Below are 140489 nucleotides of genomic sequence, written 5' to 3'. Positions count from 1 at the left end.
TCAGCTGACACATTACTAGTCATTTGTCATTTTATCAAATGACCTTAATACGTCTTTTGATTCATAGGGTTTTGAAGAACAATCCATTGGGACATGAACGTTTATCCAATCACTTAACTAGTATCAGCATAGTTGATTGTTGCTTGCTTATCTTGAAGTAATCACTAGAGTACAGTATAGTACCTTTTGCTAGGTAAATTAGTTTAACTTATTTGAATATTTAATGTCATAATCCCGTCTTTGTTAGAGGAGGTATATATATTCCTTACAATTGTGTGGTTTGCCCAAAACAATGGGCTACCTGGTTTTCATTTTATAATTACATGAATCCGTCTTGAGATTACATTTGATTAGTTCTAAGAAGTATGTTAATTAAGTATGGCATGTGAATGTCTTGCTGAATTCTAACCTAGGTAGCACATAGTAAGACTAATGCTAGGGAGACTGTCTATTTAAATCAAATTTTGTAATTTATATGACGTAATTGTTGATGATTGAATTATTACTTAAGTTTTGATAACATGCTTATTTCTTATTGATGACAAATCACATGGTTTGCAAATTTGGTCTAAAAAATTGGTCTACTTATAATTATTCAACACATTATTGAAACTTGGAATCTTTTAAGTTACGTGTTAATGTAATTACTTTGGCAAGTTAATAACTGGGATAATGCTAGGAATACCAAAATTTTAAACCAAATGATGTGTCAACAATAGAAAATAAGCACGTTAATCAACACTTAAGTAATAATCCAATCATCAACATCCACATCATTTGTTTCACAAAATTTAGTTTAAAATTTTGATCTCCCTAACATTACTTTAACAACTTAATACTTTGAATAACGAATTAAAGGATCATACGTTTATCATAACAGTTGATAATATTATGTAGTTATTGATATTTTTACTAAAACAATTGATAATAAGTTCATGTAAAAAGAATTAAAGAAAAAAAAAATAGTCTATTGATAATACCACAAAAGAAAATAGCCTAGCAAACACTATCAACAATCATTAATGTGGTTAAAAATGTAACCTATTGTTTTTTTTAATGTAGATAATATTGTTTGTTAAAAATAAAAACAATTGTAAGCTACTTTGCTTCGTTTCTTCAAGAATTGACTTGGAACCATGCAACGTGGATCGAGTGTCTATACAAAAACAAAAGATAGATTTCTTCTTCCATTTGACCAATCCTTTATTTTTTTATTCCAAGACCTATTTTTTCTATTGTTTATTTTCTTGGGACAACTACACTAACAAATTGGAATCATAAAATAATCAGTGTTCACATCGGGCTGGAATTCAAAACAAGTGGACGTAATTGTCATGTTTGGACAAGGGTTTAGCAACAAATTTTTATGATAAACTAATTAAAAATGAAATACAGATCGAGAGGTTTAGTGAGTAGATACAATACATAAAGATTTTTTCTATTGTTTATTTTCTTGGGACAACTACACTAACAGATTGGAGTCATAAAATAATCAGTGTTCACATCGGGCTGGAATTCAAAACAAGTGAAAGTAATGGTCATGTTTGGACAAGGGTTTAGCAATAAATTTTTATGATAAACTAATTAAAAATGAAATACAGATCGAGAGGTTTAGTGAGTAGATACAATACATTAAGGGCATGCTTATTTAAACTACATATTAATAGAATTTTTTTTTGTTAACTAAAAGAGAGTGAAATGTAGTCTTCTATCAAAACAAGAAAGTTAAAGATAGTAACATAATTTCACAAAATAAAATTTTCACTCCACTCTCTCATATTCTCTCTCACTCTCTTCCTCTCTCCTTCAATTTTAAAGAAAATAAAATAAAATAATTCACACACACTCGTGCATGGGTATATATATACTAGTTTAACAGAAACTGGAGAAGGATGGAAAAGAGAACAAACGATATTAACTATATTAAAGGGGAGAGAGTGAGCTTAGCCTCATAATGATCTAGCAATAATGTGGTTCAAATTCATCTTTGATAAGAATCGAACCAAAGACCTATCACCTACAAATGAAAAGGAATATCACTAGCAGTAGTACAAAGTGGCCACTTTTTCAAATTTACACGTGCTAGTAAATATAAGAGAAAGTTAAAAAGTGAAAATGAATTCAATATCCATATGTGACTAAACGCAGAGAACTCTCTATTTCTACATTTTTTAAGTACCACATACTCAAAGAAATTTGCATATCCGGCTCTAATAACAATGTTTTTTTTTTTTTTCTTGCCGAATCTTGAGGCATCTCACACTCTGAAAGATAAGACTAATCCCCAGTAAGTTCCGGAAAGACTAAAGGCATTTGAGCTCATCCTGGATCACTTTCCGTGGTTTTATTAACGATGTACTTGGAACTACATTTTTATAGGAACCGGATTAAATACGTTGGCAAACTCTGCAATTACAGATAAATCATAGCGAGCAAGCATGTGAGCTATTCCATTACCCCTTTACTCTCCTGTTGGCTTCTAATTGTAACTGATATGAGGATCCACCAGACCTCATTTCAGATTTGCTTTTTGATGAAGCTATTTTTTAATCTGTGGATGAACTGTTGTTTGTCCCTTTGCTATGAATGAATCTATCGATCTGTTTTATTAAAAAATAAAATAAAAAAAAAATAAAAAAAAAACAGGAATAAACCACCCTAGCTCAGAACTCTCTTTCCAGGGGCGGCCCTAATTAATTAGATGGTTAATTACTAAGTTAAGAGCAGTTTTTGTCTGTTAAAGCTTGTCTAATTCAATACAGGGCGGTCAAATTTAATACTCAGGCTGTGAACGAGGAAGAAAAAACGTGTACCAGGTTTACTATTTTATTTTGCTTTTGTAGGAGGTGTGCCTGCTCAATTAGTTTATGAAGTGGTAACTATCAGTGAAATTGAATTTCATAACATTCTCGTTTCATTTTTAGCGCATGCACATGCTTGGTTTTTGTGCTCAGACCCCCATTGCTTATAACTGGATATAAGTCATATACCCTTTTTTTAGAATTAATGCTGGGAATACTCGGTGTTGAAAATATTTATATGTGTATCGATATCAGTTACCTTTGATAAAAAAATTATGAAAATTTGTAATGGGAAGGGTATATCAACTCATTCAGATCTAGTCAAAATTAGAGATAAATTTCTCAAAATAAAATTCAAAAGTTCAAAATCTATAATGGGTTGTAGTAATTTTTTGCAATGAATTGGTAAATATCATCGATATTTATTCATACTCCTATATCTCCCTGATATCAGGTGAAACTTGCATTTCAAACCCCCTCCCCCCTTTCCATATCGATTTTTTATTTTACAGGTATTTTTACAGAAATATCAACAAATTTCGCAGATACTTTAAACATTGGAAGACCACGTATTTATACCACATTGATGTATCGTTTCATGTGGCAAGTGATTCATACAAATATTTAATGTGATAAATTCATTAATTAATGTGACATGTACACATCATTTGTCACATCAAATGATACATCAATATAGTACAAAAATGGTCTTCCTATCATTTTTTAAATATAAATATATATATTTATACTAAGAGACAAAGTACTTGGCTAAAGTTTAACAATGAGATAGTTGTTATAATTGATGTTGAACTCGTCATTTACTTGATCGAACTTAAAACATTTCACTTAAAAATAGAAAGAAATGTTACTAAACCGTTGGCTAATTAGTCATATCATCCTTCATTTAATTTTATTGCGATAGGGTAAAAATTTGAATCAAGTTTTATGAATCAGGTGCGTTGAATGATATTGTTTTATTTAATTCTTTAATACCGTACCCTTTGCATAAAAACTGTATTGGTACCATTTGTTTTAGTAAAATTATTAGTGGATGTCATCATTCACTTTTGCATTCCCTACCTTCAAGCTCAATTGTGTTACAACAAAGTTTACTGGGCAATGTTACCTAATAATAGTAGGTTATAATAATTAATAACATAGAATACCACCGTTTTATAAGATTGTGATAACATTAATATTTACGTTGTGAACGTTTTATCAGACTATCAAAATAGATTGTTATATGCGTGAACGTAATTACGCTACAAAATCATCGACCAAATAAAAAAGTACCACTATGTTTTTTTTATAAAGGTAACAAAGACTAACCCTAAAAACATGACATCAATTGTACTTTAACCTGTGTCCGATCCTCAAATTAAAAATTTTAAGCCATATCTAAGGAATTCCTTTAACAAAGTTAGCCCAATAGAAAAGACTCTTTACTCTCTTTAATATCAACAAATGGAAGTTATGAAGGCCCAAACTTGGATATGTAGAATTTCTTCTTGAGCTATGCTGCCTGTGTGTGATATATTTGTATATCTCATATTGGGCCAAGAGATCGAAGAGACCATTTATAGGTAAATCAAGATGATGAAAGCTTATACGATGTGCAGTTATTGAATTTGGGTGGACTGTATATTCTTCCTATTTCTTCAGTGGAAGAACCGTCATGACAAAGGCCAGTTAAAAAACCCCGATACATATCGTAAACGCTTGCATGTCCTGCTTTTGCATATTACTATCAAAATTTGAACTTAGCCATAATCTTAGAAGATTTTCAAAGTTTGAGTCCCCATTCTGTATAAATAAAAGTTTAAAATTTAGTGAAGGTGCTAATTACCAGTTTTATACATAGAAGGTGTAATAAGAATCCAATACTATACCAAATGATCGAGTTTTGACAATAAATAATCTATAACTATACTGTTTGTAGAATTATGTAGTTCTAAAAAATATACCGAGATGCAAGTTTTATTTTAGAATTATGCAATTCTAAAAAATGTACCGAGATGCAAGTTTTATTTGCATCAAAAAACATAATTCACACATCAATTCGGGAAGCTGGCGAATGCGAGTGGATTCACGCGTCCTAGATATATGGTACCCTATACCGAGCCGAAAAATGGGAGTTCTAGAGTTGGTTGTCCTCCGTGTGGAATCCGATAGAGGGCCCTTGGTTTTGTGGTGGTGATATGAACGAGATTCTGTGGGAGTTTGAGAAGCACGGTGGCTATGATGACTTCCACACTAGACCTCGTTTTCTTCACGAATTTATGACAAATATGGAACTTCTTGATCTCGGGTTTTGCGGTCCAAAATACACTTGGAGGGGCACTAGAAACAATGGCCTCGTCCAACAAAGGCTTGACCGGAGGATTGCGAATGGTAGTTGGCAGGTCCGTTGGCACTCGACCACTGTCAGCCATATTGCATTGTGAGGGGCTCTGATCACTGCCTAATCATCGTCAATAAGGAGCCCCCATGGGAAAAAAGGAAAAAGCTTTTCTGGTTCAAGGCTTTCTGGGCTAGGGAGGAAGGATGTAGGGAGGTGGTCGAAAGGAGTTGGAGCAGGCAGGGCGGAGGATGTAGGGTTGTTAGATGGCTGCGTCACCAAAACTCATGTAAGGGAAACCTCATGAAATGGAGTAGGAGAAAATTTAAGAGCGCCAGTAAGGAGATCGAGGTCATTTTGTCTCGGTTGGGGTAACTCCAAGAGGAGTGAAAGTAGAAAGTGGATGAGATTCGTATCCTTTTTGCTGTTATTGATAACTTGGAGGAGCAGGATGAGTTAGCCTTACAGCAACATTCTCGAATTAAATGGCTAAAAGAAGGGGATTCTAATTCACGTTTCTTCCATCAAACCACCATCCAACGAAGATGTTTTAATAGAATTGAGAAACTCCAAGATGGGCAGGGTGTGTGCCAGGAGGATACTATGGGAATTAACCAAGTGGTTCAGGACCATTTCACCGACCTCTTTACGTCTGGGGGCCAGAGGGAGTGGGGTCAGGTTCTTTATTGCATTCATCTTTCTATCTCAAAGAAAATGAACTCTCACCTTACTAGACCAATCACTATTCATGAAATTAAGGAGGCAGCGTTCCAAATGGAGGGATTGAAGGCGCCAGGCCCGGATGGTCTTCAGGGGATTTTCTATTAATCCTTTTGGGATATTGTCGCGGATGATGTGCATGGGCTGGTGGAAGACTTTGCCGATGGGAGGATGGACCTGAGGAAGCTGAATTCCACTCACATCGTACTTATCCCGAAGTCTGCAAACCCAACCTCGGTGGGTTAATTCAAGCCAATAAGCCTATGCAACTATTCATATAAAAAAATTCTAAGCTGCTGGCAAACAGATTAAAGCATTGGCGGCCTGGAATCATCTCTCGGCCAAAAATGCATTTGTGGAGGGCCGCCAGATTCAGGACAGTATCCTGGTTGCCCATGAGGTTTTCCACTTCCTTAAGCTCCGAAAGATGAAAACAAAATTTGATCTTGCAATGAATATTAATATAAACAAGGCATATGACATGATCGAGTGGGATTTTTTTGGAGGCAGTTATGGTCCGAATGGGCTTTAATCAATGGTGGATAAATATGGTAATGGGTTGTGTCTCCACGGTGGATTTTTTGGTTCTTATGAATAGGCAACTTGGGAAACGTTTTAAACCTTCACGAGGGCTTCGACAGGGAGACCCCCTATCTCTATACCTTTTTCCTCATTGTCACACATATCCTGTCAAGGTTAATTCAAGGTGCAGTTGATGGTGGCTTCCTTGAGGGTATCTATTTGAGCATGCAGGGGCCAACTCTTTCCCACCTATTGTTTGCTGACGACACCCTTATTTTCCTCCGAGCCTCTTCGCTCAACTACCAGAACATTATTCAGATCCTGAATGCCTATTGCACTACTTCAGGTCAAGAGGTAAGCATGCAGAAGTCATCCATTTTCTTTGGGGCTAATACCCCGGAGGGGATTCGGGATAAGTTGGTTATTATACTAGGCATGCCACAAGTTATGGACCCGGGTAATTATTTGGGCATTCAACGACGTAGGGTAGATCGAAGCAAGAGGCTCTGGCTTTTGTGAAAGATAGGGTTGTGGCAAAAATCCAAGGATGGAAGCAAGGATTTCTATCCCAGGCCGGTAAGGTGGTGTTTATAAAAGCTGTAACTCAGGCAATCCCTGCCTACTTAATGAATATTTTCTGCTTCCCTGACAACATTTGCAATGACATTGATGCTGTTGTGGCCAATTTTTTGTGGGGCTAAAGGGTGGGGGAAAGGAAAATCCATTTGGTGAGTCAGGAAACTTTGGGTTTGCCGAAGCAGGATGAAGGTATAGGCTTTCGCAACCCAAAAAATTTTAACCTTGTGTTATTAGCCAAGCAATGTTGGCGACTTATCCACTCCCCGGACTCGCTTTGGGCCCAGGTTATAAAGCAGTGGTATTTTCCCGACTGTTATTTCTTTGAAGCAAGGAAAAGGGGACAGTCCTCGTGGGCTTGGGCTAGTCTATTGGCTGGTAAAGACATTATTGTTAATGGTGCTTACTGGCAGGTTTTGAATGATGAGCACACGCGGGTATGGGCTGATCGTTAAACCCCTACCACCTTACCCCAACCTTGGGGGTCACAGTGAACCTTAATTAGAGAGTATTAGCTTTTATTGACCTGGTTACCAGGACATGGAATTAGGATGCAATTGAAAAAAAATGTGTTGGTATGGGATCATCAGGCTATCCTCAACACGCCGATAGGTGAGGCCAACTGCATAGACCGGTTAGCTTGGCCAGCTGACAAATGGGACTGATACACGGTTAAGTCGGGATACCATTGGGTCCATGCTGCAAATTGTCAAGCTCGAAGTCATTGCCCCTCTTCATCGGCGTCTATTGACTCTCAGGTGTAGAAATGTATCTAGAATATTATGGTTTCCTCTAAAGTCAAGAACTTTATGTAACGGGCGCTTAAAAAGGTTATGGTTACCAAACGAAATTTATTTCGGCAAAGGTGTGTGCCCTCTCGTAGTTGCCTCTTTTGTTTGGAACAGGAGGAGTCGATTGAGCATGCATTGATTCTTTGTCCGCGTGGACCTAGTGTGGTTTGGAGTCCCGTTGGGGCCGAGAGTGGACAAGAGTGCGGTGACTACACTTCATGCATGGTTGGAAACCATTTGGCAGAATCTGCCTAGCGGCGTGGAGGAAAATAGGGAAACCATGTCGTACATTGCCTTTTTGTGCTGGTTAATTTGGAAAGCAAGGTGCGATGTGGTTTTTAATTCTAGATTTTCATCCCCGTCCCGTACTGTGTTGTCCATTGCAAATGCTAGTTCTACCTTTCTTGATGCATAATCTGAGGTACGGGCTCAGCGGGTTTCAATGAGGTCTAGTACTCGAGCTTGGGAATCCTTCCACCTGGAGTCATTAAGGTTGCTGTCATTTTGGGGTTATGATTTGTGACTCTGACTCTCGTTGCTTGGTGGTGAGAATGATCACGACCATGTTTATCACTACCGCAGTAAGTACAACCATCAGCCGGGATGGGTGGTTTAGGACGAGAAGGACAGGGACCTGTGGTGGGTTGAGAGGCCAGCTTAGCAGCAACGAGCGAGCCCTGTGCTAGGCTCGGGGCAGTAACATGGGGTTGCAGTCCTGGGCTCGGTGCAGGTGACTTATCGAGGGCACAGGGATGAGGTGGAGCTATGGCTCGTGTGGTAGGCCGACCCACCATGGCTACCCTACTTGGTAGCTGTCTTCTGGTATTCATCACAGTTTGTCGCATTCCCTCCCAGTGAACATAGGCAAAAGTTTGTTCGATGGAAAGAAGAGGCTCAGTTCATAGAATATCACTACGAATTTTATCAAACATCTTATCCAATCCTGCAAGCAAAATGTACACACGATCCATTTGAACAATTTTATTAAAAATTTCAATATCAGTACCACACTTCATCGGATTAGGTAGACAATAATCAATCTCCTACCATAAAGATTGAAGATCACTATAGTATGTCTCCACCGGTCGTCCATATTGCCTCATGTGAGAAGCTTTGCAGGTAAGATCATAGACTTAAGATATATCGGAGCCGTTATAATACGTGCGAGCAACCACATGCCACACTTCCTTTGTTGTCGGTAGTCGAAGAAAGTACTCAATCAAATTGGGTTCCATAGAGTTGATGAGCCAACCCTTCACAATAACGTTCTCCGTACGCCATTTGGTGAAGGCTGGATCATTGATAGGTGGTTGGGGATTACTCCCAAACAAGTAGCCCAACTTGTCTTTTCCAGCAACAAACATCTCAACAATCTGAGACCAAACTCCATAATTGGCACCATTGAGTTTGATGCCAATCGAAGCAGTAGACGAATCATGATGGACAATCTGTGTAACAACTTGTGGTATAGGTAGGGTAGGATTCATGGTAGGGTCGGTTAGGGTAGTAGTGTTTAGGTAGAATCGGTTAGGATGGGGTTGTTTCCACCGTGGAGTGGTGGTAGGTTTTCCATGGGAGGGCCGAATTTGCTTGAGGGAATGGGCAGAGCAAAAATCCTAGGATCTCTGCTCTAATACCATGCTAATTAGAGCTTATCTTTAGGCTTAATTTTCTAATATCATTCTTCTCACCAAGGAGGAAAATATATAATGTACAAGAGTGATTTACAAGGAAAGAAATAAACATTAAATAACCTAATTACAATCTGATTATAAGGACTCAAATAGGTAACTAAACTAATTACAAAAGATCAACTCTCCAACAAGGAGTTGGGGCTTCGGATTGGTTCTCAAACCAAAGAGGGATAAATTTTTTTTTTTTTCCTTACGTCGACAGCTCCTGCTTCTAAAACCATGAATCATACACCTCTTTTGCTTCTGCGTTGTAGTTTGAACTACACGCTAAGGACACCTGTTCACATACTTGCCACCTCAAGCTAAAAAATGAAATCTTAGATAGAGAGAATGCCACGACGTAGACACAGCTCCATTATACTCTTCCTCCTACTAACACCTCTTGCTAAGCCAATATGGTGAGTCAACAGCATAACCTCTTGCTAAGCCAGTATGTTGAGTCAACAGCATATGTACCGAAACTTCAGTATGATAAATATACATAAATCGATTGTAATTTAATGGCTAAGTTGTGGAAATTCTAAACCAAAACTAGGTGAATAATAGTATATACATTTTATAAAATACGGGTTCTCACGCACACGGAATATAACTTTCCGTTCTTCGCCAATTACCAAGTGCATGCGTCATCTCTATCTAGATGCATTCATACATGCAACGCAAGTTGCAAAATAATTGCCTCAATTCACTTGCATTATCCCGCCCTTTTCCAACTAAATGCAACCCATGCATTATCAAAAGGTTCAATCTGATCACACCTCCTACTTTTGCATGCTGTCTTATCCCTAAATTCTGATAAGTACTGATTTTCTGCGTTGATCAAGCCGCGAACAAACCAAGCTGCACAACATGTAACCACATAGAGCCCTTATTACAATACAACCTCTTTTGTTTGTTTGACTCTCAAGATCTAACCATAAGATAAAAGGGTTATTATACAAAATTGTCCTTGAGATTTGCATGATCAATAGAAATGGTCTCTGAGATTGTCCACCATCCATGATTTTAGTCATTCCGTTAAAAACGATTTTGGGCAATTTTCAAAACTTTGTAACTCAATCGTTTAATATATCAAAATGAAGATAGGAAAATGTAGAATAAGATTATAACTATTTGGAAGCCCAATGGTTGCCGGAGGTGACCGGAAAATAGCCTGAAGGGTGACTGGTCCGCGGGAAAACTGTAAAACTCGCAGGAAACTGGGTAAACTTTAAACGTTCATAACTTCTTCAATATTCAACCAAATCGAGTGATTCAAAAACAAAAATAATACTTCTTAACGAGACGAAGAGAATGGTACCTTTTTCAAAGGCTAACTCGCTGTGGTTGGTCAGACAACGGCTCGAAAGTGGCTAACCATTTTCGAGTTAGCCACTTTCGAGAAGTTTTCCAGCCAAACCACGGCGAGTTAGCAGTAAAGAAAGGTACCATTCTCTTCGTCTCGTTGAGAAGTATGATTTTTGTTTTTGAATCACTCGATTTCATTGAGTATTGAAGAAGTTATGAATGTTTAAATTTTACCCAGTTTCCGGCGAGTATTCCAGTTTTCCCGCGGACCAGTCACCTTTCAGGCTATTTTCCGGCTTTCAAATATGTATAATCTTGTTCTACACTTTCTTATCTTCATTTTGATATATTATGGGTCGAATTTGGTTAAGAATCGATTGAGTTACGAAGCTTTGAAAATTGCCCAAAGAGTTTTTAACGAACCAAAATCATGGATGGTGGACAATCTCAAGGACCATTTCTATTGATTTTCAATCTCAGTGGTCATTTTTATTGATCATGCAAATCTCATGGACCATTTTGTATAATAACCCTAAGATAAATCATTATATTGAAATCACTAATAAAATAGTAATATCTAATATAGTTTCCTTCATTCAAAGACTTTAAATATACGGGCCGAGTGCGTGCAAGATCACAGTCTTTTAATGTTCAAAGTCATCCAATGGTCTGAAATCTTGTTCATTCAACGACTTCGATTGCTCGGACCGATAATGTAAAATCGGGTCCAAACATTATCATAAAAAATAGTGCAGCCAAATAAATATGGCAGGGCCCTGATGAAGTATGGCTGTCAATTGTATGCCCTTAAAAAGTTAACAAAGATAGAAATACCATCGGGGTGTGTTTTGCTCCCACAGCCTCATGCTATCAACCAGAATTAAACCAAAAAGCAAGACACAATAAAGCAAGACACTTGTTGCTTCACTAAACTGTAACATCTTCCGCTACAGATTTGCAAGGGCTTGTTGAGATTTTGCACAATGCCAAAAGCATTTGCGGATTGAAAGTTGGGTAATAAGACGTGGCAGAAGATAACTTGGTCAGTTGTAACAAGATGATGTTGGAAGGATAAACAAGGTACAGTCGGCAAACAGGTAAGCTACTACTGCCAAATGGACCAATAAGATGCTCCCATGTGTTGCTTTTGAAGGTGATAGACTGTTAGGGTTGACGTGGCTATAGTTGATGTCAATTTAGCGAGAGCTAACTTTTAGCATCTCTAACGGTGTCACAGTCTTCGTGGTGTTTGTGTTAAATATAATGTTACATACAAAAAACTTTAAATATTACGTTATTTTATTAATACTAGAATATCATGATATATATATATATATATATATATTGTTATTTTCACCATGGTATTGGTAGTACAAGGAAAAGTCATTAAGAATTTAAGATCTCTAGTGGCTCGTTGATGTAATTACAGCTTGTTCAAATACATATATATAAGAAACAGTCTCATTCTCCTAGATTTCATGGTTCAAAAATGTTGCAATCACTTATTATTCGATCTTATCTCAACAGTACGAGGTTATTTAACTGTTTAATTTGTTGTAGATTTTACTCCATCATTGAATTAATCCAACAATGAAAGACTATATCTTCTTTAAAAAATAAGATATAAAAGAACGAAACTCGTATAAGAAAAGTCAAAAGAACTTGATTTTGACAAGAAGCTCAAAAAATAATAATTGAGTACACGAGCTTCCCTATCTGAATTGTCAAAAAAGTGCAGAGCAAGTGCTTCGCTAGCTAGCTATGAGTTGGTCATATCGGTCTAAGCTTATATCCAATGATTCTCATGACCCTATTTAAGGCCTCCTCCTTACTCTTCAATTTTCACCATCTTCTTCTCCAAATCAAACTTACCTAAATTCTGATCACAATGCCCTTCAAGAGTGCTAGTTTCTATCTCATGGCCATGCTCTATCTTTTCTTGATTCTCTTGGCTCCTCCTCCAACAATACTCCAAATGAGCGTTGAAAGCAGAGTTGTGGCTGCCATAAGACCATTGGATTCAATTCGATCAAGCCCTTCAAATTATGTGCCTCTTAAAGTACCTTATGAGAATAAGGGCGGCCATGAGGTTGCTCCAAATGGGTTTGGAAGCCACATTGTGGAGAGTTGCCTGCCTAAAGGTTTTCGTCGCTCGTCTGCCCCTAGCCACTACGTGAATGGTCACACTTTTGGGTCGGAGCTGTGTTCTTCAAGCAAGGGCAAGAATAGTCCGTGATAAAAAGAGAACTGTGTCTTTGATTGATATATATGCTTGATAGGCTTTGTTGTTAAAGACGATAATGGAGATGTAAATTTCCATTAGCTACGTATATATAGTTATAGTAATGACAGAATGTTCTTTTATTCGCCTTGGTATAAAGTTTTATTAAATTACCGCAAGACTAATATATCATTACGTACGGTATTGCATTAGGTTCTTTATTTGAAATGCATGTATACGTCTATGACGGGGTTTGCTTCTATTTTCCATTTCAATTTATTCATACGTAAAAGACTCTCTTATTTAAATAGTTAATGTTAGGCAAACCACATTATTTGAGCATGATGAGGATTTGTCAATATTCTATAAGCAGGATCATGAAAAGTGAAATAAATTAATGTTTTATTATACCAACAATATGAAGAGTAGTCTTAACTTTTATTTTATACAAAGTTTGATAAACTTATGATGTGTAACAATCTTTCACAAAAATGTAAAATAAATTGAATTTTCTTGCGTTATACAACATTTACAATATTACATAACATTCTCGGTAGTCGTAAGGTGTCAACATGGTGATGTGGTACGACATCTTGTACAAGTTTCTCTTATGTATAAAATTTAAATAAAAGAGACAAAAAGAGATTAAGAAAACAGTCAAATTGTGCAATTAGATTAGGGTTTTGTAGATTATCATACCCCCCCCCTACGATTTAAATTAGCCATATTCTCCTATGGTTTAATTTCCTTAATCAATTAGATTAGGGTTTTGTAGACTACCATAAATGAATGAGCTATTAAGTGTTATCCATTGTAACTTGATTGGCATTTGTGAAATGTTGAAGTATTTTGTCCATTCCAGCGTCCAAACCCACCAATAATATCGATCACTTGGTGGGCTGCACTTCGTATCTCCCATAACCATTGTCGATCGACATAAGCTTGACACTGGATCCATGGTTGGTATTTGCACCTTAAGTCTTTACAGATCTAGTATTTTGGTGATCAAATTAACCTATTGCTTAATCACCTAAGAGCATCTCCAAATGATATGTCAAAAAATTAATGTCAAATGTTAATTTGATGGCTAATATGGCAATGTCAAATTTTCTCTTTTTCCAACTGATATGTTTCTTTGTTATAAATGATATTTGTAGGACCCATTTTAAAAATAAATCAATTAAAATACATTTTCAAGATTCATAATTGGTGCATTAATGAGACCCACACAATAAAATAATTAAAAAAAAATTGACATCACCTTTTCTCATATATCAAATTTGACTTATGAAAACTCATATGTCAATCCACATAGGATTGACATGTTGGTTAGAGCTCGCTCCTACCTTCAAACTTGATTACATGGCATTCCACCTAGGATTTGATATCTCCTTTGGAGATGGTCTAAGAGCTTAATTAATAGTTTCGACGATAGAGAACTGGGATTTTCTCGCCTAGGAATTAATGTATAGCTAGATATTGCTATGCCATGATGATAATGGAGGGGGTCGGTACATAGTTAGTTTCCCTGTAATATCCAAGCATTTATGCTCCGACTCTTTATCAGTTTTCGGAGGAAAATTCTGTACATGTGCCGGGCATACCCTCTCCTTTCTCGCGCACACGACGAGTGAGAGAAAAAGGTGCATGAAGCATCAAACTTATTTGGACCTCAAATGTAAAGATATAATATACACATCATCTATCACATAAGCTTCGCCACTAAAGCTTGAAAAAACTAAATACTAATCAGTAAAACGTTTTTGCGAAAACACAAGGAGGTTATACACCGTATAGTCGTCCAGTTTTGGATTAGACGAGATAGAGGGGCTAGCCGGTAAGATCCTATTCCCACTAGAACTAGTTGGGTGGGAGAGTAAGATTAGAATGGAACAAGATTTGGCACAAAATGGTTGGAAAAGCCTAAAGTTATGTACATGGAATGAAACTTATAAAGTTGTAAATTAAGGGTCTATCCGCAGAATCTTCACACCTCAAACAGAAAACTTTCTTGGTGTGACCTACAATACTCCCTAAGTTATAGAACACATTCCAACCTTAGCTACTTAGACATATATTTTGATATCTAGCCATGGAAGGCTTGGAAGCTTTAAAGATGAAGTTGAAAAGGGGAAGGAAATTACAATATATGTATTCTTTTTGTACTTATAAAAAAATAAAAAATAGTTACAAGTTGGATAAAAATGTGGCATTTCTTTTCCATGCATGTGATCATATTACTTCACATATTGGGAATCTTCCTCTCACATGCATTTCCTACTACTTTTTTTTAATGTGTTAAGAATACGATCCGGTACACCAATTTGTTGGAAATGCATTTCCTAGTACTTTACTTCTAAATTAAGCTCTTCGACTACTATTTCAGTCTTTCTACTAAAATTGGTGAGATTTATATTTCATCATATTTTATTAGTATCATTGTTGAGCATTGTAATCAAATATAGTTGATTATTTGAATGCTGATTTAATAAGGAATATTTGGATTTGAAAGTTCCAACCTAAAGCAAAGCATCTGATCTCCAAGATAGAATTTGAACTCATGGGTGAAAGACATGCAATACTCAAGATGTTCATCACCCTGGCCAAAAATCTGCCACTTCTGTGGAATAATATTATAGTGATTGCGTTCTACGATGTATTGGCAGGTGAATTCCACCACATTTTCCTAAATCGATTATACCAGAATGAAAAAAATGTAGATAATGTTCACATCGGAGAATTAAGAAAATAAAATACAATAAATAAGTGTATGATTACATTCCTAATAACACAAAGATCTTTTAGGTAAAACTTAACGCCACGCTGTCATGCACCCATTTCAGATTACCTTGTTCATTCCTTCATAGCCCTTGTTGACACTCAAACTCTCCTCCCCTTTGTTCACCACAACACCACGCCGCCACCCATTGCAGATTACCTTGTTCATTCTTTCATAGCCCGTGTTGACTGAATTTTTTTTTTTTTTTTTTTTTGGGTTTTAGTCTTCAAATCCTCTTATTTGCCAACTCCATTTTGATTCCATCTCCCAATATATTTGATTCGTATTTTACTTTTTTGCACAAATGTGTTGGCCACAAATCTTTTCCCTTCAATCACAATGATGATGCAACAATCTTTTAGATCTCTCCCAAAATAGGGATTCATGCATGAAAGGAGATGTTATTGTGTAGTGGCGCGGTGCGGTGACTGAGAAGAGTTTGGGTGGTGGTGAAAGACGTTGGAGCACTGTTGTTTGGGACTTTTGGTTAATTAAATCAAATGTTATTTTTTTCAGGATATTTCATCAATTTATAAGTGATGATATAATACATACCACATTGGTATTCAAATTTAGTGTCCTTAACATTACCCATTAATAAATTTTTTTTTTAATTTTGGATTAAAAAAATAAAAATAAAAAACTTAATCATGTTAATGATCACAAATTTTTTATTGCCACAAGATGTGAATGGTGGTGAAGAGGAAATTAGTACTCGTGGAAAGAAGATTATCAATCTATTACCATTTGCTATGCAAATTGGATTACATCAAATACTTCCGTTTAATAGATTAAATGGTTGTATTTAATTAGGAGTTCAATTTTTTTTAAAAGAGTTTACAAATTCAAGGTATTCAATCAAAGTTTTAAATGAATCCATGGAAGTTTATGATTCAATCAAAATTTGAAAGGAGTTCATAAAACTCTACATAAATTTGAATGTGTTCAATCAAAATTTTTAAGTAGTCCATAAAACTCTATGTGTATTCAATTAGGAATTGATTTTAAAGTATTTTAAAAAATTATGGATTTTGATGAATTTAGAAGGATTTGCAAGTGGCCATTTACCACAATGGTGAAAATGTGTTGAGCTCTTGCGTAACGGCGTGGGTTCAAACTCCGTTGATGGCTAATCTAACATCTAATCTAACAAAATATGTCATTTGACCAAAAAAATGGATTTAGAAGGATTTTATAGTATCTTTTAGGTTTTAGGAAATCATGCCTTTATCTCCCCCTAAGATTTTAAATGAATTCACATGGAGTCTATGAAACTCCACTCAATCAAACTTCACAGATTTATTCGTCTTTCAAAAACCTTCAAAATCTCAATTGAATAGACCCCCTAAGTGTTCATAAGTTTTAGTCTAAGTGGCACTAAGGTATTGTGGCGTTTAGATCATGCTAAGAGAAGAAGTCTTGGAAAACAAGGAAATTAAAATCCCCTACAATTTTTTCATATATTTTGGACTAAACATTTGTGTCTTTTTTTTATATATTTTTATTAGCCATTGACAGAGTTCGAACTCATGCCGTCGTGCAAGGACTTAACTCATTTCCACCACTATGATAAAGGCCAGTACTTGCAGGATATTAGTTCAAAAATGGTACTCTTACTACATTTTTCATAACACATCTATACCACATCTCTAGTAGAGATGAGACACACATGTGTTCGTGAGCCCTACCTCTATTAGAGAAATAGTACAAATGTGGCATAAAAGTTTTGGTATAAAAAATGTGGTAAGTGTAGCATTTATCTCTCTTTCCAAATATATATATATATATATATATATATTATCAAAGTATTTTTTTTGTCCTACAAACATTAAAGGGAATTTTTTTAAAGTGTCATATGAACTTACACGCCTTTTTTTTATTTGTCACATGAACTAAAATTTTAAGCAATTTGTCGTATTAATTTTCCAAAATCATTAATTTCTCATCTCGCTCTAACTGCGTTACGTTTTCCATCCAAAATAAGCCATGTGGCTTGCACATGAATTATTTTCAAGGTTATTTTAGACATTTCAATTCCCCATTCCCCTTCAATTCTATTTCGAAAGTTTCAAAGTTATTTTAGACATCAACTCCTTTTTTTATAGACATAAATGACAACATTGAGTTCTCAAAGCTTGCAATTAGTTAAAATTCATGTTAGTGATCCTAATGTCTTGTTTAATAGTTGACAATAAGTTTTTGAAATGAACCTGGCATGTTCATTGTTCTAAAAATCCCCACCTAGAGCCACCTAGGCCCTGCCGGCGCTAGGCAGTTGGTCACCGCCCCGATTAATGCCTAGGCGTTTGAAAATTAAGAAAGGCCACCGCCCATGTTTTCATTATGTTCCAATAGGTAATAATATATTTGTCATTCTATTTTGTATTTTATGATGAAATTATATATATTTTAAGTATAAACAGACACTTATTTACACGAAATATAATAGATTTAATTAAATCCGTCTAGGTGCCCGCCTAGCAGCCTAGGCGCTATACCCCAACTCGTCGCCCAACTAGCGCCTAGCATCTTTTAGAACCTTGCTTTTTACCAGCCAAAAGTTTTTTGTTCGTACCAAATAAAAGTAGAGAACTTCTAAAAATGAGGTCAAAAGTCTTAAACTGATTTATTCCCCCACCCCATGTGTAATACATCTTATGTATAAGAATAAAAACTAAAATAAAAAAAAACTTGTGAAAAGATATGAAAAGTCTGAATTAAACCTGAACACAAGTCACATGTGTCACATCCCGGCCCGGGGCGGATCACTTCCCGGGTCCACTTCACCACCGTAGCACGATATTGTCCGCTTTGGGCTTACCATTCCCTCACGGTTTTGTTTTTGGGAACTCACACAAGAACTTCCCGATGGGTCACCCATCCTGGGAATGCTCTTGCGCGCTACTCGCTTAACTTCGGAGTTCCCATGGAACCCGAAGCCAGTGAGCTCCCAAAAAGCCTCGTGCTAGGTAGAGATGGGAATATACATTTAAGGATTACTCCCCTGGGCGATGTGGGATGTCACAACATGCATTGTACATGATTTATTTTTTATGAAAAAACTCAACATAAATTAAATGACAAATTAATGATTTAGAGAATTGATATGACAAATTGCTTAAAATTTCAGTTCATATGACAAATTAAAAAAAAATGTATAAATTCATATGACATTTCAAAAAAAATTTCCAACGTAAAAGTTAAAGTACCATGTAGTTTTTTCAATTTGACAAACTATTATTAGGTACAATAGATTATGTAAATACTAATCTCCTGGCACACGTGTACATGTGTGACAGGAGGTCTTTTTCTAATATAATAATTATGTTTTAGATCTAATTACATATTTTTAATATAAAAAAATTCAAAACACACAAGAAGAACAATTAACTCCCTACAACGTGGGTTTGAAGATTCACTTAAAAAGTATAAAAAATTTGAATTTTGTTCCTATTTTATTTGGGTAGTTATTCATTATTTTCTCTATTAAAGTGAGGGCATTGTAGGAAAATTAAAAGTGTGACATTCCACATCGTCCAAGAGAGTGATCCTTATATGTTTATTCTCATCTCTACCTAGCACGAGGTTTTTTGGAGCTCACTGACTTCGGGTTCTGTAGGAACTCCGAAGTTAAGCGAGAAGGGGGCTAGAGCAATCCCATGATGGGTGACCCACTAGGAAGTTGCTCGTGAGTTCCCAAAAACAAAACCGTGAGGGAATGGTAAGCCCAAAGCGGACAATATCGTGCTACGGTGGTGGAGCAAGCCCGAGAAGTGATTCCATCCCGGGCCACCGTAGCACGATATTGTCACTTTGGGCCCCAACCACACCCTCACGGTTTTGTTTCTGGAAACTCACACAAGAACTTCCCGATGGGTCACCCATCCTGGGAATGCTCTCGCGCGCTACTCGCTTAACTTCGGAGTTCTCATGGAACCCGAAGCCAATGAGCTCCCAAAAGACCTCGTGCTAGGTAGAGATGAGAATATATATATATATAAGGATCACTCCCCTAGATGATGTGGGATGTCACAATCTACCCCCCTTAGGGGCCCGACGTCCTCGTCGACACACCACCACCAAGGTTAGGCTCTGATACCAAATTGTCACATCCCGGCCCGGGATGGAATCACTTCCCGGGCTCGCTTCACCACCGTAGCACGATATTATTCGCTTTGTGCCCCGACCACGCCCTCACGGTTTTGTTTCTGGGAACTCACACGAGAACTCTCGATGGGTCACCCATCATGGGAATGCTCTCGCGCGCTGCGCGCTTAACTTTGGAGTTCCCATGGAACCCGAAGCCAGTGAGCTCCCAAAAGGCCTCGTGTTAGGTAGAAATGGGAATATACATATAAGGATCACTCCCCTGGACGATGTGGGATGTCACAAAAAGTTTCATCCTTTTTGCCTTCTCGCATTATATATAGATTATTGTTGGGTTTTGATTTAGTAAACATTGTTGATTTGTATGTTTATTTGTTGTTTTGGTACATTATTTTCGATTTTGATACGTTTGATTCTTACACATTGTTGATTGATACGTTTGTATTGTTGTTAGTCCTTTTTCTCTTAATGTATTAATATACAAATTTATATTGATAACTTAGTTATGGCTGCCCAATGGTGTAATTTAGCCTAAACCCTGTTTGTCTCTTAGTGGATTATCGTTATATACGAGTACAGTTGTAAATGCAAAAACAATTAAAAAGCAACCATGATATCACCTACCACATGAATAAGTTTTTACAAGTCAAAAACTTGGTCTCTCTCCAAAATATAGTCATACAATTTGGATAATTGTTCCTTCTTTTATTGTTATATTTAAATATACTTAATTATTTATTTTGTATATTTGATATAACTATTATATATTAAAAATAAAGAGTGTAAACATTCATACTACTTTATCTTTTCTAATATGATTTTATGTCATACACACGTAACAACCTACAATGTCGTAAAAATTTAGAAAAAATATTGATTGGTGTATGCATAAAAGTTTGAAATTTTTTAAGATCTTACAAAATGTAGAAAATCCAAATTATGTTCCAAAAAATTCCGAGATAAAAATAATTGTGAAATTTTCAACAATTTCAATAATCTAAAATTTTGAAATTGAAACTAATGTTTGATTCCAAATTTTTTTAGATTGGCATTGAAATACTTGGTTCCAATTCCATCCGATCGAAAATCACCCCAACACACGTGAGCATGATTCATGCAAGAACTAGCTGGGTTACTTTTTAATTTAAAAAGTGATGCGAGTGTGAGTCGAACTTTTGTCTTGGAATAAGTCTTCATTTCATAATTCACACTGAAACTCAACTTTCTCACACTAAAATAGCTTTCGATTCTAATCCTTGATTGTCTACATGTAAATAAAAACTAAATAATATTTCAAATAATTTATTCTATTATGAGAAGAGGGCTTGTCAACTTTTTGCCCTTTTTTCTTACAATTTTGCCCTCATTTTTGCATACACAATGTTGACATGCGGAGGGTAAAATAGTAATTTTGTATTTTTTGAACTTTTTCCCTTTTTTTTCTTATTTTGCTCTCATTTTTTATACACAATATGTACATAAGGAGGGTAAAATAGTAATTTTATATCAAAATATTTACATAAGATAAAAGATATGTACTTATCAAAATAGTTTAAATGAACTGAAGCGGTTGCGCTTGAAGAGAACGTGGAAGGAGGCCTATAACATTACTAACGCCTATAAAAAACAATAATATTTCAATTTAAAAATAGGAGCACCCCGTGTGCAAGTTGATGACAGCGTAGGCTATCTCCCAAATGACCCTGAAACCCTTCCTGGAACCTTATCAAATTTCCCGAAAGTCTGAAATTTAGCATGGATATACTTGTCTTTTGAATAAAGGGCTTAACCAAATCAAACTTATAAAATGGTCCCTTAGCCACTCACTCTTCAGTCGTCACCCACTAAACAAATAAAAAGAGTCTATCTCAATCTCAATCTCTCTCTCTCTCTCTTTTTCTCTCACTGTATATGTAAGGGTCGGACAACCATTCAAGCACAATAAAGATACACAGCAACCGCCTCCAATCCAAGAAGAAGAAGGAAAAGTACGATGAAGCAAGGGCAAGGCGGCAGCGGCAGTGGTGGCAGCAGCAGAAACAACTTCTGTTGTAAGCGTGTTCGAGAGCCGTGTCAATCATTTGGGCGAAGATGCAATATGCTGGTGAAGGAGCAGAGGGCAAGGTTCTATATCCTCAGGCGATGTGTCACAATGCTCCTATGCTGGCATGAGCGTGGTGATTCATAATTTCAATTTCGTGTTCACAAAATTATGTCATTTTTATGATAGTGTACATATCCATATGTATTAGCATACACATCATGAAAAGAAATTTTGAACAAAAATATTATACAACTTTCATATATGCTACAATCTTATTTAACTGCTGAACATTTTGTCTTCACTCCACCTCTTATGTGTTATTTTCCTCTCTCTCTGTCTCTCTAGATTTGCTGATAGAATTTCAATTAGGTTGTTTTTGTGATCATTGATCGGTAAGGAAATAGTCCTCTATTGAGGTTGATTTTGGATTCTTTTGTGCTCTAGATCACAGGGATTTTCATGTTCTTTCATTCTTCCCTTTGATCTTTTTAATCTGGTGAGGGCCATGACTCAGGAGACAGATATTTTCCAAAAATGTTAAGCTGCCATATTTGATGATTACTTCCAAAGAGAAGGGGCCGTTGAGTTGACTATAAAATTTCTCTCTAACGGTCTCCATATATACACAGGGAGAACTTTGGAGGAGACGTGTAGTTAGAGGCTAAGATTATAACCCAACTAAAAAAACTAGACTACAATGTTTAAATCTCTAATATATTTAACTGGGCTAATCTTAACTCAGTGGTTCATAAGGCTCTCTATCTGACGAGGTTTGGAAGTATAGATTTGGAGATTTGGTCTCTAGAGATGTGACATTTTATGTGTGGATGATGATCACCGATGTTTACTTGTCAGAACTTGAAAAGTAAGAAATTTTAAAACTTAAAAATAAGTTTTTAATGTTGTGATTAATGTGTGGAGATAATTAGTTTTTTTTTTTTTTGGAAAATAGATGATAATTAGTTTTGTTTGTTTAAATGTTGTGATTAAGGGGCTATCGAACTTTAATCATTGAATTTTAAAAAATAAAAATTTAATCATAAGCTAGTTAAAGACTTGGAAATATCATCATACTATTTGGAGGAAAATCTAGGAAAAATCGGAAAGAAAATGGGAACAGAATATGGGAATCGCAAAGTCGACAGCAGGACATCGGAATCTATCTCTATCCCACTCCCCCTTGCGCGGCCCTTTCCACTTTTTTACAAGAATACGTTTTCACTCCCAAAGGTCTGTGCCCCGCAACTTTTGCCCTGCCTTAAATTTTCCACCAAATATTCTTTTTTATTTTTTTTATAGGTAATGTCTGAAAGATTAAATTTGTAAATAAAAATTAAAAAATTAAAAAACATATAAGTTAATGATTAATTTATTACTTGAGCGTTGATAAACGTACTTATGCTTATTGGTGACCAGTGGTGAAGTTAGGATTTGCTGAGGGAAGGGGCAAAATTCAAAAGAATGCAAGGTTCAATCGAAGCGGTTACTTTCACCTTTGAGAATGCAAAGTTTTGAGTCAATATTCATAACAGAAAATAGTCTTTTCATCAAAGCAGTTGTAAGCAATAATATCAAAGTCATGTAAGAAGCTTAAATTGGTTATAATTATATTCTAAAAAATGTTAGGCGCTAATCAGGCAGCAGACTAGGGCCTAGCAGTTAGGCGCTTAGGCGATATTTAAGCAGGAGCCTAGATGGATTTAAATAAATTTCTTTTATCATAAAATAAGTATTAAACAATATTTACATTATTTTTTTAAAATTAATACAATATAATGTAAGAGTTTAAGATAAATACACTGGGGTCTTAACAAAAGGAGAAAAAATACATACAAGAATAAGAAAATTAAAATAAATATATAAATAAAAAAATAAAAAATAAAAAATAAAAGAGAAATGGGTTAACAAACCACAAAAAAAAAAAAAGGTGGGGTCAGAAGAGAAAAAAAAAAAGAGGACAATACTTGAAGTCAGTACTCAATTTACTCATTATAACAGGTGGTCTAATAACATTATAACATCTGTCTATTTAATATTTTCCCAAGGCTAGGAATCTGGTGTCTCCAAATTTGTGTCTCCTTTCTAATATTTCGACATGTGTCTTTATTTTAACTCTCAGTTTAACAAAGTGAATGTTTAATAACATTAAATAACTAAAAGTTCAAAAATAAAATCAATCATCACTCCCACTGACCATCAACGATTCAACATCAACACCAATCCTTCACCTGAGAACTCTTCATCTTAGCGAAACCTCATTTTCTCTCTCCTCGTCTTTTTGTCTGTTCAATTTCCCAGCCCATCAAACAACAAATTTCATGTAAATTTTGGTTTGAGGAAGCAAGGAAGAGATCTGGTCGATCGATATAAACTTGATTTGAACCAACTCGATAACAAGGAAGAGATTTGTTTACCCCCTTCTCCTACCATTACCCCTACTATGGCAAATCTACAAACTCAAAGCCCTTCATCGATCCCATCGCAATCTTCTCCAACCTCCCTCCTCTGTCGAATCCACCCTCGTTCCCTCCATCCAACCTTCTCCCTTATCGCCCTTCCTCTGAAAATCCGACGCCTTCGTCTACAAATCCCGACCGAACCAGCACCTGACCCTTGATTTTGACGAGAACAGAGGGGCTGAACTAGCGCTCCAAGGCATGTTTTCCGGTGAAAGAAGGGGAGGCCGGCACTCCTCGCCTTCACGTAGCTTTGCCACTGTTGGTGACACATTGTTTATCTACATTAAGGGATGATAAAGTGAACTAAGCTTTACAATGGATTAACTATAATAATTTGATTCAAATTCGTCTCTAACGATAATTGAACTTAAGATCTCTCACTTATCTACCAAACACTCCATAATTACGAGATTAAAATTGAAATTTGAAGGGAAGTCTTTGACTTGATCATCTTTAGATCCATGGTATCTCTATTTATACAAGTGGGTTTACACATAATGGAGACCCCTGAAGATATTATATCACATTAAACTTAATCATTTTCTTGAAGTTCTAAGATTTTTCTTTTATGTATATTTTATGGGGCAAACTTTGTTGGATAAATTAACCTCACTAATCAACTTAAAGATACTAAGGATCTACTCAATGAAGACATATTTTTAAATCCGTGATTAAACCGTAAATCCTACTTGTAATCCTTTTTTTCAGCTATTTCTTGTATTTTATTTTTCGCGAAGACGAAGTTTAGTTTTATGTCCTTCTGACTATAGTTTATTTTATTCAATAAAATTTGACTAGCGTCGTTTTGAGAAATGAGCAGTGTGTTCTGCTTGGCTAATCTTTCATTAATTACCCTTTCACTGTTGTCGTTAAAAAAACGTAAACACTACTAAAACCGACATCGTAAAACGATATGAGAATGTGATTACAATTAGTTTGCTTTTTAAAAAAAAAAAAAAATTTAAGCATGATATTCATTGTATATGAAAGAAAACATACATTTTTTTTTTTAATTCAAGTACGATATTCATTGTATATGGAAGAAAACATACAAATAGAGGATAAGGTGCATAACCGGTCTTTGATAAAAAATTTGTCAGTAATTTCAATCCGATTGAAAGAAAAAAGAGCATTCTATATCAAACAACTTAACAATTGATATATCTAAAAAGCATGATTTCATTTGTTCCAAGTTAATTTTGCTTCATCTTGGTTCATGTGGCTGCGAATATATACATATGTTCATATTCTTCTTCATCACATCAATTGAACTCTTCTAGGGCTTGTTTACGTAACCGTAATCAAAATAGAGGAATTGGATTGAGGAAGAATTGAATTGAGGAGGAGTCAGAATCGGATTCCTGTTGAAGCTATTTAATTAAATGTTCTGGAAACGGAGTAAAAATGAAATGAAATTCATATAAGTTGTTTACTAATTCACCTAAATCGGAATAGAAATCACTATGATTACTAAAATGTCCTTATTCTTTTTGTTTTATTTCTTTCCCATATATTTTTTTTAATAACATTTTCACAAAATGTTAAACCTTCATCTATCAGACTTCCCCAGCAGAAAATAAGAACTCCTCCCTCCCCTTTTCCCACTCACCCTACCCCATAATCATCACCCCTCCTCCCAGCCAAGTATTTCAATTTCAAGATTTTCTGGGTTTTGAGTGATTTCTTCACCGGATCTATAGGTTTATTATCTGGGGTTTGGGTGATAAATTCTTGAATCTGATTGGGGGGAAATGTGGTTGGGTTTTGTGAGGCAGTGGCAGGGGAGTAAGGCATGGCTACACGGGAGGTAGAAGGTGTGGCGCAGACGATGAAGGTGAAGCACAGGGAGCGATGGGTTTGTTGGGTTGAATAGCAGCCAAGCCCCAAATCGAAACCGTTCGACACAGCAATGCATGCGGAGGCAGAGAGGGATCTAGGCACTATGATTGATAGCGAGTCCCTTGTATCCTCTTGTGACGATTTGTCGAATCCTATGGAGGAGGACATGGAGGATGTTGAGGTGGTCGAGCGAGAGGAGGTGGCAAAGCAACAGAGAGCTGCTGGAGAGGATGGCAGAGTACTGAAGGTGCAGGGCATTTTGGGAAGGAAAATTTGATTTCGGCTGGAGCCTTCTCCTCGAAATCCAAACACTACCTCTTCTAGTTAATCCAATTCCAACAATATCAGGAATTGAATTCCTAAATTTACGTGAGACCTGCAAAACTGTTCATTCCAATTAAGTTAGTAAACAAATGAATAATCAGGAATGGAGAATGATTCCCATTCCGCCATATCCTTTCCTCATATGTAAACACACCACTAATTGCTACAGATTAGTATTAAATTGTAGGCAATATTGGATCCAAGAACGTGGGACCAGTTTAAATGCATGACACGTGCAGATTAAAATCAAGGGCCTGATGGAGTCAGAGTGTCACATCTGTGGCAGGGATCGGTCAGTGGAATCATAATGGTTATTGATTTGGGAAAGGAGGGTTGAATGGGTTACATGCATTGCCATACTTGTTAATGCATGCGAGTCTGTGGCAACTACTTCACCAATTGCGATACGTCCAACCCATGCAACAGAAAACTTTGAACGATAATACTAGCATTTTGCTCCATGAGTTCATTTCTTTTTTGTAAATTAGGTTTTTTTTATCGTACGAATTTCATAATTGAAATCGTTCAATTTTATGAATATCATTTTGATAAAAAAATCTTTTCAATCGAAAATTATTTAGTTGTTTAAATATATAGAACAAATTAACGGTGTAAGTACTAAGTAATATATTCAAGATAAATCGTCTATTTATTAATACGTTTAGAAGATTAAATAATATCCAATTCGAATGATTTTTTATAAAAATAATCTTCAATAAAAATTCCTAAATCAAGTGATCCTGATTGTTGTTTCCATTCCATTAAGATAAGTTATTTGCAAACAGGAAATGTGTGCATCCACCACATGGGATGTACGTATTATCCAACTTTGACAATTAGGTTGGCAACAATAATGCAAATTGGTAAGTTTTTGCGTTAATTGCATTTTATATCACAAGGTTTAGGGTTGTTTGAAAATGAGCCACGAAATTTTAAATTTTCGTATATTACATTGCTTGATTTATGAATTGCACTAATTTAACTTTTCCATTAGTTTAGCCTCTAGATAGATGTTGAGTGCTGACGTGGCGTAAACTATCCACATTTGAAGCATGCCAATACTCCAATTTATTGTGACAAAGGACTTAAATTGGTGCAATGTGTATGTCCTTCAAATGTGAGGCCAATCTTTATTATGTCATCATTTAATATCTAACTAGACAATAAATTACCAAAGAAGTTAAATTAGTGCAATTCACAAACTACATCACGTAATATGTGGAAATAAAAGTCTCGTGGCCAATTTACAAAATGAGCATAAAATCTTGTTGCGTAAAAGTTAACCCCAAGTAACTTATTTACGAGAAGAAGAAGTCCCCACTCTTGGAGAGAAAGTCATACAACTTATATATGTCTATGATTCGGTGATTCTACACGTGAAGGACTTAAAACTCCTCATGTTTGGAGAAAAAACCATACATAACTGTGATATATTATCATGTGTCTTTATCTTTCAACCGTTATATATACATACGTAATAAAAGAGCTAGCTTACATATATGTAACGTTGATATACACCTTTTGTAACGTTCTCTTTTCTCATGCAAATGAACTTAGAAGATGTTTCTACCTTTATAAGAAAACGTACATATAGTTGTGACGTGCATACACTTTATATGTATCACGTGATGATAAAAAAAGACATGTATATCAGGGTTATTGGGAAATTCTCCTCCTTCACCAGTTTGTTCTCATGTGCCTGCATTAATCTATAGGACTCCATATATCATATGCAATATTTATTCCTCCTCTAATTAACTACAGTTGCAGGGTTAGGTGTAGGTTATATTTACTATATATCAAGGACTGAGAAACAGTGGTATCACCAGAAGGAAAGGACCCATTTGCTTTCGGTCTTCAGAGAAGTTGTTCCCCTTAAAGTGGGTTAGTCTAATCAGCAATGCCAAACATATAACTTCAATGGCACGTTACGTCGATCTTTTAGCGGAATTTCAGAAACTAATTACATGTGCCCACGGCCACGTTATTTTCATGTCACCTAATATTCTCGTCACTTTAAATATGCAGGCCTTCTTGTTGTTCTATTTATATCTTCATTAAAACTCGGCAGAACCAGTGCTTAGTTGTGCATATATCACAGAGCTAATTGTTCTTCCGAACGAGAAAGTTTTTGGTTCAGCGGTAATTTTTTTTAGATGTACAAGAAGTTTTACATTCGAATCTCTCATTCTACATTTGATAGGAAAAAAAAAAAAGTTTTTATTTTGGCTAATAACTTTGTAAGTGGTCCTTCAAATTCGATATTTGCGGTATTTACATCAATTCGGACTTCTTTCTACTACTAAAGAGAGGTTTAACCGAAAACGCGAATAACACTTAGATAAATAAGAACCCACATGACAAAGGAATCAAGATAGCGCCTTAGAGGACATGATAGATGGTTTGTCTACATGACGAGACGAGCATCCTACCATGCATGTATGGTCTGTAAGACTGTAACGTGAAATGGCTGACAAAATGTCCATATACAATCTCCCAATTGAGTTAGGCAAAGTGAGAGCTTGAAAGTATGTGTATGTTTCTGTACGTGTATTTTTGTGGGTGGGGGGGGGGGGGGGGTGGTGTGGTGGTGTCTTGTCAGCATCTCAATGTGGTTATAAACTTGTAACATGTTGATTCCAATTAGCAATTGAGAGGTCTCACGAAAAGTCACCACATTCAAAAGCCGAATTAGATGGATAAATACAGATATATTCCCTTCATAGAGTAAGTGACATGTTTGAAAATCTGTTTAGATGGAGCTTCAAAATAGTTGTATATAAAGTTAAAGAGGGAGAAACCAAAAATAAAAGAAATCTACAAAAATATTCTTGGGAAATCCAATTCGTAACTATTATTAGGGTCTTCGGAGCAGAATTAAGATGGTAAAGTAGGTTGGGCTAGAGATTTGGAGCCGACAATTAAGGTAGAGGTTTGGTCAAAGTCGGGGTGACGGAGAGCCAATGTTTAAAAAAATTTCGATATGGTTAATATTTTGAAGAAATATTCAAGGAATCAAAGAAAGATATGGAAATAGGAGGTGAAGTTTAAATTTCACCTCATATCAGAGAAACTACTAAGTTTAGACTAAAATCGACAAATATCGTCAATATTTCTGACACATTTATTATATATCGGAGAAACACTTATATTTCGTCCAAAATAATGTTTGATAATCACTGAAGCTTCATTTTAAATTTTCATCATTTTCATCGAAAGCAACCAATATCGATATGCACTGTATCCGTAGATATTTTTATAATCTATCACTACTGATATTTTAAACATTGAATAAAACCAGTCTATCCCTCCACATAGTTCTGCCACGATGTCTCTTTCTGAACCATTCCATTTCCAAAAGTTGAAACTAGATATTGAACCCAAAAATGAAAGAAACTATTAGAAATGCTCTATTATTATTGAAGAGTAATTGTTGGGTACCACCAACTACAACAGTTTAAAGATTGGAATGTTAAACAAGGATGTGGTTATAAGCAAAATGTCTTAGTAGCTGAAAAATCAACGATCGATGTTGCTTAAAAAAGGACTCCAATTATTTCACTTCAGGTGGGATTGTCCCCCAGGAAGTTGCTTAGTCTAATCCTCAGGACATCCAAATATCACCGAAGTATGTCTATATTTGCTTATTTCCAACCTCATATTTCTGAGCTACTTGCCACCCCACTGCCGATGGGATATATCCTTCATAATTCCTTTGCATTCCATTTCCATACTGTACCTTCCACTATAGACAAGTCTATAGATGACCAGCTACCTAGGACTTGGATATCTATTTGGTACATATGATGCCAGACATGACAAATTTGGACTTATCTTTTAGAAAAATTAGAAAAAGAAAAATAAATATTTGAGGTTGTAAGGTTTATTTTTCTTCTGACTAGGTATAACTAGTATTGATATTGAAAAAGGGGTGAAACCCAAACTCCATCCTATATCGGCTAGATATAGGAAAACGAATGAATGTTGACGATATTTACCTATTTACTATAAGAATTTTGCCAAAACCCATTGCAAATTTCAAACTTTTAAAAATTTTGAGAATTTTTTTCTCCAATTTCAACTAAATAATGAGTTGTCATACCCACCATATTGTAAATTTTCATAATTTTTATCAAAGATAACTGATATCAATATCACTATATCATCGATATTTCTATAAATTTCCATATCAAAATTTCTAACTATACGATGGTTTAAACACTGAGTATAACTTCTTCTTTTTTCTATCAATAAAAATCACTTATACTAAAAACATTTCTAAAGGGATGTAACAAAGTAATGCAAGATGTTGTATTTTGTATATGGGGAAGTTTTGGGGTGAGATTTGGCTGCCAGGAAATAAGAACGCTGAATCTCCTCAAGCATCGTGTGAATAGAAATTTGGACCCCTTGATGATTTGGGCCAATAAAGGATTTCTAAATTGAACAAGCAACACAAAATTGGCTCATAAAGTTCTGTTGTCTACTAGTTTGAGCCCAAAGAACACCTAGCCCAGAGTTTTAGAGTCATTCCCAAATAATAATATATTAGAATTGTAACCACAACAAGTGGTCAAGAGCGCAAACTGAGACTCTCTAATAAATAAAAAATATGGGAGTTTTTGGGTTCAAGATTTCAAGCTGGTGAGTCTGCTTGACTATGGCCACAGGCAGAGTTCTCCATAGCCTCTCCATGCCCGAAAAGAGTGAATAACAGTGATTTGCCACTAATTGTCCCCCTTAAAAAAAAAAGAATAAAAAAAATCATTAGTGTTGTTGAGAGAGTGATTACCCTATGTTTGTGCTTCTGCAAGGTTTTCAGCAAAGATTTGAGGAAAGCATTGTTCAACATGCTTACAAAAATTTGAGTTATGGTGCTGAATTTTTTGGCAAAGTTAGTCTAAATCTGAGTCTTCATAAACCTTAGCGAAACTCCAAGTGATTTAGTTAGTATTTTAGAATCTTGAAGGCCAGATTTGTAAAATTGTAGTTTTGTTTGTGCTCATCCCCCTCTTGAGTCTTGCCCTATACAAAATAGTTTTCTTCTAAAATATGTGTTTAAATAAAGGGAATTGTTATTAGTATTTCAAAAATGATGAAAGGAAATGTGAAATGATTGTTATTTTTTATTTTTTTTTGAACAATTGATATTATCTACACTAAGGGGAGGGGCTGGACTTAGTCTCACAATAAGCTAGTAATAATGTGGTTCAAATTCGTCTTTGGCGATAATCGAACCTAAGACCTCTCACTTACCAGTAAAAAGGAATACCACTAGACCGTAGTAATGAGTGACAAATGATTGTTAAATTTTAGGGCATATTTGGTTAACAAAAATAATAAATTAAAGGAGTTACAAAACTTAGAAATATGATAAGAAAAAGGAATGCAATTTATTAATCACATCAACTAAGAAAGAAAATACGATTGATTAGTCATTATAGTCGATCTAATTCTTGAAACATTTAGATATTTGATTATAGATTTTTCGAACAAATTCACAATTTTTGATTTTCTATGGTACGAACACAAGCGAAAGTTAAGAAGTGAAAATTGTTCTCGTACCACATTTCGGTAAACGTGAAAACTCAATAATGTATAATTGATTAAGAGCATAGATGTGCCCCTAAATTTAGTTGCTAGAAAATATATCATCATCATGTTTCTCAAAAGAAAAGCAAAACATGATTGATAATTGTCATAATCTTGCCGTGTAATTCAACATATATAAAGACACTTCTAGGCTTGTAAAAACGTGCGGTCTCCTTCCTTACAAAGTTTGTTTGTACCAGTTTCCAAAAAAAAAAAAAAAAAGTTTGTTTGTACCAGCCATTAACGACCTAGACTTTTACCTCCAATTACCCACCATCTCTGCAATTTCACTCACCTTCCCTGTTCCCTCTCCTCTCCTCTCCTCTCCTCTCTTCCACATAAACCCTAGATCCACACACACCTACCTACACGCGGGCACCGGTAATTTACAGTTGCATATTCAATAAGAACATCAGAGGCTCGCAATGGGTTGCTCAGCCTCCCTTCCAGGTAAATGGATCCTCTGAGGGATTTAATTTCTAGGGTTTTACTGTTTCAATTTTATCACATTGAAATTTCTGTCTGGGTTCCTTTGATTTGGTCAATATCCTTGATTTCTAAGCTCAGCGAGATTGAGTTGAAACATTGAGAGAGGGAGATAGAGTGGTTGTTTGTTTGCTTAATTAGGATTTGGGTTTTCACTAATTGCTTCGATTGCGATAACCCTTTTGTGAATTTTGTTTCTGTTTTTTTTTTTTTTTTTCCTTTGAATTTGATTGAATGGGGATTGTTTGCTTGCAGATAGGAGTTCTGGGCTGTTGGCCGGGCCAAATTCCGAAAACGGTGGAGCTTCTGATGCCAAAAATCTACGCGTAAAGGTATTTATTTAGGGTAAATTTATTCAATTAATGATGTTACTGTCACTTATCTGGAGTTGACAGTGTGTGATACTTGAGTCATTATACTCATTACTAACTTCTGATCATTTGAAAGTTACTGTGGGTTTGGAAAAATGCTAACTTTAACTAAACATATATGAGTGAGTTTCGATGCATTTCTAATTTTCTATCTGAACCGATACATTACATAAATGCGTCCCAATGGCATGAGAATGAAAATATGGTCTCGACTCTTGACATCTTTTAGATTTATGATTAAAACTATTTTCTTGAATCAGTTATTTATGTCGGATCGGATTGATGAAACTCATAAGATAACTTGTCTTCTGCAAACTGGTAGTAGGTGGAGCTGAGCATTTTAGCGGAGCTGTTATGATTTATATAAGGCATACAACCGAATCCATCTAACCTTTCGTTCTTGTCACTCTTCAGCTAGTATTGTTGGGCGACTCTGGTGTTGGTAAAAGCTGTATTGTTCTGCGTTTTGTTCGTGGTCAGTTTGACCCCACATCCAAGGTTAGGAACATGTTACTGCTATATGTTAACCCGCATGTAGGTCTCATGATTTTTTTTTTACTTCCGGGAAATGTTTTGTCTATGTACCCTGTTTTTGGGTTTCAATATATAGAAGTTATTATGATGATCATTTACTCAAATTTTCTGGTTTTTAATGATTCCAGGTGACTGTTGGAGCTTCATTCTTGTCGCAGACAATAGCTTTGCAAGATTCTACAACAGTTAAATTTGAAATATGGGACACTGCAGGACAAGAGAGGTATTTTGGCCAAACATTTTTGGATATATGAACACTAGTTTAAGACATATATAATGTTTTATGGCGAAGTTTCATCATATGTTCTTGTTTCCAAGGCATCCGCATTTGCCCTCTCGTTTACTCTTCCCTGGATACTTTTTCTTGCAGTATTATCCTTTTGCAGAAGAGTATTGATTGTTGATTAACTCATATTCAGGTATGCTGCATTGGCCCCACTTTATTATCGTGGTGCTGCAGTTGCAGTTATTGTGTATGATATAACAAGTCCTGATTCTTTCAACAAAGCGCAGTATTGGGTTAAGGTATCTTTGCTGAAGGGCACAAAATCATAAATTGTGATCTTTTTCTTTTTTAATTGTTTAGGTGTACATCCTTTGTTTTTTTCTTTCCTTGGAAATGATCCTTATACTCTTGTCTCCACATTTAAGCAAGCATCAGGTTTGAGGGAGGTAAAAACTGTTGAATAAAATATGAGGTTTCAAAATGGGTCCAATTGCAGAATTTATACCTCACCGGTTGCATAAGTTATAGTCTACAATCAAAATCTTAATTCTTGTGATAAATTTTTGTAATTTTTTTTTTATTAACAGTGACAAAAGTATGGTTTAGTTTTTTATTTATTTATTTTTTTAATAACTTTTCTGAGACTTAAACATGTGGGACACTGGGTTCCCGGTTGGCTGACTAAGAACCTCTAAGGTAGATTGTTGTCGATGCTTAAATGATAACATAATATGGTAAAACTACTCCATGGAGGAAGAGCAGCTGACTGTATTGAACAAGGAGCTAATAATTGCATGGTTGCATATCAATGTGCATTGTGGAAGCTTAAGCTCTATTGAATGTGCAACATTCCCTTGCTACATGGACTTTACCAAAGATGAATTTTTGTTTAGATTACACTTATTATTTCAAGTTTTTAATAACTGGTTTCTTTTGGTGTGAATTTGCGTTTGCCAACAATTGATAAGTATTAGCTCTCTATAGGAGCTACAGAAACATGGGAGCCCTGATATTGTCTTGGCCTTGGTCGGTAACAAAGCTGATCTTCATGAGAAACGTGAAGTTCCTGTTCAAGTGAGTTCTTTACCACTCAATCTAGTGCATCTTCTTTCCATGTACTTGTAAGGTAGACATTCCTAGGACTAAATAAACATCTCTTTTATTTATGAAGGAGGGAATTGAATACGCTGAAAAGAATGGAATGTTCTTTAACGAGACATCTGCAAAGACAGCAGATAATATTAATCAGCTGTTTGAGGTAACCCTAATTACATTTACGTTTCAGTCATAGGATGGTTCTGTTATTAGCCGTTGAAATGTTATTATTTTACAGTAGACTCCATACAAACTTCAGATTAACACCTTTATAAACCAGAACTTTAAACCAAATTATAAACCCTTAAATCCAAAGCTTATCTATTGCTCGGACCGCTGACAGTATGACTTATTTTGGCAGGAAATTGCCAAGCGACTACCCCGTCCAGCCCCTTCATCAACTTAGCAGAATCCATGAAAGCCGATTCACTAAGGAACTTGTTCATGCTATAAGGTCTGGTTTGGTATTGCTGTGCTTTGAAAAAAAGCTGCTTCTGCTGTGCTGTGAGAATAAGCAGCTGTGAAATAAAGCAACAGAGTGTTTGGTAAACTTTTTTGTAAAAGTGCTTTTGAAAAAAAAAACAGTATTATAGTGTTTGGTAAACTTTTATGTAAAACAGATGTGAAAAAAAGTCAGTTTTTCAAAGCTGGGTTTTGCAGCTTCTTGTTTTTGGCTTTTTTTCATCCAAAACTGTGAAAAAAAAGCTGAATTTGAATGTTTACCAAACACAAAAACAGCTCCCAGCTTTTTTTGATACCAGCTTTTTTCAGAATCACCTCAGTACCAAATCATATCTAAAGACCTTGTTACCTTTTTGTAATTTCTCAGTTTGTGTATATTGTGAAATAGGTTGTAGCTTTTGCTTTTTACCGGGCTGTGGGTTTCAGCCGATAGTTTCAGTTGGAACTACATGATCGTAATTTGCACACGAATAATCTGTAAATGCCTGGGAATCGACCATAGCATATAGCTGATCAAAGTGTGATAATCTAACATATATCGTCGGTTTTCTTGATATTCCGAAAAGCAAAACCAACTAAGACCAATGATAAATTGTCGCACATCAATATATTGTCTGATATGTATTCAAACAGAATATGGTGTGATTTTTCAGTACGTAATATTCTATTGATACGGAAAAACACAAGTTACAGCTAGTCAGAGTGACATGAAGCTTACCCCTCCTCGTTCGTGATTCTGTTGAGAAATCAAGCTCCCTGTACAGCTAAAGATCCTCATATGATACCTACTGTCTCCATATATTCATCTGATGAGGCATCCGCTAGGGCTAGCGATCCTCCCAAATTAAGCAAGTGAAAAACGTTCGATGAGGGTACCGGACTTTTTCTCTAAGGTGGGATGGGGAGTCCAAAAGAACTACTCTTTCCTCAAGTCAAACGAAATATACTTGGTAGATTGCTTGCGATAGTGGAGTAGCGATGTGAGGGACTGACCAACCAATGCGTGTCTGTATGCAAATGCGGTTTTGTGGTGGTTGTAGCATAAATTGTAAGGAGAAACCGAGTTTATCTCTCGCCGTGGCAAGAACTTCAGCCACCAACTTCCAATTTCTTGTGCCACGGGCATTCCCGATCTTGGTCATCGGTTTCATGTGGGGAAACACGAACAATGTTGTAGGTGTTGGTTATGCTGTCAAATCCCATTTCGTAGCAATCATAGGGGACCAGACCTGTATAATTGGCTTTGGCTTTTGGAGTGGGAGCAATAGAACTTCTCCCTCAAGAGGATTCAACAAAACAGATCCATACCAATAAGAACATCTCCCTTCAAAGAAAAACAAGTTGCAGAATACAAAAGCAACATACAAACTACATGGCAGTTTGGACCAAAACTGGGAAACAATTGCTCGTTTGCTGAATAAGAAGCATAAGTCGAGGAACACCAGAGGGGCAATTAATACTAGTAAACGTTGCTGTGCAGTGTAACAAAAGAAAGGTCGTCAACTGTGTTTAACACTGCCTTAGATAAACATTGCAGGCAACGAACTGAATTTACAGGCAGTTATGAAAGGATGTCGATGGGGATTTCGATGGGTAGGTGTATCAACTCGGTTGTGTTGTGGTGGTGGTGTGGGTGATGGTGTTGTTGCAGGTACCGTGCCTCATCCTCTTCTGGCTCGTCAACATATTTCTCTCCCGCTCCTTGTAGGGTTTGATAATTCTCAGTATATTATCATCGATTCTAACAGGTAAATATGCATGTAAGAGGTGTAGGTGTTACAATAGAGTATGTTTAAAGTAAGAGTCCTAGACGAGTTAGAGAGGCAAGGTGCAACTCTAACTAAAAGCTATCCAGTTGGATGTCTGTCACTGCACACTTCTAGTTAAGACGTACACCATCTTAACCATACTCATGGTCAATTACTATGAAAAGTAATAATGCTACATATAGTTCTATTATTTCCCTCCTCAGTCACTGTCGTTTTGAAAGAAGTCAGACAAAACGCAGATCACATTGGCCTCCAGGCCGTGAGTTGGCATGCTCGCAACACAAACTTGAAGGACAAAAAGATCTTGAAATCATCGGTTATGCAGCTGATACTAATTTTGAGACTAACACTTATGAATGATGTACTAAAATATAGACGCGGTTCACATCCTTGAAATACATTACGAAGTAAGCCCTACAAAATAGATGTCAAAATATGTGCTAAAAACATGTGTCCCCGAATCCAACCCGTGTATATACATATATATATATATAGCTAGAAACTAACAAAGTAATTTGGACAAGGTTGTGGGGAGAAAGATCTCCGAGAATTAGAAACTGAGCACTTTTTGTTATTAATATTTATTAAGAAAAAAACATAAAAACCCCGAATCTGATAATATAATAAGATCATAAAGCTCCTCTTGATCTAAAGTAAACCAAATTTCTCCCGCGTGCTTTTCCAGCTTCAGCCAGATTCTCAATAGACGTAGAGATTTCAGTAACTTGTTTTGCTTCAACCAAATCTCCGCAATTGTTTAGAGAAATCAAGCTATCGGTACAACTAAAGATCCTCTTATAATATTTACTACCTTCGAGTTTTGCACGATTCATGGAAATACATGTTAGATCCAAAATAAATAAACTTCTACTGGTGTGGTCATGGCAAGTATCTTGGAAACCATTCACCACATGCCGACACATGAGGATTCCGAAAAGGATGTTTCATATCTATTTTGTAGTTGAGAGCCCACTCTTTCTTGTCATTAACTTTTCAATCCCCATATCTCCATATGACTATCTGACGAACAATCACTAGGGCTAAAGATCCTCTCAAATGAAGCAAGTGAAGAAGCGCGAGGGAGATACACGACTTTTTTTTCTAAGGTCGGGTGAGTAGTCCAATAAAACTCCTCTTTCTTGAAGTCCAAGTTGGTAGATCGCTTTCTACCCCAATAGTTGAGTACTCATTTGGACCAAGAACCAACCAATGTGTGTCTCCATATCATATGCAGATGTTTCGTTGGAGAACCGGAGGCAAGGAGGAAGAACCGAATTTATCTCTCGCCATGAGTTTGTGCCAAGTACAAGAACTTCAGCCACCGATACCATTTTCACCATTTTGTTCCACGGGGGCCGGTTTCTCATAGTTATGTTGGGAAATACGAACAATCTTGAAGTTGTTGGTTATGCTGTCAAGTCCCATGCCGTACGAATCACACTGGCAGCTAAGACCAGTGTTATTGGCCGCAGGGAAGCATTAGAACTCCCCCTTAAGAGGATCCAATAAGCAAGGTCAAGTTGCAAAAAACAAGAGACTGAAATATGGCAGTCTGGACTAAACCCCCGAAATATTTGCATTTTTTATCTTTCTCAAAGTGTTGCTGTCGCCATGATATATTAATGGGTGCTTAATATTTGCTTTTCCTTTTGAGGATTCGATGAGAAGCATAAATCGAGGCCTTGATGAGGAACATCACTGGTACAATCACTACTACTACCAAGTAAACGATGCATGTGCAGTGTAACAAACGAGAGGTCGTCAACCGTGTTTAAGAAGGCCTTAGATACACATTGGATGCGATGAAGCGAATTTACAGGCAGTCTCAGAAGGATGTTGATAAGGATTTCAATGGGCAGGTCCACCAACTCTGTCTTGTTGTTCATGTTCTTGCAGGAGCTGTGCCTCTTCTGGGTTCTCCTCAACATATGACAACAGAAGGATAACAACCCTAACTGATAGCAAAGTAGGTATTGCACGGAATCCTAATGTGAAATAAAATACAAAAATAACAAAATTGACAACATATCCTCGAAAGTGTTGTGACCTATTTATCTGAGAGAAAGAGAGGGACGGCAAAGAGAGAACTGGAGAGATGGAGATTAGGCTTGAGGAATCTGTGTGGTACTTCAGGATTTTTGTTTCCAAAATTGTTTATCTCCCATTTTTAGCGTATGCATACAACGGAAATGGAATTCAATTAGGAAATTGTGCCACCAGATCATTGCGGCTGGTGCTTCTTTTTCCCCATTGCTAATTGGTATATATCCGATATCGACCCAAAAGCCCTAGGCTAGCTAGGGTTTCCTATCCGTTAAGTTTTGGTCGACTGCTTCGGTTCAGTTTGCACAGAACGTAAGCCATGGGATGTATTAATATTTTAAAAGTTCCTTCAAAAACTTATTTAATCAAGACTTCTAGTGTTAATCAAGTACGGATAACTACTAAATCTTTAAATAGTTATTTTGAATGTTTTAAAAGGTTGTCAATTCCCTATTTAGATAATTATTTGTACTTAATCTTAAAAAATATTTAAGTGGTTGTACTAAATCCCTAACAAGCCTCACAAGTATCAGCGTGTGACTCTCTTTCTACTCTTCTTTTGCAATTTCTCACTTTAATTTTATCCCTCTTTTTTTACTCAGTTTCTGCCACGGTCCACTCTGCCAGCCTCTAGTACTTCAAGTTCAACCTACGAAATTGCAATAGGAAAACAAAGATAATTCGAAAGGTGATTTTTCTTTACTTTATTACAAAATTATAGAAGAAAGTTACGCATTAATATTTCAATTAATACATCGTTTCATAATGTTTAAGTACGATCTATCTCTTCTGCGTTTTGAGTATTAAGTTATGAATACATGTTCTAAACTTTTTGTGATAAATGAATATTTTTGTTTGATATGTTCTCGAACTCTCGAACTGATTAATCTAGGAATTTCGTATTTCTATTTTTTGACAAAAACAGATATGCTAACAATATGAATATCTCATTAATTTTGAAAATTGTTGTTAGCACTCTACAATAGTTATACTGCTCCTGTTAAGTGTTTAGATTGCATCTTGATAGACAATAAACTGTTTAGTTTGCAAGAGCTTAATTGGTATATACAAAAATAAAAATAAAATAAAAATTGCAAAGAGTGTAATTGCTATATGCTGTGGGAATTGTTGTGATATATTTTTACTTATTTATTAACATAAATAGGGTTTAGGATTTTTCTTTTTCCCGATCAAAAACAGTATTTAATCCTGGAAAAATGTATGATTTTAGATAATTTTTTTTCCCCCGATCAAAAACAGTATTTAATCCTGGTAAATGTATGATTTTAGATTTTTTTTTTATTTTTCCCCGATCAAAAACAGTATTTAATCCTGGTAATACTGATATACTCCCTAGTTTTTTTTTAATTTATTATTATTAAGGGTGGGAGAAAGAGTTCAAAAATATTACAATAATTTTGAAGAGAGGGAATTTCAGACTCGAAATTTATGGATAAAGACCTAACACCCTATGTATGGAATTTCAAAACTTTTCGTTTTCAAAGAAAAAGGGAATCCAAAATCTTATGAAATTTCAAAACTTTTCTTTTAAAAGTAAAAGGAATTCCAAATCTTGGTAGGAAATTCTATGTATGGAATTTCAAAACTTTTCGTTTTCAAAGAAAAAGGGAATCCAAAATCTTATGAAATTTCAAAACTTTTCTTTTAAAAGTAAAAGGAATTCCAAACCTAGGTAGGAAATCCTATCAAATCCAATTTAATACTATATGAGCAACAATTGCTCAAGTGCCTTCTATTTACTTATTTCTTTAATAACTAGATACACACAGTACGTATTAGAGTCGGCTTGATAACTATTTTGTAACACAATAGTTTCTCCTCTCTTCAGTTGTACTTCAACGATCAATCACCATGTTGTCGGTGTCAAAGAGTAGGGTTGTGAAACTGAGGAGCTCAAACAACGAAATATTCGAAGTAGAAGAAGCTATGGCAGCGCTGTCGGAACCCATAAAATCCCTAGTCGACGTGATCGGTGTCAACCATTTGATACCATTGCCAGAGGTCAACTCCAAAACCCTAGTCATGGTGATAGAGTGGTGGAAGATTAAGCACAGCAATGCTTCTCATCAGGGTACTACAAAAAGCACGTCCAACACACAACTAATCAAAGAGTGGGAGGCTGAGTTTGTAGAGGAACTGGACCAAGCCAACGTTGTCATTGATCTCTTATGCACTGCAAGCTTTTTATCCGTGAAGGAATTGCAAGATCTTATGTTTCAAAAGCTTGCAGATTTGATTAAGGTCAAGACAGTTGAGGAGATTTGCGAGTTGTTTCCCAGCAAGCATTAAAATATGTATCTGCAATTTGTTGTTCCCTTTTTATCTCCTTCGAAATACAATTTTGTTTCTCAAATGGCATCAAAATCTAATTCTTCAAGTTAATCTCAATCACACTTCTATATGGGATTTTGAATACATACGTATGATATGGATGAATAATGCACAGTTGAGATAGTAATACTACGAAAATGAAAATAATTATCTCTAAGATTTTAAATTTCAACTTTGTGAGATAACGATAATATCAAATCTAATCTCGTGGACAAAATACTTGTGGTTTTGGGTCATTATGAGCCGAGGCCAAAATATAATCGAATTCATGACTTATTCTAATCCAAACAAAATTCTTGTGGTTTTAGGTCATTATGAGCCGAGTTCAAAATTTAATCGAATTCATGACCTATTCTAAGACTAACAACCTACAAAAGCAATTACATTATTAATTTTCAACTTTTTATAGGAGGAGAATGATTTATATGACAAAAGTACACATTATTGCGGCATCTCGTGCTAATGATGCAAATAGCTGTGACGTTTCATTATAGAAGTTGGTCTCTTATAAGCTATACCGGGGCATAATAACTAATAATTGGCCTTAGTGAAAAACACTCTCTCGGTTGTGCAAACTATATGAATTTGCTAATAAGAGTAAAATTCGATCAGTCAGTTGTGATTAAATTTTCATATACTAGCGATATTTGTTATTCTAAATTAGACTAAACGAGAATAAAAAGTTGAATCTGAGACTTAACGAGTTAAAAAGAAAGTCTCTATTTATCAGACAATCCACCACTTAGAAATTCAATTAGGTATTTTAGTTAACAAGTTACTGAGATTGGTATAACTACTTACTGTGGAACTTAACAATGAAAACCATTAGAAGTGGTCTGTGAGTTTGTCCATCATAAATCATTTTAATCCTTGAAAAATCTATCAATAGCCTCATTAAATAGTCCGCGTAACCACGTCTTTAAGGGTATTTTTGTTAAACCAACACCTTCACTAAACGAGGATATTGACAAAGTTTTTAGACCAAAACAATTTACAATACACAAACTTAGTGACCACTCCCATCTATTTTTATTATCAACAATTAAAATGATGAGTTATCAATTTCAATGAACATTTTAGCAAAAAAAACCCTTCAATTATCATTTTAGCCTTGCGTAAACACCTTAGCCAAGCAAATTGACAAAGGTAGCTGGACGGTCCAGATCGAATCGAAAGCATGAGAGGGACCGGCGGATAGTGATGGAATTCTCCATCTGCCCAATAGACTAGTAAACGAAGAATCTAGAAAACGCGTGTCGTGGGTCCCCGCAAAACTAATTTTTCATGGCCGCGGATTGGTTAACTATTCCACGTTCGTTATTAGGCCAGCGGGAACCTGTTCTTTGGCACGCGTAGTTGACTGAGCCGTGGTGGCTTCGTCATAACTGGCTAAGCTTAGCTAGCCGCGTTCTTATTTGGCTCATGTCAAAAATTGACTATGGTTTTTTAATTAAAATGGTCCTTAAATTTAGCATAATTATAACTCTTTATTTTGGTCATTGATATTTAAAATCAAAAGTTATCTCTGAAATTGTCCATCATTAATCACTATGATCTTTTTTGTGAAATTTTTTCATTAAATTGAAGAAATCATCAATTCAAATTGAAAGGTTGATTTGACTAGAAATACATTCAATTTAACGAAGATTTCTCACATAAGTAAAGTATGCAAACCCTCATTCCTCATAAGTTTGGTTTTCCCACCTCATTTTCCAACATTTATTACATTTTTTTCAAGCCAGATTCACCAAGCATGGGAAAGGAAATAATTTCTCATTCCCATGCTTTATTTCTTGCATACCAAACACAATCTAAGGGTATATTCGCGTGAGAAACTTTTAAATTTCAAAGGATTTAGACATAGTAATGAAGAAAAACGTATCACATAAAATTAGACGAGAAGAATTAGAACAATACACCAGAGGAGCATTACAAAAGTTATGTGCCAAGGATTTGCAAATGATTACTTGGTTGAAATCATTTACAAATGCCCCTTTCATACATTTGTAATGCTCATGTGGTATATTTTTCTAATTCCTCTCATCTAACTTTATGTGATCTATTTTTTCTTTGTTTTGCTTAAATACCTTAGAATTTGAATGTCTCTCGCCCAAACATAGGTATAACTACTAAGCTAACTGTCTAGAAGTCTCATGATTTGAATGTCTCTCGCTCAAACATAATTTTTAAAGTAAATTCTTAATTTATTTCATTATCATCCCAAACATAGTGAATTTTTTTTAGCACATCGATGTTTTTACACTAGGAGGAGAGGGAGTTCGGCTAAGCCACACATAATAGGGCAATCTAATTTGGTATCGAATCCACCCAAATTCGTCATTCATGAGATTCAAACCTAAGACCTCTTACTTTCAAGTGAGGAGAAATATCATCCGTAGTACTGACTGGCCCCAAATATAGTGATTATTTATTTATTTATTTGTACTTGATATCTGCTTTGAATAGTTGTTTTGCAACACAATTGCAAAGGGTAGTTCCGTCAAAAGGCAACAAAAATTTGGTCATAAGTGATCTAATCTGAGCTCAGCAGTTAACACCATACAAGGATTAAGTAATTAGTTCCGAACTTTACTATGAAGCCATAATTCAATGACATCACTTTTTCTTTAACCAAAATTTCTACCTAGTTGGAAATGATGTCTCAAAGTTTAAGGCATACAAATATGATGACGATATATGTTTAATATTAAATTGGGGCCCATTAAACCTTGTTATCAATATAGTAACGACCATTTGCGACAAAAACTATATTCTGTATTGGATGATTTTTTTTTTCTTTTTATAAAGTCGATATTAACTTAAATTGCTCTAAACACGATGAGCAAGAGATTCAAACTCAACTATAAAAAGTACTACTCAAAAATTGAAATTGTGAAATGTCATAGAATTTATGAAAAATTATACTTTTGATAATTTCCTTAACATTTCACCTCACTTTTATTGTAAATAAGATTGTTGTATTAAATAAATCTCGTAATTCTGCATACAAGAAATGCTAAGACGACTCTCAAAAGTGAGAGTTTCTATTAAATCTCTATCACCTTATATTTTTTGTACCATATTTTATAAGGAAAATTACGAAAAGTCTAAAAAAAATTTACTTTTAATGAAAATAACAAATAAATGTGTAATGAATAGTACTAGAAAAAAGTAAAAATATGATTTTTTTTGTTAAAAATAAACAATACCAGAAGTATTTCGTTAAAATTATCTATTTTATAATTTTAACGTGATAATAATGTTAAACTGTGAAGAATTATCCGAACAAATAACACTATAAATCGCAGACTTGGAGAAAATTGTAAAACTATTTTCATTTATTTATTTATTTGTGAGTTTTAAAACTTCCACGACTCTAGCCATCGTCGAATAGTCGACAGACAGACCAAACTCCAACTCTTCACGTTACCAAAAATCTACACCAACCTTCTTCTTCCACCACCACCACCACCACCACCAGACCTGCCGTTTACTTTTACATTCCAATTTTGCCACCACCACCAGACCTGCCGTTTACTTTTACATTCCAACTTTGCCCCTTTCTTCCTTGACACCGCCATCCCAATCCCAATCCTTCAGTTTCCTCTTCTGGGTCGTCTCCATCTCCTACCAAACCTCCAATTCCAACTCCTCCCGCTCCAATTCGGCTCCCAATCTCACATGGTTCCGTGCAATTCAGTACTGAGTCAACTTGCCGAGTCGGTGAAGGCGATTTCCGAGTTGCCCGAGTGCCGAAACGCGTTCAGGAAGATGTACGGGAACTTCGTGCGGAGAGTCAAGCTTTTGAGTCCTCTGTTCGAGGAGTTGAGGGACAGCGATAAAGCGCTGGGGGAAGAAGAAGTTGTAGCTTTGGAGTCGCTGGGGGAGGCTTTGAATTCGGCTGAGGAGCTCATCAAGTCGGTCAACCAAGGGAGCAAACTTTATCAGGTACTCGCTTTGTTTGGTTTGTGTTTTTCTATTTTCTGTTTGGTTGCTGAGAAAACGAAGGAAAGTGGAAAGAGAAAAGTAAAGTTTTGGGTTTTGGTAGCATTTCATATAGCTTTCGAAGTTCCCAGTTTGCAGGATTACAGTTCTTAGCCGAGAAGGAGAGTAATTAGGAAAACATGGTAGTTTCGAGTGCAGTTTTAGTTCGATAAGGGTTCTGAAACTCAAGTTCTGTCCTTTCTGTTTTCTGATGGAAGGAGCATAATTTGTTTGGTTTGTGTTTTTCTATTTTCTGTTTGGTTGCTGAGAAAACGAAGGAAAGTGGAGAGAGAAAAGTAAAGTTTTGGGTTTTGGTAGCATTTCCCATAGCATTCGAAGTTCCCAGTTTGCAGGATTTACAGTTCTTAGCCGAGGAGGAGAGTAATTAGGAACACATGGTAGTTTCGAGTGCAGTTTTAATTCGAAAAGGATTCTGAAACTCAAGTTCTGTCCTTTCTGTTTTCTGATGGAAGGAGCATAATGCTGCAATGAAATATGTTTTATTTCTTAATTAATTAGCAACAAATTATGCATGTTGCTAATCTAATAAGTAGACAACTCTACTCAATCATGTAAAATACACAAAACAACCAAGAACTTAATGGTACACAGTTTCTCAATCGTACACGTTGCCTAGTTCATAGCCCTTAACCGACTAAAAAGTATGTTAGCTAGTGGGAAATGAACCGAATCTTGTTGACATTTCCATAACCAAATGTCATTAAGACTTCAAAATGTTCGTGCTAGCCTCAAGTTAAGAACCTCTGTCGAATAGTCTTTCGAGCTCCATGTTTGTTGACTTGAAAACTTCTCATCTATGTAATTCGCAAGTGAACGTTCCACGAAATAATTCATTGCCAGCTTAATTAAGTTGTTGTGATAGCTTTTCTTGTTAAGGACCTCGTAGTTTGGCTTTTAGAGTGTTGCGCTTTCATACGAAGGAGGTTTTCTAACAATAAATTGCATGTACTCTCGCTCTATTGTGATATCCTACTTTTTAACTAAATAAAATGATCAAATGTAGTACAATTGTTTACATTTTCATCGTGAGTTTGTGCCTTCATTTAGAAAGTAAGATTGGCATCCTCCAAGATGGATGTATATGTGAATAACATCCATATTTGAAGCGTGGTGCAGGTAGCACTAGATACGAGCATGTATCTTTATGTAACACATTTGCTGTAAGACTGTGCATTGGCCTTCTTGCCCTGCAAACAGATTTAGTTGATTTAATGGTAGACTGTTTTCTTTATGTAACAGGCTTTGCAAAGGGACGAGATTGTTGATAAGTTTCACCAAATGACAGTTAAAATTGAAGCAGCATTGAGTAAAATTCCTTATGAGAAATTTGACATGTCAGAGGAAGTTTCCGAACAGGTACGTTTACAACCTGCATTCCATAGAAGAAATTATTAGCAGAAAATGACTCATAGTTCATCTTTTCTCTCTTTGCGTTTTTTTAATGCTGTTAATTTCAAAGTATTTAACAAGCACTATACCTTGTAATTTCCTTCAGATTGAACTAGTACATGCTCAATTCAAAAGAGCAAAAGAAAAAAAGGACTGCCTTGACTCGCAACTGGAGATGGATTTAGCCATAGCAGTAAGAGACAAAGATCTTGACCCTGCAGTAATAAAAAGACTTTCAGAGAGGCTGTACCTCAGAACCATCAACGATCTAAAGAAAGAGTCACTTGCTTTCCATGAATTGGTTATCGCAAGTGACGGAGATATAGGGGACCACTTTGAAAACATGCAATCTCTGCTTAAGAAGCTAAAGGACTTGGTGCTTAAAGAAAACCCAGAAGTCGAGAACTCTGAACGTGACAAGAGCACGATCAAACACAGATCTCCTGTCATCCCAGATGATTTTCGGTGTCCAATATCATTAGAATTGATGAAGGATCCTGTGATTGTCTCTACTGGACAGGTACATCCTTGAACTTCTTTAACAACATGCAGTTTTGTCAGTTCTCTATTGTACTTCATTGTGGTTGATGATTTCACTTATTTTTGCAGACATACGAAAGATCCTGTATTCAGAAGTGGTTGGATGCAGGACACAAAACCTGTCCCAAAACGCAGCAGACATTGTTGCACACGGCCATAACACCAAACTATGTTTTGAAGAGTCTAATTGCTTTGTGGTGTGAAAGCAATGGCGTTGAGCTACCCAAAAAGCAAGGGAATGGTAAGAACAGAAAAGCTGGAAGCTGTATTTCAGACTGTGATCGCACTTCTATTGCTTCCTTGTTAGAAAGGCTAGCAAAGGGAAACTCAGAAGAACAAAGAGCAGCTGCTGGTGAGCTCCGCTTGCTAGCAAAGAGGAACGCAGATAATAGAGTGTGTATTGCTGAGGCAGGAGCCATTCCTCTCCTTGTTGAGCTCTTATCATCCGCTGATCCTCGGACCCAAGAGCATGCTGTTACAGCACTTCTCAACCTCTCGATAAACGACAGCAACAAGGTAGGAATTGTAAATGCAGGAGCTATACCCGATATAGTAGATGTTTTGAAAAATGGCAGCATGGAGGCTAGAGAAAACGCAGCTGCAACCCTTTTCAGTTTGTCTGTTGTAGACGAAAACAAGGTGGCAATTGGAGCTGCTGGGGCTCTCCCAGCCCTTATAAAATTGCTGTGCGAGGGGACTCCAAGGGGGAAAAAGGATGCTGCTACCGCTATTTTTAATCTTTCAATCTATCAGGGAAATAAGGCCAGGGCTGTAAGGGCAGGCATTGTCCCCCCACTGATGAGTTTGCTCAAGGATGCGGGAAGTGGGATGGTGGATGAAGCACTAGCGATCCTGGCCATTCTGGCTAGCCACCAAGAAGGGAAGGCAGCAATTGCCCAAGCTGAGCCAATCCCGGTCTTGGTGGAAGTTATAAGAACCGGCTTCCCACGCAACCGGGAGAATGCTTCTGCTGTATTATGGTCGTTATGCACAGGCGATTTGCAGCAGTTGAAACTAGCAAGGGAACTCGGCGCAGAAGAGGTAATGAAGGAACTGTCGGAAAGTGGCACTGATAGGGCCAAGAGAAAAGCTTTAGGCGTTTTGGAGCTCTTTCAACAAGTCGACGATGATTTTGTTCCCCAACAATCCTAGTACGTATTATTAGGATGGAGAAAGTGTAGTTTTACGCGTACTATACGACGTATGCATTATATTGCGGTGGTGACATGTTGGTGTTTCTTGTAGAAGGGGATAAGTAGAGTACTATAAAAGAAGGCAGGAATGCAATTCAATGTGGCCAGCTTTTCCACAATAGTAAAACAAATTTGTCAACTTAACTGGAACTCCAAATTGAGTATTTTATTTGTGAAAAAATATGGAAGCGTCGCAATCTCTCCGATTTCATTTGTTAGAACAAATATGTGCTTTTCTTCCAGGTCAAACACGGTAGGTTTGTAAACTATGAAAATGGCATTTTACCGCATTAACGTAAAACAATCATGTTTATGCACCTTATGCAAGTTCAATCCCCACAAATCTCCCTTCCCCTAACAACTAACAATTTAACCACTAACGCTATCGTTTGTCAAAAAACATTATTTTAAAAAAAAATCCAATTTTTTCTTTGAGTGAATAATTAAATGTATTAGAAAAACAGCAGTAACAAAAAAGTAGAATATAACTCGTCTAGAAGTGCTTTTAAGCTTCTCCATTTTCGCCACAATAAACTTAATACAAAAAAACTTAAAATGTATATTCAAACAGAACAAAATACGCGAAAAAAATACTCAAATTGCTGCCACTAAATCGTCACGAGAAAATATATGGAACAATAAGAACAAGTTTGATCTCAGCAAGCACCAAACACAGCATTAGCCTAGCCCACACGGGATTGATCTACTTATACGAGGCAGAAAGGAGAAGAAAATGAAACCCAGCAAAACTTTACTTGTCAATCTAACTTCCCATGAATGTTTCGGTCAAGGTGCGGCCGTTGGCCATTTTCGTGGTCCCAATGATCAAATCATATGCCATCCCTTCCTGCAAGATCCAAATTACCATAGATATTAGGAATTAGGACAAGACGCAGACAACAGATGAGAGGAGTAAATGTGCTTCAACCCATCCATCTACCAAATTGTATAACATAATGAAATGTCGTAGATTTCATACGTGCAAAACAATTAACATACCTGAGCACTGAGAAATCGAAGAGCAGAGATCTCCGCAAACGTTACACCACCAATGAAGACAACAAGTACTAGAGAACGCCTTCCATCAGATACCCTGGGATATGTTCAGAAATGTTGCATTGAAGTATAAATGCAGCATTAGCAAACAACAAATCAAAGTATACAGTACTCAGAGCAGACTCTTATAAAATAAGACCAGTTGGGACATACTTGTCTACACTGGCCGAATGCCCCTGCAAAGTGTCTACCGACGGGCTGCTTGAGAATCTGCCCTGTAAAATTGTTACAACAGAAAAAAGCAGCTTAACATGTAATCCAATATACACACACAAAAGATAAAATAAGAACGAATAACTCAAGAAATGTACTTACTCTCTTTATTTCTGAATGTGGTCCGGGTAAAAGCCTCAGAATCTCTTCAATAGGACGCCTGAAAGTAAAAAAGTTGCATGTTTTAGAGCAAATTAAACACGCATCGAGATCATGAAAATTTACAACCAAAGATCGTGTATCTTTATCATTTCCAGTGGTTTTCTAAGAGCTCGACTATAACAAAGGGCAAATGACTTGCAGAATATATACTCCTGGTGAAGTAGAATTGATGGGATCTACTGAAAAAAGATAAGAAACAAACAAACAAACACAGAAAGAAAACGAACATGCAACAAAAATTTTAGTTAAGGAATTAGGCTCACCATCCAGATCGAACAGCTTGCTGGATGAGGCGAATGCTAAGAGGTGCATATCCAGAAAACACATAGGAGATGTCATTGGGGCTGTGATATAAGAAAATTGCATCCCCAAGTTAGTACCACAGAAAAGGGAACACTGCCAAAAGAAAATCAAAAGTTGAGAAGAATAATACTTTGCAGTGTCAGTGTCCTCAACTACAAGTTGCAAGGCACGTTTAATTGTCAGCCAGTTGCTTTTCGTCTCCTGCAAAGTTCAGACGTGTACAATGAATCCACATTTATTCTTTTATGCACACAGGTCCATTCACCAGTTACTAAATTATTCAATGAAACTAGCGCGTTATTTTGTGAGGGTAAAATAAAAATGAACCTGTTTTTTAAGCAATCCAGCTTTCTCTAAATTATTCAGTGTAACCATGTGCTCGAATCCATAACTATGGAGTAGTTCTCTCCTAAACCAAGAATACAAAAACCATTTAATATAAGATATAAAATAAAAAGGATTAAATTTAAACATAGTGTGTGATGAAGAGCACTTGCCTTAAATAGTCGAAATGTTTTTTGGGCAACCCAGAATTTGTAATAGAAAATAATATGAGAAGACGTAGGACATTCACAAGAGGCTCCTGCTTATGGATCATTTCTTCAATATGCTCAAAGCATCTGCATTCATAAACTCCTTCAGTCTTAATTACATGGCTAAAGAAAATGAGAAGCATAAAAAGCCCAAACATGTAAGTTCTCAACAGCAGCCTAAATTCAGCTTACATGTCATAACTTTGACTCTCAATAATTGTGTGTTCCATGTCAAGTTGTCCAAGAAATGATGTCTTTGACGTGAACGTTGACAGATGCTGAGCAAGATTTATGTGCCTCTGAAGCAATAATTGTAGCAAATCAGAATATAAAACTCCCTGGATGAATTCTTATAATGAATGAATGATTTAAAGAATTACTTACAGTCATTTCTGGCAACGAGTTCAGTTTTTTGACAAAGTCCTTCAATTCAGAAACTGTCTGGTTCTATATGCAATATTATATAGCACTTCATTAGAAAAAAATAAAATAAAATTCTGGTAATACCATTAGGTTCATGAATAGAAAATTGAGTCGAAATCATCTCATGATTGCAGAAGGGCAAGTATTTAGGTCTTATAACATTCACTTACATTGCTAGTCACATCGGTGTAGTCCTGCTTCATTGATTGTGCTTTTTGACGTAGTATCTGCAATCATACTGCAGGTAGCAATGAGAAATGGAACTGCTGGGAAGAATTTCTTTTCATTTTTATAAGAACTTAGAAGAAATAGCTTTAGAAAAAGAAACAAACAGAACAATTTAAAGTGGTGAATATAGATCAACCTGGCCAACAACTTCAAAGTTGAGATCCCGTAACTCTTTAAACAGCTTGTCACTGTGATTATTACGATACACAGAAAATAAGTATGAAAAGACAGAGGACCAAAGAAGCACATAGGAAGAAAAATGATTAAAGAAAAACAATTAAGAAAAGAAAAGACTACGATGGTATAGGCATTTGAGAGCAACGAGTGTTATGGATGGGCAAAAAGACTTCAAATGAGTATATGTGTGACATGATGCCCTTGAATTACATAAAAATTCTTTCAAGCAAACAATGAAACACCTTGAATTAAGTGGAACTTTCATCTTCTTTCCCTCTTGTTGGGCAGCCCCCATGACAGATGCATCTAGCTCAACAGCACCATTGTTGATATGCAGAAACTGCACTGAAACTATTAGGGATAGCTTACAACTAATTCAAATTACAAACAAACAAGAATTCTTCTTTACTTTCAATTCAGAAAATTTAAGGTTTCTCATTAACGTTTTAGGTTTAATACAAAAAAAGACTTAGGTTCAGTTGACTTACAAATCTATGTCTTAGGCAATTAATTCATAAGAGTAGATATATTCTATAATATAATGATTTAATGAAAAACAAATGAAAAAGTTATTGGAAAAACTTGCATACATTCTTAGCATGCCAATTGAATTGGTATGCTATAATCCAGATTATAAAACCTCACGAGCAACTCAAAATTTTAACATGCTTGCTATTCCTAGTTACCTACCATACCCATGCAGCTTTTTATCATAACCATGACATGTGATTGATTTTTCTACTGAATATATACTTCCTCCAGTTTTTACAATGACTTACTTCATCAAGAAGCCCTTCATATGTTAGTTGAGAACACATGGGAGTTACCATGTCCACCTACATCCAAGGAATAGTCGATGTAAGCAAAAACCACAATTCACAGTACACTTGCATTAAAATATGCAGTAGCAGAATGTGAGTTTGTAACTTTCTGATTAATGGATTGGTATGCCATAATTATAAAGAAGAGTTCATAATTTCACTATTGCAATTTCCTATTCCTTTTCCAAATAAAAACTTTAAATCGTGAACAAATTGATTAATATGGCATACTTCATGAAATTAACCTAAAGTTATTTATTGCATGTCTTGCAAATAAATGTACCAACAAGAAATGGCCAGAACACGCCATGTTGTGTGGCAAACTAAGTAACTTTAACAGGATGAGAGAGAGAGAGAGAGAGAGAGAGAGAGAGAGAGAGTACCTCCCTATCTAACAGGATGAGAGTATTTATCTCTGGCACAACCATCTGAAGTCACAAGCAAGATATATTGGTGGAGGGAATATGAAACGTACATTTTAGTATGCAGTTTATATTCTTTTTAAACTAATTCATAAGAGAAGGAGCTTAAAGTCATGTATAAATTACATCAGGTGAGTTAACCGGTTCTTCAGCTTGCATACGGTTTAGAATGTCAGCAACACGCACTGAACCCCTGCCTTTCGCCCTCAAATTTGGTATCACCCCAAAAGAAAACTACAAAACAATAAACAAGGCACAATTTTCACCCACAGGCAAAGAACAATAACTAGAGTAACAAGAAGCATATTTCTGGCTACATTCATAATTGTTGCTCTAACCTTATACCTGTCATATAAATATATATATATACACACACATATGGTGAAAGGATTCGTGCTTACGTGATTCAAATAAATCACAGAAATATCTTCAAAAGCGAAAGCTTAAAGTTAAAGTAAACGGAGCAAATTGTGCACGTATTTTTGACAACCTCAAGCTTGTGAATCGCTTTTGCAATATGCCAAAGTGAGCTTGTATCACCATCGACTAGGTATTCCTACCATGCATAAACAAAAAGAGAAAGTAAATAAATATAAATCAGTGGTTTATAACGAGTTTTGAACATATGAAGCTCAAATCAAAATAATTAAAATAAATTCACAAATATAAAATGAGGAATTTCTCCAGTACCTTGTAAGAAAGATCAAGTTCGAATGACAAAACATCCTCGTCCAAAGGAACAATGTATAGCGGGTATTCCCCTATAGTCAACAAGTGATGGACCTTTTCCTCCTCAAGGATCTGCAAAACCAAAATGGTATCTATCATCATTCAATATCCAAAAACACGCACATTGCATCTATCAAAAACCATAACTTATTGCGAGTAAGTACATCTGTAATAGCCAAAGCGTTCTCACCTTCTCACAAGCAACCGTACGTCGAGGGACAAAATAAACATAGTATTCTCTCTGCAGTCCTTTTGACGTGTCATTATGAATATGCGAACTAATCAACGTCATCAAAGTGAGCTCTGAACGGACAAGGTAAACCAGCTTGGAACAGTCAGTTTGAATGGGATCAGCCGAAAGATGTCGCAATTCAATCCCATGTTCCTGTTTGCATGCACCAGTAAAAAAAAACAACGATTACAATCTAAATTCCACCAGAAAAAGCTTCCTGCATTATTCACAGCTCATTTCAGTTGAACATAACAACTGCTTTTCCGAAATTAAGAACCGAAAATCAATTTCGAATGTGAGTTCCCCTTCAAATTCCAGCTTAACAAGCATAAAAATCGCATCACAAACACAAACCATACAAAATTCACCAGAAAATTTGAATTTCTATGGAAACGGTGTGATATATTTACTTTGAGGATCGAAGTCTGGATGATCGATGAGAGAGAGCCGCTGAGCTTCTGATCGATGACCAAACACTTCTTTCCTCGAATCTGCAAATTCAAGAACAATCATAAATATCAAAATTCAAGACATTTTTTAATTTGAATTTCAACGGAAACTAAATTGAATCAACGAATTGGAGCTCACATTCTTGAGGATGTTCACAAGCTCCCTCTGAGACTGTTCCCTGTTGTACCATAATATCCAAACAAAAATTAAATAATATATATACATATATAGATATATAGGAAGAAAATACAAAATTAATTAGAAATTACATGGAGATTGTAATCAGATAGTACCTGAGGGAAGTGAGATTGATCGGAGCATTGTCTAAGTTGGGAATCTGAGCCATGGCAGTCCAAAACCTCCAATTTTTCAGTTGCGGAGCAGGCTCGCCTGCTCGAAGACGAAGACGATGAAACTTGCTTGAAGCAACTTTATAATGGGCCTGGACTCGTTATTCTGGGCCTTGGGTAGGACTTAGATTGCTTTGGTACTATCGAAATTAGGCCCGTGCCCTAAAAATAATATAGGCTTTTTGGCTAAAAGAGCTTTTGAAATTGACATAACTCCTTATTTTGATTATGAGATTTAAAATTAATAAAATTTGTCTATGAGTTTTTCCACTATCAATCATTTTGATCCTCCGTAAAAAATCTTCATTACATAATGATAAAATGACTAAAATACTCTCAATTGTTTACAAATCATTTTGATCCCTTTTTTATTAAATGGGGTATTTTTATTATTTTGATCCTTATTTAACGAAGATATTTTATGTTTGATTGAGGAGCTGATGGGGTTCATTTGCATAGTTGGAGATTGGGACATTCTCGTCATTACAATATATCTATATTGTCAATTTTTATTTTTTGGAACAAATAATATTGTCTACACTAAAAAAAGAGTGGAATATTATTACAGAGATGGGTGGTCGATGAATATGAGATATTTGACTTTTCTTTTTTTTTTTGTTGTTTTTTTTTTTTTTGGGGGGGGTGGGGGTCGGGGTGGTGGGTGGGATGGCTTCAAAAATTTAACTGTAAGTCTCACTTTTTAAAATTTACAAATATACAGTAAATGTAGCATTTTTTATTTAGAAAGAATGTTTTTTTTTTTTTTTTTTAAGTTTAACAAAAAAAAGTTGAAGTCATCTAGTACTACGTTTTAGTGATATTCTTTTTTATTTATAATTGAGAGGTTTTAAGTTCAAATTTCATAGATGACGAGTTCGATTCTAAATTAAATTATTTATTATGTATCTTGACTGAACTCCCTTTCGCCTTTCTCCTTTCAACTCTTTAAGGGCGCGTTTACGTAACTGTAATGAAAATAGGAGGAATTGAATTGAGGAGGAGTTGGAACGAGGAGAAGTTAGAATTGGATTCTTGTTGAAACTATTTACTTAAATGTTCTGGAATCGGACTAGAATTTCATAAAGCTGTTTACTAATTCAAAAGAATCGGAATATAAACCAGTATGATTACTAAAATGCCCTTCTCCCAAATCAAATATGTATTAATGCTAGCCAAGATAGCGTAAACCACCATGATTTGCATATATTGTTTATAACCTGCTCTTTGTGCTTGATGTTACTTGAGCTATGCTTAGGCGTGCTCATTTTGTTCTTAGGATTGTGTATGTCATGAACAGTTGAAATTTCATATGGTGGAATGATACAATTTTATAAATGTGTTATACAACGTAACAACTATTCAGCTTGTGTTTTCGAGAGTGAACAGATGAAAATTTTCCATAGAAGGTGGAAAAGAACAGGAAAAGAAGTTCCTTCACATGGAAGGTGGAGAACTTCTTGTCTTTTAAGGAAATAATGGAGACTCGAAACATCTTTAGCAAATTCTTCCAAGCTGGTGGATGTGAACTTCGAATTGGTAAGCAGCAATCACACATGAAAGGCATGCAAAGAAGAGAGAAAGGAGTTGCGTGAAAAGGAAAATGCAGTCTAGGGTAAAAAGGATAATCTTGGAAATAATGAAAGTAAGTGAGGGCATAAAGGGAAAAAAATTAGCATTTTCAATTGCCCAAGCAATCTGGAATCCAAATACCTTCTCTATGTTGAGAATCCAAATCAGCCAAATATTGGAATTGGATTCCAAAATTTGTGTGAGGCCCACTAAATTTTGATTCCTCTAGATTTGATAAACACTGGAATGTGCCATAATTGGAATTCAATTCCGTTTCTTGATTCCGATTACCTTTACGTATACGCTGCCTTAATGTCAAGTATATCACTGTACTAAAAAAAAGAGTTGAAATTGAAAAGTCCTAAAAACTAGTGAAATTGTAATAAAACAAAAACAAACACATTAAAAAGCGGAGTGCTGTTAGATAATAAAAAAAAGGAAAATAAAAGGAGCGTGGTTGAAGGAACTGTCACTCCTTCAACGAACACGTACGACACCATATCGTAGCATCTCACTCTCAATCCAAATACCCCGCGAACGATTCCCAACGCAAAAACCATTTTCTTCAACCGAACGGATCCCGCCCTCCCTCCCTCCTCAATTTATGGCCACAGCTATACGCCTACGCCGGCTCGGAGCCGCCGCCGTCGTTGCCACCGCAGCCAGCGGCGCCTTTCTCCTCCAGCCTTCGTTCTCCGCCAGCGACCGTGGCGCCGGGCCCTCCTCTCTCGGCGCTGTCCGCCAGAAGATCAGCGACCCGAACGCTGTCGTCCCGTCCAGGGCGGCTCAGGAGGCCGCTCTGATTGGCGCGAGTGCTGCCAACCCGCTCGACATTCTCGTGATTGGCGGTGGCGCCACCGGCTGCGGCGTCGCCCTTGACGCAACCACCAGAGGCCTCCGCGTCGGCCTCGTCGAGCGCGAGGACTTCTCTTCTGGAACGTCGTCGCGGTCCACTAAGCTAATTCATGGAGGTAGGCGTATAGCGTATGTACAATCATACATGTATACGTACCCGTATCCGTACATATACAATTCATACTTCTCTGTATATATTGTGTTGCGTAATTAATTGCATTACATGGATCTCCCTGTCGTCTCAATTTGTCATTTCCGGTCCTTAAAGTTGCTGTTGCTGTTGACGTTTTGTTTTGTTTCGGTAGTCGTTTTTGCCTCCTGTTAGCATTTGTGTGGTTGAAGAGAAATTGAGCTGCACGAGTTGATCAATGTACAAAACCGTTATAATTTCGTTGACCTTGTAGATTGATGCATTATAACGTTGTCTATATTGATCTTAACTGTAAATCGAGACAGAATAGTCTGAGATTGTGTTGTTATCTTTCAGTTTAGACTGTATGATTCGGCTGATTCATATTGCTACGATAAATATTAATACCAGTTGAATTAGCTGTAAGATATGACATGACGTTCGGCTTTTTTCGTTTGGATTTAGTAATCATTGAGTTGTCTAAAAAGATTTTTAAGATTTTAGTTTCTAATAGGTAATTGCTTATAATTAAGTTTTTGACTTCCGTCTTGGCGGGTTATGTAAAATAACTATCTTGGTTGCTTATGCAAGATAATTATTATGTTAGGTGTTCGGTACTTGGAGAAAGCTGTTTTTAATCTTGACTACGGGCAGCTGAAGTTGGTATTTCATGCGCTTGAGGAGCGTAAACAGGTTATTGACAATGCACCGCACCTCTGCCATGCTTTGCCATGCATGACACCATGTTTTGACTGGTTTGAGGTAGTATACTACTGGATGGGCTTGAAAATGTATGATTTGGTTGCAGCACTACGGCTCTTACATGTGTCCAGATATTATTCTGCACAAGAATCTGTTGAGCTCTTCCCCACCCTTGCCAGGAAGGGTAACAATAAAAGCTTGAAGGGCACTGTGGTGTATTATGATGGGCAGATGAATGACGCGCGTCTTAATGTTGGATTGGCATGCACTGCTGCCTTAGCTGGTGCAGCGGTGCTTAACCATGCAGAAGTGGTTGATTTGTTGAAGGATGAGGCTAGCAATCGGACAATTGGTGCAAGAATCCGAGACAACTTATCAGGTAGAATGAGCTCACACTTCCACAACTGGCTTATATGCTACCGTAGTGTAATTAAGTGAATGATGATATAATGGTTTCTTTTTTGAACGTTGTGATTCTTACTGAATTTCTTAAGTTACCAGGGAAAGAGTTTGATACATATGCAAAAGTTGTCGTGAATGCTGCTGGGCCATTTTGTGACTCTTTAAGGAAGATGGCAGATCAAGATGCAAAACCAATGATATGCCCAAGCAGCGGTGTACACATCGTACTTCCTGACTATTACTCTCCTGAGGGTATGGGTTTGATTGTTCCTAAAACTAAGGATGGACGTGTTGTTTTCATGCTTCCATGGTTGGGACGAACAATTGCTGGCACCACAGATTCCAACACCCCTATTACTCTGCTTCCTGAACCACATGAGGATGAGATTCAATTCATATTGGATGCTATTTGTGATTACCTTAATGTCAAGGTTTGTGATTTTCTGTGCATGCGTGGCATCTTTTCCTGCATTGCTAATTCAAGCTTTATGACGCAGCACCATGTTTATCACACGTCAAATAGACATGAACAGTTACAAAATTAAGTATCTGTTCCTTCACCGATTGCTTTCTTTCTATTTAGTCAGTTAGTCAGAATATTGTGTGTAGATTTCAGTGTGATCTTGTGATCTGTTTTTGGATATTAATTATCAACACGAGCTGCTTGATCAGTTGATTGTCTATTATTTTCCTCAGTGTAACACATCTCCTTAAGGACTTCTCTGACTAGTTGAATTTTTTACTCGGGTTGATAATTGATATCCAAATGCGGAAAGTAGTGGAAGACATTTAGATCTGTAACTCAATCTAGATGTCTTTCTCTTTCTTTTTCTTGTTAGTTATCTTGTTGAGACTAAAGCAATGCTGGGAAAATATAGGTACGCCGCACAGATGTTCTCTCCGCGTGGAGTGGTATTCGCCCATTGGCAACGGATCCATCTGCGAAAAGCACTGAGAGCATCTCCAGAGATCATGTTGTATGTGAAGATTATCCTGGTTTGGTAACAATCACGGGTGGCAAGTGGACCACTTACCGTGGGTAAGGTTTATTTGGTTGAGCTGAGATGATTTAGTTTATACTTATAGGTAAGAGGTTTTCCGTTTGAAACTAAGCAACAGTATATTTTGCTAACTATAAATTTTTCAGCATGGCAGAAGATGCGGTTAATGCGGCAATAAAGTCTGGAAAGCTGACCCCAGAAAATGGATGTTTAACCTCCAAGGTGCAAATTGTCGGTGGAGACGGGTGGGATCCTGCATCTTTTACAGTTATCGCTCAACAATATGTGCGCATGAAGAACAGTCATGGTAAAGTTGTTCCTGGAGTGATGGACACTGCTGCAGCAAAGCATCTATCCCATGCATATGGTACTTTGGCTGAACGAGTTGCTGCTATTGCTCAGGTTGGTTTATCTTGCTCCAAAAGTCACTGTATACATGTAATCTGTCATAATTTATGGGTCTCATATACTGCTGATGTCCTTATATTACAATGCTACCGCCGATTCCTAAACATCCTTCATATGTATTATTGTTGAAGTTCGGTATACTCATGTCTTGGTCCATATTTTATCATTCTAGATATGTTTAATGTATAAACTCGTAACTGCTGTAAAATTTGGAATTATAATCCACCGGTGTCATTGTGCAATTTAGTACGTTGTGTTGTGTTCATTTTTTTTTGGGATTAGTCACGTGCTTTGAAGTTAACGCTTTACTTATAACTTCATATTTTCTAATTTTTAGAACGAAAATCTGGGGAAGAGGCTTGCCCATGGATACCCTTTTCTAGAGGCGGAGGTTGCCTACTGTGCTCGAAACGAGTACTGTGAATCTGCCATTGATTTCCTTGCTCGGAGATCTCGGCTTGCTTTCCTCGACACTGATGCGGCAAGCAGGGCATTGCCACGTGTGATTGAAATTTTAGCGACCGAACACAACTGGGATGATTCGAGGCAGAAGTACGAGTTAGAGAAGGCCAAGGAATTTTTGAAAACTTTCAAATCTTCAAAAAATGCTCAGTTCCATGACGGGAAACATGTTTAGTAAGTACTTTTCTCTTTCGTTCTACATCCACGATCAACAAATTCCTTTATCAAATTAGTCGGTAGTGTAAATAATCTTGATCGGGTGGTTGTCTCCGCTGGAGGTTTGTGCATTCATTTTTCACAGGTACATTGACTGGCGGCAAATTTTCCGGCCTTAATTCTGGTGCAAAGGAGTTTGCCTGCCACACACAGCATAGGTTTATAGTTACACATCTATGAAAACTACAGTCATCTGTCAAAATAATTTGTTACCAGATTCTCACCCCCTCTGTGCAGAGGTGCTGGTAAAAATTTCGATTGATTCTGATCGGTATATTTTCGGGTTTAATATGATGTTTGGAAAAGAAATCGCATTGCAATAGTCGGTCTTCGTTTGCAATTTTTCCTTGCAAGCACAAATAAAGTGATTTATTCTTGGTTCAAACATCGTTACATACAACGGTAATGAGTTTAATACAAATTTTGATCGATGTGTTTTTAACCTAAAAACTCGAGCTTTTCTTGCATATTTGCCTTGTACGACCCCGTCTTAAGGACCTTCCTTTTCTATTTACATTTAATATTCCTCATCCCGCATACCACCATTTCTGCCCTCGCTCAAGTTACCGGACTTGGAGGGGTTGCAGATGGCTTGGGTGGGGGCGGAAATGGCTTAGTGTCGGGAATTTGGAATTTCTAGTGTCACACCGCAAACTTTGACACTTTCTGAATTTTGAAATTTGAAGATTACCGACCGTCCGGTCCAACTTTTTCTTTCCTTGTTCACGAGATGTTTCACGTAAAACCTCAATCCATCCGTATTTACTTGACTCATGGGCCGGTGCTGATTTTCTGGGTCCAAAAGTTGATAAAACCAAACCCTCGACATGCTTGTGATTTTTGAACTTCTTCCCCATTTTGCCTCTACCGAAATAAATATCCCCATGAGAGTTTTATTGTTTTACTTTATTGTTGCGAAAAAGATATTTATTTAATGTGAAATAAACATCATAGGATCAATACAACGAATTAAGAACAAAAGCGTCAGTCATCTTAAAAGTAGCGTCGTTTGAAACACATGCTTTTCAACAAATGTTCCAAACCATCTCTTCCAAATGCATAGTCAATCTGTGGAGGGTTTCTGACCTTCTGTTGACTCTAAAAGTTACAAAACCTACATGGCGTGCAAACGTAACTAGGAACTAACTACGTGTTTTAGTGGCTTAAATGCTGATGCAATACACTGCTAATTTCTGATCAAGCTACTTCGGCCGAGGAATGAACAATCTCGACCTTGAGTTTTGAAGCCTGAAGATAAGGTTGTGTAAATCATTCTGAAGTTCTGGATCATGTGCACCAAGTTCGACAACCTCAACTATATTGGTGAAAATACAGGCCCGCTGAATCGGTATTAAACTATGTGGAAAAAGATATTCAAAAGAGATAAGTGTCTTTGTTATAAAAATGGTTCAGTTGTTTGTATGCCGAACTCTGAATGCAACCTGAGAGTAACCAATCATAAAACTCCTACCTCACTGAAAAGGTTAATGAAGTGACATCTTTCGACAAAAGAATCAAAGACTCCTCGTCGATTAAGACTTAAGATAAATAGACAGCCACATACTCAGAGTGAATCCCCGTCTATCCAGTTAGTCGAGACTTCCTACGGCAAAATATAACTCCGACCCCAACTATCTAGTCAGTCACCTTCACTAATTGCTTCTGGAAAACCCTGTTAATCCAGTTGAACCCAAACCTGACCTTATATCCAATCAGAATTTGTGTTGATGGTTAGTAAGTCAATTTTCACAAAAAGGTGCGAAAAATTCCGCGTAAAGCGTCTGTGTGTTGAATTGAATGTCTATTTTTTTTTTTTTTTTTTTTTTTATTGCACGACCTCCTGTATTTGTAGGACAACTATACTTTGGCTGATAAGTTCCAGAGCAACGCTCCTGGAGCTTTATCCCATTTTACTTGCTATTATCCGATGCTTAAGTTCAGATAACATTTTTCCTTGAAAAACAATCCTCATTTGGAGACCACGATACATGAAAAACAATTAGTGTAGTTAATATTATTTGTTAAAAAATAAAAAAATAAAAAAATTAAATCCTCACACGTTGCATGCATCATGCATGGGACGTCCGACCTTTGCAATGACTTGACTGACCTTCAATAAAGATAGCAAGCATATCATGAAGCCTTTATGCCCTTTTTGGTTTTGTCCTCCTCTCCAGACTCGCTATATTTCTACAAAAAAACAATCGAGTAATTCGTTAATTCATTCAAAGATCTCGATTGCACGGAGCTGATTGAGAAACCTTTATGCCAACTTAAAAGGCTTCTGATATCACAACGCTTAAAAGCGTTCTTGGAGGAGTAGCTTTTTGAATGCTTTTTCAAAAGCACTTCTTTATTAAGTACTTGATTTTTAAATTAAAATTTGAACATCTTTTTTGGTTACAAAATTTCAAAATATTTAATGTCAATAAAAAGTATTACGACAGAAGTGCTAAAGTTTCTAAGTCCTTTTAGTTAGTTTCCTTATGTTTTTAACTAACTGAGTTATAAATTATTTGCAGAGAAATGTTTACTGCAAAACTAGTTTCAAACGAGTTCTAAAGTCTTAAATAAATAAATAATTCTCTATACCTAGGTTGAGACGAATCCGGATTCTCGCTGAATCTTTGTGAGGATTCCGGAAATCTTTGAGTCATATCCGTTAATCGTACATCGTGCGATTAGAAATCATTTTAAATATTTTTATTTAAAATTAAATACAAACAGTACCTGACAAAAATGATGAACGGACATGATATACGATGAACAAACACGATTTACTAATCCCTAGAATCCTCACCAAAAGAATCCGAAGAGGATCCTGTTGGTGTTGAGACCACCCCATTACTTTTCATCTTTTTATATTTGGATCGAGCCCAATCATTTGACCAAAGATAGCCCAATTACAAATTTATTTGAAAAAATGAATTGTTATTGGCATTCCAAAATTCTCATTTTGCACTCCAAACTTTATATATTTAGAAAGTAAAATATTAAACACAGGAGTGCAAAATGAGATTTTTAAAATGTCAATAACAGTTCATTTTAAAAATAATAAAAAACAAAAAAAAAAATATCCACTACCAGCAAAAACATTAACCAGTAAACTCGGCAACCAAAAATGACATTAGTGGCTGCATCAATTCTAGTTTCTCTTTCCTCCTCCCTACTCTCCAAACATTCACTCTCTCTTATCCCCATCCGCCCACTCCCCCGCCTCACTATTGAGACAGATGCCAAATCATCCAAACAAGTCACTAGTTAGTTATAACTGTAAACAATTAGATGTGGCAATTGTGTAATTAGTTTTAGAAACTAAGGCACTAGTGTAGCGAGCCTGTGGCTACATATATCATCTTGTATTGTTGTAATTATTCGATGAAATGAAAAGTCAGCTTCTATATGGCATCTCGCCAAATTGCCTCACGGTGCTGATCCTCTTTTCTTCCGCTTACCGACTCGCTCACCGCCTCGATTCCTCGATTTGTTTCTTGATCGATTTCTTCTGTTTCTCTATCAATTTCTACCTCTAATTCACGATTCTTTCTCTTTTCTTTTGAATCTTGTCTCTGATTGTCATGGCTTCTCTATCTGCATCCTCGTTTCCGATGAATCCACCGCCATTGTCAAATCCTAATTCCTCTGGCAATTCTTCCTTTCCAAATTCGTATATGTCTCTTACGATTCAAAACATTGGCAGTATGGTGCCTATCAAGCTTAAGCACACCAATTATCTCCCATGGCAGACATTGTTTACTCCGATCCTTCGTCTCTACAAGCTCATTGGTCTCATTGATGGAACTGAGACATGTCCGGCTCCGCTTGTTCCAGATAGATCTGTGAATCTAGAATTTGATCAGTGGTTTAAGAAAGATCAAAATCTGCTGATTTGGTTGAATTCGACACTTTCTAAAGATCTAATTCCCTTTACGGTTGAAGTCTCTACATCTCGTGAGCTATGGTAGAAGCTTGAACAACGTTTTGGTGGAGTTTTTTATGCTCATGTTCATCAACTACACTTTCATCTTCAGTCTATTCAAAAAGGTTCTCAATCAACTTCGGAATATCTTCAACAGATTAAGGAGATTTCGGATTCTCTCATAGCTGCTGGTGCCTTTATTTCAGATTGAGATCTAATTGCAGCAATGTTTCATGGTCTACCTGATAAATTTGAGTCATTCATAGACTCCATCACGTTTCACTTGTCTTCCACCTCCTTTGATGAATTGCATGGTCTACTGCTTACTAAAGAACTTTCCATGGCTTGTCTCAAGCATAGTGTGTCCTTTTCTGTCACTGAGCCTTTTCAGGCCTTTTGTACTCACTATCAGGCACCATTGCTGCCAATGCCTTCTCCACAGGCTCTTGCTGCATCTCATCAATCACTCCAGAATTCATTCCGCTATAATTCTAATCGTGGGAGACAAAATTGTGGTTTCAACAGAAGGAATCGAAATCACCGCACCAATAGAGGTTCTTTCCATGGCAGCTATCGTGGCAATTCAAATCGTTCTCTTAATCCAAGCTCCAGGTCCAATTCTTATGGTTATTCATCCTCATCTGGTAGCCAAGCTCCATATTAAATTTGTGGTTCTACTAGCCACAAAGCCATATATTGTTTTGATGGGGATGAATCCTGAGATTTTTGGAAGGGTACCACCGGCTAAGCTTGTTGCTTTATGTGCTCCTACTCTTCTAAACCTCTCCATCTTGGCTACTGGACTCTGGAGCTACATCACATATTACAAATGATATTGCTAATCTCTATGTCTCTTTTCCCTACACTGGTGAAGACAAGGTCTGTTTGTAATAGGAGATGGTAAAGGTCTGTTTATCTATAATATTGGTTCCTTTTCTTTAAATACTCCTTATACTTCTTTTAAGTTGAGTAATGTCCTACACGTTCCACATATGAAGCACAATTTACTGTCTGCTCATCAATTTCTCAAAGATAATAATTGTGCTTTGACTCTTGACCCTGATGGATCCACTGTAAAGGATCGTGCTTCGGGGAAGACGCTTTTGCTGGGAAAAATTAGAGATGGATTTTATCCTCTGCAAGGTTTTTGTCACTCTCCAACTTTATCACCATCAGCTTTAATAAGTGTCACAGCTCCTGTGAAGGTTTGGCATCGCAGATTGGGTCATCCATCCTCTTCTATTTTTCGAAAGGTTCTCTCTATCAATAAGCTTGCAGTGCAAGGCAGGCAAACTGTTGATTTCTTTTATCAAGACTGTGCTCTTGCTAAAAATCATAAGCTTCATTTTGGCTTGGCTACTTCTACTACTACTCACAGCTTGCAATTACTTCATTGTGATCTTTGGGGCCCTGCTTCTATTGTTTCACCTAGTGGTTTTAAATATTACTTGTTAATCGTCGATGATTACAGTAGAAATAACTGGTTCTTTCATTAAAGGCAAAGTCTGATGCCTATTATACTTTTGTTGTATTCAAACAATATGTAAAAAATCTACTTGGAAATAAAATAAAGATTGTATGCTCCGATTCAGGGGGGTGAATTTCTAAGTACTGTGTTTCAGTCTTTTGTTCGCACTCATGGTATTTTACACCAATTAAGTTGTCCTCATACCCTGAATATAATGGTTGTGATGAAAGAAAGTATAGACATCTTGTGGAAACTACAATGATCTTACTTGTTGCTTCTAATGTTCCTCATCTTTACTGGGTGGAAACTTTTTCTACTTCTATATACCTTATTAACAGGTTGCCAATTTCTGGGCTTTCTAAGTCACCGTGGGAATTGCTTTTTCAAAAGTCACCATACTACTCCAGATTGAAAGTCCTTGGTTGCAGGTGTTTTCCATGGCTCAAGCCCTATGTTCATTCTAAGCTAGATGCTAAAAGCAAAAGCTGTGTCTTTTTGGGTTATAGTTTACAACACAAGGGTTATTAGTGCCTTGATCCTCTCACTAGCAGGATTTATATTTCTCGTCATGTGCAGTTTGATGAAACTTCATGTCCTTTCCACTCAATTTTTCCAGATGTAGCTACACTTTCAAGAATCTATTTCTCCTTCTATGTATCTTCAGTTCTCTATTCCATTGATGCAATCAAATTCTGGTTCTGTTAGTTCACTTCATCCGTCAGCAACTCAGCATCATGTCTCTTTCAATTCCAACATTGAAGCAGCTCAGAATTCGACCAGCTCTGTCAATCCTTCAGATGCCATCCCAACACCTATTTCTTCAAGTGACACACCTTCCCCACAACCTTCTAGCAATATTCATCCAATGGTTACTCGTTCCAAAGCTGGAATACATAAACCTAAAGTCTATGCAGCTACCAAACATCCATTTCCTGTGGATATTGATCTTGTACCATCTATATATCTACAAGCCTCCAAGCATGCACATTGGAGATCAGCTATATAGGATGAATTCAATGCCTTGCAATCCACAGGTACTTGGATCTTAGTACCTCCATCTTCCCACAATGTTGTTGGCTGCAAGTGGGTCTTCCGAGTCAAGAAACAGCTTGATGGAACTATTGACTGTTTTAAAGCTTGGTTGGTAGCTAAAGGCTACCACCAACAAGAAGGCATTGATTTCCAAGAAACCTTTAGTCCCGTGGCTAAACCAGTCACCATTCGAGTACTGTAATCACTTGCAGTCCAGTTTAATTGGTTTTTAAACCAATTAGACATAAATAATGCTTTTCTTCATGGGGATTTAAAAAATGATGTGTATATGCAGCAACCTCCAGGATTTGTTGATCCTAGTTTGCCAAATCATGTTTGTAAATTGAGAAAATCACTATATGGCCTTAAACAGGCACCTCGGGCTTGGTTTTACAAACTCTTTCAAGCTCTACTTCAATTTGGTTTTCAGCAGTTTTCTTCTTATGCTTCCTTATTTGTTCTCAAAAGTCCTTCACTTGTTATTGTTCTTGTTTATGTCGATGACATTTTGGTAATTGGCCTTCATCCTTTTGTGTGCAATATGTTCATTCAAAAGCTTAGTGCTCTTTTTCTAGTCAAAGATTTAGGACCCTTGCATTATTTTTTGGGATTAGAGGTTCATCGGTCTTCTGCAAGTCTTTTTCTTCATCAAACAAAGTACCTACTGGATCTTCTCAAGAAAGCCAATATGGTTGGTGCTAAGCCATGCTGTACTCCACTTGGTTCTCAAAAGCTTGACCACACGGGTCCTCTTCTTTCAAATCCTACTGAATATCGGTCCATTGTTGGTGCCTTGCATTATTTAACATGAACACGTCCTGATATTTCCTTTGTAGTCAATCAAATATGCTAGTTCATGCATACTCTTCTCGATCAACACATACAGGCTGCAAAGAGGGTTCTTCGATATCTTAAGGGTACTGTATCTGAAGGTATTTGGTTCAAAAAGGGTTCAACCAATCTCACTGCCTTCTCTGATGCTGACTGGGCAAGTTGTACGTTTGATAGACGATCCAAGAATGGTTATTGTATCTTTCTAGGATCCAATCTTATTAGCTGGAGTGCCAAGAAACAATCCACTGTGGCCCGTTCCTCCATTGAAGCAGAATATCGTTCTTTGGCACATACAGCTGTTGAACTTACTTGGATTTGCAAAATTTTCTGTGACATTGGCTTCCCACTATCTTAGGTTCTTAATCTATGGTGTGACAATATTTCAGCTATCTCTCTTGCTTCCAATCTAGTCTTTCGTGCCCGAACTAAACACATTGAAATTGACTACCATTATATTCGAGAATTGGTGTTGGCTTATCTCCTCACGGTTAAGTTTGTTTGTAGTCAAGACCAATTTGTTGATATTCACACACCAAGTCACTATCCAAAAGTCGGTTCAATTATCTTAAATTCAAGCTGTCTCTTGGTTCAATGGTTGATCCCAAGCTCAGCTTGAGGGGGTGTATTGAGACAGATGCCAAATCATCCAAACAAGTCACTAGTTAGTTATAACTATAAACAATTAGATGTGGCAATTGTGTAATTAGCTTTAGAAACTAAGGGCACTAGTGTAGCAAGCTTGTGGCTATATATATCATCTTGTATTGTTGCAATTATTCGATGAAATGAAAAGTCAGTTTCTATACTCACCTGCTCCCTCGCCACTTCCTCTTCCTCTCAAGAGTTTAACATCACCCTTGCACCACCCAAGCCGAAGCCCAAACCCGACTCTGCCAAACTCAACCCGGATGCCCTCGCCGGCCAGCTCATCATCCCGTGGATCGTCCGCGGCGAGGACAACAACCTCAAGTTCTAGTTGCACCTTCATGCGCGTTTCCTTCAGGCCTGTCTTGGCCACTACATGCTCCCATTTGTTCCGTCTGGATCTTTCGAGAACCATTCGACCAAGAACATACTTGTTGCGACCCGTGCTCTAAAGATCAAGACATGAAAAAATTTACCAAAAATATATTTTGTAGAATAAGAAAATATTGTTTGATGTTATAGTAAGGGAAAAAATAAATTTTAACAAAAAAAAATATAAAATAAATAAAATTGATGGTTTAGTGTGGGAGTGGGAGATGGGTTTATTTGTTTTTTTTATTTATAATTTTTCTTTTTAAATTAGAGATGTTAAAATCATTTGTATGGGAGTTTAAAAAAACAATAAAATTTTATTTTGTGAAATTACATTACTGCTTTTAATCTTTTTAGTGTGATAGAAGATTAATAGTCTTTCCAGTTTTCACCCTCTTTTTGTAGACAAAGAAGGTTATATTAATATATAATAATTTAATAGTTCTAATCGAATAAATAGTCCTCGTGGTGACAAGATAATCGGAAAATAACGCATCTGGTAAAAAATTTAAGATTTTAAACCCTCATAATGTAGTCCATTAACAAATTTAATTTAAAAATAATTTTTCCATTAAATGTTGGTTAAATGCAAAGATAAAAATGAATTAAATTTACTAATAGAGTACCACCATAGAGGTTTAAATTTTTTTTTTCCTTACCACTAACCTATCTTCTGATTACTTTCGTACGCCAAGAACCTTCATCCGATTAGGCTTTAGATAACGAAAAAGTAAATTAAATTAAAGAAAAGGACAAAAAGGGCCGACTCGTGTGCTCAAACAGTCAAACGTTACCCACAACGCGGGAACCATTTTCTTTCTCTTCCCCAACGTGCCGGCCTCTCCTCTCCTCTCTCTCTCTCTCTCTCTCTCTCTCTCTCTCCTCACAACAATAAAGCTCCAGAATCTTCCTCTGCCATTCCCTTTCAGTTTCCTCTGACCATTGACAAATCAATGGCCGCTTCTTCGTCGTCCTCGTCGTCGTCTGCACGATCATCGTCGTCGTCGACGGCAGCAGCAGGGAATACTAATGGCAGTAACAGTACGGGTGGAAGGTCCGAGAGGCAAACGACGTCGTCGGCGCAAGTCCCTCCTACTCACTCCACTAGACAAACGACGGCGTCTTCGCAAGCCAACAGCCACCGCTCCCGGCTCTCTTCTTCCGGTTCACGGCGCTCCGTCATTCCCAGTTCGAGAACTCCTCACTCTAACCCCGAATACCAACAAGGTCTCTCTCTCCCACCATAATTCTGAATTTTTGGAATTTTGGAATTTATCTTCAAAGAATTCATTTTTAATTTCAAATCAAACTTCAAGTTTTTAAATTTCTGGGGATTTTGGGATTAATTTTTGCAACAGAGGCCGGAAGAGTGAGGGTTGCTGTCAGGCTTCGACCGAGAAATCTGGAGGATCGCATTTCGGATTCTGATTTCGCAGACATTGTCGAGTTGCAGCCCGAGGTGTGATTTTAAAGCTGAAATTTCCGAGCTTTTCTATTAATCTTAAACCAGATTAACTAATTAAATTATAATGGAATTAAAATTTTCATTTTTTCCTGTTGTGTAGCTGAAGCGGCTAAAGTTGAGAAAGAACAATTGGAGCTCAGAGTCTTACAGATTTGATGAAGTTTTCACTGAAACCGCCTCGCAAAATCGGGTTTATCAAGTGGTGGCAAAACCTGTAGTTGAGGTATCTTGCTTGCTTATTTACCACTATTTCTTTGGCTGTTTTTGAGTTGCATTTGACACGTTGAGACGCTCAATGTGTCTTTCGATTGCAATTGTGGTTCTTTAATTGGTTAATGATGTAATGTCGAGTTTGATATACTTTTGCAGAGTGTGTTGAGTGGATATAATGGAACAGTTATGGCCTATGGCCAAACTGGTACTGGGAAAACTTACACAGTTGGCAGTCTGGGTAATGATGATGCATCCGAGCGTGGCATTATGGTTAGAGCTTTGGAGGACATACTTTCGACTACATCTACTGCTTCTGATAGTGTGGAAGTTTCCTACTTGCAGGTGGGTGTGTTTTGTTGTTTTGATATGACGTTCTTGTTGAACTGTTATCCACCATCACTGTTCACAGTGAAATATAGGTGAATTGGTACATAGTCCATCGTACGCATGATATTGTTCACTGCACCATAGGAACTTAATAGCATTAGCAAACGTTTCATTTCATGAGTTGAACGCTACACTGCTAAGGAACAAATATCTTTTGGAGTTCAGTGGAGATCTGTGAATCTTATAACAACTTAGGAAAGTAATGGAAAACCTGGAGACGTGCTGCGTACTGTGTAGGGCCCCATCACATTCCCTTGTTGTGTGAGACTACATTGAGGTATCACTATCAGCAAGGTGAACTTCCACCATCTCTTTTAGGACTCTGTTCTTCTTTCTTATCCAGGAAAAGAAGGATGACAGGGAATATAGTGTTTTCAGTCAGTTCAACCTTTTCAATCCTTACCAAATTCTAAAGATTGCTTGTCATCTGATCGCATACCTGTTGAAGTAGAGCGGCAAGTTACTACCATGTTGGATGATTGCTCATTTATTAAGAAATGTTTATTTTTTATTTTTTTATTCCGCACCAGTTGTACATGGAATCTATTCAAGATTTGCTTGCACCAGAAAAGATTAATATTCCTATTTACGAGGACTCGAAGACTGGTGAGGTGTCACTTCCTGGTGCTTCAGTAGTAAGAATTAAAGACCTTGATCACTTTTTACAACTGCTGCAAATTGGTGAGGCAAACCGTCATGCAGCTAACACAAAGCTGAATACAGAATCTTCACGCAGTCACGCGATTCTTATGGTGGGTCTGTTGTATGATTTTGGATTTATCAATTCATGTTTACTTTCAAATCTGTAGATATTATTCTTTGAATAACGATGATCTGAATCTTTTATGCTTGCAGGTTTTTGTTCGTAGATCGGTGCAAGAAAATGCTACAGATGAGATCACTTCTCAAGAAAAAGCCTTTAGAGCTGATTTATCAGTTAGAAGTGGGGTACCTGTAGTTCGAAAAAGCAAGTTGCTGATTGTTGATCTTGCAGGATCTGAAAGAATAGATAAATCTGGTTTGTCATCGATACTGTATACCTGAAGTAGTACTTAAGCTTTTTTTTCCATCATTTGTTATTCCTGACATTATTTTTCTCATGTTGCAGGCAGTGAGGGCCACTTGCTTGAGGAGGCAAAATTTATAAATCTTTCACTTACTTCTCTTGGAAAATGTATAAATGCATTGGCGGAAAACAGTCCACATATCCCTGTCAGAGATTCTAAGCTTACAAGGTTGCTTCGTGATTCATTTGGAGGTTGTCCCAATATATTTACATTCTGCTCTGTATTTAGATATTGCATAGATTTTATTGAGTCGCTCCTCTTACATCTATAATGGTATTTGCTATGTATGTAGGCCATAGCCAATGCTCTATATCTTGAATACATTTTGTGTCGAGTGAGACAAATTTGATATGTTGTTCATATTTGTTGTTCTATTTACACATATATGTAAAGAAAGAAAAATATGAAAAGGCCCAATGCACACATATGTATACCTTCTTTCATTTATTTCTGCTCCATTTCTTTTCCTAATGTTTCTAAAAGGAAATTCCATGTACTTTCCATGAAACAGGCTCTGCGAGGACCTCACTCATAGTAATGATTGGGCTGTCAGCACAGAACTATGCAGAGACGACCAGTACAATAATGTTTGGACAACGGGTGAGCTAGTTTATACTAATCATTATCGCTGAACTGAATTATCCATATATTCCAGTATCTGTTTTCATTTTCTAACTTTAATAATTCCAACTGCTAATTTCCTGTTGTTAGTTTATCTCATTTATTTTATTGGTAGTTTACAATCTTTCATACAAGACCATCTGTTATTTATTTTGCAGGCAATGAGAATAGTAAATATGGTAAAACTTAAGGAAGAATTTGATTATGAAAGTCAATGTCGGAAGCTTGAGAATCAAGTAGACCATCTTACTGCACAATTTGAAAGGCAACAGAAGTTGTTGGACAGTAACAAATTGGAATTGGAAAGACAGCTGAAGGAGTGTCAAGATTCTTTTGCTGAGGCCAAGAACAATCTAAGCACAAGGTCTGAGGTAGTTATCCCGCCTAGATACCATTTGTAATTTGGTTGATGAAACACTGGTCATCATTTTCAACTCACATACGATCCATTTGACATACCTATTGTTATGAGAGGTATAGTACACTTTTTTCTTCTAATCTTCTGCATGTTTCAGTTATTGGAGAAGGAAAATGCTCGTTTGGAGTCGGATCTGAAAGATCTTTTAGATGAGCTGAACTGTCATAAAGACCACAGTGATTTGATGCATGATAAGGTTGCAAGGCTTGAAGCAAGTTTAGAACATGGAGAGGTATTTCTTTTCTGAAGACTCGGTGAAAAAATGTTCCTTATAGTTTCATTTCATTTTGATGATTCATCTAGTTATTTTCTTGTCATGCTGATTGTTATGAGGGTTGGTACGTCTTTCCCCTCCATCTAATACTTCTCTATACTTAAAAGTTTCTGGAGAAGGAAAATAGTCGTTTGGAGTTGGATCTGAAAGATGTTTCAGATAAACTGAACCGTGAGAAAGAACACAGTGACCTGATGCATGATAAAGTTGCAGAACTTGAAGCAAGTTTAGAACACGGCAAGGTATTTCCTTTCTGACGATCCAGTGCACCAGCATTGATACCATAATGGCTGTATTGCCTCAGTTAGATTGCCTTGTAATTTCCTTTTATATTATGACTTTGTCTAGTTGTTTTCTTGTCAGTCTAGCTGAGGCTATACAGTGCTTATGGTTATTAATGTTGGTGCCACTATGTACACCAAAAGAATTTATCATAGGCTAGTAAATCAGTTTTATAGCAGGAGTTTGGCAGACATGCACACGCGCGCACACGCGCGCGCACACACACACACACATCAAACATCATATGTTGAATGCATACCGTCTCATAATAAAATATTTTGTCCTTTATGAGCACAGCGTTTATAGTGTTGTTTTGCCTGTTAGTAGCAACACCAGCTTGAAAGTTCTATGTATCAGAAAGTCTTAGCTGATAGCACTCAGACGTATGAAGAGAAAATAGCAAAGTTGATTAAGCAGCTAGATGATGAGCGTGCTCGTGCTGAAAGCACAGAGGAACAGTTAGATTTAACAACGAAGCTTCTGACTGATGGCCAACAGACTATTCAGGTAAGCATTCTATGCATTTAGAACAGGACCTGTTTTTGTCATCTTTAATTCTAACAGTTTTCTGTAATATCCTTGGAGTGCTTTTTTATTTTAATATGCATTTTTCTGGAAAAATTTAAATATTGTTTCTTCTTCAAAATCTGGCCACCTTTATTAGAAAATTTCAAACTTCAACCTTTTAAATATAGTTTCTTTTTTTCATTTGCAACTTGCAAATAATTGAAGCTAATATTTTACCACAAGTTATAGCAACATGAGTACCAACTGCAATGCTTTGTTCATTTTTTGTAGCAACATCAGATAGAGAATTCTGCATTTCAATCAGCACTTGCAGACACTACTCAGTTGTATGAGAAAAAAATAGCTGAGTTAAGGGAGCAATTGGAAAATGAGCATGCCCGTTTTGAAGATATTGAAGAACAATTGGAAGTGGAGAAGAAGCAACATAGTCGGCAAAACTCAATGCAGGTTAAAATTTATTCCTAAAAGTTACTAAACGAGCCCGTTGTGATGCTTCATGGAAGAGTCCAGTGTTCTTCTATTTTCACGTATCTGTGATATTCTTTGTTTCTTTTTCCTTTTAACGTATATATACGCAAAAAGAAAAATTGATCCCTAAGTTCTTCGTGGTAATATATCACTTCATATTGAGCTGGGAAAAGTTTTTATGCAGCTACTACCAGCCTTTATTCCCTCTGTTTTGATAATTGATAATTCTCTAAATGTGGTGAAATGATTGTTCATATTCAAGGCTCCTTTTCACACGTATTCATCATACAGTAAATTTTATTTTGCTTTAATAAATCCAGGGGAAGAAAGAGATTGATGAACTTAGAGTGCAGTTAGAAGAAATGAATCAGCTACATGAACAAACTCTAAACAAATATTGGTCCTTGAAATCAGAATGTGCTGATCTCTCAGAAGAGAAGGTACGTTGACATATATAGTGCAACTAGTGCGGTTCAATATTATATTCCCACAAAATGTAGACTAATATTTATTTCAGTTGTGGTCACGCAATTGCTCCTCCAGTTGCTATGAGTAGTCAGTTAAGTATGAATTACTAAATGATTTACGTTATTTTCTATAATTGGGACTATTAAGGCAATACTCAAGGAAGAACTTCAAGATGTGAAGCAAAGACTTCTAATTGAAGAGAAGCAGAGGAAGTCTGTAGAGAATGAGCTAATCAAATTAAAGAAGGCTGCACCGGAGAAAGAAGATGAGTTTGAGGTGAGTTGCTTGTGCTTTTCACAAATATCAGGTTCGACAATACAACCTTACATTTGAAATTCTCCAGGACAAGAAGTTGTATATGAAGGAAAAAACACATAAAGGATCTTCTGCATTGGGGAATCCAATGGGGTTACACAATTCGAATCCATTGAGAGATACAATTTCTGGTCAAAGGGCCACAATTGCAAAAATATGTGAAGAAGGCAAGATTTATTATATAATAAAGCCTCATAAAGTTTGAATAACTATCTTTTCCTTTGCGAATTCCGCTCATTGACATCTCTCGGTTGACAAGTTAATTTACTTAATAATTCAGTTGGGCTTCAAAAGATCGTACAACTGTTGACATCTGAAGATTCAGATGTCCAAACCCATGCTGTGAAGGTGGTGGCCAATCTTGCAGCTGAAGGTATGCACTTTCCTGTATTGTCTATTTATATTAGCTGATAAATGCATGCTTTTCATCCCCTTTCAAAGGAGGTGATACTACAAACTGTGCTAAAGATGGATCAATCTACGTGTTATTTGTTATTACGTTGATATCAGAAAACCAGTCTAATGGAAAAAAATATATGCCACTTCAATTTTCACACATGGAAATTTTTTTTCTTCTAAAACTAATATATGCTGCTTCAATTTTCACATAATAGTGATAGTATATGTCATATGTTTGTGCATTTGATTTGTATGGTCTATATCACTGATCTGTCACTGCTCCTGTCACGGGGTCAAACAGTTAGCATGAGGATTTAGTAGTGTATACCGTTGTACCAATTAAGGTTTTCCTTTATTTTCAGATACTAATCAGGCAAAGATTGTTGAGGAAGGTGGTTTAGATGCTTTGCTTATTCTGTTGCAATCCTCAGAAAATACAACTATCCTTAGAGTTGCTTCTGGGGCCATTGCCAATTTGGCAATGAATGGTAATCCTGATTCCTTATTCATCTTTCTTGTGCATTTTAGTTAGTGAAGAAATTATACTTGTTCAGTGCCTTCCATCGTCCATCCTTTTCACGTGTAGACCTTGCTTTTAAAATTCTTGTTTACACTACGATGGTTCTGGAAAATGTAAACCAAACTGATTATTAACAAATACCACCAAAGATGCTGATTACTCTGAAGTTCATGAGCATTTAACTGCATTTTTTTTCTTACTACTATAAAACTTAATGTATTGTTATCTCGGGGCTTTTAGGCGGTGAAAATGGCTCCTGAGTTCTAGGAAAAGCAGGACCCTTGCAGTAAAATGGAGGGGGGAGGAACTTGATATTTCTTTGTTGAATATTTGATCACTCTCCTAATTTAATGTACTTATCTCTTCGTCTTTTGTCTTTTGTTTCTCTTTTAACTCTTCTCAGAGGTAAATCAAGGCGTAATTATGAGCAGAGGCGGCGCTCAACTACTCGCAGAGACAGCAAGCAAGACAAATGATCCACAAACTCTTAGAATGGTTGCTGGTGCACTTGCTAATTTATGTGGAAATGGTAAGCACGAGATGGTTGAGAGTATTTTTTTCAAGTTTTCACAGGAACTTTTGTGCATTTCATAGTAGCACGTTGTTTAATTTTTTCCAAGTACCGACCTTTCCATGAACCGAATTACTTGCTAGCATCAACATATGGTTTAAGCGTGAGGTTGTTAAGTACTTAGGTTATGTATTTTAGGTTCATTCCTTCGCTGCATAGGTTGCTTACTCAACATATCCCAATATATTTTACGTCTAAACGGATGGAGTCACATCTTGCTTGAGGGTTATTAGTATGAAAGCTCATGCGTAGTTTTCGTTAATTACAGAAAGATTACATACAATGCTGAAGGAAGATGGAGGAATTAAGGCACTCTTGGGAATGGCGAGGTCGGGGAGTAGTGACGTGATTGCACAGGTTGCCAGAGGACTGGCTAACTTTGCAAAATGTGAATCGCGCGGAACTATTCAAGGTTGGTTGAAGTAGTCCTCCTTGTGGATGTTTACATCTATTATGCTGCATTATATTGACTATTAAGCTTTACAAATCAGGACATAGAAAAGGTCGTTCACTTTTGATGGACGATGGTGTCCTTACCTGGTTGATTATCAACTCCAACACTGCCTCAACCTCAACCCGACGCCATATAGAGCTTGCTCTCTGCCATTTAGCACAAAACGGTACGCTCTGACTGCGCTCGGGCATTTTTTTACGGAGAATTTTACATATTTCCAAATAATCGGACAACAAACTTAGATGCTTAGGATGACTTGTTCTATTTTCTGTTGAGGTTCTACATTTCTTAGGCAGTAATATGATGTGTTGTTCGTGCAGAGGACAATGCAAGGGATTTCATATCCGGTGGAGGGCTGCAAGAGATCGTTCGAATATCGACTGAATCCATTCGGGACGATATCCGAAACTTAGCAAAGAAGGCGTTGAGAGTGAATCCGAAACTTTACAATCAGAGGCGCGGTGAATAGCGAAATGTACAGAATCTCATTGTTTTTGTAGCCTAATTGTTCGAGTTGTAAGTAGCCATCTGTGCTTTTATCAACTGAATCTGGAATTCTGGACAGTTTTGCACTATATAATCATATTTTGAGAAATCAACAATGATGTCCATCCGAATCGTGATGTGCTGGCCGACACTCGAGAGTGACGAAGCCAGAAAGTATGGTTGATGTGTAAAAGTGAGAATAAATTTAAACTTTTAATGAATAAATCAAAGTGCACAACGTGATTGGGTGGTAACTTTTATTATAAAACTTGAAGTTCAAAGCATAGCCCAAACAGCTAAAAGTAGTCTCATCCGTATACGAGGGAAATTGTTATTGTGTCTAACCAAATTGCATTGGGAGACATTGCTTGATATAAAAATCCCAAACCTACGGCCTCGTGTTCAATTCACCCATCGTTGAATATCGTTTGTATAAAAACAATATAACTTAACATAGTAATCTCACGGCCGAGGTTTCCAGGTTAAGCTCTAGCTGTATGATCACTGGAGAAGTTTAAAAAATGATCGATTTTGCGCAAAAAGAAGTAAATGAAAGCGGAGTTGCTCAGACCCGAAACCAAAATTTGGCTCACAGCCTCACGGAGCTAGGCCGTTGACTAGAATTCATCTGAGGCTTGAACTACAAAGTTTTGATCCGTATTAGGGTAACTCTAACGAGGAGGGAGAGTTCGGCAAAACCACACAATGGACAGTCTAATTTGGCATTGAATTCGTTACCTACCAGACCGTAGTACTGAATGATAATTCTCCTAGTTGAGACAACTGAAATTATTCGAACATAACCCGAAAACAACAAAACGATGAAACGGGCAGAGCTGTAATCGAGTCCTAGCTCTTCGATAAACGGACGCTTTTGAGAATCAATACAAATGATTTACACGAAAATTTACATCGGCTTTCGTTTCTTCATAACCAACACTACGCATTAACTTCTTACACACTGCAACAACAAAAAATTTATACTACACTAACAAATTGTGGAAACAAAAAGAAAACCGGAACCCTCGCCATCATTATATAGTTCGGCAAAAATAATTTGACACGGCAACTTCCACAAAATTCACTCTTGTATCTGCTTTCGCTGCATCCGCCAATTTGGGTACGACCAACACTTTTACATAAATGCTACCACATTTTCCACATCAAAGAACTCTTAATCTCGACGAAAGAGAATAAATGCAGAAGATGGCTAACGGGATAAAATCTCTGATACACGATCTTGAGCATCGGCAGGAATCTCCCTTCCTGGAACCTGGACCTTCAGAAGATTTGCATACCTGCGAGAGAAATGTTACACGTTATTCAGCAGCTATAAAAGTTACTATGACCATGATATGTATAGGTAAGAGGGACGTATTGACTAACTCTGTAGTCGTAAACAAGTGCTCGTGCTCTGTGATGAAAGCTAGCAAGGCCTGCAAACAAACAGGTGAAAAATGTTGATCACTACGGGAAAACCAAAATATAGAGAGTAAAACAAAAATGCAATACCAACAACTTGCCTCGAATGGCATGTTTAGGAGTTCATAGTAAGTTCGGACATGATCTAGTCGTTGTTGGACACCTTCACTGTTAATTGATGGGATAGCAGCCAGGGCCTGCAGTGCCAATAATAATTATTACAGGGTAATATTCGTAACTTAGATTGAACCAGAAAGCCTCATCACAATAATTTTGGGGTGTCCGAATAAAGGCTTTAAAAATGACTTACCTGTTCCAGCGCGATTGAATTCCGACATATCTGCTGAACGCCAAAAAGGTTGATGGATTTCATATCAGCCAAAGCCTGTTAAGATTGCAGTATCTCACATCAGCATTCAGCAGTGAACAGATGGAAAAGACTTATGGTCTGACGGAATAGATAAAATGCACATAATAAATAAGCCTTCTTTCACGCGGTTCTTTGGATTTCAATCACTAAATGAATAAAATGGGCGATGATGAATACTATTCATGAATTCCCGTGCTGTGATTTCCATGATGGTGCAACAAAAAGCTAAAAAGGTAACGTAAGGCAATGAAATATTTTCTCGGCACAATTCCTTATACTTGTAATGATTGATGAATCAAGAAGTTCAGAGAAGATAATAAAATACAGCAAAAATTGTTGAGAAAATAAAGCCTTTTTACATTTCCAATGCATGTATTCATGATGTTTCAGATGGCATGACATAACAAGCACCAATCCAATGGCTGAATCACTTGAACCAGACTTTTGCACGAGATTATGAGAGAATATAAATAAATATATATATATATATATATATATATATATATCATACAGAAGATTCAAAGACTCAAAGACTCCATAAAAAGTACAAACCTTGATGGATGCATTTGCAGCGATGCTACAAATCCCACCAAATATGTAGTTTCGCTTCATTCCCACAACAAAAGGTGCCATTTCCTCATCCCTGCGTGTTATCTATAGGCAAAGAAACACAAATATTATGTAAGAAGAGCATGTGGCACTCAGAAATTACTGGTCCTTAAAGAATTAATTTTTTATTAAAGTAAATATCCTTTAAAAAAAGACATGGTGTATAATAATTCCTATTTAGGATTTCTCTCCAAATCAAGAAAGAAAAGTACAATTGATCCAACGTCTCCCATCTGCTTAAGCTGGACATGAATATACTGACCTGTGCAGTAAGTGAAATAATGAAATCATCTGGTTCTTCTGCATCCTGGTCTTCCATGTATTCCCTATTTGTCATTTCCTGTTTAAACCACAATTTTCAGTCCGCCGATGCTATTTTCATTACAGGACAATTCTAACAAGTATCACTCTCAAAGTAGACTCTATATATGAAAACTAAATATCACATACCTGCATATGGAAAATCGTCTCCAATTGCATCTCAACACGTAAAACCTTGAGGCAGTCAATTGCCAATTTTCTATACTCATCTGCAAACGATACCAGATCCCTAGAAGCAGCACTAGTTGTTCGTTGATGACGGTTCGTACCACTCTCTTCTACTTCATTTGGAGACCTGAAGGTTGTCTGCCCAAGCCTATATAATTAACAACAGTTGTGCTCATTCATCTATCATGGATAAATTGCCTACTGAAAAGATTTCAAGCATAAAAAAGATTCTACGTTTGAGGTTGAAACTGGACACGTACAAATTGAAAAAAAAAAAAAATTAGAAAAATAAAGGGGTTGTAGAAACTTCTGAAAATAAATAACAAACTTCACACAAGGGAGTGAAGGGAAAAACTTCTGGAAACAGATTCTTCGCATCCATAAAAACAACATAATTTTGTGGGTATACACTAGCATTTTCTTCAAAGGAGCATCATCAGTATCATATCCACACGAGACACATGATTGTTTTCATAATAGCTTGTTATATACGATAACTCTTGCCACATTAATCTCAAATAACACAACTCATTGCCATATGGACTATAGGGATTAAAAATAGGATCTTGCTGCTTTTAATTAAACTAACAAGTTTCTTGTTGTCCACTATGTGATCACTTACAAACTCCACTGATCTAATAAAAAAAAAAAAATCCAGCCAGATGAGGGCTTACCTTTCAATAGAGTCCGCAACATACTCCAACGAATCACTAAGGGAAGCCAGCAATATTAGTTTGTTATCATCACGAATTAGATTATCCTGTGAGAGGCAGAGTTGGAAAAGAAAGTCAATCCATAATCTAAATATTCAACAAATTAATCAATTACTTCATCAGCAAGGCCTCACTACTACAAAATCCGAAGGGAAATTAGTCTAACATCTTTTACTGAAAAAAACAGAAACAATAAATGATAACAATAAGTTGTAATCATTCGAGTAGAAAGAACAACTGTAAACATCAGGCGGCCAACTGAAATACCTGCTTAATAGGCCGCAAATTCAATAATAGGTCGCTTAATTGTAATTCAACCTCAAGATTTTCAGAATCCGAAGCATGGGTTTCAATGTTTGACTGACCAAGGGAAATTGGTAAACATGTACTTGCTGGGTCAAGACGCATCAATTGCTCGATATCATACCTTCCAATGAGCATATAGCTCTGTTTCTCCAAAACTGCCTGAAGAAAACCAAAAATTGGATTCATGATCAATTATCATGGCATGTGCTAACTACTTGTCAGGGTACTGATTAGAAATCAAGAACCTATGAAGGAGAAAATGTGAAAATCAATCTAGGACATTGTTGACATTTATATTTGTTTACAGTTGGCATCATTCTCTCAAGTCTTACTATAAGCACCTATTATAGTAATTAAATATATTTTTAGTGTCTGGTTGGCATCACTCCTGCTGTGCTAGGATAATAGGAAAGTTAGAAGGGAAACATCCTTGCCTCCATGTATGAGGTCCGGCATCGTTCATAGGTTCGCTCAAGGAAAGTTTGCACATATTTCACAAGGTCTATGGCAAATTTAGGCATAGCTTGTGCCCAACCAAGCACCTGCAGTAAATAATTTAAAATCAGATTATTCATCCATATATTAAATCAGATTATTCATCCATATATTTAAAATAACTTGAGCACAATGTTAAAAAAAAATCATCTGCAGTGGAGCAGAGAGACACTACTGCAATACTATAAAGGAAATTCTCTTAAGGAAAAGTTCAAACTTGCCTCTTTTGCTAAAAAATCTATTGCCAACAGTCCCTGTAAGACAGGTCGACCCTTCTCAACTGAAGGAGTATAAGATGCAGCAGCATGTGCTCTGGGCCGGAATGCAGCTGGACCTATAAGGATTAAAATGCTTCCCAAAATCAAATTTTAAGTGCAAATAATGTGACTGTTCTATTATGTACAAGAAAACTTTTGTTCAATGCTCCAGATAAGTGAGGCAGTAAAGGTAGAATTCTTATTGTTGACAGAAATGGTGTCTGATCATATCTATTTGAATATGTATTATTTTTTAAGGGTCAATTCCATAAAAACTCTATATAAAATATAGCGTCCATGTCTACAGGATTCAAATAGAAATTATACAAAGGGCATGGGCCTACAACCTCTTACTTGAGTAAGATTACTTGAAAAATATATAGCTTACAACTAAGTATGTATGTATGAATTATATAATTATACATATAAGTATCTGCGTTATTTTAAAAGCAAGTTTTATCAGGGTTTAGGGCACATATGAGTGAAATCATTTGATCAATGTAGTTTCATGTTATGCAAGAAAATAAAAAGAATAAAAAAAGTCATTGTAGAGTAATTAGTTATAGAACTTGCTTGATATAGCTTGCTGTACTCCTTTTCTGTAGTCCACAAACATTGTGGGTAGAAAATGGTCCTTCACAAAATTCTCCACAAAAGCCAGCAATCCATCGTTACTGTAGATTCAGAAGTTAGTATTACAATTTTTTCAGAAAAGTAAATGGCAACAAAGAGGAAATGCAACACCCAAATTCATGATAATAATAACAGAAAATATGGAGATAACAAAGAAGATGAACCGAACTCATCTGTGGATCAATAAGCAAACAGATCACAGGACCAGTAGTTCACTAAGCCTAAGAACTAACTTCAAACAGAAAAGAATCCCAATTTTGAAGAATTACTATATTTAAACCTATATGTGTGGGGTTAGCGAGACTACAACTTGTGGCTGAGACATTTGGAAACTCATGCATCAATAGTGGCATAAAAGGAGACTGAAAAACAGTTGAACAATTTTATCTTTTTTGATACACATACAAATATGACTATGAGGAACTATAAGCTACAGTGGCACAACTGAATTGGATCTCGCCTGGTGGACAGATGGGCAATTGGACTGCCTACAGGAGAGATTACTGGACAGACGCAACTTTTACCATCCTCTTAAATATAATTCAACAGACATAAGAGGTTTAGTAGATTCAAATATATTAAGAAAGATGATTTGGCATCAACATATAGAGACCATTACCAACATATATTTATATAAGTCATCAACAAGACTAACTACAGAAAATAGGATCAGAAGTTCAAATTTAAGGTCAACAGAATTTTCTTCTCTCTGCATATCCTTTCCATGCCAAGTAACATTTGCTTAAGCAATAAAATGGAAATAGAGTGAAAGCGAATAACTAGCATCATGCCCATTGCATGTTAAACATAAAGTGATATGCACAATTACTTAAAGAAAAGAGCAATATGATTTTGAGGCTTACGGCTTACCCTAGCTGGGAATACTTTTTCGGAAGCATTGATGCGACCTTATCTGTAAACTGAAGAGCACATAAAGTCAGAAAAACGTCAAAAGACGAACCCATTGTGTACAATCGCAGAACTCGTGTTTAACGACATGATTAAGAACAATCCTAACAACCTGAATAACAGGCCGGTATACAGATGCTGCAAGATATATGCCTTGCTCAGGCAAGATAGCTGCAGACCCATAACCTTCTTGTGAAACATTTGGACCTTTCCTACTCCAGCCTTGACGAATGAGATCAACCCCTGGAGAATGGAAGATGCAGACCACCATAACATGTTACTAACTAACAGAAATGTCAGATGCAACATGTTGAAAACTGAAGAAAACTTTGAATCTAGAAGAATTTAAAAATATAACTATGAAAGCACCAGCCTATTGAGAGAGTTTTTAAACTAGAAAGCAGCCCTAAGAAGTAAGTGATTCTTTTGGTCAATAAATGAAAACGCTCCAACTTGAAGGTTGGTGGTGACATCAAACACCATAAAGCAATGGTTTGAAAAACCCACGACATACAAACTGACTTATATTTGTGGAAGGAGGAAAGGGCATCTTTCTTCAATATATACTGTATCTTCAGTTACATACAATGGAGCATCTCAATTATATAAGTTAAAGGTGAAAGTGATTTGATCAATAAGGTCGCTCTATTCTTGGTGAAAAATCACAATGATTCATTGTTGGAAAAATCCACCCCTGTATAGTCCAAGGTCATGCTAATCTCCAGAAATATGAGAACCGGCAACAAAATAAATAATCAAAGCAATAATTCGATTGGGGCTTGGACACCAGGGTCTTATGACACAATCAATGATTCAATTCATTAATATATTGAGTAACCTTGAACACACATCAGACAAGCTCAATCATCGCAAGTACTATATCAGTACCTATGTAGTAACACATATCAGACAAACTGTATCATATCTATCGTGAAAATCAAAAGTCTCTATGAGAACCTCAGAAGTAAAAATCTTCTATCATCAGATTTCTCATGTGAATTTATTCTTCTCATATGCACAATTAACAAGTAGCTTATCAACTAAGTATAGAGAAAGAACTCATTTCTTAAGGAATTTATAAAATTATTGATGTTACTTGTGACATGTACTTGATTATGGGAATCATGTGAGGGTCCACACCCAAGTACATCAGGGTTTGTATTTATCCAAAGGTGTTCTATGCATCAGCAGTTCCTAATGCCATACGCATACCCCTTAACAGTATCATGTCTTATTGACACAGGTACAAGGAACAAGGTGAAGTGAAGAGTCCATGTAACCTTGCAATAATCATAACATTCACATTTACTAGATAAGGCTGCCATAGTTTGACGCTATCCATTAGATAAGGCTGACCTTGTAACCCGGATAGACAGTATATTGACGTTCATAAATTACTGCACGGTGTTCTTTGACTCATCATTACGCTAGATAGTTAAGTGTTATTAAGTACTGCAGGCGCAAAATCAAGCATACCTTGGTTGGGAACAGAAATAGTAGCATCTGTGAAGCGAAAAGCAAAGGTAAGACCCCCTTCTGCATCATCCCTGTAACCCATTATCATGAAGAAAAAAAGGCATAAGTCCAGTAACTCCTCGCAAAAGGAGATATATCCTGAATTGTAAGAAAGGGACCTAATTTCACAAGTGACATCATATCTATAGAACGATATATATAAATCCTTGGCATATATGGTGGATTAAAATTTTCCAACCAGTCACAATTGTTTCATTTAAACATGTGTTTCATTCAGCAAACCCAAGTGGTAGAGAAAACATCTACTATGAAGCTTTTTAGAACCACTGCCCCCTGGTGGCGATTTCATAAGTTATTAAACTAGAAAACCGCCATCCTATCAAGCAGAATCAATAACTTAAGTGACACTACATGGTTAGATGAATATGAAACCAATTTACTTGCCTCTTGTCTTTGGAAGGGACCTTGTTTGCAAGTCTAGCTGTTTGTACAGCAGCATCAGCAGATGCAGCTTCAGGAGTTGCCCGCAGAATCTCACAAATAAGTTGTTGGCATTCACTCTTTAACACATGAAAAGAAAAAGGGAAAAATAAAAAGACAGTTTTAGAACTGACATGCATGTCCCTCCACAGCATTTCCTTTAGAGGATACACAATGTGGAAGTTAACCATTAAAAACTTGAAACAGATAGTTTACCTGTAATACTGTCAAGGAAAAACCAATGCTATAGCCTCCAGTAACTTGAGATGCTTCCAAATCAGTATTCCAATTTACATCTGTTGGCATTGATTTTGGTGTGTTCATGTCTATTTGAACAGAGGACTTTGATTCCAAAAGCTCCCCAACAACAACATGGTTCTCTGAATAAGTATGCTAGGGAAATTAGTTTCAATGTTGAAAATATATATGTATACTATATATATTCACATCATTAGAACCTGAAAATAGAAATAAGAACACATTAAAAACTGAAAAGTATCTCACCAAATATCCGAACAACAGCATCCAAAATTGAATCAAGAAGTTCTTTTGCCATGGCTTGTGCTTTCCCTGCAGGAGCCATTACAGATGAGACTGGGCTTACTGCCAATAGAGTTCCAGACAGTAATATCCCATTCTGACGCTTCTGTTTTGGCAACTGATAACTTTGTAACTGTCCCTTCATGAAATGTAAACCAGCTGTTGTTCGGGAAGCTTGCCCAATGCCAGACCTTGAAGAATTAGCAAGTTCACCATGAGCTTTAATCTTGGATGTGATGATCTCATGAATTGTAGGTCGCAATCTTTGGCTGTTATGGGTAAGAACACAATATCAAAGAAGTTAATAAGTATTCTTGATGAAATACAACTGATGACCAACCAAACGAGATAAAAGTAAAACCAGACAACAAACCATATTATAGCACCAGCAGCTGCAACTTTCCTAAGCATGCAAAGGCACTCAACCATGGTCTGCAAATACTTGACATGAAGTGGAGCAGCACTTTTCTTTATTGCTTCCTAAATCCAAAGGAAAACCCCAGAACTTTCAGAACGAAAGAAGAGAAACTCATTGAAAAGAAAACATGAGATATGAACAATCACAGTTGTCATACAAGAAATTCGTCCGGAGTGGAATACTGAAGCCATGTTGGCATCTCACGAGGAACAATTTTGACATCACCATTGACCCTCACTGATGTCTGCCCATCTGAGGTAGCTTCCTCATGCAGTTCCAAAGTGACCTCCTCATCAACTCCATCAAAAGAAGAACTGAATAATACATTCAGAATTTAGATATAGAATTACCAAATGAAAAGCACAATATAATAATATTAAGAATTCAATCTTCTAATTATAAGCTTAATTCATACATTTTAGATTTAGACTTTCAATTGAGCAGATGGAAAAAGAATATTGCAAAAGGCAATATAGAGTAGGGGTGTGCTATCCACACACCCCTTTTTACTTCTCACACACCTCTGGTTAATTTCTGTCATTTGATCTTCTTCAATTCATCTGATCCAACGGCCGAAAATTAGAAGGATGCGTGAGAAGTAAAAAGGGGTGTGTGGATATCACACCTCTATAGAATATCATGGAGGCCTACCCACAGTTAGCCACATATAACCACCAAGACACTGTAGTGACATTTTTTTAACTTCTTTCCAAAAACTAGTTTAAACAGGTACTTAGCAGCCAATAAAAAATATTCTATCCAACATATTAACCTCATGGGGAACCTTCCTCTTATTTGAAGATGGATGCTATTATCCTAATTCCTAACTAATATACAACTATCCAGGAGGGTCTTGAAGAAATTAACTACATAAAATAGTGCAGCAGCAGAAAAAATGCCAAATAAGAATTTGAGGCATTGTGAACTTTGATTCTATTATAGAGTATAAACAAAAGAATCCACACTTTACAAAGGAATATAACTTTCATATGAAAATAATGCGATAATAATGCATGTTGAAGGAAAATCCCAGCAACAATAACATAGTAGGTTCAAGCCGTTACAAATAACTTTGTAATCTTACCCTCCATCAATAGAACCTGTCCTATATGATCCATCTCCTTGAATACTGAACTGATTGTCACCTTTTAACAGCCTGGTTCTTCGAGACAGGGATTGTGAATTAGTCAATACAGCAGCGGTGGTGGTTGGTACCTCATCATCCAATTCTTGCAAACTTAAAGCATCTGAACTGAAGAAAGAATCGGCACGAATCGGCAGAAGGACAACATATATGAGAAATAGCTTTTGAGAGTATAGCACAGGATAAAAAGAGATACAAAGCTAGGAAATTGATCAATCATCGATTTCCCCAAAAGACGAAGATAAATGCCCCCAGAGAGGTAGAGTTCTATAAAAATCATCACAAGTTTATATAAGTATAGTTTCTCACAGCAGCAGGAACAAACAGACAATGCCCAGCTAACATGAAATAGAAACCTGTAGATTGTGAACAAATCCTCCAATGGCTAAAACCCAGAACATCCCAGCCACCCCATAAGTATGCAAAACAACTGAAAACTATAAAGTAAAATGTTTCTTCTTTTTTTTTTTTACCTAAAAAGTACTATTTTTAAAGCGAGGCAAAATATATGAAAGTATCCAAAAGGAAAAAAACTCCAAAACACAAGTAAATACCCATATTCACCCTTGTTGTAAAGATGAGCATGCAAATCCTCTAGCACTTTATGAAACAGAACTCCTCGCAACTTTGTCAACTCAGAGCGAACGTCTTGAAGGGCACCGACCTGGGCCAATCAATTATAACTACCGATTCATATACAGTACTAGAACAGTGTTACATTTGAAATATTTCTTCAAAGCTAAATTGCATCAAGAAAAAAAATACGAGAGCATGAAATTCTATTAGACCCTGTTCTGATAGCTTTAAGAACTTTTAGTGTCAGATGCACCTTTAAGGAGACTCAGATCCTCTCCGGATCATTTCCGTGAGGATCCTCCTGACCAATTGATATCAACCGTTGATACAAATCCAACGGCCAAATTATTTTCACCTCTTTCTCTCTCTCTTCCCCTCGACTCTTCGTCTTTCTCCCTCACTTCGAAGCACCCACCACCGCCACACCCGGATCTTCTCAATCTTCTTCAGCCCCAGCCCACCCCAATTAAATTCCTTGTTAACTTTTGTGTTTCTTATCTCTGAATCTTTAATTTTTGCAGTATGTTCAGTGATATCTTTGTAGGTCCTTTTAATTCAGACTTTATTCAACAGGAAGAGGAAGAATTTGCAGCAAGGGAGGTTGTGGGTTGCTGGGTTGTGTAAGATGTGGAACTACAGTGGAGGGTGGATGTCCAGAAAAAGATTTTGAAGTATTTAAACATCTATTGGAGATTAGCTATAGAATTGGCTAAAATGACTATTTCTTTAAGGGCTATTAGAATGATCCAACACTCAGTGAAAGACCATAGTCACGATCAGAATAAAAATGGAAGTGTTCTGGGGAAGTTTGGGATGCTGATTCAAATCCAGTTCATCACATGGTGGCGGCGGGTCGGGTGCTTCGAATTGAGGGAGAAAGAGGAGTTGAGGGGAAGAGAGCAAGGAGAATAGAGGGTAGCGGAAAGAGAGAAAAGACGTGAAACTCATTTGGCCGTTGGATTAGTATCAACGGATGACATTAATCAGTCAGGAGGATCCCCACAGAAATGATCCGGAGAGGATCTGAGTCCCTTTAAGGACGCATCAACCAGATAATAATGCAATATTTAATATCATTAAAATAGTGCCACCAGGCCTTGTCACTGCAGAGAAGCTAACAATTTAAAAATATATAGAAGCAAAATGGTGAAACGCCATGATATATTGGATGAAGAAAATGGTTGAAGCTTGAAGTTGACACCATTATTACTGAACAGACAGGCATAAATGAAACTTGAGAATACAATGGGACAAACTGTTTAGGATCTAGTATAGTTAGAAGAAACTAAGTTTCAACGAAGCCACCATAAAACAGTAGGAAAAACATTATGTAACATTTTACATGAAAACAAATAAAGTAGTTGACAAATGTACTGTTAGAAGATAATATTTTATTCTTTAATATAAAAGAAACCCTACCGTTTGAAGCCCCTCTCTTTCAAGCATCAACATTGATTGAACATGAAATTGAACAGCAGCATAATACTGCTTTTCGGCAATCAGCTTCTCAATCCGAGCTGGAACCTGAGCCACATTTTGACCAGAATAGATGATAAATCTTTAGAATTCAAACATTCATGGCATGAAGTTGATTCAGTTGGAACAATTTTATCGCTGGTAGTTCAACAACAGTATGGATACCAGACAATACAGACGTATCAAACCATACAACATATGTGTTAAATCTGAAGCTACAGTGCTAAGTAATAATGAGTTGTAAGATGTGAGCGTGTGGGCATGAACTTCTATCTCGTGAGCTGTAAAGGTCAGGGTTTTAACAAATTATTTCAAAATTCAAACCAAAATATACATGCATACATGCTCATCAATTTACTCATGTATGTATGCATGCTCATGAATTTATATACGAATGAGCAAACTAATACAACTGCAACTCAAGTACAACGGATTGAGCAGAGTGCAGTTGACACACCCTCCAAAAAGCTAACTTCATGGTCAAGAGTTCAAATACTAGTGACTGAATGAAATAATCCCAACACTACTGAGCCCGATATGGTCTAAAGATATAAAAATTAATAAATTAAAAAAAAAAAAAAGATATGACGAACCTTAGATATGCCCTCAATTTGATCTAAGAGGGATATTATGTGACGCAAAGTAACTGACCGGTACCATAACTGATGCAGTTGTTTACTACGGGCACTGAGACGCTTCTTTGCTTCAGCCAAATCAACCTTTAGGACACCAACACTTTCAGTAGATTCGCTGAACAACCGCAAGATCTGGAAGGAATTGAGTAGAGTGAGATAGCAGTATGCAAAAGTCAACTCTTGTTTATGACAACCCTCCACTTCCCCCAAAATCAGAAACAAAAAAACTATTAAAATGCTAGCATTTTCAAAGCAAAATATTTTCACAAATAATTTGTTTTGTCAGGAAACAGATGAATTATTGGAGCACCTACAAGATTGAGTTTCTTATCACCGCAGATGCTCAAAATATATGAAATTGAAAAAATTACAGAAAAAAATGGACAAATAGATTAAATATTTTGATCAAGAAAGGTGACAAGACCTGAGAATAATTTTGAATTGCTTTGTTGAAGCCACTGTGATAATTATGCACAACTTCATCCACAACCTCCTCAACAACATCACTTTGCTCCTTCAAAGCCTGGATGTCACCTTCACGATCTTTGGATGTCAAAATATGAACAACATGAGGTAATGAATCAAAACGAGCAGCAGCCCAGCTCTCATCTATCTTTGCAATCTCTTCCCTCAGATACTGAAATTACCATTATGAAAGAAGGAAAAATGAGAAAGTAACATCAAGAAGCACTATGCATACAAATCATGCATGATAAAGTTTAAAATCTGTATGGAATGATTGTTTTCATATGCTGGTGCATGCTTCTAGATATTACAGTGAATTCTCCATACGTAAAAGATTTTTACATCATAAGCGTATTGTTATTGTTCCAATATTGTAACATTATGAAGAATGCAAGGCATGAATATATATAAATCTCCAGCTCTTTTTCTGATAAGCAGAATTATTTTAATGTGGATTCCATACACTTTTTCCTAATATTATTTTTCAATTTAGAATCACTGATAAACTGTTCCTCTCCAGTTTTACTGAAGAAAATTATAAGGATTTTCACCTTTTATATTCTGTACGATATTTTTTTTATTACCCAATTTTATGTAAGATATGCCAAACAGGTGACACTGGGTGTGCAGGAAGTATACACAAAAGATCAAAAATGTCACAACAAATAAGATGAAGTGAAACAGTGTGTTGTCCAGCTAAAATGCATCCTCAAAAAAAAAAAAAAAAAAAAAAAAGCAAGGAGTGTTGGGATCAAGTCAAACTTGCAAAATATAGTAAATCCCTTTTTGTTATTGATAAGTAGCATGCAGCAGGTATAAATTTAAGCCCATATCAAACCGTAAACATCCATGAATTGATGACACAGCACATTTTGGTCAATCAAATTTTTAGCAAGAACCTTTTTGGTATTGACTCAAAACAGATATATTCATTAGAACTCTGAAATGAGAAATATGCACCAACAGCAACAAAAGGAAAAATAAAACGCCAAGTTTTTAGCAGCTAAAACATGCGTCTTTTATTTACAATCGAATAAAGAACACAGTCGTGAATTCTGAAGACATTTCAAGGATAAAGAAAATTGAACCAACTCTACACATAGTCAAAAGTTAACTTTATGCAAAACCCTTTTACACATTAAAATTCCTACCATAGATATCTGCGCCAAACCCCTTTTGCCAGAGATAAAATGAATTTTCTTCCGAGTACAAAAAGTTGGAACTACTATCTAGTAGGCTTTCCAATTCATCATCTTAGCTATCCAAAAGAACAGTAATTGTTCTAACTGACCTCAATCATTGTATATATTTTTTTGTAAATAATATAAATTATAAAATCTCACTTTCGTGATGTTGTGTGTCATCTTCTTTGTTATAGGATGTGAATACAATATTTCAATTCCGATAGGTATACATTACACATGTGAAAACTGGAATATGAGCTCCATATCCAGTGCACATAACCCAATAAATAGTCATTAACAGGTATAATAAGATAAGTGACTTGAACTTACTGCCTTGTCTGAAGACACGGGCAATCCATCAAAAAGTCCCATAGTGAGATTTCACCTCGGCAGGGCTGTAAAACTCACCTCATTCCCACACAACTCAGTCCCAACTGAAATTAAAGGGCATGGTTTATTCAATTAATAAGCACGGAACAATAAATTCAAATAAGCCATCTTCAGAATACTTTGTTGAATTAAGCTATTTAATTTCTCTTTATTAACCAAAACAAACAAAAAAATTATTTCCAATTCAAAATTCTTTCCTAATTTTTCGCCAAATTGCGAGCAACCGAATATGGCATTACTGAAATTCCAGTTCCAAAATGCATATGCAATATCTCCTTGACGGTGGAGGTGGAATATCTTCATCTGAGCTCGAGACAACTTACTATGCAAGTTTGAGTTGAATATTCTAATACCCAAAAACTAAAAACGCAACCGAAGCCGCAACACTTCAAACTTTCCCTTCAATTTTAATTTCCCCACAACTTTCTCAGCAACCAAACAGAAGGTAAAGATTTGAAACAAAAGATACCTCTAGATCCCGTACGAAGAACTCCAAAAACAAAGCAATTCCGCGAAATAAAAAACCCTAAGCTTCCAACAAACCAATAAATAACATATGTCAATTCGATAATCATTGAAAAATGAACAGTCAAATTTCTTTGAAAAAATTCAAATGATCACCGATTATTGAGGCGGCAATGTCCGTAATTGAATCTTGAACGGAAAACGGCGTCGTCTTGGAGATGTAGAACTGTGTTCGGACGGAAGTGAATTGAATGGAAGATTAGTGGAGGAGTGAAGAGTGCTTCGGAGCTGGGATTTGGGGTTGGGTCGAGTTGGGAGCTAGATATGGATCGGGTCGTCGGAGGCGGAGGCGTATTGAAGGTCGGAGCTCGTGGCAGCGGATCGGAATGCGACGGTGGTGTGTAATGGCCAACTGGATCGGTGGTTTGCCAGAAACGGAGAGGTTGAACAGAAAAGTATGAAACAAAGCGCCTGCAGCTTTCAACCAAGTTTCTTTTTTATTTTTTAATTATTTTGGTTAAGTTTAAATATGGAGTATTTGGATATTGACGGGTCGGATTGTTACGGATAAAATAATGAAATAGCTATTTTTATAAAAGGGAATCATTGGTGTGAAAATACCAAAATGTTCTTGTTTAATATGATCTTAATATCAAGCAATTAGATATATTAGGGGCAAATAGTAGATTTTCTTATGATATGTAATTACATAAATAAGTATTTTTTTAAAAATATTTGCATTTTTTTATGTTTTTTAATAATTAGTTAAATTATACATATTTTAAGTTCAAATAGTATGATGTGTGCTATTATACACTTATATATATACTTTTCACGTTTTTATGACAAAAAAAATATGTACTTTTCACGTTTAATAAGCATTATTTTAATACATTTCTAATAATACATATCAAATTTACTTAGTCTATTGGTATTTTTCAACATAATATTAAAAAAGATAAATATTAAAAATTTAAATAAATTGTTGAAATTTTCAAAGTATTTTTGTAGCAAAATTATCTAATAATATTCATACGTATTTTTTATGTATTATATCGGTTCGAATTTTACCAACTATGAATTGAATCAACAAAGTCGAAATCGTTTAACTTTTTAAATTTGGTTGGTTGGAACTTTAGGGTTGTGCTATCCACACACTGCTTTTTACTTCTCACACATCCTTTGTTAATTTCTGTCTGTTGATTTTCTTTAATTCATCCAATCCAAAGGCTAAAAATTAAAAGGACATGTGAGAAGTAAAAAAATGTGTGTGGATATCACACCCCGAACTTTGTTGTTTTACTTTTTACTAACCAAGGGATCTTTTCAAAACTTTCAATTTTTTTTTTCATGGTTGCAACATTACCATTTGGCCAAAAGAAATTGAAAGTGAAAGCCAACGTGGTTACATAGAGTTGTTGTGGTGGAAAATAGGAGTGCATTTTTGCTTATCCCTCTCAAATGGCGATAATGTTCACCCTTATTTATTATAATTAGATGAGTTTTAAGTTTCAAAAATTTATTTATTATAATTGAATGAGTTTTAAATTTTGATTTGTTTGTAATGAGTTTAAATTTTGATATTTGTTTTATTTACTTCACAAATCTCGAAACTTAAACTCATCAAATGATGATAAATAAAGTAATAAGCATCATTACCAAGGGCCATGAGAAAAAAATTATCGAAAATAGGGCGCATGGTTAAGACTTTTTATTAATATGACTAATTTGACCCTGTTGTTTAGAGGGTGTATTCAATTGGGATTTTGAGGAATTTTAATTATTTTAATGAATCTATGGGTATTCAATCAAGATTTTAAGTGATTATCTGAAATATAATGTGTATTTAATTAGAATTTTAAGATAGTTTATTAAAATATTTAGAAATTCAGGTGTATTCAATTATGATTTTAAAGAAGTTTATAACATTACAGGTGTATTTAATTAGAAATTGATTTTAAAGAATTTGATAAAGTTGAGGAATTAGAGAGAATTGGAGAGATTTCGTAGTGTATTTTAAGCATCCACAAATCTCACATCTCCCTATGAGATTTCGAGGGAATTGAATCAAAATTTTACATAAAATCTCTATAAATCAATTAAACTCCATAAAAATCCATAAATTTATAAATTCATTAAAATCACTCAAATTCTTAATTGAATACATCTCTTATTCTTTAGAATTTTATTAACCAGGGACATTTCCCAAACAAATTAGTAATAAATTTATCCAAAAAGGAAAATGTGATTTCAATTTGAAATTTACTGATAAGACGAAAAATAATTTGAAATTACTGATAAACCCCTTTGGCAAAACTACCGTGCTCAATTTTTTCCCTGGAACCAAACAGTCCAACTTTGTTCTCCTTCACCACCTCCAGCTGACCGCCCCCACCACCGCGACAGCCAGACCGGACTGCCATGGATCCACCAAACGAATTCCCCGATGATTTTTCTTCCTTCCCTCCGATCCCCTTCGCCCTTTTTGTGCCCCCAGAAAACCCAATCCCGAACCCTAATTCAATCGCAGGGCCGATCCCAAACACTGTCGAAAACCCTAGCTCCGCCCATCTTCTTTCATTCTCGGTCCCCAAGAAACGAAGACGCGGCAGGCCTCATCGCGTCGCGACGTCGTTTCAGCTACCTCTGATTCCCAACGGGGCTTTGAACGGTAATGGTAACGGTCTTGCTTCTTCTTCTAGTTCAATTTCAGCTCATTCGACTAGACATAATGTAGCAAACCCTAGTTCTTCGGCAAGAACCGTGCCTGATATATCCGATGAGATCATTGTGATCAATAAGGATTCCACAGCAGAGGCGCTGATCGCGCTCTCGGCTGGTTTTCCTGCTGATTCCCTCACTGAAGAGGAAATCGATTTCGGGGTAATTCGAGTAATTGGGGGAATAGAGCAGGTCAATTACATTCTCATTAGAAACCATATAATTGCTAGATGGCGCGAAAATGTGTTGAATTGGGTCACTAAAGAGATGTTTGTTGATTCTATACCGAAGCATTACCATTCCCTTTTGGACTCGACTTACAAGTATCTAGTTTCACATGGATATATTAACTTTGGGGTTGCTCCGGCTATCAAGGAGAAGATTCCGGCTGAACCCAGTAAACCACATGTGATTGTGATTGGCGCTGGGCTCGCTGGTCTGGCTGCTGCCAGGCAAATGATGCGTTTTGGGTTTAAAGTGACTGTTTTAGAAGGCAGGAAGCGTGCGGGTGGACGGGTTTATACAAAGAAAATGGAGGGAGGAATTCGGGTAAGTGCAGCTGCGGATTTAGGTGGAAGTGTTTTAACTGGCACATTAGGGAACCCACTCGGCATTGTTGCACGCCAGTTGGGTGACGTGCTTCATAAAGTGAGAGACAAGTGCCCGCTTTATAGTTTAGATGGGAAGCCTGTAGATGCTGATATGGATATGAAGGTGGAAGCAGCTTTTAACCGTCTGTTAGATAAGGCAAGTACCCTTAGGCAGTTAATGGGGGGTGTTTCAGTTGATGTGTCTCTTGGTGCAGCACTGGAAACGTTCTGGGATGCAGTGAATGCTGAGGAGACAAACTTGTTTAATTGGCATCTTGCAAATTTGGAATATGCAAATGCAGGGTTAATATCTAAACTGTCACTTGCATTTTGGGACCAAGATGATCCATATGATATGGGAGGGGACCATTGCTTCTTGCCTGGAGGTAATGGAAGGCTGGTGCAGGCTTTGGCAGAGAATGTGCCGATTTTATATGAGAGAGTGGTGAATACCGTTAGGTATGGTAGTGATGGAGTGCAGGTTATTGCTGGCAACCAGGTTTTTAAGGGTGATATGGCTTTGTGCACTGTTCCACTTGGGGTTTTGAAGAGTGGGTCCATCAAGTTTAATCCAGAGTTGCCTCAGAGGAAGCTTGATGGAATAAAGAGGTTGGGGTTCGGACTGTTGAATAAGGTTGCAATGCTTTTTCCTCATGTGTTTTGGGGCACAGATCTTGAGACCTTTGGCCACCTTTCCGATGATCCAAGCCGTCGTGGGGAGTTCTTCCTGTTTTACAGCTATGCAACAGTTGCTGGCGGTCCCCTTTTGATTGCTTTAGTAGCAGGTGAAGCTGCACATAAGTTTGAGACCATGCCCCCTACAGATGCTGTGACCCGGGTTATTCAGATTCTCAAGGGTAATCCTTTCATTCTTTGAACTTATTGTATGATTTGTGGCTTTGACTTTTTGGCATAAGTGGCTGCTATTTTCTCGTATATTTGACTACAAATTACAAAAAGACATATGGTTTCAACATGATTTCATTTTTAAAGAATTTTGTCATATGATATGTTCAGAAGTCGTAGTTCCCATACATATATGAAGTTCCTCAAGTTCGATAGTTAACCCAACAGTTAGTTATGGAATAGAAGTTGTCATAACAAATAATGATCTACATGTTAGAATATATAATTTTTGGGGGGAATTGTTATTAGCACTTCAAAAATCTCATTCTACACTCCTCACAAGTGTATTTTTGTTTCTAATTATAGAAAGTTTGAAGTGCCAAATGAGATTTTTGGAGTGCTAATAACAATTCCCTTTTTGGGAATAAACAGACAATCACTAAACCCGGTTCTGGATTTTTGCCATGTCTAATCACGACTATTCTCAATCACTATTCTGGGTATCATTGGTGGTGCATTTTCAAGTTTCTAAATTTCAACCATTAGGCGGCTGCTGATTATAAAGTTATTTTTTATGAGGTGCTGACATAAATCAATGCAGGTATTTATGAACCACAAGGAATTACTGTCCCAGAGCCCATCCAAACAATCTGTACCAGATGGGGAAGTGATCCCTTCAGCCTAGGGTCTTATTCTAATGTTGCAGTAGGGGCATCAGGAGACGATTATGATATTTTAGCAGAAAGTGTAGGAGATGGACGACTTTTCTTTGCTGGTGAGGCTACCAATCGGAGATATCCTGCAACCATGCATGGTGCCTTTCTTAGTGGGCTCAGAGAAGCCGCCAATATGGCTCACTATGCTAATGCTCGAGCCCTGAGGATAAAAATTAACAGGAACCCATCAAAGAACGCCCATTCTTGTGCTTCCGTCCTTGCAGATTTATTTAGGGAGCCTGATTTAGAATTTGGGAGTTTTTCTGTTATTTTTGGTCGAAGGAATGCTGATCCTAAGTCGACGGCAGTTTTAAGAGTGACATTTAATGAGCCTCGAAAGAAGAGTCATGACAGTTCAAACCCTGATCAGCCGCATTCAAATAAGTTACTTTTTCAACAGCTTCAGTCACATTTCAATCAACAACAGCAGCTTCATGTTTACACCTTGTTATCTAGGCAGCAGGCTCTTGACCTCAGAGAGGTGCGAGGGGGTGATGAGATGAGGTTAAATTACCTCTGTGAAAATCTGGGAGTGAAGCTGGTGGGGAGAAAAGGATTGGGGCCTACTGCTGATTCTGTAATTGCCTTGATAAAAGCTGAGAGAGGTAATCGCAAACCTGCTTCAACTTCATTGGCTTTAAAGTCCGGTGAGTGGTTAATGCTGTTTTTTATCTGTATGGTTTCCTTAAAAATGTGAGAATTATTAGACTGTAGAAATGGGAATAACAATTAAAGTGGTTTTGTAGGGACATCAAAGCTGAAAGCTGGCAATTTGAAAAAAAAATTAGTCAGGTATGTGTTCTGAAATCTTGTGTTGTTTAGATATAGTTCATGTGTCTCTTTTTTCTCACAAGAAAAATCTCTTATACTAGATTAATTTATCAATTTATTCTCTTGTTATTTTTCTTTATTTTCCTAGAAGGGCCAAAATAATACGCGCTGGTAATGGGTCAGCCCCTTCTGCTAATTCAAACTTGGTTAATGGTAAAGTGTCAGACGAAACTACCACAAGTCAGGCTCCCTCCAGCACACTTGGTCCAGGTAAACTTGGGGAGGTCCTTTACATATTTTTATCACTCTATGCATATTAAACGATTTAGTGGTACCGAATTGTCTTCCCATTTGTTTTGCCGGCGTGCAAGAAAGTCCTTGATTTCTTTTTTCTTTCCTTATCTTTAAGTTTGTCTCTCTTTTCTTAAGTTTTGTTCTTACTTTTTCTCAGTTGAATGCATTTAAATTTGTATCTTTCTTCTGCATTAGTTTTTCAAATTCAATAATACTTTCTGCCGATAAACATCTCACATTGTTTTCCGTATTTTGTTAGGGCAAAACGATTCTGACATGTTGAAGACTGACTAGATGAACTTTTTCTGTTGAGCGTTGAGATATCATCAAATTTTCTTTACCTCGAAAGTGGAATATCAGTGAGCATTTTTACATTTTGTAGCTTTGAGATTTATATCCGTTGGCCTTGGTAGTTGGCCCTTCTGGTGCACACGCTTTTGCCCAATATATGGGACGGTTCCCATTCACTTTTGAGTACGTGACTAGTGGCCGTCCACCATGAAGACTTTATACCGAGTTTCTGCTACCAGCCTCGCAAGATCTATATTCTGCTCAGCATGTTCTTTGCTGGATAACCACTGCTGCCATTCCCAATTGTAAAGAAATTTGTGCCGCTTGCTCTCTACCACTGAGGCTAAAGAGAAATGTGGCATCCAGTTGAAGATTGAGGAAGAGCAACTCCGTCCCGGTCTTTCAACAAGCCTGAATAGAATGGAGATAAGAATCATGGTGACATGTTTGTCCTAGGACTTCAGATGAACCTCATGGACAATGCCTCCATTATACCTACTTTCTGACAGTTGTCGCCAAGCAGATTGCGGTGAGCAGAATCGGGTGCTGCCCATGGCCGAGGCTTTAATTATGAGACGCCAGTGATTGTTGACTGGTGGAATGATACATTGAGTTGTGATCTTTCCAGTTCCACAACTTGTTCGGTTAATATGTGAAGGAAGCAATCTTCGCGGATTTACAATGTAGATTTTTAAGCCGAACTGCAAAACAATGTAAACAGATTTCCGATCATGATTTAACGATTTCCCTTGTACTACTATTTAGACAAGATTTTATATGATAAGATGCAAGAAGCATTTTTCTAAAGCAATGGAATGATTAATTAGGTTTTGGGCGTGACGTTCTTGAGGATTTGGGACGGGAATTCTTATTAACCTTTCGCAGTTCAACGGTGACAAATCTCATGGATGACAATTGTTGATAAGAAAACTCTCTCACATTTCGATCCATTAGCTTTACATTGAATTTGACTCGGTACATCCTTCAAGAGCACAACAATGCCACGAGCCTGTGATACAAGGGTAACTTTAACAAAAAACTTTCAGTATTGTTTACTTTAACGAAAAACTACATTTTTACACTAAAAAGTCAATTATAGTACTATTCATTTTAGCCTAATCGTTAAAACTCAAAATTTTCAAGCTTTTTTCATTAGTTTTTCTGCGATACAAGATGGAGTGAGTCACAGCGGATATACAACTCCTGGCACGACGGAATTCAAGATTCCTTATAGCGATCCACATTATTCTCTATCCACACATCATAATCAAATACCGTAAGCTCTTACAGTATACATAATAATCGAATACCATGTGTACATTACCACCCATAGAAAATAACACGCGACAGTATGCACAGGCTAAAGCTCTTTCAGTATCGTAACATTGACAAGCTAAAATCTTGCCGCATCGCTTGTTCCTCTGCAATTATCTAGGTTACCAGCTCCTTCCAACCACTCCTTTAGTTTATTTTCTTTATCAGCCTTGAATTCATCATAGTTTTCTGCCATTGGTAATAAAGGAGGAGTCGACAAGCTCTCATCAGCTTGTTCTTCTTGTGGTTCGTCAGCAACAGGACACGACAAGGGCAACTCCTCAGCTTCTACATCCGGCAGCATAGATGAACTGGTGCTTGCAGAAGCAACCGATAGTGATGGGTTAGAATAAGAGGTCTGTGTTAATTCTTCAGGATCACGTTGCGGCCACTTGAAACCACTTGCTTTTTGTCTGGCAGATTTGATCACATTCGAAAAATAACCGCTTTCAGTATCCTGTTGGGCATCGCTTGGGTTACGAACCCAACTTGTTGGCTTCCAAGAGCTTGTTCTTCCCATCTGAAAACCTGATGTTTGCTTATGGATTACACCTCTCTTCGGCTTCTTTGTTGACATAAGCGCTAGAGATTTCTTTATATCTTTAATCATCTCATCGGCAATGGGGACCCCACATTCTTTCATTGATCTCACCGTAGCTATGGAATCCTCTGAATCCTCAGTGTGCAAAGCTGTTTGACGAGACTTTTCCACAACATTACTTCTAAGACTAACGAGATTGGGCGCTGCATTTTGTACGTGCTGCTGAATATAAAAAAGCCCTACTGACGGTTCGTTTGCAACGTAGCTAATCATCTCTCCCAAGCCTTCAGTTATCTCCATAAAGCCATCCGCGGTGGAGAATTCATGCATCTTCTCATAGCCAAAGGCAGTTCATCCTGTTTGTGTCAAAAAATTGAAGATTGAAAGTCAGAAAAGTTAAATGGTAAACCTGAAAATAATAAATCAATGCCGTTGATTCACTTTGTGGCTTCGTGCATCTTTACTAATCGATACACAAATTAAACATCGAAAGGCACTTGAGAGCCATCTTTACTAATCTATACTATTGTGGTTTAAAAATCAAATGCAGTTCAAGACATGTCGAAAGAACTCAACTGTAAAACAACAACAAAGCTTATTCCACTAAGTGGAGTTGGCTTTATGAATCCTAGAATGCCATTGAGCTCGGTTTTGCGCCAAGTCAATGATACCTCAACTGTAAAACAAGAACTTATATTTCAACTGCCTGCATTGATAAATTTATCGGCGACCTGATATTCTTGGGGAGCAGATTGGCACTCCAAAATAGTCATTCTCCACTCCACCCCATCAATTTTCTTACAGATTATTTTCGATCTTTCGCGTGCAGATTTCGAATCAAATTACTTGCCTACTGTCTTCCAAATCATTACGCATACCGGAAATACGAAACCATTGACCCAAAAGACAAAAATTAAAGATTTCAAATTCCAATCAATACCCATCTCAGGAAGCAACAAATTATCCAATACCCAATTCCCAGAATCCGATTTTTCATTGATTTATCCAAACAGAAAGCTGAAGAACTAACAAATACGAAAGATATATGAGCAAAAAAACATGGGTACCTTTAGTAATAGGTCACAGGAAACCCTAGTGAGGTGGTGTGTTATTGCAGAAGAATAATCTGGTTTTGAATCGCCTGAAGCTTTGTTCGCAGCTGCACATTTGTTCGGGAGACAGCAATTCCGTAAATCCGATGATGATATCTCTCCATCTGTCCATTCATAACCCAACCACCACTCAAAACGATCTACTTTTTCCTTTTTGTTTTATTTATTTTTTTGGATTTGACAATCTCACGTGCTCTCCACGTGGGATTAACCGATATAGGCAAAACGAAAGGGGAAAATTGGACTAATCCCCTCTCCGGATTCACTGGGATCCTTGCTAGTTCATTGTACAGTCAGTTTTCGTCAGGTACCATTTATATTTAATTTTAAATAAAAAATTAAATATTTTTTACTGCACGATGTATAATAAATGAATAAGATGTACAGTCAGTTTTCGTCAGGTACCATTTATATTTAATTTTAAATAAAAAATTAATTGATTTTTTACTGCACAATGCATAATGAATGGATAAGATGTGAGTATCTCTAGGATTCTCACAATTTGAATCTGGATGAGATTTAAATCTGTGAAATACACATCGTTTGTGTCTATTATGTTGTTGTTGTTGTTTTTTTTTTTTTTCATACAAGTGATCTTCTTATTTCAATGAATTTTTGACAAATAGTTGTACTTTTGATCACATTTTTGATAAACTGCTCTTGTGAACAAATTGGACTTCAAAACTCCACATCGCCCTTCATTAATCAAAAAGGAAAAGAAAATGCAGTGAGGCCTAACAATACCTAACGACACCCCCCAACTTCATTAACCAGTAAAGAAGAAAAACATAGCAACGCGCTAACGACACCAAATTATATCCTCTAACTCAGATTTCAAAACATAGCACTGACAACATTTATTAGTTCAAGAAACTGTCTCCTTCATTTTTGAACCACCACATGCAAAACAAAACACTCAATTGTGAAGGGGTCGCCACCAAGAGCAAAACAAAACAAAACACTTTCCTAGTCATTGAACCAGAATAGGTTTAAACTGATAAAAAAGAGTGTCGTTGGATGTCGTTAGGATATCTCTATATTTTTATTTCCTTTTTGATTAATGAAGGGCAACGTAAACATTCTCACAACCAAATTTGATCACAAGAAAGTTTTTAAAAGTGTGACCAAAACTGCAACCATTTGTCAATTGAAGACTATTGATTGCCCATTAAAAGTATGAAGAGCTGAGTGAAATATAATGGTGACAATTAACTGGAAAAGAAATCAATTGCAAATTTAAGGGGCTTAATACTAAATAACAAATTTGATGGGCCAAATGTAACAAGTATCCATAGTTCAAGGGCGTTGGTAAAGGATTTCACAAAAGAAAAAACAAGGGCTCTGACTGAAATTTGGGAGCTTCGAGAGTGAGATCGACAATGGCGGAGAAGAGGAGGAAGAAGACGAACAGCAGCGATGAAGACGAAGACGACACCTTCTACTACCGCTACGCCTCCTCGGCCCCAAAAACCGAAAAGCTCAAAAACCAAAAACCGCTAAGTGGGTCCGGCTCAGGAAGCCTAGCACCATCGAAATCGACCCTCTACGTCTCCAACCTCGACTACTCCCTCACCAATTCGGACCTCCACACCCTCTTCTCCCACTTCGGCAAGATCGCCCGAGTCACCGTCCTCAAAAATCGCGAGACCCGCCAGAGCCGCGGCGTCGCCTTCGTCCAATTCGTGTCCCGCACCGATGCTTCCGCGGCGGCGAGTGAGATGCACGGGAAGATACTTAACGGGAGAAAGCTATCCGCCTCCATCGCGGCTGACAACGGCCGGGCCACGGAGTTCATTCGGAAGAGGGAGTACAAGGACAAGAGCCGATGCTATGAGTGCGGCGAGGAGGGGCACTTGTCGTACGAGTGCCCGAAGAACCAGCTGGGGCCCAGGGAGCGGCCGCCGCCGAAGCGGGTGAAGAGAGGTGGCGGTGGTGGTGGTGGTGGTAGTGGTAATGGCAGTGGGGCGGCTGCTGTGGACGAGGAGGAGTATGATAGTGGTGGTGAGAAGTTTGAGGATGATAATTGGGCGTCGGTGGTGGATGATGGGGCTGATCTGAGGTTGCGGTTGGCAGCGGAGGAGGCGGAGGAGAAGAAGAGGAAGAAGGTTACGAAGAAAGCTGGTTACTTTAGTGATGAGAGTGACAACGATGATGAAGATTGAGTGATTTGGTGAAGGGTTTCAGCTGGTTTTGGGAGGTGGGTTTTGTTTGGAAATGGAGGATTTCAAATGGGGCATCGTTCAAGGTATGTTCTTTTTGTTTTTCGATTTATGTTTCGATAATTTGTTCAGTTTGTGCTGTTTTTGATTGAGAAAAGTAGTCGATTTGATGCTGGTTGAGCTGAGCAACAGAGTAGTAATGTAGTTGCAGTTTTACATTATGTGGGATTTGATCATAAATTTCGTTGCAGTTTGCTTCGATTTTTGTTGATTTGAAAAGCATGATCAAATAGCTTTGCTTGTTGTATACAAATACTTAAAGCTATGCAATAAATGCATTTTGTTGATTTTCATATGAGGTCATGGCATAATATTTCCACATTGTACGATCTGATCATAGCTTCGAGCATCCATTGTGTTTCCACATTTCCCCGGTGCGTGAGTTTTCTTAGATCATAGAGTTTTTCCTTTTTGGTAGAAGCTATGTAAAACTTGAACAACCTAAAACAAGAAGAAAACCGTGACATAGTTCAAGTTGTTGTGTGTTCTGCATATCTAATTAGAAATTGGTCGCTAATGAAATCAAATGTTGATTCGAACTCTTCATTCGAGTTAGGAGAAAATTCGACTTCACCTTTTATTTTCAGAAAACATTGTATTTTAAAGCCCTTTCCGCCCCCTCATCTTGTTAGCCGGGTGGAGAGGGCGTCACAAGGCATAACACAGACAAATTGTTATGCTTGATTGGATTTGCGGAGTTTAGGGCTAGCCTCTTAAACACCAAGGTTCTCATGTTCATACGGGTTCTAATGCTTTTTGCAGGAGATAGGCGAAACATTCATCATCGTATCAAATTGATCATAGCTGATTTGCAATGCGGTCGAGTTGCTGTGACACGCCCCGACCCCGAGGTCCTAGGGACATCGAGATGGTCACATGCCGGCCGACACCCGAAGCGTGACGAAAGCCATTTAATTTAAACAAAAACTAAGAAAATAATCTAAAGTACGTAATAAAGGCTAAATACACAAATCTCCATGCGGCATTTGTACAAGCATATCATAGCCAAGTGGTGTAGGTTGCGAATTTAGATTCGGGGCAAATGAGGAAGACACAAATGAAAAAGTAGCGTCTGGATCAATTAGGACTCTCGCCCAATTACCACAAATAAGTAACGTACCAGTAATAACTTGAGGGTCCTGATCAGCCTTCTGCTGAGTCATGGCGTTATACGTCCATGGAACTGGGGTCCTGCTCCACCGTTATGGCCACCTCGAGCCCTAAAACCTTGGTTGTGACGGCCTGCTCGATTTCCTTGAGGGCGGCTACCTGAAGCTGTACTAAACTGTTGTGGCTGCCGCTGAGTGGAAAATTGAGTATTTTGGCTTCCATTCCCGCTGTCACTTCGAGTATAATTGCCGCCATAACTGGAGCTCGGGTTACTCCCTCCACTATAACTCGGCGTGGATGCATAACTCTCTACAGGTCGTTCAGATGGGCAATATCTGGCAATATGTCTCGTGCCTCCACACCTGTGACACGTGATTGGTATCAGAGCATGGTTAGTTCAGAGCATACATAGGATTTCATTCCACCATTTGGTAGTCATAATTTCCACTGCATTCTTAATCTCTAGTTGTTCTAAATCTTTCTTGCCTTTTTCAGAATTATGGACCCCACTGGTAGGAATGTGCCTCATCGAACCCGTTCTGGTGTAGGGGGAGGAATCCAACAACTGACTAATGCCATACGAAATGCTTTTACTGGTGGTAATAGATCGAATCGCACTTACATTGAGATTGCTCGCAGTCATGGTATTCTAGATCTTCATGTAGTTGAGGCTTGTCCGGAGGCTGAAGAATGGCTAGAACAGGTGGAGGACACTCTGGAGAGTATGAGATGCCTGCCAGGTGAATTGGTGGATACTGCAACTTATTTTCTAAAAGAGGATGCTAGGTGTTGGTGGAAAAAGTGAAGAATTCTCGTCCACCTAATAATCCAATGAATTGGGTTAAATTCCGGAGGACTTTCAGCGATTATTTCTTGAGTCCCAGTTATCAGTTGAGGATGAGACTACAATTCCTGGAGTTTCGCCAAGGCGATCTGACTATCATAGAGGTGGACAGTATTTTTCGGCACCTGTTGAGACATCATGCATGGACTTATGGAAACCCAGGTGAAATGATGGTCCAGTTACTGATTTGCTTGAATCCTGAATATCGTGAACCAGTGGCAGCAATACGGCACAGGAGTTACGAGGAGATGATTGAGACTTGCTTGAGAATTGAACAGTCTAGGTGGGAGACTCAGGCGCAGGCACAGGCGCAGACGCAGTTACAGTTTCAGGGACCACCAAGGTATCAAGACCGACCTCGGTACCAGAACCAGAGGGGTCGTGGGTTTCGATCTCGGAGCATGAGAGAAGCTACTAGTTCATCTAATTATGCTGGCCCTCGACATTCTCATTCCTTCAAACGTCAAGGCCAGGGTTCAGGTTCTTCTAGCGAAGGCTCAGGCATTGAATCTGGGAGACGATCCTTCAGTCACTTCAGATCACCAATCACGTGTCACAGGTGTGGAGGCACGGGACATATTGCTAGGTATTGCCCGTCTGAACGACCTGCTGAGAGTTATGCATCCGTGCCGAGTTATAGTGGAGGGAGTAACCTGAGCTCCAGTTATGGCGGCAATTATACTCGAAGTGACAGTGGGAGTGGAAGCCAAAATATTCAATTTTCCACTCAGCGGCAGCCACAACAGTTTAGTACAGCTTCAGGTAGCCGCCCTCAAGGAAATCGAGCAGGCCGTAACAACCAAGGTTTTAGGGCTTGAGGTGGCCGTAACGGTGGAGTAGGATCCCAGTTCCATGGACGTATCAACTCCATGACTCAGTAGGAGGCTAATCAGGACCCTCAAGTTATTACTGGTACGTTACTTATTTGTGGTAATTGGGCGAGAGTCCTAATTGATCCAGGCGCTACTTTTTCATGTGTGTCTTCCTTATTTGCACCGAATCTAAATTCGCAACCTACACCGCTTGGCTATGATATGCTTGTACAAATGCCGCATGGAGATTTGTGTATTTAGCCTTTATTGCGTACTTTAGATTATTTTCTCAGTTTTTGTTTAAATGGCTTTCGTCACCCTTCGGGTGTCGGCTAGCACGTGACCATCTCGATGTCCCTAGGACCTCAGGGTCGGGGCGTGTTATGCTGATAGTTTGGATCGCTTCGGCACTTGCAACGGAAATGCTTCCTCTTGTGTTATGCCATAGCTTTTTAATTTTTATCACTCATTTATATAGTTGTATAAGAAGGTTTGTATGGTTACAGTTTCCATTTCTCTTTGATTTGTAGGGTTGTGTATTTATACCCGTTTTGTATGCAGGGACACCCTGAAATTTCATTTAAAATATAAAAAGATATAATTTGGAATGCAGAACTAATTCTGCCATCACCATTGTTGTCGTCACGGCCACCGCTGCCATCATTGCTACCTCTATACCCCCAACAACCACACGCTAGAATTGGCACCACCATCATACCCTCACCATTGCCGCTGGTGTCACCACCACTGCTGTTGGCGCCGCTATCGTTGCCACATTGAAGATTTATGAGTGCTTATGCTCTATTTCTTCAACGGTAATACAATCGAAATAGAGTGGTGGACATAAAGTTGCCACGATGATTTATGAGTGAACTTGGGCTGAATTCGCATTGGTTTGGTAGCGTTTATAAAAAGTAGGTATCAAAAAAAGTTAAGCTAAAAAAGGTGTTTGGTAAACACTAAAAAATAGCTTATTTTCACAGTTTTGGGTGAAAAAAAGAGAGCTGAAAATGTGAAGTAGCAAAAATGAGTTTATTCTCCCAGTATAGCAGAAATAGTTTTTTTTCAAAGCACAACAATACCAAACCAGCCCTTTGTCAACAATAAATGCTTCAATTTTCTTTTCTATTAAATTTGTTTAAGCTACGTGATCTCGGACAAATAAAAGGAGCAAGAAACTTATAATGAGGCAAGTTCAGGTTGAATTTTCTGTTCTCTGCATATCTGATCACAAATTTGGTCGGTAGCGAAATCAAATGACTTCTCGTTCACGTTAGGGGAGTGGCCTGATTTATACCAAGAGGGTTTCTATGGAGTCAATATAATTGTGAGAATTCCAATGACTTTCTTTCTACAAGCGATAATGGAGTGGGGGGAATCGAACCTAGGACTTCGGGTGCAGGGTAAATACTCATAATTGCTTGAGCTACAAACCCCTACCGAGAATTCCAATAACTTTGAAGATTACATTACCTCTCTAATGTAAACATTGCATAAACTAGAAGCAAATTTCAAGCGCAAAAACAAAACTGAATCTTGAATGGTCGAATCCGCATAGCCTATGCATTTTCCTTTTCTTTCGCAGTCTGCGTGGAGATAAAAATGTATTGCCGGTTAAATGAAAGACCGATGATTTTCGTATATTTAGGAATGGGGCAAGAAAATAGACTCACTAGCATTTCATGGTCCCCCACGATCTCTTCTATCAACTCCGCCAATGGTTTATCGGCACTGTTGGGAACAAGAGCTGCAAAAATGGCTGGTTCGAGTCCTGTATATCAAAAGGGTAACACCGTTACGCCAGTATGGAAATGGACATGACGAATGTCTTCAAACAGAGAACGGTAATTCAGTAGTTAAATACATACTGAGAGCAGTAAATAAGAAAAGCAGGAAGCAATACAGGGGTACAAGAAGGAGTCTATGTTGCTTAAATACATACAAATGTCTTCCACTAGATAACTAGTTATTTGATGGATGGAGAAACTTAAAGGTACCTGATTCCGGGAAAGAATCAATGAACACCATCATCTCCTCCCCACTGAGACCAGAGAAGAAACAGATTCGTGGCAGCGGCTTAGCAATCTGCAGAGCAGAACATGTTAACTGCAGGAGACCAGCTACAAGTTTCCTACTTATCAGGTCAGGTAAGCTCCCTAAACCCGTTGTTTCATCTAAAAGATAATTACTGTGTAGCCTCCGCTCCACTGCGCTTAAATGCTAAACCGCATCTTTTGTTGACTAATTTTGCATGAAATTACTAAACATTAAAACGATTTGTAAACTGATGCTTTAAGAACTTCGTAAACAGAAAGAAACTATGTAATAGATGGAAAATTTTAATTAGCTTAAGTGCTATGATGATGAAAACATACTTTAGATTATAACAACACGAGCATGGAGGCCAAATTAGAGTATCTTCAGATGTCTCCAGATGTTTTAAATTTTGCATTTCCAAAGTTCATCAAACAGACATGAATTTTAGATGACCAGTATTCAACGTACAGTTTTCAGCAAGAACTAGTAATTAGCAAGGTGGAGATTTTCAACCTGTAATGCTTCCAAATTCGGCTGGCTTGTATTCATCGCGTCCCAAAGTGAACGAGTAATCATGTCTTCAGTACAATAAATAACCTACATTAACAACATTAAACAGAAAAATGGCAAACATGTGAAGAAATCAGACATATTTCCCTTATCACTATGGTATCAGTACGATTGATTGGCTGCGGTTTTCGATTTTGTAGGTCAACCTTGAAAAGGTAAACGTCCACAGGGAACGAACATAGTAAAAAATATACATGGTTACCTTGAGGAATTCTCCGTCTAGCTGTTTCAAAAACTGTTGGATCTGCACGAGAAGACACATAAGATAACACGATGAGCGCAAAGCATGATTCATAGGTGTAGCACTTGCCATTTATAAGTACAACCAGCAACGCTCTGAGATGAACGTTACTTGCAGCGGTTTCAGAAAACTGGTTTTAAAACTTTTGAAAGCAGCAATGTCAGAATGTTCTCTAGCTGTCTAAGATTTGTTAGTGTTTTGTATGAATGGCAGAAGAAGAAAAGAAGGCACTGAGAATGTAAAATGATTGCTATCCTCTCTGCAAGTCACAGAGGAAGCTTTCTTCTTTTCTGTAAAAGTATATTTTTCTCTCTGCACTCACAATCGTGCAAAAGGAATAATTCTGTTAACAATGCTTAGCTGGATCTTTTCCTTCTAGATAAAACGATCACAGCCACTCATCTAGCAATAGCTAGGATCATCACACATGGCACTCATGGCCTTACCATATTTAGATCTTACACTTGGCAATTTCTAAGCACAAGTGAATACACAATTAAAAACAGGATTATTCTCAAATACTAATCAGCTCACGGCTTATAGTTCAACAAGATTCACTAACTTCAGTCCATAACCTATTGATCTTCGTAGAAATTTCTTACTACGTTCAGATGGAGAAATGAAAATGCATTGGTCAAGACAAATAAACTCTTCAGAAACGAGAAAAGTAAGTAGATGGAAAACAAGTTACCTTCTCAGCTTCCTCCACTTCAAACCCCAACAGTAACAAAGCCTAGAAACGAGAAAGTTTGAATCTTCAACCTCATTAGTAATTGTAATATCATTTATCGGCATACATCTATAAACAGATCAATGATTTACATTTGCAATTTCTTTGCAAAATCAGATTCTAAAGTGGGAATTCGATCTCTGATTCGAAAGCTCGTTTCTTCAATCAAAACAAGACTGTCATCAATTCTTGTCTTTAAATTGAAGGGCATGCTTGCAAACATATAAAGAGACATTGGCAGACTGTTATGATCGAAAACAACTGGAGCGAAACTAACCGCAACTTACAGGTGGACCAAATATCATTTCATCTGCGTTTAGAGGAACGAATTTTGAATCTTCAATCAACTCACTAGGAACTCCTGTAAAGTTGTAAAAACAAATTAAACAAAAGCAGTAATAATTAAGCAATATGTCACATAGTACAACGTCTAGTGATATTCATCTCCGCTTATAGGTCTTAGGTTCGACTCTCGGGAATTCAATGTCCCTTGTTCAAGCTCAGTTTAGACTACGCTAGTGATTTTTGAGTGATAAGATTTCAAGTAAATCCCAAAGCATATCCATTTCTTTTTCGCTATCGAAAAGATTTACAATTTAGCTCCAACACCAAAAATGTTTAGGAGGAACGGAAATTGAGTACCTTCTCTTTCAGAAGAGGCTCTTGGGGTGCTCTTGAGGAGCTTCAACTGATGGCTTCTGTAATTTTCCGACGACGAAGAAGAAGAACGTGTTGAAATCTTTGGAGGCAGCAGAGGATTTGAGGAAATTGAAGGGATAAGCAGAGGAGAATTGTTGAGTGAAGTTTTCAGAGAGAAAGCAAGAGCAGAAGCTGCCATTGAAGAAGATTTTGCAGTTTTTTTACTACACAGAGCTTCCACAATTTACGAACACGTTTCCATGGAAGTTGATAAACTTGGTTGGAAGTTTAAACGGGTTTCGGGTTTATATTGGCCCACACTTTGAGATAATTGGGCCTTAAACCCGTTACTCCCAATTCTTTTGTATTTTATTCTCCAATGATGCGGCGAGATTGAGGAGGGGAATCTCAAACAAGATGGAGATATTCTTAGATGAAACAGAGGTATTTTTCTTGATCAGTATGTCTCTCTCACGTGATGGTATATTGTCGATATAGAGATACGGAAATCTAAAACAAGGCATTCGGAGAGTACATCTTATATTAACCCTTCTTGTTAGGTCAAATCTCTCGTGTGCGGGATAAATGCTCGAGTGTATAATAAATTCTCATAACGGGAGATATCCTGGCATATGAATATTCCGTCCGCTTCTATGGTAAAATCTCCCTTCGTATGCAAAGGTGAATGCTCTCTGTTGGATGGTCATAATACGTTCAACTACCTAATTTTACAAACAAAACGAAGGCGAAATCATATGTTAGAATACATATATTATCGACAAGCAGTCTTTCTTATTCATCTTAAAAGCAGTGTAAGCAAACATAGCATATTGTATGGTAAGATCTCCCCTTGCGTGCAAAGGTGAATGCTTTCATCCGCTTCAGCTCCATAACTTCGCTGTTGCAGGATGTATTACGTTCAACTATGAACTATCGAAATCTTTGAACAGAACAACCATAAAAGACGACTAATCAGATATTTGCCCACAAGCAGTCTTTCTTATGCATTTTAAGATACTGCAAGCAAACATAGCGCATTGTCTAGAAACGCTATTAGCTTCACCAGCCCAGGCGAAATATTTACAAGCGCATTGAGAAACCACGGAAATCCATCCTATACTCTTCACTCCGTTCATGTTGCGGCGTAAAATCACATCTGAGCAACCTGTTTTTCTGGTTCACCTGCGGATTCAGCAATTGATCCCCGAGTCCACCTCTCAACATCTCCAGTGCAGCCTTGGGCTGGTCCATCGGAACCATGTGGCCGGCATCATGGACCTGTTTGTTGCAAGACAACGTAACACATAACTAGTTCAGCGATTGGGATCGGTAATTAATCAACGTCTATGGATAGAGAGAAATGCAGATATGTGAGAGATGGAAACCCAGATAAGTGAGGACGGAGAGAGAAAGAGACCTTAAGGAAGCTAAGAGGCCCATGGTTCTTGAGAACTCCTGCTTCTGAATTATCGACAACAAAAGGAACTTCCGGAGAAGTTACAAACTGTTTCTGACCAGACCATTCCATGGCATGGACCCATCTTGAGTTACCTATCACATACAAATTTATATGCTACGGGTAAGAATTACACATCACAAATTAAAAGATAATAATATTAATGATAGGTGGTTTGGCATGTCGTATCAAACAAAACCTAAAGACCTACCAAGCCAGTTGCAGATTAGATCATATTCTCCTGCATACACAAGCAGTTGGATTCCGTCCTCGAGAAGAGTGGGGATGCCCACTTCAAGGTTCCTCATCCAGTCCACCAGCATGGCTTCATACACTGTAGAGCTGCATGAAACAAATTCAATGTCCCCAACTCCAAGTGACTCTCTAACAGGCTTCAGGTTCAGGAATTTCTCCATGTTTGAGAAGTCATAGCAAAGGCTCCCCTCACACTTCTGTCTGATGTCATAGTACTGCATATTCATAATAAATTAGTAAAAACTCCCATCAAACTTCAGATCAATAGTGGAGTACCAAATGACAACGTAATGTTTAAAGAGCAATCATTCTGTCAATGATGAGTAACTGATCTTCTTACATTTATGTTTCCAGGCCTTTGCCATGATGCTACTGAATATGGTATTGCAAACAAAATATGAAGCCATGCAAGAGACTGTACCATCAGTGCCTGAAAAAACCGGAAGTACATGTTTATTAATATTTACAAAAGCACCAACTAATTGGCTAATATGTAAAGACACGCTTGCGTAATAAAATAAAATAAAATAAATCATAGCTTAGAAAAGAGGAAAAAATACATAAAGATGGGATACAATAAAAGAGAAAGGGGCCAGCCCCACCATGTTGACATGAAAATGATCAAAAGAACTGCAAATTCTAATTAACAAATTTGCATGTCTTAGGGTCTAAACTTAAGGAGAAGCTAATAGAGATTTGAAAAAAGGGAACCAGAAAATGAGGAAGGGGCCACTAAAATATGTCACTTACCACAGAGCTTTATAGCCATTTCACAAACTGGAAGCACCTTGTTAATACGATTATATTCAGTTGCTGTGATTAAGCCATTGTCCAACGCAAAATCTGTGTAAGCCTTATACTGGACTGCAGGATCAGTAAGCCCATTGCCAATGGCAAATCCCTGTTCAACAAGTTTTTTCTAAATTTATTAAACCACGAAATGACCCGTTACAATTCTCAAAACAAGGTAATACTTGAGATATGTACCTTCAAATTTATATGGATTCCTTCTTTGGCTTTGTTTCCTTTGTGGACTCGAGCAGCAAAAGCTGGAATATAGTGTCCAGCATATGATTCTCCAGTTATGAAAAAGTCATTCTTTGCCAACTCAGGGTGCTCGGCAAAGAAGGCCTAACATCATTGAAAGGCACAATAAGTCATGCTACTATTCATTACAATAATAAACCTTAAACATCTAAGAAGTTTGCTTTCTTCCAAAATTCTCAAGATAAAAATCATGCAGGTTTTCTCCTAAAAAACACTGCAGTTAAGTTTGACATTGAAATTAATATATAGATATATACACACGTATTACTTCCATTACACTTAATAAATTACTGCTTTAGAAGTGAAGGATAAATGACACACCTGTAAGAAGTCATAAAGGTCATTACTAACACCATCTTCAGAGTGACGAATGTCACGTTTGTCACTACTATAACTGAAGCCAGTCCCAATAGGCTGGTCAACATACAGAAGATTAGATGCCTGCAAAACAGGTAAATGTTAAAAAAAAAAAGGGTTACCTCTCAGGAAAATGAAGAAAGAATCGACATGTCTTACTGAAGCAGGATGCCTCTAAATCAGTGACGGCCTCAGATTTCATGCAGGGACAAGTAAATATAAGTGAAGACGTGTTTACGAGTCACTTTCATATCGGTGCAACATGATTAGAAAAAGGTTCCATGAACGATAATTAACAAGAAAATGTTACCACATAAGGGGCAAGGACAACAAGTACAACTGCCAATTTTCAATATACGTACAATGTCGGCAAAAACGAACTAGTCAATTGACAGAGAGTCTCGTATATATACCTTATCCCAGCCATACTCGTTCCACACAAGTGACAAGTTATTTGCAATAGTGAAAGGACCATTTTCGTAAAATACAGCCAATTCACTGCTGCACCCCGGACCGCCAGTCAACCAAATAACAACAGGGTCCTTCTTGTTGGTGCGAGACTCGAAGAAGAGATAGAACATCCTACATTACCACACAAATTGAATAGTAAGAACACCAAGCAAGCAGCTACATTCACTATACAAGCCAAAAACAATCCAAAATTCCGCATAACTTTAACAAATTTGAGGTCCTATTTTCCTAAATTAAGGCCCAGCTAAGCATAAAATTTCCGCATAAAACCCTAAAATTCAAATGAAATCAAAATAAAACCCCCTAAATACTCCAAATTCACGATGCAGCACGACTTAACAGTTCAAAGTATCATAAAAACAACGACATTCAAAGAGATTAAGAAGCTCACTTGGCGGCATGAGAATGCTCGATCTTGAAGTACCCGGCATGGTGGCCGAGGTCCTCGACGGAGACTCCGGATTCAATGAGGTTGGGGAGCCTGAGTGGCTTCTCGACGAGCCTCGGCGCGTCGGCGACGGCAGCGGTCGAGGAATCGGGGCCGTCGATGATGTTGATGTCTTCCTCGGGGAAGAGATTGAAGGCTCTGATCAGCTGCTTCGCGTGCACGGACGGGAAGCTGGACCTGGCGAGCCCGAGAGGGTTCGTGAGCTTGGCAGCGGCGATCGGAGAGAAAAGTAAGAGGAGGAGGTGAAGAGAGAGAAAGGTGAGGAGGTGAGGGAGGAGAGAATTCGTGCGTTCCATGGCTTGTGCGTCTGCGTTTTGGCTAGAGAGAGAAGAGAGAGATTTCCCGGGGAGAAGAAGGCGCCAGGCGGTAACTAACAGTCGCGTGGTACGACAATTTATAGGTGGACTGTTAAGTTGTTGGGGCGAGTGGGTTCGTGGAAGTTTCCGGTTATCGCAGGTACAGAAATTGAACGGATCTGGGACGTTGGATTTTGGCTCTGTGGGGTCCGTTTATTGGAATTTTGGTGGTAGTCCTGTGGAAGGGGATGCAGGGGATTTGGACCTGGTTGCTTTCGCTTGCAACAAAGGAGTTGCTTTAAATTAAAAATAAAAACGGAAAGAAGGAAGGTGGGGTTGAAATTACGTGTAAAACGGCATACTGTTAGAGGAGTGCACGCGACAGAGGTGGTTTTTGAGGTTGATGATGATTCCTTTCCATGGCCTTCATTCACATCAAGTGAAGGAGAAGTTGTACCGACCTCATACAGGAGGGATTCTTGGATAGGGCCGTCGTATAGGACAGAGCTGTCATACAAAATTACGTTTGCATCAATTGTGTTTATGAAACGATTGTTAGCAGTTGATTCATGTGCTGACAATTTATAACGATATAAGTGTTGAAATATCCTACATTAATCGTATTTTTGTAAAAAGAAGTATTTTATCCAACATGGTAATGCTACACAAAGAAAGAGGTGCTCCAACCTATTCAACATGATATTAGAGTCAGAGAGCAGACTCGTACTATACTACCACGTGATGGGTGGATTCTCTTGGCCCTCGCGATAATGTTGGGTCCTTTGGCCATACATGTAGGGTGAGTCCCCTTGACTTTGGTTGTCGATATGTGGATTTCCCACGTGTAACTCACTAAGTGGGTCCCACATGAGAAGGTATTGAAATATCTCACATCAGTCATATCTCTGTGAAAATAAGAGTTTAAATATCCTAACTCCACTCCAACTAATAACAAGACTTTTTACGATAAAACCCTACACGTTTAGTATTTTGAGCTGTGCGTGGACGGAGATTGGATGGGCTAGTTTTGCAAATAACTTGGGGATGAAGATAGATATGGAGAGAAAGTGAAGTAGGAAGGACGGTGCTGATTGAGTGACTTTTTGGATCAAGGTAATATACTCAGCAAACGCACGAGCATAACGTCAGTTAGCAGAACAAAAAGCAACTCCAATTCAGCAAGAATTCCAAATCTAGTCACCGTCAGAATGCTATATATAGCCTTGCTTTACAACAGAGTCTGACACCAGCTCGAGGTAAGGCATGACGGTTACGCATGCCTCGATGATTGTCAGCCGTTAATGCATATGAACTCGGCTGTTCATTCATTGCAGCATCATAACCACTACTCACAAGATGTTAAATAAATTCATTCAACTAGTATTAGACCTCTTGGTGTTGAAAGTCGAGTATAAGACTAACAAAACTATGTAACAAATTGTATTAATGTACAGGCTTGTTTGAAAGTGCTTTTAAAATAACTTAAAACGCTTTTGGTGAAAGTATTTTAGGTTCCAAAAGCACTCTCCTCAAAAACGCTTTCAGTCATTTTAAAGACACTTCCAAACGAGCCCTACAACATTTGTCTCATTTATACAAAGCAAGCTGTGTCTATAGCCCTTAATGAAGAAAACAATAAATTTCTAAACTTTAAGATGCCTCTACAAAATACACAAAGAAGTTTTCCTAATAAGAAGGGAACGAACTGCGGGAACTACATGAAAATTTTACGATCTCACTTGGGCAAGCCGCGCCCTCAGTGCTTCCAACTCTTCCTCATTGTCTGCACCCTCTGCTATAGCTTCTTCCTGCATGGATTAATGACGAGTTATTTCATTGCATCTTGCAAGGAACAACGAAAAGATATAAAAATGGAGTCTACGACACATACTTGTGACGCACTGGCTCTCTGGGCTGCTACCTTTGTCCTCTCCTTCCGCACAGCTTCTGGGAGCTGTGCAGCCGTCTCACCAGCTATTTCACTGAGGACCCTTTCGACTTCTTCTTCAGTTTCCTCTTCTATATCTTCTGAATCTAATGCCGTATCAAGAGCATCATCTACGAATTCTTCAATCACGCCAGCCTATATGACCAATAGAGTGTTACATCTAAAGATTTCAAGCTATATAGACAGTATACTGGCACCCAAACACGTTCCACATTGCAAAAACTCTGAAGCTTAAGATATGCTTCAGTCTCGTCTCTCCTCATCATTAAAAATATACCATTCCCAAAACAGGGAGCCAGTCAAAGGCGCACTCGGATATAATTTGTTCTCTCCATGTTATAGAAAAGAATTTGTAACATTCAGCACTCTCATTGTTCATTGATTAAGTAAGTGAAAATAAAAAATAATAACACCCAACTTTCTACATAAAATGAGTTCAGATATTTCAATCAAATCATTTATTCGATAGAACAGCTGTAAATTATGTGAAACGATACCCCGTATAACATTTTAAGCCAAATAAACAAACATGAAATAAATAAGTACAAAATTAAAGCAAGAGATTGATCCCCTGCTTAAACACGAGTGCGACACTTGAGACTATAGGGCAATCAGGGCGGAGTTATAACTTCTAACAGCCACCCAAAAAGCACTTTAAGGTATCTTACCTTGGTGATTTCTTTGGTAAATTCATGCATCGTGATGGCCATTTCTGGAGCTTTCATGAGGTTATTGACAAGTTTCATAACCTCTGTACTTTTTGACAGATGACCCACGGTACGGGCAAGTGCTGCAAGCACATACAACATATCAATACCATAAAGCTGATTTAAACAATGGAGAAGGGGGTAGGGTGGATTGAAGATTAACATGCTAGGCACAAATTCAAGACAACATAAGCATAGGGGAACTAAAATAATAATTTTATGTGTGTGAAGCAATACCAACACTTTCTCCAAGGTGCATAGATATCGAATTCAGTTGTGCCTTATTCTCATGAAGCCGATTCACAACTTTCCTCGACATCACAATTTCCTTTGCAAGGGCCTGAACACAATTCACAAGTCGATCAACACATAAGAACATGCATAATGCGATGATCAAAACAACAATAAGCTAACACAAGTAGTAGACATTCAACGTAAAGACCATATCGCTATCATCCTACACAGGAAAATCCCAGGGAATCTAAAAACACCCGCATTCAGGTTTACACTTAAGAACTTCATTACAAATGGCCCAAAACCGTAACGTAGCTGAAACAGATTCCTACCAATACAAACTCCGAGAACAAAAACATCTTGACATTAGTGACACTGAGCTCCAAAATCCACAAACCCTCTGAAACAGAACGACTATCGATTCATTGAACCTTCATAAGCTAATAGAAGGCAAAGCTTTTCCCCTTCCAGTTTTCGACAAGAAGGCTTTTGTGTAACCAGTGTTTCTAAATTGCAACTAAAATTATTGACAATCGAGTGATCAGCAGTAAAGCTAAAATTTGGAGTACCTTGGCTGTAGCCATGTCATTTCTCTTGGCAGCCTCTCTGATAGTTTTATGAACAGCTTTCTCTTCTTTCTGTATATCTATGAAACAAAAATCCCATCTTTCTTTTAGACTAAAATTAATCAACAGTTACACACAAACCCATCTCAGCCCAAAAATTCAAATAATTGACAAGAATTAAGAACAAAATAAAAGAAATCCGCACCAAATAAATTGAACCCAAAACGCAAAATTACATGTAATTTGAAAACGAGAAGAAAGATAATGAAAGAAGGAAGCTTTTGCCTCTGATTTGGCGCTCCATGTTGCGGCACTCATGGCGGAGGCGCCGCTGCCATTCTCTGAGTTGCTCCGACGGGTTAGGTTTCGGCTTCAACAAGCTCTTGACTTTGTTCATTTTTTTCCCGTTCCTTTTTCTCGCTGTCTCGAACTCTCTCTCTCTCTCTCTCTCTCTCTCTCTCTCTCTCTCTGGTTTCTCTAAGATCTAATCGGATTATCCGATGGTATGGTGTGTATCTCTGTTTCGTTTTTCCCTCCACTGAGACTTTTCCTTTCCGCGTTTACTTTCCAAGCGGCAGCCAGCAACGACCAACCGACGGTTCCTTCCCCGCGTTTTTACCTTCTTCTCCTTCTTCTTCTTCTTTTTATTTCTTTTTTATTTTTTATTTTTTTTTTTATACGTTATTTTTATTTTTACCAAAAAGGATCTGTTCGAATTCGAAATGTTTTATTTAAATGGGAAAATTGTGGATTCGGAAGTCAGGGATACAGGAGACAGCGGGAGAAGTAAGAAATCGAGAAACTTAAAACGAGAGAAGTAAGGAATCGAGAAACTTTAAACAGGAGAAGTAAGGAAAAGAAATCGGAACAATTAATTTGGTTATTGATTTTAGGTATTCATTTTCCCGATGTTAAGGAGAAATTTCGCATTTTTTTTTTCCAATTAAATGTGCTTACCAAACATATAAAAAGTTAGAAATTGAAACGATTCAAAAAATAAATACAAGTAAAACTCATATTTTAGCAACAAATGGATATGAGATTACCACTCCAAATCAATATAATTTGGGATGATGCTATTCCCACACTTCTCTTTTATCTTCCACACACCTCTTAATTTTCGATGTCGGGTTGAAGGAATTAAAAAAAATCAAAAGCCAGAAATTAACAAAAGGTGTTTAAGAAATATAAAAAAAAAAGGTGTACAACTATACATAACACCACCCTATGATTTTGATTACAAAATGGAACGTGAGGCTCCTACTTTTCATTTCAAATAAGTAAACACAAATAAATACCTTCAGTTGCATAAAAGAAGAGAGTAAATACTCACCAAACATTTTCAATGATTGTAGATCTAACGACTACAAAAACAACATTATCGATTTGGAAGGCCGAGAATCCTACTCCATCTTTTAATCATTTACCAAAATTGTATCTTCAGTTCATTAACTGGTATTCCCAAAGGAAATTACTGCATTAGTCTTTCTTTTCCCCACAATTTAAAGTGGTAAATGTTGAACAATATCTAGATTTTACAATCCAAAGAATTAAGAAACCGGAAAAGGATATTGCTTCGGTTCATCGCAACGCTTTCCGGAATCCAACCTTGTGTGATTGATCAGCTACAAGAAATTAGATTGAATTAGGGTTCAATGACCTTCTCCAACTTTTATCTGTCTCCACATCGTCTAATCGAAGAGACCTTCGTCGTGCCAAATATCAACTAAAAAGTCTACCATCTCCTGCACAGTTCACCGGTAACTTAAATTCACAGCGATAAGAAAAAGTCGTAACAAAATATCATAAATCCAGATTCTACATGTGAAACACGTAGAACAATCTTTTCGGAAAAAGAAAATGAAAAACTTACAGTTAAGGGGATTGGCTCAGGAAAGGACTCATTTGTCGACAACAGATCTTCATATGATGTTGACCAGCTGCAAAATAAATTGATTGCATCATCTTCCGGAGTCCAGAAATTCTTTCAGTAGCTAGAATTCAAAGGAAATAATCGGAGAAGGCCAACGATATGATATCATTAACCATCAACCCCATTTTAATGTTGCAAGAACTTCTTCGGTTTATGTCGGTGTTTAAATTTGAAAGAAAAGATAGTATTCGAAAACACACGTATAAAATGCCAGAACAGAAAAGGTGCACCCTTTTTTTTTACATAAACCCGCCAACTGAAGTTCAGGAATGGGGACAGAGGTTTCTAATTAACTAGCATTAAAAATAAAAGTCAAATTTGCTAAAATGTAAGTACAAGACATGATGTTTCTTAGGTGTGCTAAAAGATTAGATCTTATAAAAATTCTGCTGTCCAACTTTTTTCTCTACTTTACAAGAAGTTTTGTGAAGAGAAAATACCTTATGATTGGATCCTTTTCTGCTCTTTGCACCCGCTCATTCCCAACCCACTTTTTTCTCCTCTCATGCCAAGCAATTGCAGCTACGAGATAAAAAGTGCGATTATCTCCAAGGAACAAATGATTAATACCAACTAAAACAAATAAAAAATTGTTGTTTTCAATTGCTGAGATATGGTAATGACTGGGCAGACGGAATAGTTTCTTACTACACTTTTCCCCAGCCCCAAAGAAAGGAAATGATACAGAAGGAAACCAGAAAAGAACCATAAAAAGCTCTTGCATAGGCGGAGATCCAAATTTGAAAGACGTCCTTATAAAGGAAGATAGGTATTACTAAATTGTAAAAGCTAGTTTTTACTTTTTATGAAATGATACCACGATGAAAGAGAAACGAAAAGATTAAGAGAATCCGTTCAAATATCAATTCTTGTACCTTTTATCAAAAATAAGGGCAAACCCAAGCCAACAAGGCTTGCGCCAAGGCTCGCCCTCATTCCTTTTATCAACAAAGCATGAAAATAAAAATTTTGTACACTTTTCCGGAATGAATAAAGGGATTCTGAATATCTTGTACCTTTCTATAACCTAAGGGATTTTGAATATCTTCAACCCAATAGATGTTGTAATAAGATCGATTATATTCAAGTGTTTCTTATTAAGGGTTAGTCTAATCTTACTACCAAAGTAGGAAAGGTCTTACATGTATCAGTATTAGCTCTTAATTGCCATAATATCCACAAACTTACCATGATTAACAAATACAGAAGTGCTCACTTCTTTTACCGCAGGCCTCTTTTCTTCATTAGTAGTTTCCGAATGCTCTGACGCTTGCCTTTTATTGGAATGGGAATTTCCAGTATTCACTGACATTGTCTCCATATCGAGTGACCATTCCTTAATGCAAACGACAGTAAAGTGTTGCGAAGCAGCTTCCAGTGTTTTACTAACAGACACAGCCAGCTGAAATGAAAGACAAAATTTCTGAAGGAACTACTGCTTAGCATAAGGAACCTCCACAGGCGGTCCAACAGAGATGACAGATGCTGGTTAAACATAAGTAACTACCAATACAGACTATTTAAAAGCATAATCTCGACAATTGCAAATAATTGATTCGATCACAAAGTCTTCCATGTTCAAATCTCCAAAAATTACTTTCCTCAAGCTTTACTATTTTCAAAGATCAGAGCCTCCAAATTCAACTCTGCATATTTTACTGTCCGTGTTAATTGCGAAAGCGAGCATTATGTACATGCTTTTCAGCAGTTATCCAGCAACCCAATACGGACCTTAAAAGTTGATTCTTTGACAACAAAAGTTGCAAAACAACGAGGCTCTAAAACCTATTCCTAGGTTCGTTGAGTTGAGCTGGTAAGGATTGTTCTCTTCCCTAGACCAAGGCCTAGGTTCGAGTCTCGCTTCCGGAAATACCTCTTGGTGGGCGACCTGTAAAAACCAAAAAAGAGGCCAAGACCCCTCTGTAAGGCTTGTGGTATGCCCTGCCTGGGATGGGGTAGCCTCCTCTACCCCTAAACCTTCAGCAAACAAATAAAACCTAATCGAACCGCGTCCTAATTCGACGCAAACCCAACTACAAGATGATCATTTAAACAAGAACCCAATTCATGGAAACAACAAATTCTTCACATTACTTTCGATATAAAACAAAATGTCAACAATTCTTTTCATATCCATAAAATCGGATAATCCAACACCGGATTAACCAAAATAACTTAATCTGCATTCATTAACCACTAATAATCAATCACCCCCAAACTAATCAATCTCCTTCTCATCTATTCCACTGTTAATTAAACAAACATCCCTTTAAAGGCAAATTCCAAAGGAGATTAACAATGTTTAAAAAAAAAAAACAGATTCGTATAAAAAGGAAAAGTTCACAGAATCCCGAATGCTAAAGAACCCACAAAGATTTTAGCATTTGATTCCAAAAAAAAGTCGAATAAAAAAAAAAAAACCCAACCCCACTTGAGATCTACAAGCACAGTTCATACCAAAAAAACCAGAGATTCGAAAAGGAAAAAGGGATGAAATTATACTTAATGCAAGACAAACAATTACCTTGATCCGCACGTATCACTGAAAGCGCTCAGAGATTACAATGATTGACAGAGAAAGTATGGATTGGATTATGATGAATGGAGAAGAAAGCAATTTATAATATTAATTTCTGGATTTATTTATTTGTTTATGGTATACGTAGCTTGGAGAAATGGTTTCGAGTCACCCTCTGTTGGCGACGTGGATGTGAGTCGGATTGGTGGAGAAAGATCTTCTTCGAATCTCTTTCACCGTCACTGAATCAAGTGGATTTTTTTAATTTCATTCAATAGTAAAAAATTATTATATAGTTTTGAAAAAGTCCAAATAAATGAGTAATTTGGATGAAATTTAAATAATTTGGATCACTTGTTTCAACAATCTTAATGAAATAGATCCGGAAAGTAAATCTTCTCGGATTGGTGGCCAAGGTCTTTCCACGCAATTAAGTAAACGAGGAAACCATGTCCTCCATTTATTCGCACACCAAAATTTAATTTTGACGCAAAAGTTTGTAATTTTCCCAAAAGGATTTCTACACACTTTCCATATATTAAGTAGTTGACTACTTTTTCTTCTCAACCTACCACAGAAATCCTTTTCGTTTCAATCACTTTTACTTTATTTTTTTTTTAATCGAAGTGTTTCTTTATTTTTTGAGTTGTTCTATCGCATCGGTTGCTTAAGACCTTCGGTCTCTACTCTGATTTGATAAAGAAAAAAAAAAATTACTTCATATGGACTTATTGAGAATGATTCCGATTTAGTTTATGACCTATTAAAAGCAGAAGGCGCTCTGTGGGATTCTCACGGACATAAAGATTGCAGTCAGTTTGATAATGGTCAAGTGACATTGCTTCTTCGACTTGAACCAAGGAATTCCTTACATATGATGCAAAATTGATCTTGTTCTAATCGTTGATTAAATATTTCTCTATTGTTATCATGTCACTTAATATTACAGTTAGTGACGTTCGTTTCTACTTTTAATCGAAATGTTTTAATACTGAATTATTTGAGTAGCTCATTGTATGACTTTTTTTTTTAGCAAATGATAAAATAATTACACTAATTTATCTAAATTACGAAAATGATGATTCGAACTTAGGTGCATAGAATGTACCATACTGCTTTAATGAACTTAGCTAAACCCTAATCTGCGAGTTGGTCACTTTTCTTTTTTTAATACAAGCAATATTCTTACTCCAAATTACACTAAGTCGTTAAACACGACACATTGAATAGAATAGAATAGAAAGACCCCGACTATTCGAGCAATCTACCACTAGCACAAAAATATATTGAAAATTATAAACTTAGAATTGTTTTTCTATGAAGTATTGGCATTAAGGTTGAAAATTATAAACTTGTAATCGTTTTTCTATGGAGTTATTGGAATTATGTGACTTATTTTATGGATATACAATCACTTTTCCACCTAACCTTGGTAGAGAAATTCTTACGGCCTGTTTGGTTTCCATGCTCAATCCGAACTTCCTAGGACTTGAGCATACAAAGACTTTCAATCCAACGTTTGGAAATGTTGGGAGACAAAAACAAGGATAAGCATTCTTCTACCCTTTGACAATCCAATTACCCGCCAACCAACACAGACCTCAACCTTCGAATGTTCTTTTCTTAATGGTGTATGACTCGTTTACAAGTGCTTTTAAAATGACCGAAAATGCTTTTGGTGATGGTGATTTTGAGTTCCAAAAAAGAAGCATCAGTTCTATGATTCTTGCAGGACGTGTTTTTCAGTAGTTAAAAGAAGCCTCATCAGGAATAACAAAGTTATTTCCGAAACAATTTAAGCACTAATTGAACAATTTTTGGGTTATATACACAAACAAAAAGAAGGGAAAAGGATGGCGAAAGAGAGCTAAGTAGAAAGATATCTATTTCCTTTGTCGCCGTATCTTTCTTATGAACAAGAAACTTGAATTTCGACTTCTCAAATCTACGGTAGAACCATAAGAATAGTAACAGTCGACCAGAGCTATGGCCGATAAATGTATACCACAGAACTAGCCGAACTGGGCAGGACTTTAACTTAGAACCTCTCTTATTGGCAGCCTCGAATCCTCAAGGACGATTCATCTTTGCTTATGATTCCGAAAACCAGTGTTCTTGGTAGTTAAATAGTGATGGGTAAAACCTTGCAGCAGTTGCAGATCTCTCTCTCTTTCGCCTTTCGCTTTTCAAATTTATTTTAGCATCAGTATTTACAATATAAACACACCTTTTGTAGCCGCGGAGAAAAGTTGCAACTTGTCCTCGCTCAAGCAACCAAGCAAACCTTTGTCCTGAGAACGTGCATACTTCACGTCAAGGATGGAATGTTGATGAGGTTCAAGATTCTGGCTCACTTTTAGACTTGGCAATTCCCGCAGCCTCAATCCACGGGTCAGTTCCTCACCATACGCAAACAATGGGTAGCAGTCTGGTATATCTACAATGGCAGACTTTCTCAGCTGAAAGTCATTCAATTGAACTGGCACAGATCCGATCTTATGATAAAAGCAATCATCTACCCTCTTGATAAGAACTTGTGAACCAGAAGGTCTAGCTGATGTATCGGTTTTCGGATGATATGAAGCAACTATGTTATCAGTTGAGGGACTATAAGCTACTGATGTACAAACACCTTGATCCTCTAATCCGGGGATGAGAAATGGCCTTCAAGTTTTAGATACGAGTTAGAATATCAACCAGTTCATATGACTTTAAGGTTATGTTTCAGAAGTTCAACCTTTGTAGAAGAGTTAGCAGGATACTTTAACCAAAGGGTCTAATCATCACAAGTTTATAACTTTGTATAAACTAACCTTTCTCCAGCAGGACCAGCACTACCCATGTTCCACACGCAAGGGCCGCTGGAAGAAGCAGTGAGCAATTTATGAGAAGTGTGACTGAAAGCACGGTTTTGCACAAGGGAGTGTATAGTATGAATTGGCCGGGAGGTCAGCCCAGCCAAAGATAGCAGAGGAAGCTTGCTAAAACGCATATCGAACATTAAAAGCAAACCATCCTGCCAAATTACAAATGAGCGGATAAGATAAATAGCCGCCAACAATAAACTGATATTTTATCAACTTAGCATAAGATTGACCAAACTAAAATGAATAAAACATCTAGAGGCGCTCAATGAATAGAAGATACACACTAAGCAGTATTATATGGTCTATATACAACCCTCCTCATCCACATAAGAATACAAGCACATGATACAACTTAAACTAAATGGTTAGGGATCAAAACCTGTAAACCAGTATATATACAATGTGGCTTGTTAAGATCCCATGAGCACGACCATGCCGGGCCCTGGATATGCAGAACCATGTTTATTCAGATAAATGGTGGAAAAAAAATAAAAAAGTACATGGTAATGGTAGCACAACAGTTTCCATATAAGCTAACTATCTGTGTCTCCATAAATCCGAAAAGTGAGTACTTGCTAAATGGGTCCCGGAAATCCCTTCTGTTTTATAATGTTAAGTACAGAATCTCATTCGTATAATAGATGCTAGAAAAAAATATGACTGATCACTTTGGGAAGTTCCAATATGGGATCCAATCTTATTTCAGAACCCTGTAATCTGCCCTGTGGGCACTGATCTGATCACAGAACTTACTCCAAAAAAACTATTAAAAGAAAAAAAAAAAAAAAAAAAGAAAAGGAAAAATGGGATATTCTGCAGTGAAAATACTCCACTAGACACACACACACACACACACACACACACAATAGCTGATAAGCGACAACATTTATTCTCTAGACTTGCAAGTTGCAACACAGAATATGGGAAAAATTATACCGGTAAGTCATAAGTGATGACAAAACTGTTGCTCCCCAAGCTGAAACACAAAACAAAACAAAACAAGTAAATTCCAAAAAAAATTGTAACTGAAAATAAACTTCCAACATTTTGCACCTAAATAGTCACATTGGCTAAAAAGATAGAATAGGCAAACCTAAGAAATGATAGTTTCTTCCCCAGTGAAGCTAAAAGGGTGAATCTACCACACGGGGATATGTGTAGATCCTTAATGGGCTTTGTACCAGGTGGAAGCTGTATATCTTCACTTTGTTGAGGAGATATCAAGTTGACCTGTGGCAACAGAAATCTTAAACCAATTATGCATATGAAAAGTAACAAACTCAGACACACGTATATGCTGAAAACTATATTTTTGTTTGTTTTTGTTAGTGTTCAACAAGAACTTTACTTTCTTCAGCATGTGTGTGCCACCTAATCCAGATATCCTTCGAGCAAGGACCAAAGTTTGAGAAGAAGCATCCATATCAAAAAGCCGTGCTCCTTCTACTGCCAGCTCACACTGTCAATGATAAATCTATCCACTGTCAATGGATGCTATGCATCATATGAAATCAAAATTGTAAAATAGAGTAATGGATGACAAGCATCTAACTGCCAAAATAGAGTCATGGATGACAAGCATCTAACTGCCAAAATCATGTGTTGACAAGCATATACACGAAAAAACTGAACCATGAATGAAGTTAATATATAATTACAACAAATATGATCAGACCGTTGTCATTCTCTTTGATCTCTTTTGTATGGTATGTTCATGATTTATATTTATCGGTCAGTTTTTTTTGCCTAAAAGAATACATATATTCTTCTGTTTACTATGAATGGTGTCTGCTTTTGGCTGGAATCTTAGCGCATATTTTAGAGAGTGCTATTCCACCAAACAAGCAAAAAGCAGCCACCAGCTCAATGGCACATCAGACACTACTGCCCACCTTCACCCTAAATGTCATGGCGTCTGCCACATTCCCACTACTCAATGCAGACAAGCATGCCCTCTAGTCTCATGCTATCCTCACCACCAAGTACATAGGCTTGTTTGCAACCAAAAAGATCCTATGACCATATTTCCAGAAACCCATCCTCTATTTATAATCTAACTGATGAATCGATAATCCACCGTTTTTTAGCTTTGCAAAGACCTTATAGTGTTCATACAAGAAGCAACTCAGCCTTATTGGGATTTACCAAATTCTGATCATGATAGGGAAATTCCTCTTGTACAAAAAGTTCTCCAAATGCATTATAGACAAATTTACTTCTACAAGGACTACATAAAAAATTGTGGAAGCCACTCAGACAAGTACCCAACTGAATGAAAGAACAAATCACCGAACAATATGTGATGTGATAAAGTGGGAGAAAGAATTACGAATAGATGCACCTCCAATTGAAATTTACAGTGAAGAATTCCTTCTCTGAGAAAATTATGGGCAGAGTGATGATCTGCATTGTAGCAGCACGTCTCCAATTAAAACAAATTCACTGATTCATTATAGCAGTAGGGCACATACTTTTAAATGAGTAACAATGAATGTTTTCATCATGTTGTGAGACCATAAAAAAGATGGTGGGTTATTATGACAGAAATCTTAAGGGGCATTAATTCTTTTAGACACAACCAACTGAAAATAAATTTGCTCGATGTAAAAACTGGAAATAAATTTGCAAGGTAAAGTTCTAAAATAGAAATATGACCCCATTGTTTGCTCTGTCTCTGCTCCATCCCTTTCTCTCCTGATGCTGCATCACCTCTGCAGCTAAGTTTCTGGAAAACAAAATGGGGACATCAGTGGAAAAGCAGCTAGCAAAGGATAAAATAGAACTAACTAGCAAAAGCAGATAAATAATCAAAAAATATAATTCTTAAACCAAAACTTTAAACACAGCAAAATATTTGTTATAAACTTGAAAGGATGAAACAGTTTTCTGCATGAATTAACTGATCCCAAGAAATGAATGCCCAACGCCGTAAGAAAGAGGAAACCAAGATAATACGTCTTTCGAAGATCAAGTTAATTTGAGAAATAAAAATATGAAGTTTACAAACAAATATACCTCCTCCCGGTTGGTTAATTCCTTGAATAGATTTTCTTGTACACGGAATAAATCATCTTGTATGGCAAGTAAAGAAGCTCTCTGCACATGATAGAAAAAATCATAAAGGCATTCTCCTTTGCCAAATTAAAAAAGAAAACAAGTATTTTAACTGTTATTGCAACAACTAAGCAACCAAACAGAATGCAGCTTGATAATCTGGTACTCCGTAGTCTTACTTCAGTCTTGAGAGAGGCGACTTCAGCCTCGTATGATCTTACTTTCTGCAGAATGGTTGAGTTCATATTCAGAATAGTGTTTATCATAAACGTTTGAAACTTGTTAACACGAGATAATACATAACCATCACCTTAAGTAGACTTTCATCAAGAACAACTATTGGTGATCCAAACAGCTTTATTATGTCCTTTAAGTTGTACTTTGAATTGCATTGTGGACACTAAAGAAAAAAACGATGGGTGAAACAAATGTAGATAAATGAAAAATAAAAGAACGATGGGTGAAATGAACGTAGATAAATGAAAAAACAAAGAAGGCAGCAGAAAGAACCTTTGCAACAATTCCACCATGTTGTTGAATCCATCTTCTAATGCAAGACAAGCCATATACATGACCACAAGGAAGACAACTTCGAAATGAACAAAGAATGAGTTTAGCCAATCGAATTTTCAATTGAAAGTGATACGTTACGCAGAATACCTGGAGGAATACAAATAGCACTCTAGCAACAAAAGCAAAATTATTAATTAGAAATTACAGATGTCAGCACAAAAATTCAAGTGTAATGGCAAGTTAAGAAAGCTAGAATTTAACTTCAACATCGCATTCCCAACAAAGAACCCCTCCCCCACAAAACATTTTTACTTTTTGTTGACGGGAAGCACGCGAGCTGACCCAAAAGTGAGGTCACTAACAACTTAAGAACACCAAGCCTTTAACCATTACCGTGTTATGTCAGACTTCCCTCGAGAAGATACCATATTAATCCAGCACTTTTCATTTGTTGTTGACACAACTATGTTCTGCAACGCTAATATCGAACAGTCAGGACTCCCCAATTGAGTTCTTCTCAGCTTCTGAGATGGTATTGGGGGTTTATGGGTTAATTTACGTGAATACTTTCGGTGACGTTGGCAATGTAATTAACTTTACCAATTGTTGGGTTGATAAATTTTAGGGCCTGTTTGGTAGTGTACTTGAATCCAACTTTTTAAACTCAAAAACAATTTTCAAGTTTTAGGCCTTAAATACTTGTTTGGTAGAACTATTTTCAAATAGGATACCAAACAGGCCTTTACTGTTTCCTTGTACCTTTCTGAATTTTAGCATAGAATTTCCGGTTTCGAGTAAACCATTCGAATGAAATAGTAAATTCTCCCGATGCAATCAACAATCCGTTTCTAAAGAACGCAACTTTACTGAATCAAAACAAAAATCAAACTCTCCAAAACGATCAAACAATCTGAATTCTTACAACAACAGCAACAAAAATCAAATCAACACTCATGCCAACACAAACCAATAAATTTTCCAGGAAAACAAAAAAATTCCGGGAAAACCAAGAAGATGGTATATTTGTATTTCTAACCTGACTTGATGATCGCCTTGTGACTCCCACGCCTCCATACAAATAGGACAAAACAAACCCTCTGTATCGCTCAAAGCCAAAACCTTTTTACTTCTGCCTTCGTCGCCGTCGCCACCGTAATTCGACGACAGCGAAGGCGAGATTTCTCGGCGTTGCTTGGGAATCGGTAGTCCGAGCGTCAGGTTTGCAGTTCGTGTACTTCCTGATCGTCCTCTCCGTCGATGAGCATTGCCTATCACACTATCAGAGGGCTCGGAAGTTGACATCGTCAGTTGGTTTCGAAGCTCTGCGGTTTCCGGGGGTAAAGTCGTCAGACAAGCACAGAAAAAAGGAAGAAGAAAGCAAGTGTTTTGTTTTACTTGATGAGCTCACTGCCGCCAAAATCGTACTTGGGCCACCCCAACCCCAAGCATAAAGTTCTGGCCCAGTTTTATTGTGAAGTTCAAGACCCAAATTTAAGGCCCAAGTTTTGTGGGCCGAAAATGACAAGCCTAGTTTCGTTTCTCCGAAAGTTGTCTTTGGGCACCAATTTTATGGCACAAAGCCGAAAGGTCGGGCGGTAAAACTTACGACACTGGTTGTATACAATTTTGTGTGAATGTGATGTACGACGAGCAACTCCACCCCACACCCCGAAATCGAAAAGCCAACCTCCGGCCGAACCCAAAAAGTTGGGCAATTGGTAGGCCTAAAGCAGTCTGATTGCCCAGTCAAGCAATCTCTGCTTGGCTGTTAGCCTGAATGTAATATGACGTCAGACACACGTCAGTTACACCCACTCGTGGGTGGCGCATCAAGGGACAAAGAGGATCGTGGGGCCCGTGTTGTAGGGCTGTTAGGTCCTTCTACCCCTGGGTGACGTGGCCCATTCTTGTCCGTTGGCTTTCCAATTGTTAAAAATTTTGAATTTGAACCCAACACCAGAGTTGCACCACTTTGCATAAATAAAAACAGATTAGCTCTATAACAGATCTTATTTTTATTTATGACCCAAACACGCTGCTATTGCATTTGAAAAACGTTTTAACCTCACCAAATGTCTGAGTTGATTTCAGGGATGTTTCCTTACATAATTTTTGGGTTTGTATATGTGTGGTATTGTGTTCGACGTTTAATATTGTTTCAACATTAGATTATAAGGAAAACTAACGAAAAGTCCAAAAAAAACCTTAGTTTTAATGAAAAATGACAAATAAAGGTGTAGTGAATAGTCTCAGGGAAAGGTAAAAATGTGATTTTTTGTTAAAAATAAAAAATACCGAGAGTGTTTCGTTAAAACTTCATAGATTATAGAGCTAACTGAGTTTTAAAATAATCCATGTACTTTCAGGTGTTGTGATTTTTATAATGATCATGGGTTTTTAAATTTCTCACATTGCACCTTAAAGTTTTGACATTTATATCAATTTACACCTTTTGTTTCTTTAAAAGTCTAATCTTCCAAAATTAATGAGTTTTTTTTTTTTTTTTCCTGTCAATGTGGTGCAAATGTAGCTTACATTTTTCAATACCAATGGTGCATAATGAGAAAATTGAAAATTTATGGCCATTTTTTAAAATCACTCCAAACTTGAATAGTGTGAAATGTAGTTAACTCAAATATTATTTAACTTCTTAATTACACTGTAATCATCAAAGTTTTAACTTCTTAATTAATTGCACTATAACTATCAAAGTTTATGTCCAAGGTTACATAATAAAGATATGTTATTGAAAACACATGAAATCATAAGCTGATCAAAGCTTGGAATTGGCAAATACAGGCAATTTGGATATTGTAGGGAGCTTTAATTCTTTCCAGTCTCTATCATCACCATCCAGCTTAGAGAAGTAGTGCTCAACCATATCATCAGCTGATGAGCTCCAACTTAGAAGGCTTCCATTTTGGTTTCTTATCCTTGTCCCACAAAGTAGCTCTACAACCCTCTCTGCAGTCCTTGCTGATCTCCCCTTGCAGAATATGACAAGTTATTCGGTACTCGCGAACGAGGCATTCACCGATTCCTTGCACCCTGCCTTCCCTAATGGATCTTAAAGTAATCTTCGAACTCATTGGCGATGCCTTCTTCAGCGATTGAATTGCTGCAGCTAACCATTCTTTATGATCACCAGCCCTAGTGTTTGCCTTAGTAAGTTCCTCCTCAAGGGCACTTAAAATTTCTTCCACTGTCGGTTTAGAAAAGCACTTGTCAATAATACCCTTTTTGTAGTAAGCACTTTTTTCACTCAAAGCTGGTTTCTTCAGCGAGTATTCATCTATAATTGCTGAAACAGTAGAAGCAAGATCACAGATTGATGAAGTAGATGAAGCTACTCGGCATGTCAAAGCTTCTTCCAGTCAAGACAATTTGGCTGAGGGCACATAGTGAGTCGCTAGGCCACATGCAAGCATTTCAGCACCATCCAAATTTGCACCTGTAAGACCCAAATACTCACCAAAAAATCCAGGAAGTCTTGACAAGAAATAAGAGGCACCAACATCGGGAAAGAATCCCAGATCTGTTTCCGGCATTGCGAAGACTGAATTCTCAGTTGCTACACGGAATTTTCCGTGCACTGAAATACCAGCACCACCTCCCATCACAATCCCATTAAGAAATGAAACCTGTTGGCGAATTAAACATGAAGGTCAACAGAAATATAAACAACAAAAGATCGATCGTTTTAAGAGAAAGTAAGTTAATTATGTAAAGACTTTGAGTCGCAAAATAAATAAAGTATGTTAAAACTCTCTGAAAAATAAAAGGCATGCCTGTGGTTTACTGAGTGTTGCTATCAAGAAGGTCAAGGTAAGCAGCGTCTGACTAACTCTTGCGCCAAATCTCAAATTTCCTTTAAGAAAATGGCCGTGAATAGTCGCTAAATCACCGCCGGCAGAAAATGCTCGTCCGTTACCTTTGACAATGATCAATTTGACATTGGCATTGTTCTCATAGGCAAGTAATAATTCGGAAAGCCGAGCAATCATTTCAAGGGAAAGGGCGTTCAGTTGGCGAGGCCTGTTTAGCGTCAATGTCCTCACGGACAAAGTCTCTTGTACCAAAACCTGGTCATCCGAGTTAAAAGAAGCCAAAGAATTATAATTAATGTAACATAAATTAAACTGGGAAGAGTAATGCTATTTATACCATGTTTTTGTACCACATTTTCATATCATCTTAGATGACATTTGATATGGACAGCCACATCATTTGAATTAATCAGATTTTTAAATTTAGTTCATTATTTAATAAACTAATAATTAAGAAAAATTAGTTAATTAAATGATGATTATGATATACAAGAAGTTCTTCTCCTTTATTTTCTTGAGTTTTGCAAATTTTTCAAATGATGTGGCTGTCCACATCAGATGTCACCTAAGGTGATATAAAAATGTGGTATAAAAACATGATATGAATAGTATTACTCAACTGGGAAATACATTGAAGCGTAAAATGCATGCAACTTTTATGAAAATCAGAGTTTGACTTGGAACGCAAGCTAGCTGCAATTTTCTGATTCCATGAAATATAAACGCTTGCGCCATAGCCATTCGTAACATTTCAACTTATCATAATTTGCATCACACAATACATGGTCCACTAAGATAATACAAAAACAATTTGAACATCTTAAGCAAAATCAACTAGTAGTAAAGTAAAAAATTATTGACACATGTGTAGCGGAGATTCGTTTTAAGTTGAATAGGGGAGATTAATCCAACTTATGAAAGTTGTTAGGAGACTGGTAAAGAGGTTAATAAGTTTGCTAGAAGGGATAGCTAAGGGCGTCTGGTGGCCCGGCATGGTTGGATTTAGTATTTCGAATTGGTTAGACTAGGGTTGGAGTGGATAGGCTAGGAATTTTGTCCCTTATTTGATGCAGACAAGTCAACCGAGCTTGCTCTAGGGTGGGAATAGTGAAACTGCTAGCTCAATAAAAAGAAAGAAAAAATCACCACCTCTTAAACCAGCAATCCCCGCTCCTCAAGCCACCACCGTAACCCCTGAAAATCAGATATGATTCATATGAACTGCTCAACCCACCTCCCACTGAAGATTGACGGCCAAATCAAAGAAGAAGAAGAAGATTGACGGCCAAATCAAAGAAGAAGAAGAAGATTGATGGCCAAATTAATCAAAGAAGAAGACCGCGTGAGCATCGACCGCCTTTGTAACCCACCTCGAGCGAGAGGTTACAATTCCCACGTTATTTCAGACTCAAACCCAGAATCCAAAATCCCGGCATGTGTTTTATTTTAGCTCATCAAACATATTCTGGGATTCAATTCTTCTCTTTAATTTCTTTGCTTCTTCGTTGCCTCACGTCTGTATGCTTCTCAATTACTCTATTGTAAAATGGTGTTGTTATGCAACATGCATGTATTGCAGCATGTCTAAGATCTTATATATTGTGGTGTAAAGCATATATAGCCAGACTCGAATAGCATGATAAACCTTAATCATCTCCCAGAATCAATTGGTATAAACTGAGGGGACCAAAAATGCTATACAATCTACAGCATGACTATTATATACACATTTGCACGTAGAATTATATTCTCAACAGCGTCCTGGTTTAAATGTATACAAATATAGAATGAATGTAAACCGAAAATTCGAAAAGCAGACTGAAGAACTTGCCTGTGTTTGCTCATTCGGTTGTAAAGCCATAGATTATATATGCAATGTATGTTTCGTTAGTTGGTTCTGGAAATTAAGCAGCATATACCAGAGAGCTGGAAGCTTGTTATTAGCGTCTGTTTGGTGATTTGGCCTTGATAAAGACAAAGCAAAAGTTTGCCTCAAGAAACTGATATTTATTTGAAATAAAATATTTATTCTTGTTCTTCTCTTTGTCGTATAATTTAATCCAAAACGTGCATCACGATTACATTAATTTAGGGATCAATGAGTAACTAAAGGCTCGTTATGGACCAAGGCAGACTACCGAGTACCCCAACTTTTACTTGAGCTGCTAGTTCTAAGTGATCATCCTCTCCAATGTTTAACAAAAGGGAAAATTTTGTTGAATTATTTTCATTCTTTTTCAAACAAACGAAAAGATAGAGATTTCGGTGTATTTGGAATATTGTTACATAGTGTTATTATTCCACTCAAACACTAAAATATGTATTTAACTTATTTTTATTAGTATACCCTAGAAGTGAAATGAACATTCATATTATATAAAATTTAAAAAAGAAGAAGAGACACATCAACTTTGTTATCCACCAAAATTATAACAAGTAAATGATGCGGTTTGAATGGATTCTATGGACTTTGATTAAAGATTTGAAAGGATATTTAAGGATTCTTATGGATTTGGATTAAAGATTTGAATGGATTCTATTGGACTTTGATTAAAGATTTGAATGAATTTTTAAGGATTCTTAGGAATTTGGATTAAAGATTTGAATGGATTCTATTGGACTTTAATTAAAGATTTGAATGAATTTTAAAACTCTCTTGTCAGCATATCTACGTACATAGTAATTCACATGGTTGATTATTTCCTTGAGAATATCTGACTTGCATGTCAATACCTGTTATTGATCATTCTTTATTAGATGAAGAGAATAATTGATAGCGAAGCTACTAATCGAGATGTAAAGCATACACCATCTTTTAGAAACAAACATCCAGGTTAGGATCCACAAGAAATAATATTTGTACCTTCCGAATCGTCGCTTCCTACTCCCTTCAAAGTCTCCATCATTCTCAATTGGATGTTTTAGTTTCACTTAGGGCTGAAATTGAGAAAATAATAAAGTAGATACTCAGCACCCGAGCCATTACGGTAACAATACCTCATGACAGTTGAAAATTGTTCAGTTACGATCTAAGTAGGTCAGTGCTGCCATTAAAAGAAGATTGATGATAACAGTAAATCCGAAGAGCGTGGCAATACAAGTCCAATACCAAGTCTCCGTAGTAAACAGTCCTCTTTCAGGTCATCTTGGTGGGGTGGAAATGAAGGAAGGATGGGTTTCTAAGAGAAAATGGAGAGTGAGAAAGAAAGCTCGAGTTGCAAAGTCGAGAGAGAAAGAAAGTGAGGGGTTGAAAAGAAATCATAGGGGTAAGGGTAGGATTTTGTTATGCTTACCATCCCTTCTCAAATCCTACAAAATCTCTTATTGAATGAAATCCTTCAAAATCGATGAATATTTGAATACCTATAGATTTGGCTGAACTCTATAAAAATTCTTTAAAATCCTAGTTGACTACACCAGGATTCTAAAGTCTTTAAGGCCATCTCCAATCGAATGGGACAGAGAGTCAGAGGGCTGAAAATAACCCTAAAACGGTCTCTAACAGAGAGCTAGGCCATAGGGGCGGGTTGGAAAAACCGAAAATCGAAAAAAACCGGACCGAAAACCGAACCGAGGCTGAAAAAACCGAACTGAAAAAAAAAACCGAGCCGAACCTAACCGAATATTGTTGGTTTGGTTTCGGTTTCTATGGTTCGAAAACCGAACCGAACAGAACCGAACCGAAGTTCTTCAAAACGACGTCGTTTTGTAATTCTTTTATTAATTAATAATCTTTATTCTAAACGGCAATGTTTTAGTGTTTTACCCACTACCCAGCCCTAACCCTAAGGTCCTCCCGTATTCCTAATTTCCTCTCGTGACTTTCTATGACTCTGTCTCTCGACTCTCTCCCATTTCCCAGTTCGACTTCGTGTCTTCGTTCGTGAGCCTCCTCTCTCTCTCTAGGTCTTCAAAGTTCAATCACTCTCTCAAACTCTCTGTCTCTCATTCCTAGCGGTGACCCGCGACCTTTCTCACTTTCAATCTCTCACACCTCAAGGTCAGCTTCTTCTGCCGTTTCGAGTCTCGACAGCAAAAGGTTAGTCTCGCACTCTCACTTCTCTGTGTTTAATTTTCTATTCTATTTATCTGTTTAAATTGGTTCTGATTGGACAAAGATTAGAGAAGGATTCATACTATGGCCTTTACAGATTTTCAATTATTAATTTGCATTTTTTGTCGATAAAGATTAGAGGGATTCATACTTTGCATTTTCTGGATTTATATATACAAGTTGGTGTGCTTGATGCTTAATTATTTCCTTATTGCCTTACTTACAATGATTAGTTATACTGAATGGGATACTAAAGGATTTACCTGGTGGCCGAAAATATGTCAGAAACTGTATTTGCTGTTCTGTGGACACTTAAATATCTCCCTTGTTCGAATTTGAAGGGAAAGATCTTTCCTATGTGCGTTTTTGTACTAAACAATTAAGACCTTATTTGTAGCAACTGTTTAGGTGACAATATGTTCGAATTTGTAGGGAAAGATCTTTCCTGTTTCCGTTTTTGTACTCAACAAATAAGACCTTATTTGTCACGGAGGATTATAGAGTGTAAGCTTAGTGTTGCTTTTGAAACTGGTGTTGCTTTAGACTAGTTCTATTATAAAATCTGTTAATAGCATTATAAACTGGTGTTGCTTTTGAAACTAGTTCTATTGAAAAGTATGTCGTAATTCCTGGCGCTAAGCAAACTTTCGTTTGTTTTTTTTTACTCATTGCCAGGCTTTCATTAATAGCATTATAAACTGCCTTTCTTCATTAGTTTGATTTAGGTTGATTAGGTGAGGACGTTGCAATTAAGATAGTAACTATTAAGGTTTTGTTAGAATTTGGCCAATTTTCAAATCCTGGATAATCCAATCACGATGCATTCCATTCTTTCCAGAGGCACTAACCCAAGTGTCAACTTGAACAACGTCACCCCTACAAGAAAGAAACAATTTGAGCATATCACCATAGTAGTCCAATCAAATTTATGAATGACAAATCCTTCCATTCAGAGATAACACTTATATATATTCATTAGCTAAAACAGATGGTATACAACTTGTCAATTTTAACCTAGTTAGGCATAGAAATGATGTATTAGTGCATGTTAATTATGTTCCCAAATTTGTCGATACTTTAGCACTCATTCTTGTATTGGGAATTTTGAATAGTTAGCTTCTGCCTCTAGTAACTTCCTCTTCTAAAACAAGACATCAACTTGCAATAATCAGAATGCAAATGAATATGAATACATCAACTGGCTCATAATACATTCAACCTTTCGTTAATAGCATTATAAAGTACCTTTCTTCATTAGTTTGATTTAGGTTGATTAGGTGAGGACGTTGCAATTAAGATAGTGACTGTTCAGGTTTTGTTTATGACTTAAATTTAATAATGTGCTTGATAGCTGGGGTGATTTACCATTAAGGTTTTGCTACATGATTTCACTCTGCATATTTCATATGCTTACTAGTTTTCTACTGCTACTGAGTACTGACAGTCAATGTTACAGTTAGATTAACATTTACTTTTGTATAAGTTTGTAGTACTAACTACTATTAATTTGTGTGAATTAGATGAAGTCAAAGGCGTCAAAGGTCTCAAGGGCCTTAAGCTCAAGTTCAAACTCAATGAGATCAAAATCAAATAGCCTTCATGACCAAACAAACTCATCTTCAAGTATACCATCGGTCATATATTTCTATTACTTTAGCCCTTATGTTTAATAATTAATTCATTAATTGTAATGATTCTCTTATTCGAATAATTAATTGTATGGTTCTCTTATTTTAGATGGACATTGTTGGTGAATCAACTCCGCCTCAAAACACCATGGTGGCACCTCGACAAACTCCAACTTCTCTTGGTGAATCCGGAAATCCCTCTGATGCAACTCCAAAGAAGGTGATGCAAGTGACCAAGTAAGTAAAGAAGAAGCTCTTTTGGAATCATTAAAAAGTCATGAATGGTCTACAATTTGGGAGCACTTTGAAAGAAAAATTGAGGGTGGTAGAGTTAAGGGGTTGTGCAAGTATTGCGCCCAATCATATGTAGCCAACCCGGATAAAAATGGTACAACTAATTTGAAAAACCATGTAGCAAGATGTAGAAGCTACGGTTCTAATAAGGAAATATTTACCGCAAATAGGCAAAAGATCTTAAACGTTGCTGGGACGAAAGATAAGTTGGAAGCTATAGGTTTTTCTCAAGAGGAAGTAACTAAGGCTTGTGTTGAGATGATAATTATAGATGAGTTGCCTTTTACTTTTGTTGAAAGAGAAGGTTTTCGCCGTTTTAGTATGCAAGCATGTCCTATGTGGAGAGTGCCTAGTCGTAAGACGATTGCTAAGGATGTACTTAGCTTATTTTATTCCGAAAAGGATAAATTGAAGAGTCAAGACATTTAGGGTGTGTCTAACAACGGATACATGGACTTCTATTCAACAAACCAATTACATGTTTCTCACCACCCATTTTATTGATGATGAGTAGATGTTACATAAAAAGATTTTGAATTTTTGTGTCATTCCAAATC

The 140489-nt window shown here is 37.1% G+C and overlaps 15 protein-coding genes and 1 pseudogene across 22 annotated transcripts; 7 read left to right on the top strand and 9 right to left on the bottom strand.

Moving 5' to 3' along the window:
- The first annotated feature begins 32288 nt into the window (after nt 1-32288).
- LOC103958387 (ras-related protein RABF1) lies at nt 32289-35387 on the top strand. Its single transcript, XM_009370638.3, has 8 exons — nt 32289-32544; nt 32836-32912; nt 33366-33449; nt 33614-33708; nt 33905-34010; nt 34696-34785; nt 34883-34969; nt 35168-35387. Exons 1-8 carry the CDS (start codon nt 32520-32522, stop codon nt 35210-35212), a joined length of 609 nt encoding a protein of 202 aa, XP_009368913.1. The 5' UTR covers nt 32289-32519; the 3' UTR covers nt 35213-35387.
- Nucleotides 35388-40952: 5565 nt separating this feature from the next.
- On the top strand, nt 40953-41390 carry LOC103958459 (SKP1-like protein 1). The gene has a single exon (XM_009370721.1). It carries the CDS (start codon nt 40953-40955, stop codon nt 41388-41390), a length of 438 nt encoding a protein of 145 aa, XP_009368996.1.
- Nucleotides 41391-45113: 3723 nt separating this feature from the next.
- On the top strand, nt 45114-48703 carry LOC103958389 (U-box domain-containing protein 14). The gene is made up of 4 exons (XM_009370640.3): nt 45114-45380; nt 46677-46793; nt 46933-47346; nt 47436-48703. Exons 1-4 carry the CDS (start codon nt 45114-45116, stop codon nt 48516-48518), a joined length of 1881 nt encoding a protein of 626 aa, XP_009368915.1. The 3' UTR covers nt 48519-48703.
- A 323-nt stretch (nt 48704-49026) lies between these two features.
- On the bottom strand, nt 49027-54740 carry LOC103958390 (vacuolar protein-sorting-associated protein 33 homolog). The gene is made up of 22 exons (XM_009370641.3): nt 54602-54740; nt 54447-54486; nt 54269-54349; nt 53817-54011; nt 53588-53698; nt 53388-53453; nt 53024-53131; nt 52859-52903; nt 52434-52490; nt 51897-51994; nt 51614-51665; nt 51420-51476; nt 51211-51273; nt 51019-51125; nt 50791-50913; nt 50621-50702; nt 50424-50494; nt 50254-50334; nt 49931-49988; nt 49769-49830; nt 49559-49652; nt 49027-49406 (listed from the first exon to the last, which is right to left on the bottom strand). The coding sequence occupies exons 1-22, from the start codon at nt 54652-54654 to the stop codon at nt 49323-49325; spliced, it is 1788 nt and encodes a 595-aa protein (XP_009368916.1). The 5' UTR covers nt 54655-54740; the 3' UTR covers nt 49027-49322.
- A 1911-nt stretch (nt 54741-56651) lies between these two features.
- On the top strand, nt 56652-60725 carry LOC125468174 (glycerol-3-phosphate dehydrogenase SDP6, mitochondrial). Of its 2 annotated transcripts, none has more exons than XM_048590831.1 (7): nt 56652-57198; nt 57820-58293; nt 58416-58747; nt 59195-59355; nt 59464-59719; nt 60063-60361; nt 60489-60725. In XM_048590831.1, coding segments are annotated over exons 1-7 (1890 nt in total). In that variant the 5' UTR covers nt 56652-56831; the 3' UTR covers nt 60490-60725. The 2 variants fall into 2 exon arrangements, with proteins under 2 accessions (XP_048446788.1, XP_048446787.1); XM_048590830.1 differs by having other exon boundaries at nt 60466-60725.
- Nucleotides 60726-69496: 8771 nt separating this feature from the next.
- Nucleotides 69497-77718, top strand: LOC103958392 (kinesin-like protein KIN-UC). Its single transcript, XM_009370644.3, has 22 exons — nt 69497-69900; nt 70032-70132; nt 70239-70361; nt 70508-70693; nt 71269-71490; nt 71594-71756; nt 71847-71996; nt 72317-72405; nt 72585-72797; nt 72942-73076; nt 73226-73360; nt 73728-73907; nt 74199-74375; nt 74717-74836; nt 75012-75140; nt 75208-75346; nt 75460-75552; nt 75941-76066; nt 76502-76627; nt 76938-77081; nt 77161-77289; nt 77444-77718. Exons 1-22 carry the CDS (start codon nt 69627-69629, stop codon nt 77590-77592), a joined length of 3303 nt encoding a protein of 1100 aa, XP_009368919.2. The 5' UTR covers nt 69497-69626; the 3' UTR covers nt 77593-77718.
- A 728-nt stretch (nt 77719-78446) lies between these two features.
- LOC103958393 (exocyst complex component SEC8) lies at nt 78447-93461 on the bottom strand. 3 transcript variants are annotated; one of them, XM_009370646.3, is made up of 28 exons: nt 93218-93461; nt 93066-93127; nt 92537-92640; nt 90982-91194; nt 90516-90689; nt 89866-89970; nt 88425-88534; nt 87811-87978; nt 86884-87040; nt 86682-86788; nt 86273-86577; nt 85985-86148; nt 85733-85848; nt 85289-85359; nt 83925-84055; nt 83774-83823; nt 82844-82944; nt 82235-82347; nt 81953-82060; nt 81480-81677; nt 81174-81259; nt 80461-80647; nt 80273-80350; nt 79954-80055; nt 79342-79416; nt 79133-79228; nt 78996-79045; nt 78447-78907 (listed from the first exon to the last, which is right to left on the bottom strand). In XM_009370646.3, exons 3-28 carry the CDS (start codon nt 92576-92578, stop codon nt 78820-78822), a joined length of 3195 nt encoding a protein of 1064 aa, XP_009368921.2. In that variant the 5' UTR covers nt 92579-92640; nt 93066-93127; nt 93218-93461; the 3' UTR covers nt 78447-78819. The 3 variants fall into 3 exon arrangements, with proteins under 3 accessions (XP_009368921.2, XP_009368920.2, XP_018505676.2); XM_009370645.3 differs by having other exon boundaries at nt 93066-93122; XM_018650160.2 differs by lacking the exon at nt 93066-93127.
- A 1921-nt stretch (nt 93462-95382) lies between these two features.
- Nucleotides 95383-100140, top strand: LOC103958395 (protein FLOWERING LOCUS D). Of its 2 annotated transcripts, none has more exons than XM_048590397.1 (5): nt 95383-97229; nt 97820-98581; nt 98681-98726; nt 98857-98975; nt 99259-100140. In XM_048590397.1, exons 1-5 carry the CDS (start codon nt 95483-95485, stop codon nt 99291-99293), a joined length of 2709 nt encoding a protein of 902 aa, XP_048446354.1. In that variant the 5' UTR covers nt 95383-95482; the 3' UTR covers nt 99294-100140. The 2 variants fall into 2 exon arrangements, with proteins under 2 accessions (XP_048446354.1, XP_009368922.2); XM_009370647.3 differs by having other exon boundaries at nt 95384-97229; nt 98854-98975.
- Nucleotides 100141-100412: 272 nt separating this feature from the next.
- Nucleotides 100413-102392, bottom strand: LOC103958396. The gene is made up of 2 exons (XM_009370648.3): nt 102213-102392; nt 100413-101501 (listed from the first exon to the last, which is right to left on the bottom strand). The coding sequence occupies exon 2, from the start codon at nt 101473-101475 to the stop codon at nt 100684-100686; it is 792 nt and encodes a 263-aa protein (XP_009368923.2). The 5' UTR covers nt 101476-101501; nt 102213-102392; the 3' UTR covers nt 100413-100683.
- A 1162-nt stretch (nt 102393-103554) lies between these two features.
- On the top strand, nt 103555-105307 carry LOC103958397 (U11/U12 small nuclear ribonucleoprotein 31 kDa protein). Its single transcript, XM_048590385.1, has 2 exons — nt 103555-104502; nt 105239-105307. Exon 1 carries the CDS (start codon nt 103637-103639, stop codon nt 104417-104419), a length of 783 nt encoding a protein of 260 aa, XP_048446342.1. The 5' UTR covers nt 103555-103636; the 3' UTR covers nt 104420-104502; nt 105239-105307.
- Nucleotides 105308-108618: 3311 nt separating this feature from the next.
- Nucleotides 108619-111750, bottom strand: LOC103958399. Its single transcript, XM_009370650.3, has 8 exons — nt 111463-111750; nt 111108-111181; nt 110782-110823; nt 110052-110093; nt 109793-109876; nt 109240-109327; nt 108916-109013; nt 108619-108828 (listed from the first exon to the last, which is right to left on the bottom strand). The coding sequence occupies exons 1-8, from the start codon at nt 111656-111658 to the stop codon at nt 108802-108804; spliced, it is 651 nt and encodes a 216-aa protein (XP_009368925.1). The 5' UTR covers nt 111659-111750; the 3' UTR covers nt 108619-108801.
- Nucleotides 111751-112231: 481 nt separating this feature from the next.
- LOC103958400 (serine carboxypeptidase-like) lies at nt 112232-115876 on the bottom strand. Its single transcript, XM_048590538.1, is given in 11 exon segments — nt 112232-112677; nt 112680-112737; nt 112877-113010; nt 113127-113385; nt 113511-113522; nt 113524-113600; nt 113921-114071; nt 114158-114301; nt 114539-114658; nt 114988-115156; nt 115437-115876. Coding segments are annotated over 11 exon segments (1545 nt in total). The 5' UTR covers nt 115790-115876; the 3' UTR covers nt 112232-112609.
- Nucleotides 115877-117201: 1325 nt separating this feature from the next.
- On the bottom strand, nt 117202-120311 carry LOC103958401 (vacuolar protein sorting-associated protein 24 homolog 1). Of its 2 annotated transcripts, none has more exons than XM_048590627.1 (6): nt 120291-120311; nt 119248-119324; nt 118682-118784; nt 118406-118527; nt 117681-117872; nt 117202-117597 (listed from the first exon to the last, which is right to left on the bottom strand). In XM_048590627.1, exons 2-6 carry the CDS (start codon nt 119260-119262, stop codon nt 117517-117519), a joined length of 513 nt encoding a protein of 170 aa, XP_048446584.1. In that variant the 5' UTR covers nt 119263-119324; nt 120291-120311; the 3' UTR covers nt 117202-117516. The 2 variants fall into 2 exon arrangements, with proteins under 2 accessions (XP_048446584.1, XP_009368928.2); XM_009370653.3 differs by lacking the exon at nt 120291-120311 and adding an exon at nt 119530-120177.
- A 311-nt stretch (nt 120312-120622) lies between these two features.
- On the bottom strand, nt 120623-123958 carry LOC103958402. 3 transcript variants are annotated; one of them, XM_048590628.1, is made up of 6 exons: nt 123702-123944; nt 122909-123065; nt 122366-122579; nt 121618-121699; nt 121118-121184; nt 120693-120989 (listed from the first exon to the last, which is right to left on the bottom strand). In XM_048590628.1, exons 3-6 carry the CDS (start codon nt 122496-122498, stop codon nt 120936-120938), a joined length of 336 nt encoding a protein of 111 aa, XP_048446585.1. In that variant the 5' UTR covers nt 122499-122579; nt 122909-123065; nt 123702-123944; the 3' UTR covers nt 120693-120935. The 3 variants fall into 3 exon arrangements, with proteins under 3 accessions (XP_048446586.1, XP_048446585.1, XP_009368930.2); XM_048590629.1 differs by lacking the exon at nt 122909-123065 and having other exon boundaries at nt 120623-121008; nt 123702-123958; XM_009370655.3 differs by lacking the exon at nt 122909-123065 and having other exon boundaries at nt 123702-123942.
- Nucleotides 123959-125477: 1519 nt separating this feature from the next.
- Nucleotides 125478-131431, bottom strand: LOC103958403 (E3 ubiquitin-protein ligase RFWD3). Its single transcript, XM_018650168.2, is given in 15 exon segments — nt 125478-126359; nt 126509-126711; nt 126942-127004; nt 127499-127538; nt 127656-127792; nt 127911-128021; nt 128892-128965; nt 129218-129287; nt 129578-129658; nt 129796-129840; nt 129927-130016; nt 130127-130205; nt 131166-131344; nt 131347-131397; nt 131399-131431. Coding segments are annotated over 15 exon segments (1710 nt in total). The 3' UTR covers nt 125478-125905.
- A 1205-nt stretch (nt 131432-132636) lies between these two features.
- Nucleotides 132637-135817, bottom strand: LOC103958460 (annotated as a pseudogene).
- Between the last annotated feature and the right edge of the window lie 4672 nt (nt 135818-140489).

This window comes from the organism of the source record quoted next, unplaced genomic scaffold, assembly GCF_019419815.1.
Source record: "Pyrus x bretschneideri cultivar Hongxiangsu unplaced genomic scaffold, Pyrus_bretschneideri_v1 Contig32, whole genome shotgun sequence".
Taxonomy (NCBI): domain Eukaryota; kingdom Viridiplantae; phylum Streptophyta; class Magnoliopsida; order Rosales; family Rosaceae; genus Pyrus; species Pyrus x bretschneideri.
The sequence above is the reverse complement of the archived record's forward strand: the minus strand, read 5'-3'. Positions and strand labels throughout refer to the sequence as shown.

What these genes read in the sequence shown, in the direction of transcription:
- LOC103958387 (XM_009370638.3), top strand. Translation starts at nt 32,520, where the DNA reads ATGGGTTGCTCAGCCTCCCTTCCAG. An exon ending in AGTTTGACCCCACATCCAAG is followed by an intron (nt 33,450 to 33,613) that starts GTTAGGAACATG and finishes TAATGATTCCAG; the next exon opens with GTGACTGTTGGAGCTTCATT. An exon ending in ATATTAATCAGCTGTTTGAG is followed by an intron (nt 34,970 to 35,167) that starts GTAACCCTAATT and finishes TTATTTTGGCAG; the next exon opens with GAAATTGCCAAGCGACTACC.
- LOC103958459 (XM_009370721.1), top strand. Translation starts at nt 40,953, where the DNA reads ATGTTGTCGGTGTCAAAGAGTAGGGTTGTGAAACTGAGGAGCTCAAAC.
- LOC103958390 (XM_009370641.3), bottom strand. Translation starts at nt 54,654, where the DNA reads ATGGCTCAGATTCCCAACTTAGACAATGCTCCGATCAATCTCACTTCC. An exon ending in AAGCGATTCACAAGCTTGAG is followed by an intron (nt 53,132 to 53,387) that starts GTTGTCAAAAAT and finishes ATTGTTTTGTAG; the next exon opens with TTTTCTTTTGGGGTGATACC. An exon ending in ACACCGATGTGACTAGCAAT is followed by an intron (nt 51,274 to 51,419) that starts GTAAGTGAATGT and finishes TATTGCATATAG; the next exon opens with AACCAGACAGTTTCTGAATT.
- LOC103958399 (XM_009370650.3), bottom strand. Translation starts at nt 111,658, where the DNA reads ATGGCAGCTTCTGCTCTTGCTTTCTCTCTGAAAACTTCACTCAACAAT. An exon ending in AGCCTCTTCTGAAAGAGAAG is followed by an intron (nt 111,182 to 111,462) that starts GTACTCAATTTC and finishes ACAACTTTACAG; the next exon opens with GAGTTCCTAGTGAGTTGATT. An exon ending in AAATGATATTTGGTCCACCT is followed by an intron (nt 110,824 to 111,107) that starts GTAAGTTGCGGT and finishes TCTCGTTTCTAG; the next exon opens with GCTTTGTTACTGTTGGGGTT.
- LOC103958395 (XM_009370647.3), top strand. Translation starts at nt 95,483, where the DNA reads ATGGATCCACCAAACGAATTCCCCGATGATTTTTCTTCCTTCCCTCCG. An exon ending in GGTTATTCAGATTCTCAAGG is followed by an intron (nt 97,230 to 97,819) that starts GTAATCCTTTCA and finishes AAATCAATGCAG; the next exon opens with GTATTTATGAACCACAAGGA. An exon ending in TTCATTGGCTTTAAAGTCCG is followed by an intron (nt 98,582 to 98,680) that starts GTGAGTGGTTAA and finishes GTGGTTTTGTAG; the next exon opens with GGACATCAAAGCTGAAAGCT.
- LOC103958401 (XM_009370653.3), bottom strand. Translation starts at nt 119,641, where the DNA reads ATGAACAAAGTCAAGAGCTTGTTGAAGCCGAAACCTAACCCGTCGGAG. An exon ending in CATGGAGCGCCAAATCAGAG is followed by an intron (nt 119,325 to 119,529) that starts GCAAAAGCTTCC and finishes TTTGTTTCATAG; the next exon opens with ATATACAGAAAGAAGAGAAA. An exon ending in ATGACATGGCTACAGCCAAG is followed by an intron (nt 118,785 to 119,247) that starts GTACTCCAAATT and finishes AATTGTGTTCAG; the next exon opens with GCCCTTGCAAAGGAAATTGT.
- LOC103958397 (XM_048590385.1), top strand. Translation starts at nt 103,637, where the DNA reads ATGGCGGAGAAGAGGAGGAAGAAGACGAACAGCAGCGATGAAGACGAA.
- LOC103958389 (XM_009370640.3), top strand. Translation starts at nt 45,114, where the DNA reads ATGGTTCCGTGCAATTCAGTACTGAGTCAACTTGCCGAGTCGGTGAAG. An exon ending in AAGGGAGCAAACTTTATCAG is followed by an intron (nt 45,381 to 46,676) that starts GTACTCGCTTTG and finishes TTTATGTAACAG; the next exon opens with GCTTTGCAAAGGGACGAGAT. An exon ending in TGATTGTCTCTACTGGACAG is followed by an intron (nt 47,347 to 47,435) that starts GTACATCCTTGA and finishes TTATTTTTGCAG; the next exon opens with ACATACGAAAGATCCTGTAT.
- LOC103958402 (XM_048590628.1), bottom strand. Translation starts at nt 122,498, where the DNA reads ATGGAGACAATGTCAGTGAATACTGGAAATTCCCATTCCAATAAAAGG. An exon ending in TTCTGTATTTGTTAATCATG is followed by an intron (nt 121,700 to 122,365) that starts GTAAGTTTGTGG and finishes TTTATCTCGTAG; the next exon opens with CTGCAATTGCTTGGCATGAG. An exon ending in GAAAAGGATCCAATCATAAG is followed by an intron (nt 121,185 to 121,617) that starts GTATTTTCTCTT and finishes TTTATTTTGCAG; the next exon opens with CTGGTCAACATCATATGAAG.
- LOC103958396 (XM_009370648.3), bottom strand. Translation starts at nt 101,475, where the DNA reads ATGCATGAATTCTCCACCGCGGATGGCTTTATGGAGATAACTGAAGGC.
- LOC125468174 (XM_048590831.1), top strand. Translation starts at nt 56,832, where the DNA reads ATGGCCACAGCTATACGCCTACGCCGGCTCGGAGCCGCCGCCGTCGTT. An exon ending in AAGTGGACCACTTACCGTGG is followed by an intron (nt 59,356 to 59,463) that starts GTAAGGTTTATT and finishes TAAATTTTTCAG; the next exon opens with CATGGCAGAAGATGCGGTTA. An exon ending in GAGTTGCTGCTATTGCTCAG is followed by an intron (nt 59,720 to 60,062) that starts GTTGGTTTATCT and finishes TCTAATTTTTAG; the next exon opens with AACGAAAATCTGGGGAAGAG.
- LOC103958393 (XM_009370646.3), bottom strand. Translation starts at nt 92,578, where the DNA reads ATGGGACTTTTTGATGGATTGCCCGTGTCTTCAGACAAGGCA. An exon ending in AAAGAGAGGGGCTTCAAACG is followed by an intron (nt 88,535 to 89,865) that starts GTAGGGTTTCTT and finishes TGATTGGCCCAG; the next exon opens with GTCGGTGCCCTTCAAGACGT. An exon ending in TAGATTTTTTAGCAAAAGAG is followed by an intron (nt 82,061 to 82,234) that starts GCAAGTTTGAAC and finishes TATTTACTGCAG; the next exon opens with GTGCTTGGTTGGGCACAAGC.
- LOC103958392 (XM_009370644.3), top strand. Translation starts at nt 69,627, where the DNA reads ATGGCCGCTTCTTCGTCGTCCTCGTCGTCGTCTGCACGATCATCGTCG. An exon ending in TGCCAATTTGGCAATGAATG is followed by an intron (nt 76,067 to 76,501) that starts GTAATCCTGATT and finishes AACTCTTCTCAG; the next exon opens with AGGTAAATCAAGGCGTAATT. An exon ending in TGCTAATTTATGTGGAAATG is followed by an intron (nt 76,628 to 76,937) that starts GTAAGCACGAGA and finishes CGTTAATTACAG; the next exon opens with AAAGATTACATACAATGCTG.